Source organism: Thalia democratica, chromosome 6 (assembly GCF_965202585.1).
Source record: "Thalia democratica chromosome 6, ktThaDemo2.hap1.1, whole genome shotgun sequence".
NCBI classification, from domain to species: domain Eukaryota; kingdom Metazoa; phylum Chordata; class Thaliacea; order Salpida; family Salpidae; genus Thalia; species Thalia democratica.
The window spans coordinates 2,345,975-2,463,046 of NC_139170.1; the positions used below are offsets into that span (position 1 = coordinate 2,345,975).

Consider the following 117,072-nt stretch of genomic DNA (forward strand, 5'->3'; position numbering starts at 1 on the left):
GGGATAAACTACTTTTTTTAGAACTTAATTTAACTTGTACAGGGTTGACAAGTATTTTTGGCTAATTTTTTCCAGGTTTTAAAATTTCTTCCAGATAATTAAAATTACACATTTTAGGGTCTATTTTTAGTTTGAAATTAAGTATAAAGTAAAAACTATGTTAAATAGTATAACAACATTGAAAAATATTTTAAAACTTCTTTAAAAGTGTTTTTAAAATAAAAAAAATTTTGATGGTGACAAAAAAAAATTTATCAGTACAATAGATATTTTGTGTCAAATCTAATTTTGTTACTTAACATGTAAAATTTGTTTGATTTTTGTTGTTCAAAATTCCAGGTTTTTATTTCTAATTTCTGGAATTCCAGGTTTTTTTAGCCTAAATTGTCAAATTCCAGGTTTCTCCAGGATTCCAGTTTTTTTTCGCAACCCTGCTTGTAGTTTAAGAAATAAGTTGCTTTGTGCAGCTTACAAATTTTTTAATATATTTTTGACATATAAAAGGTTGAAGTTGGAAAGTAAAATAGATTCCTTGTAGAAGGGGAAAACTTAGACAGTGATAAATAAAAATCACTCAAAACCTATTTTTTTTTCATAACTCAATTTTTCGGCAAATATTCCTTGCAACATTAAAATGTATAAATATAAACATATTTTAAATTATAAAATAAGTGATTGAAAAAAAAAAGATTTAGTTTAACAAATAAAAAAATTTAATTTAGCAAATTATAGCTAAATAAAAACTCTAAGAAATAAGACAAAGTTGCTAAAAAGAACACACCTCCTCACCTATGGCCTTAAAAATAAAAAGGTATTTAGAAAATATATAGATTAGGTTACAAATATCAAGTTTATTACCAAAATTCTTTAATTTTTGTAGTCACTTAAGTTTTGTGATTTGCAGAACTGTCAACTATACATAGTACTAGATTTATTGTGTAAGTAATGATGTGATAATTAATATAATTAGCCCTAAAGTTTAAATAAGTTAGTTTTATTGCTAAAGGTGGACAGTTGTAGATTAGATAATAAACTTACTAACTACATATAAAATTAAATTTGCTAATTTTATGAATAAATTTTGAAAAATATTTATTATTTTGAGCTAAGTAGAAATCTTTGTTATATAAACTAAGTTTAAACATTGTAAAACAAATAAATGTATTTTGATAGAAAAAAAATAGTTAAAAACAAAACTTATGGAAAGATTTTAATTTGAAATCTAGTCAGACAATAATATAATAAAAACTGTAGTGTTTTTTAAAGTAACATATTTAGTAACAATTATATAAAGATTATTACTCCTTGAAGCAAAAATGACATCTGGGTCAGCAAGTGCTTGAAAAAATATATTTTAAATATTCATAGCCATAAACTGAACAAACTTATTTATAATCAAGCTTTACTTAATAAACTATTACAATAACAATATAATTTAGTTGTAAGTTACTTGATAAGATATAAACTTGATCAGGATTGGGCAATATTTTACAAAATTTGTAAAATTTAATTAAATAAAACAAATGTGACCAAAACTATCAAATTAAAAGTCTTTTGTAGGACAGATTAATTTAAAAACTTAAAACTTAAAATATTGAAAAATTTTTATGCTGAACAAAAGGAAACTTGTGTCCAGGTAGGATACAAAACCAGGTTTAACTTTTCAGTGCAACCCTTTTAAACCAATTTGTCCCAAAAAATTATATAAACTTGATCATTGTGCCCAAAAAAAAAGATGTTTTTAAAATTTTAAAGCTTGTTCAAAACAGTACCCCTGCCTGAGATTTCTGAATAAAAGCAATTAAACTAACCTCAGTTTTGCAAAAACTATAAATATACGTGAGTCAGTCTGAGTCTTTTAAATAAGCTGAAAATTTTTTCAACTAGCCTGATATTTTATAAAATATCAAACTAGCCTGAGTGTGAGTGTGTTAATATACAAATGAAACTAAAATAATATTCTCACTCTCTATAGTACAGAGTTGCCACTCTTTGAGTTAAAAAATCTTCCCTGAGTGACTAGAATCTTCCCTGAGTGACCTTAAATTTCCCTGGGTTTCCCTGAGTTTTTTTCAAATCCTAAAAATTTTTATTATATATTAAAAATTACACTGTTAATTGTAAGAATATTGAAGAACTAGCCGCAAGGCTAATAAATTTCTAAATAAGCACTAAAAATAATTTAAATTAACTTTTATAAACAAAATATTGAAACTAAATTAACTAAATCTCATTCTAGACCTATAAAAAACTTTCCCTGAGATTTTTTAAAAATTTTTAAATTTCCCTGAAATTTTAAGAAAAAACCAAAACTGCCCTGAGTTTCCCTGAGTTAAAAAAAAGGATCAAAATTCCCTAAGTTTCCTTGAGATTTTCTATGACTTGAAAATGCTCTGAGTGTGTGGCAACCCTGATAATAAATAAACTCCTGAATGTTTCACATTTTTTTAAAAACTGTAATTGATTTGTTGTTGCACCAACTTGTTTTTGAAAATCTAACCATTTTAATAACAATCTAAAGAACTTGCAACTAAAATTTGAAAAGTGTTATGCCAAAAAACATGAATGATAATTAAGATGATTTTTGATTTAAAAATTTTTAATATTCAGTTTACAAACATCAATCTAGACAAGACACAGGTAAGATTAGAAGATGCTAAGTTATAAGTTAAGTTAGAATGATGGTAAAACACTTAAAGTCTTTTTTGAGGCAGCTAACAACAAAGGTATAAATAAGAAAAACTAAAATTCTTCATAAACTGTACTTAGTAAACACGCAGCTTTAATTATTTAACACATCAATAGTTTATTTTATATCTGCAAGGGTATACCTTACAAAAGAAATTAAAATGATTTTTTTTTAATTCTACAATGTTTTGTAGAACAAAACTATGTGTTGTTCACAATCTATTTAAGATGCAGGCTGATAGTATAAGGGTTATAATATTAGCTTTAAAAACTTTCTGAGTTGATTACTGTAAAATTGAGACCCCTTAGTTTACACATATATAAAAGAAAAATAATAACTGTTTTTTTAACTTTTGTTGAAAATACACTAGAGACTAAGTCACTATGAAAATACTTAAATGACACTATAAATGTAAAGCTTATAAAACTTTGTTTACAATAACAATATTTATTAAAACTAAATTGATTTACTGCTGCTCAAAAACTAAATAAAGCAGATTTTTTCTAGAGTTGACAAGAGCCATAATTTGACTTAATCTTATTTTTTAAACAGTGTAGCAACATTTTGTTTAAAAACAATTTGAATTAAAATATTACTGTTGAAATAATGTAGTGCCTATAGCATACTTCAGATTTTGAAATTTATTTTGGGACCAGTGTTTTTTTTAAATACTCCTAAAATTTTTAAATTTAAAAATTGTTTTTATTCCATTTTTTATTAGTTTCAGGTTATTTTGAATTAATTTAATTTTCACAGTAAAAAAGAATGGTGTCCAGCTGAATAAAAGGTCTTTATCCACACCAGGTCCAGTCCATTGTCCATACAGTTAGTTTGTATTCAAATTTTTCTTATTTTATTTTTATTTCTATGAGTAAACACATACTAATGGTTTCTAAGTCTGGGAATCACCAAAACTCAGGACTAAAACTTTCTAAATATTTTTTGCATTCGTTAAACAGGGTGAGGAAATCAGTAAAACCAAGGTCTTGTTTTAGTTTTAGTCAACATTTTATACATGCTGAAAAAGTACTTAGCTTAAAAAAGTTAAACAAATATATTTATGGATAAAATAAATGTATTAGCCCGTGAAAAAAGTATTTTCAAATCAAACAATTAAAAAAAAAACTTTTTTGGTTAAGAACTTGGAATTTAATAAATCACAGTATAATCAACAATAAATATATTTTTTGATTGATTAAATTTCTTCTAATTTTACTTTTTTGAAATGTTCTAAACAAAAACGAATTACTTAATTCGGTAAAACAATACAAAAAACAAAAATTTTACAAACAACTTTTCTTTAAAAACTATTAATACCTTTATTATAAATAAAAAAGCACAATAACAAATGTTTACTGCAATTCTAATGCTTTTATTAAACTTTGATAAGTATTAAAACATTTAAAATCAAAGTATTTTCCATAGAAACTTTAAGTAACTTTTTAGATATAGTTTGTTTTGTATTACCAAACCCTAATATAGTCTTCTTTTTTTAATCGAAAGTCATAAAAACGCACAATGGACCAAAAGTAAAAAGTTACTTGATTAGTCTTTTAAACTTAATATACTTATTGAAGACCATAGTTTTAATAACGGCATCGTAAGCCATTTTTATTTCATTTTAGTTGAAACAAAACTATTTAATCACGACAGTGTACCTTAAAACATACATACTTTTAGTATATTAATGTTCATTTTTATAGCAACCTTTGTTAATGATAAACTAATACATTTATACATGTGAGAGTCTTTTCTTTATTTTATAGTATTGTTACTTGCTATAAAATTTGCGTTCAAGTATTACTAATGATTTATTAGTAGTATTAACACTGCAGTGAGTTTTTAAAACTTTATTTTATAAGAGCCAATTTATTTTATTCAAGCATACTACAGCTGATATACAACACTTACAAACTTAGTGTTCTTCTTTTCTTTTGTATGTGTGTACTTATGAGAATGCTATTAATATTTAAGTTATGCCAGGTGGTTAGTAATTTTAATAGTTAACATTTTTGTACAAATTTTTTTAATATAAATAAATTAAAGTTTACCAAAGTGATTAATAATAAACAAAAGTTGCTTTTTTCTAAGCAAGTATTTTAATTACTTAAGTTAAACATAAACATTGAAGTTTTACCACTTTTTGATACTTTTCATAGTTTTTATTATATGACTGCTAATGTTTTAAGATTTATATGTTAACTTGTTTAATTCACACAATATCGTATTACTAAACAAGTTGATATAAAAAATAAAATCCTTTTTTTTTTGAGTTGTGTTGAACAGTCATTTTCATATATATCACTTATGTTTTCTATTTGAATAAAACTTTTAATCTAAGCACTGACGAGGTCTTTGACCAAAATTAAGTTTACTAAACAAAGTCTTGAAAGAATAAAATATATAATCTCTCCTCTAATAGTTGAGATCTCTTTATTAGTTTTTTTAAAATCAAAAACATAGAACATTAATTTTGTGGTTGTAATAACATATGAAAACAATTAAGGTTAGTTTTTCTCGTTTTTTTTTAATTTGAACCTTTTTTATAAAAAAATTTAAACTGGCTAATTCAAACTATATTAAAAGGCAATCAACAAACAAATTTTTATGTTAATTTTTACTAAACTTTAACCTAAGTTAGTACAAAACCGATAGCACTCTATTATATTAAACTAGTTATATTCAGCCATAAAAGTATCTTTTTAGTTGTTATTTTATTTGTAGGATTTTATAAATTCATGCCTAAAACTACTTTATATAAAATACTTTAGATAAAATAAATTGACCTCTAATACGCAATTGTCAAACTATTTATGTAAAGAGTATGAAATTGTATGATGGTTTTTATAAGCCTTTTAATCTGGAATTCATTGATTCAGTTCTTCTATTTAAGTTTTTTTAGTGAGTTGTTTTGATAATTGCTTTTTTTTTCTATGGTAAAATAATTTCAAGTAAACATTTTTATACTAATAATTTCTTTAATATTGTTTAGTAAAATATTCATTTGGCTATTATTTTTATTATTTAGATAAGCCTTAACCATTGAAAAATTTATTTATTCCAGCTCAAAGATTTTTCTACCTACTACTTAATAAAATATAAAATCAAAAAGTTATTTTTAAAACTAAAAGTTAACTCCCACATGCACCGCACAGCAAGTTGTCTTGAAAAGTTTTCTGTGACGTCACACGCATTAAAAAGTGAAATTAGCTTCAAGCATATATACAAATATAACATTCCAATTGTTGAGCTTACGTTTTTATTTATCTGAATAACGTTCTGCAAATTTTTAAAACGGGCGCAACACTCGTGATAAATACTCATACTCTTTAAATTCACTATTGCCTTAAGCCATGTTAGTTATTGGTAAAAATAAATATCATTAAAAAAAGCTTTTTATATTTCTTGCTTAAAAACTAGTTTTTGGCTAAACTTACAAAAATTTTTAATGTAAAGAATAAAAACAAATAAGGAGAAAGTTGTTTTTGGAATCCTAAATAACTATAAAAAATTGTTAGCCATGCTATTTATTTTCAAAAATAGGAAATTAAAATAAAACTATTTAAACACTGTTACTGACTCAGTCGTTTAAGCAAGCTATGAACTGATTAAGGTTTCAATGGATCTGAAGTAAGCACATTTGGTGCAATAAGTTTTTTAGTTTTAGAATTACTATACTTAAATATCTTCATTTTATAACGACTCTGATTTAAAAAAGTTTTGATCTTTTTAAGACTTATTAAACAGAGTATGTTTTTTAAGTAACTGTATTAAAAATCGAACAGTTTTACATTAAAAAAAATATTTTTACTACCATTAAATTTCTACTTTATTATAATATCAAAATAAAAATTGATTTAATACAAGTTTGTTTTTTGAAACTTTGTTGAGTTTTTACATCATATTAACCTACCGGATCAACAATCTGTCTTTTTTCTTCTAAAATCCAAGTCAGGCCCGATCTTACTTTTTCTATCTAGAAGAACACTTTTTTTGCGGATGTTATTTGAAATAGACTATTTAATGCGAGATCCAAATGTTTAAAGTCAGAACTTTTTTTAATCTCTCTTTTCAAAGAAACTATTAAAGCAAATTTATAAAAAAGTGTTCTCTGATGCCGGCCAACTGTAGCCTGCAAACATGCGAATTTTGCCAACAAACGAAAAATTTTAATTTAAACTAGATATCTATTTTAATAAAAATTATTTGAAATTTTATCATTAAACAACACTAGGTAGACCTTACATTTTTTGTTTTATGATTTTCATAAAAATATTTAGATATGTTTAAAATAATCTTTTTAACTTACTGAATTGAAGCTATTTTCAGTAATTTAATTATGATTTTACTTTTATAATATTTCGTTTATAATTAGAATTATGTAAGTTTTCAGATTTTTAAGTATATTTTAATTTTTTATAAATTCAAATTACTTTTAAAGATATTGGTTTTTTAATCTAAAAGTTTTAATAGTCATATATTTGGCATTCACATACTTAATAATTTTGAATATATTTTACACTTACTTTTTTTTTAGTTTAGTATAATACACATAACATTTATTACTTCGTTCTACTTTTAATACTTTAAATTCAAAAGGCTTTTATAAACATTGCTTTTGTATAAAATAGCTTACTAAAAATGCACTTAAAAATAAAATATTTACGATTAGCTTTGAGTTATAACTAGATCAAAAATATAACTTTAAAACAAACTTTGATCCGCAAGCCTAACAGCTGACAATATTTTTTATATTTCTTTTATTAATGAAAAAAGATCTGCTGGATTATAAGTATAGTAAGTTTTCGAAACAACTTTCAGTAATTAGTTAATAAATAACAACGCAACAATAAACTTAGAGATTTTTCGAATTTGCCAATGAAAAAAGTAACAAAAGTAATAAAAGGATTGAAACTGACAATCTTCATACAAAGACATTGGTTATCAGTGTTTTTGTGACCATAAATTGAGTGTGTATATGGTAGATTTTGTTAAGCTAAACAGCCATTCATTAGTTATCTGACAAGTTTTCATGAGACTAGAATCAACTTTCAGAGTTTTAGAACGAAATTGAATTGTTCGTTAATGGACAATAAACGTGCGGTTTAGTTTTATATTACTATTGTAGAGTGAGGTTAAAAAAGGGTAATCTAAGGTATAAGTGTTTAACATTTGTCTAAAAAAATAATTTATTTGTCTTCATAGACATGGTTACAAGTTTTTAAGAACTTGCATATAAAATCCAAAACTTTTGATGTTTTAAATTTAATATAAAACAGTAAAAAAGTTTGATCGCTAGTTAACAATGATTTGGAAAGTGCACTTAAAGGTTTCAGCTAAAAAAGCTGAATTGATAAATTTTTAAAAAACATTTTATTTTTGCTTGTTTACTTCTTTATTTATACCTTTATCCCACCTTACCAAAACATATTGAAAGTTGATTGAAAAATAAAGTTGAAATAAGTAAAACTAAAAATAACATAAAAAGAAACTTTATTTTTTTGCTGGCTCAGCTTTTTTTTCAGCTTTTTTCAACTCAGACTGAGATGATTTAAATGCAGATTGCCCAATAGTGCTAGAGATGCCCAATAGTGCTAAACTTATGATTTTATTTTATAACCGTAAACTTTGCTAGTGAATTTTTGTTATAAAACGTTACAAAGATGTAGCTTAATACCGTTTTGTGTTTACTTATCAAAAGCTTAGCACTACCAATTCATTTTATACATTTTATAACAAACCTGTAATAAAAAGACAAACAACTTTCACTAGAAGCAATGAGTTTTGATGTATTTAGTTTGTTTTATTTGAGTTATAAACTTACTACTATTTTAATTAATTAATTTAATTTAATTCAAACATTTATTTAAAATTAATAATTATTCTAAATACATTATTTACTTTAATTTAATTAATATCATTCAAAGTATTATAATAAAGTACAGGTTCTAATTTTTATATTTTTTTATCCTTAAAACCTTCTAGTGGAAATTTATTAGAAACTTCGGAATTAGCTTTTATTTTAAAAAAATCCTAAAACGCATGAGTGTAAATTTATTTTTCAAAAATTTAAATTTTCATATTTTCCGTTCAAATATTTCAAAAAACTAATGTTTTGTCGACAAGACGTTAAAAGATATTTAAAAGGTGAGCGACTTGATAACCGAAAGGTTTGTTTGTGCACCAGGTTCTAGGACAGGACAAACATTTTTAAGCGCTTTTATTTTGTCTTTTATAAAAATTTGTTTCAATTAAATACACTTGAGCTTTTTATTTCTTATAGTATACATTTCTTAAAGTTTTCAAGTTTACATTACGATTCATACGGTTAACACATTACGTTTAAGTTTTTAACTTAAGCTTTTAATTTTGGTAAAAATTGTATACTACTACTTATGAGTTTGAGGCAAGTTATTTTGAAGTCCGATTTTAAAGCAAAGGTGTTACCCCAAATATTTGCTGAATCTTCAATTATTATTATTTTTTCAAAATATTTATACCCTTTTTCCTAACCCACCTTACCCAAAGTAATTTAATTTTTTTATTTATAACCTTAACCCTAACCCACCTTACTCAAACATACTAAAAACTAATTAAAATATATAGTTTTTACATTTTTTTATGCTGACTCTTCAAACATTGGGGGATTTCCGTCACATCAACAAAAGGACTGGTTATTTTGTGCTATAAAATGTATTTTAATGTTGTTAATGTTGAATATGCTAATGTAGTAAATCATATGCTGAGAGTTGTAAGTAGATTCATTGTTTATGTAAAATCAATTCAAACATGCATAAAATTTTTATTAAAGCAATTTATAGTTTTGCTGCTTAAAAATTATATTAAAGAACATTCAAAATCACATCAAAGTTTTAACTGGAAATCGGATAATTTTGGTTCAAAGGTGTATGGAGAAACTTTTTAGTTATTGAGTTGTATACCATTTGGATGGGAACTTGTCACTTTAGTACAAAGGGTCACATTTGCACTGCAAATCTTTTGCACTAGCGTCACTTTTACATGAAGGGTCGTTTTTGCACAAAGAGTCATTTTTTCACAAGAGTAGGGTTGCCATATTAACTGTAAAAACCTGGAATTTGACAATTTATGCAAAAAAAAACCTGAAATCCAAGAAATTTTGAAAAGAACCTGGAAAAACCTGGAATTTCAAACAAAAATCACTAAAAAAACCTGGAATTTTAACAATTTTCCCATGTTTAGTAGAAATATTTCGATTTTACTCAAAAAATCTATCATATAAATAAAAAAGTTTTGTCATCATCAAAAATTTTTTCTATTAAAAAACATATTTAAAGTAGCTTTACAGTATCTTTTCAATGTTTTTATTCTATTTAACACAGTTTCATACCTTTAACTTGACTCTAAATTATAAATAGACCCGAAAATGTCTACTTTTAAATTTTGAAAAAACAAGTGGCAAGCCTGCAAGATTAAAAAAAAAAAAACAAAAATAAATTGCAAAAAAAGAAAAAAAAAATTATATAAAATAAAATTGATTAATAGAAAAAATAGTTAACTGAGGTTAAGGGTTAGTGGTAACAATAATAGAAAAATATATATACCTAATAAAAATTATTATGCAAATAAAAACAGAAAAAATAAATTTATTAAATAAAAAAATAAAATAAAAAAATTACTGACCAAGAGTAAGGGTTTGGGGTAATAGTGATAGCAAAAAAAAAGATTAAACTTAATAAAAAAATTGAACTTTTTTAACATGTGCAAAAGTGTTCCCTTGTAATAGTGACGCTTATGCAAAAAAGAGTTGCTGTGCAAAATTTTCCAATTGTTCAAAAGTGACTCTTTGTGCAAAAGTATTTGCTCTTGCAAAAGTGACAACCATCTAATTTGGGTACCTTTTAAAATCTTTTCCAAGACTAATTACAATATAGTTAATTGAAAATACAGTAATCACTTTTTATGAGTAAAGCTGGGTAACTTAGGACTTGTAAACACCTTTGGAAAAAAATGAGTTTCAGGTAACATATATTTTTAGATATGCCTTTGATTTAGTTTTTTTTTATGGTAGAAATAGATCAGTCTTACTCTTCCCTCTCCTTTATAAACTTTGAAATAACTTTTTTCAGTACAAAGTAGTATTTTATAAAAAAGCAACTTTGCTGCTAAAGAGTTTTTTTATTAATTTGCAGTACAATTTTTGTAACTTACACTAGTCCATTGATTTTATTGATAATAAATTTTAGAGGTAGAAAATTATCAGTTTCCTTTTAAATCAATAAATGACTTATAAAGGTCAACCAAGTAAGTTACATCATGAGTGATTCTACAAACCCCTTTAGAAATTCACATTAATTGTGTGGCCTGGTGCTGTAGGGGTCCTAATTACATCTTTGAAAACTCTGAGTTGAATATTACAATATTCAAACCCAGGAGTCAAAAATATGCAGAAAAAAAATCTTAAATGTATATTATATGTTTTTAGTGAAAAAAGACTCTTGGTGACTGTTTCACAACACATCAAAATCTTAACAACAATCAACGACAAAAAGTAGGAAAATTACAATGCTCAAATTTCAAGCTAGAAATTCAGTAACAAAAAATACAAATCTAATTATTTAATTATTTGATACTGCCCTGATAAAAAGAATTTTTTGGGTAAATACAGCCAAAAATAAAAAGTTAACCCCTAATCTAAACGCTTTTTTGTTTCAAAAAAAACCATCAAAGTTCTTTGAAATGTTTCAATGAGTTTATGTTTCAAAGTTAAAATGTGTCCACAGCATAAGTGGTAACTAAACAAAATAATGTAGTTATAGCGAGGTAGTAAATATACTTACTATATTGGTTGTTTTCTTATAATGCATTTGATAATTAACAGTTTTGGGACTTACGCACTTCATTTTTTTAATTTTATGTTTATTTTAAAATAGTTTTCAATGAATAGTTTGGTTTATGTACTGGTTTTAACAAAAAAGTTTAAACATAAGTCACTCATTTAAAAAAGGTTTATTAATTGATTTCGTTTAGCTCTTCATCAGAATAAACTTGCTCAAAACTGATACTAAATAGCATGTTTTAGTATTATGGTTGTTGTTTATTGTCGTATTTTTATTATGTACTTTTTATTTATTTTTGTTTTAGGTAAAATTTCTACTATATTAAATGTTTTTGTTTTAACAGTTTAGTTTTACAAACAACTTCAAGTAAGCTAAGTATAATTCAACTGTAATTTAAACATTTTAAACATACTTTTATGCTTTATAACATAACAATCTATCATATAAGTAAGATTTTTTTGTCATCATAAAAAAATTAAATAAAAAAAACACATTTAAAGTAACTTAACAGTATCTTTTTAATGTTTTATACTATTTAACACCGTTTTTTATATAGAAATTAACTTGTAACATAGACCCAAAAATGTGTACTTTTAGAAACCTAGAAAAAAATTTTTAAAAAACAAGTGGCAACCCAGTAAACTTAACTTTAAGCTAAAAAAAGACCCAAAAATTTGTACTTTTAAAAACTTGAAGGAAATTTTGAAAACCTAGAGAAAACTTGCTAAAAACATTTAGCAACCCTACATAGAATTAAATAGGGTTCTTATGGAAGGCACAAACTAAAAATGGAAAATGTTTATTATAAATTTTCTTAAAATGTTTCTTTCATTATTGTTGCCGAAAAACCTAGAATCCTGTGAAATCCTAAAAAAGATTTTCAATTTTGTTTTAGCTTTTTGAGAACTCTAAAATGGGTAGCTAAACCAGAAGGTGTAACCAAGCAAGTGCTAGATTTGGGAGAGGTGACTGTACAAAAAGTTTTAAACTTTATATATAAACTTTGGCTAGTTGGATTTTACATAAACTCATATGTTTCAAAAACTACTTTGAGCTATAAAAATACCTTTAGACTGTAAACTTGTAATATGCAAATAAGACCACATGTAGCTTAAATCTTCATAGCTACTGTATATTATGTTAGCTCTAAAAAGTATCACTGCAGTAGTTAATATGAAAATGCTACAACAATACAAATAAAGTTGATCCTCAGAATTTTAAACTAGCTTTGAATTTTTCTCAAGATATCTCTCTTAAATCACTCTTTTGCCAACTTCAATGCATTTAAATTTAATTGATGCTTTATTAAGTGTTATATTAGTAGTACTTCTAAGATTGTTTTACAATTGCTATCATAATTATATTGTAAGGAGGTAAATTCATAAAAATAAGTAATGGCTTATATATTTAAAGCTATAAAGTATAAATCTTACTATATATTTTCATAATTTTTGCAGTGTTTCCTTAACTAAGAATAGTTTAGAATTAAAAAACTCAAGCTAATTTTTTTAACTGAATTAATATTTTTAAAATAGTTTATGTTATTTTGGCTAGATATCAGCTATTTTTGTAAATAAAATTATTTTCTGTAGTATAATACATTATACAAGAATAAAGTTTTTCAGTTTTTGGATACTACTACTAAAAATTAATTTAAAAAAAATCATGTTTGTTGTTTCGTTTTATGGTTTGACTTTTTTGCTTTCAAAAGTGGCAAGTTTGTTTTGGAATAATAGGTTTTAAAATTATAATTAAAGCATATCTTTTTTAAGTATTTAAAATTTTGTTAAAATTCTATATACTTTATTTAGAATAGGATTTCTAAAATGGGCAATATCGCCACTTAAGGGGTAATTTTGACTACAAGGAGATGTAGTTAGTAAGGTGGTGAAAAATTAAAAGAGTAAATTATAAATTGGGGATTAAATTTTTTTTAATTTCTCCCGAGAGGACATTTATGAAACTTAGTTTAAAAAACCTTGATTTAAAAGCTCTAAGCTTTCCTTTGATATCCTTAAAAGAGTTATAAAGCATTTTTGTGTTAGATTGAAAAGTTATAACTAAAGTTCCAAAAAATTATTTTTTCTGAAGAATAGTACAAAAATTCTTGTAGTTCTTTAATGTTGTGGTTTGTAAAAGTTAGCTTTAATTTTTGTATAAAACAAGTTTCTAACATAACTGTTGTTTTGTAGATTCCATCCAGAACTTTGTTTTACTCAGCAACTTTGGTCCTTATAAATTAAAAAACTGATTCAATTTTTCCAAGCAAAGTACTATTGCCTTAACTTGTTTGTTGTTTGTTTTTTTTTTCAATGTATTACTATGATTTTCAGTCAGATATTACTGTTTAAATTAGATGTTTTATGTAAAATCTTTTACATGATATTGATTAATAATTTTTTAGGTTAGTTTAAAATTGTTTTTTAAACTTACAGCCCAGTCAAATTTTACCACAATTCAGGATTTAAAACACACTCAGAATAACTCATGCTAGTTTGAAATTTTTGAAAAACTCAAGCCAAATTAGGCAAAATGTCTTGACTTTAAATCTTGTGTTTTTTATCAAATTATTTTTATTATTATGGTATTTGTAGGTAATTAAGTTTGATTAACAATAGTTTTTTTTTGTCTTAACTCAGATTTTTTCAGGCTACTTAAATACTACTCTGGCTTTTTGCCTCAAAAGTATTATGATGTTTAAATTACCAATCAAGTTTTACCTTTATTTTGTTGAAAAAAAGTATCAGCAAAAATTAAAACAATAGAAATGGAGATAAAATGTTACTTAAAAAAAATTTTTGTCAAAAAAAATTGATATTGAAAGTGCAATATTTATTTTGATGTTATTAAAAATATAAGGAATGTAAATAACATTTATACTTCACAGAAAATTATAAACAAAGATTAGATATTGTAACTGAACAGCTTGGTTGATTGATTTTTCTTAAGTTGCAACCAAACATGGAGAAGGCAAATGTGGATGAAAATGTTGACAAGAAATCATCTTCAGACGGAAGCAAAATTTCTTCACCGTTGGAGAAATACTGTGACAACTTCAGGGCCTGGAAGTATCAGAACGACTTGTGTGCCTGGCACGTTGACCACTTCAACCGGTTTATCATGCAAAGCAATAGTCAGTCCACAAACCCGGTCCAGGCCGGCCAGCAAACTTTGTATGAAAACTCAGCCCTCTCCCAAGCAGCCATAAAGTTGCCGACTTTGAAGCGGAGGGTCTTTGCTGAGATCATAGACGCCTTCATCCTTGCCTTCATCAAGTTTCTTGTTGTCTGGTGCCTGACTTCCTCAACGGACCTGTTGTACCCGGACTTTGCAGTCAACCTGCTGTTTGACCTCGACGGTGAGGAAATTTTTGAATACAGTGGCAACCAATTGAGCCAAATGATGCTGTTTGCTTTCGTCTACAGGTTTTTCACCTGGTTCTACGAGTTTTACGGGGTCTACGCGTTCGGGTGCACTGTTGGGAAGAAGCTTTTGGGCGTGAGAGTCGTTCAGTGCACTTCAATAACGAGGAACAACAACAACTCCATCACCATAGTGCTTGCGAACAGGGGTGGAAAGGTTTCTTGGAAGTACTCGTTTGTAAGATCCGCATTAAAGAACATTTCAATCGCTCTGCTTATTCCTTCATCCTTCTCAGCTTTCTTCAATGCTTACAACAGGACTTCCTACGATGTTGCGTCAAACACCATTGCTATCAGAATTTGATTAAAAATCTTTGAACTTTAGAAACTTATCGAGAAATCCTAATGTTTAAGTTTTTTGTAGTTTAACTTTTTAAATCCTATGTAGTTCTATTTGCTTTGTCAGATGTGTAAAGTTGCGAATACTTTTTATACTTTTATAACGTACTTTTTTTAAATTTAATTTATACAGTTAAAAAGTTTTTGCATTTTGTGTTCAAAGTTATACTGTATTTTAAAATTTAATTGTAAGCTAATTTGTATTTCTGTTTAAAAAAAAAAGTTTATGTATTCACAACTACTTTTAAAAAATCATGCTTAAAAAACTAGAAATATAAATTACAATAAAGACATAAAGGGGTTTACTTTTTTTAAGTTGGTCCTTATTTATTAGAGTTTTATCTCAGCTACAAGACTCTCAAACAAAACTTTTAGTAACTTTCAGAAGTATGGGATAATGTTTGGCATACACTCAAAAATTTGGTTGGTTCCATTTTAAATGTGTTGTTAATTTTATTATGTCAATTTCAACTATCATTTATTTTCTGCCTTGCGGCTGGCTCCAATATAGTGTATCGTTTGAAAATTTTGTTGTCTGAGTTTAAGTTTACATTGATAACATGAACATTTATTTTAAAATAAAGATAATGTTACACATTTATTGTAGCTTGTTGTATCTTAACTACTATTTGATAGATATGGTTATGTATTATTATTAATTTTTCTGTTTTTCAATAAAACGTATTATTGCTGTACAAAGACAAAAATAATGTGCTTGAATAAAATTTTGCATCTTTATGTTTTTTGGTTATTAAATTGATTGAGTTTTTAAATGTTATAACACTTTCAAAGGACTGAATTTAAAAATTTGTAGTCTTAGAGCTCTAGAAAGTATACATTTTTATTGTCTAAGGGATTATTTAACTGTGTTTACAAAATTTTAACTTTGTAAGGTTTAAATAAACATTTTTTGTTCACTCAGTCTAGATTTTTGCCTCCAAGAGTGGCAACCTTGCAGGAATCGAAGTCAGTTCAATAGATTTCTTGCGTAAGGCTTAAACTACAAAGACAAAAATATTTCATTCAAAATCTATTTTTAAGCTTTACCTAAACTTCTAAAAAAATCTTTTAACTTGTATTCAAATAATTATACCAACTAAAGCATTTTTTTAATAAATTAGGTTTTTATATAATTTAAATTCCAGCTATTTGAATATTTTCAACTATTTTTTTTTATCCTGAAAAATTTTTTGAATGATTGTAAATCTTTCCAAGAGTAGCCCAAGATTATATCAATTAATTTTTACTCAGCTAAAATGAGAAATTCTTAAAAAAGCAAAAAATATCAATCTTTAAATAACCGCTTCTTTAAATTTTTTTGCTGTCTTAATATGTTTTTAAACCAAAAGAAGGTTTATTAAAAGAAATTAAAACAAAAAAATCAGTCAATTTTTTTAATAACATTTGTCGTGTAACAGCTTGTAAATGTTTAATAGATGCTAAATATAAAGTTTTGATACTGAAAAAGATTTCTTTGTATACAACTAATCGATAAAACTTTAAAAAGAAATTTCTATAGGGTGCTTCGAAGAACACTGGCGGTAGAACTGTTTAAAAGGTTAAAAAATATAATTTTTCTTAGTTAGCTTAGTACTAAGTCAAATGTTTTAAAGAAATATAAACGTATATATATCCTGCTTATTCAGAAAATACCTTAATTTAATAAGACTAAGTTAACGATAAAAAAGTGATAATCTAATGAAACTAGTATTTAAATAAGACAAACATGACTTTAAAAAAAATACTTCTTAGATAATGAAAAAACCAATAAAGTTATAGTATAGTTTTAAAAGTTTTCTTTGACGGATGATTTTCAATTTCTAAAAATATTAAAATTCCAGCTTTTTTGAAGTTTTATTACTCATTAAACATAATAAACAAGAAATTAACGCTCATGAAACTCGAGTTTGTCAAAAGACCTCATGGTTATCGAGTTGCACACTACTTACTTTAACTACTTTGAACACAAAACAAATTCGTATCTGCTACTTGATGATCTAAATTGTGAATAATAAGGTCTCCACCCATCAAAGAAGACGGGCTTTTTGAAACTTCCCGGAGTCGGAGTAATTCTGAAGCTGTGACTTACTGTAAAAAAAAACACCAATTTTATTTCTATTATTTGTATTAAGTTTTTATGGCATTCTTATACATTGCTGAGTCTTAAATTGGTATCATTTTAATTATTTAAGTTTTAACTTTTACAAATTTATTTCATGTTTTGAATTAATCATCTCCTTGTCTTTTGTGAAAACAAATAAAGTTTTTTATGTTTAAAATAAATCTTATTTAATTTTAATTTTAGATATTTCTTCAAATCCTGGACAAGACTTTAAAAGGTATCCGTGGTTTGCGACTCGATAACCGAAAGGTTCTTTGTGCACCAGGTCCTAGGACCAAATATTTTCAGCGTCTTTTTTTTTTGTCGTTCAATAAATTATAATATCTATAATTCATAAAACACATTTTATTCAAAAGTTTTCAGCTTAGTACAACAAATTGTAATTATCTTGTATATCAGTGTGAATGTTTTCCAATTCGTTACAAGTCCATGTCCAACCGCGATCATTCGAACATTCAAGATCCGATAAACCGAACATTGAGATGATGAACAAGAAAAATTGAGGAAGTTAAAGTACATATTATCATTTAGCTAATAATCGAAAGTACCATGTAATTATAAAAAATTAAACTTACATTGTTTTTGATACATACAAAAATAGTTTAGTTGAAGAATATTAATTTCAAGTAAGTTGTAAACCGTTAACAAACAATTTAGTTAAAAAATAAATGTTTTATAACTTTTACATATACTTTTAAAGTTTTAAAATTTACAAAGTTTGTTATTATTGGTAATCTAATTCTAACTTTGAACTATTCTAAAACAATCTGTTTACTTACTCCAAATAAAAAAATATTATTACTCACAACTAAATAAAACTTATTTGTGTAAAGTTTGTAAACGCAGCAATTTTTATACTGAAATTTTTTTTATTTGGAAAATCAACAGCTGTTTGAGAGTTATATAATTGTTTTAGTTGCATAACTTGTTTCGTCACTTATTTGTTTCAACTTACTTAGTTATCTTGTGAAGTAATTAATTTATTTACATGTAAAGTTTTGTAGAATTAAAAGCTCGTAAATACTTAAAGTTATTAATTAATTACTAAACTTAATTATAAATACCTTTAAAAAACTAAATAAAAATAAGTTATGCTTAGATCTAATTTACTTTAGCTTAATTTTTATTTTTATAATGGTAGTATTTTGAGTATGAACAAAATGTATCAACAAGTTAGAATAGTTTAATTAATATTTAAAGTTTCAGTATATTCTTTAAGTTAGAAAAAAAATTGTGTACAGCGTTTATTGTAATTAAAGAATACGTATGCATTATTACGATAAAAGTTTTATAAAGCTTATGCGAACATTACTTAAAATATTTGGACATGTGTAAACTTCATGTGCATAAACACTTCGTAAAATTTTAACTACTGAAAATAACTGTTTTGTTAAGTTAATAAATGAGAATTAGCAAAGTATCAAAATTTCCCGGATAAATAGAACTTTTATAGAAAACCTACATAAGAGTTAATAAAAGTTAATTATCAACTGAATCCAGACTTTAAAGACGATTCCGGATCCGCCGGAATCTAAATTTCAAAACTAGATCCGGATCCGAGTGGTATTTAGCTTTTTTTCAGTCGGATCTAGTTAATTGAAAATAAAAACAGTACTTTTTTATTGAAAAAAATGTTTAAAATCATTATCACTACAACCACACCAAAATTGTGAACAAAACTTTTTCAGAAAGGACATAAAGAAACCATCAAATTTAAAGTATTTTCATTTTACAAGTTGAATATCATACATTTATATTTATTTATAAGTACTTTCTCACTGCTTCAGAACATAAAAAACATTTGAAAACGCAAAGGTAAGTATTCTAATTGCTTTTTATTTCAATTTGTATCAATAAAATCAAGTTAATAGATTAATTCATAGTAGTTATTTTTATGAAAGCCCTATATATTTTTTTTTATTCCAAATGAATTAGTTTTCGTACATACAGGCCGGATTCGTTCGACATACTTTTATAAAAGTCGCTTTATTTTTCTTAAAGTTAGTAACTTTATAAAGTTACTAAAGTCTACAAACAAAGCTCTAATTATAACTTTAAACTTAAAGTTTATTTAATCATATAATATTGTCCTGGACATGACATTAAACAGTATCCTGGTGTATGATTCGATAACTGAAATTTTTTTTCGTACACCATGTCCTTAAACCAAATTTTTGAGCGCTTTTTTTTTTATTTTCTAAGCTAGTATATACAATAATATATGACCTACTAATAGGAGTAACTATTGTAACAATAAAAGTTTTGATGTTTTAATATTTTAATTATGTCAAATTTTAAACTTTATCGGTTAATATTTATTATGAACATGTAAAACTACTATAAAATCTAGCATCATATCTAATCAAAATATTAAAACGTTGTTTTGAAAAATCACTTCCCTGAATTCTAATTTAAAAACTTAATTACTCAAGAAATAATCTATTTAGTATAATAAGTATCATAGAACATAAATTTTTACAAGGGTCATGCTATAAAATTATTTGGTTAGCAGAACATCAAAGTTTTTATTGTTTATCTCTTCACTGGTTGGTCTCCGGTCTTCCTATGTTTCCATTACTTCGCCAGCATATGAATTGGCATTTAACATAATTAAGCTAGAATAGTTTTAGTCACATTTTTCAAATTGGTTGATTAGTATGTTTAGTTTACCCAAAAAAATAAGTAAAATTATATTATTAATATAACTATTCAAAAAATAAATTTCAGCGTTTTATAACAAAAGATCCGAGCGAAAAAAGTTCACTGGAATATACAATAATAACAAATTATACAGTATCCTTCTTTTATTAATTTATTACACTAACACATGTTTATGTGTGTTAACGGATTAGCACACTTTAACGGAGCTCTGTAAAAATACAGTATATATTTTTTTACAGAGTTCCGTTGAAGTATGTTAATTCGTTATAACATAGAAACATGTCTAAGATTCTTAGTATATTAATCTTATAAGAAAACTATTTGATTTTGAACTAATTGAACTTGTGCTGCTTATTTTTTTAAAACATAATTTTAAAGATTTTTGAAATTTAAATTTAGAAAATTCATTCTAATATAATAATACTAAAAAGTATTCTTTTTTTATTACACTAGCATATGTTTTTCTGTGTGTTAAACGAGTCAACACACTTCAACTGAGCTATGAAAACTAAGAAAGCCAAATAACTTTATAATTTTATCCTTAATATATATATCTTATTAGATCACTATCTAATTTTAAGCTAGTTGTACTTGTGCTGCTTATTTCTTAAAAACAAACACCTTAATTTAAATTTAGAAAATAATTCAAAGTTTAAATTTTAGAAAATACATGAGCTCGATTAGGAAATGTGATCTTATTTTTAATATAATTGAGTTCTTTAATAACTTTACTTAACAAACTTATCAACTTTTTACTTTTAAAACTTTAATTTTCTAAAAGTTTTGTAACAAAAGCTAATACGAGCATTTATAATTAATAACATAACAAAAGATTTGTGTTTTAAATTAATGAATTTAAAATTACTGTGAATAACTTTTGTAGTTTCCGTTGATATTGTTGACAAAAAAGTTTACAAGGAAAAGAATATAAATTTACCTCAGTGTTTTGTTATAAAAAATGATCGTTTATTAGGAAACGAGTTTTGCTGAAACGTGTTTCTGTAATTTGAAATGCTTTACTTTTTCTTAATATTGTAATGTAAATTGTTTTAAACTTAATTGACTAGAATGACAACATAGATAGCTTCCAAATTAGTTGCATAATTTTAATTGACTAAAAAATTTAAATGATATTAACAGTAACAATGTTTAGTAAAGTGATAACTAGTTCAGTAAATGTTGTTGCTTAAAGATACAGTCTTGGTTCTGATTTAATGCCATTCACTTAAGGAAATTGGTATTCAGATTAATTTTGTAGACTTGTTTGTAAGATATGTTACCTTACATGTGTTTAATTCATTTAAACATTTTAATTTTCCCTTCTTTTCTACTTGATAGTCTTGAACATAGGTTATGCTTAGTTTTAAGTTACAATGTTACATTAAAATCAGTTACTAAGTAATATTACTGTGGTTTGATAATATTTGTCTTATATATACTGGTTAAAATAATAACACACTCATTAATTATTAGTTATTTGTAAAGATACTCGTTATCTTTGAAATAAGTTGTACTAAAACTTAAAACTAGATATAAACCACAGGTTTAGAAGTTTAAAATGTTTGTGGATAAACTTGTTGAGCCAAGCCATTTTTATCCTTGTAAAAAAGTTATTCAAAAAGTAGCTGTGAAGGTTCAAGATGCAATGGGCAACAAGTGCAAGTTTCAAATGCATCCAAACCAACTAATGTTGAAGTTAATTTTTAAATTATTTCATTAAAAACTTAAATATCATTAAGCTGACCAACTAAAGTAGCTTTATAGGTAATTTTTTACTGAGTTTAAAATTAGTTCTCTTTTTCAGAATAAAGGCAAAGTACTCTGAGAAATTTTATGTTGGAAAAGACAAAGTAGGATTAATTTACAAAGGAAAGGCTGTTATTGACACTGACACACCAATTTCAATTGGTTTTAAGGATGGAGATATAGTTTGTGTCTATAAAAAGTAAAAATAGTTATTACAGTTTTTATTTTAATAATTTAAAGTACTTAGATCATATAAAGAAATAAATGTTGTTAGAGATAATGTTTACAACTGTTCAACGACTATTTATTACTGCAAAAATATTGTATATTTACAGGGTTTCTGAAAATATTGAAAGTAGAGAAAAAACTTCAAATTTGGATGAAAGTAGCTTGCAATCTACTTTGTGTAAAAAAGCTGTATCTAATGTAGCAGAATATACAGTCACTTCTGGTAAAAAAAGTGAATCAAAACCTGAGGTTATTGACTTAGGGCTAAAATCAAAATCAGAAACCAGTTTAAATGAACATGATTCAGGTAATGATAGTTGTGTCGACCATTCAACAAACTGTAGTAAAGATACATCAATTGAAGATGATTCAAATAGTGTAAATGAAAGCAACACTTTGAAAAACAGTAAAAAACTGTTCTACAAAATTAATAAAAACAACGACTTAAAAAGGTAATACTTTAAATAAATAAGTAAAATTGTAAAATTATGAACTCTACAGTTTAAAAAATATATAAAATTAATAATTTAGTTTGATTCTAGAACTATGTTTTTGTAATAGGATAAGTAGCAGTAAACCCATATTAAAGCTTATAATTTGTAAGTAAGTTCATTTTACTAAATAGTATTTTATTTTCAGAATTATGACTGAATTTTGTAATGCTCGAGGAATTGAAAGAGATCTTGTATGTTTTATATATAATGGTCGAGAGGTGTTCGAAACAGACACAGCTAAGTCTATTGGACTAAAAGAAGGAGACAACATTGATTGTTTTAACAGGTAATCTAGTTTTGATATGATGTATTTCGTTAGCAGTAATTAAATTGGACAGTTAAGTTAAAATAGAAATCAGGTTCAACACTGCTTTATTTTTTATTTTTTTGGTAAAACACTAGTAAAAGTAACATAACGCTTTAGGGATTTTGTTGAGAGCCAAAAAATTGATCAACACTCTAATCAAGCCTTCGACCAAGTTGAACAGAGTGATAAAATGATAGAAGATCAAACAATTCCACAGCAAGAAATGAATGTAACTGATAAGGAGAACATTTCAGTTGAAAACAACTTTTCTGGTTCGAAAAATGAAGTTTGTTCAAATAAAGGCTGTTTAAAAAAACCTGAAAGTGTTGAGGTATTATCTGACAACGAGAGTGAAAATTCTGGCAACTTACAAAACATAAAATATGACAATGTAAACAATCAAGAATCTTTATTTACTTCAAAGGAACTGGCAGAAAAAAAGACAATTAGAACTCAAATGACTACAAACGTAAACAACAGTATGGAAAGGTTTGTTTGTAAAATATTAAAGGAAATTCTCAAAAACTAGTTACTCAGTTGATTTGATTCAGATAAGTTAATTAAGTTATTACTTGCATTACATGTTAAACATAGTTCTAAGTATATTACTTTCTTTAGTTTGTTGGTTCAATACTGCCAAACAAAAAATATAGAAAAGGATCAAGTCAGTTTTATGTACGGCAGTCGTTACATTAAAGACACTGATACACCTAAATCTTTAGGATTAAAAAATGGAGATATTATTGATATCAAATACAGGTAAAATACAATAATGAATTCATAATAATGTATTAAACTTTTGATATATGATAAGTATATGGTGTGTAGAAACGTTTATTTTACCATACTAACTCCCAGTTCTTAATACATTTGTAAATCCATTATTTAGCGCATATTAATTTCTTTATACCGAAGTAAACTATATTGAATAATAACAGAGATACTTTCACTGATCAAAAACGCCTCAAGAGTTCAGATGTGAAAGACGAGTCTTTTTGCCTCGACCGTTTAGTTAAAGAAAACAAAACATCTGAAAATGTTGGTGAAAACAAAAATTCTAGCTTTGTAAACAGTTTGAATGAATCTGTATTAGTGGATGAAGGCTTTGCAGATGGTTCAACAGGTTGTAGTAAAAATAAAAGTCTGGTAGATGATGGTGATAATACCATCAGTAGCAATGCTTTGACAAATAGTAGAACACTCAACTTCAATTTAAATAAAAACGACAAACTACAAAAGTTAGTAGTACACAATTTATTTTGAAAACAGTTGTAAAGTAAATTCGATGGCTAACCTAAACTTACGTACTTACTAAAATTTAATCTAAATTATCGTTAATGTAATTAAACAAAGAGAATTCTGTTTTAGAATGATGGCCGATTTTTGCAAAACCAGAGGTCTTGAAAAAGAGATGGTCTGTTTCATGTATAATGGTCGGGAAGTATTTGAAACAGATACACCGGAGTCTATTGGTCTCAAAGAAGGAGACAATATTGATTGTTTTGACAGGTAGTTAAATCTTTTTGTAAAAAATGTAGGAAAAACTTGTAGGTTAATATTAAGAAAACTACCAAATTAATTTTTATTAAATAAAAGGAATTTTGTTACTTACTCAAGTTTTTTTATATGGTAACTATTTTCCTTCACAAGTTACTATTTGCAGGGTTTTTACGGACAACTTGGGCAATCAACTTGTTGCTGACGAAAGCGACCAAACCAAGCAAAGTAATGACAACAACTTAGTTCAAACAAGGCCAGAACAATCAAGCAGTCAGGTCACTAATTTAAAAAATAAAAAAGCAGATGAATACAGCAAGGAAAATCTTTCAAATGATTCTCCTACAATCCATGGTTCTGAAAAGGTTGAGGTTGCAAGTGTCAGTTTAGATGATTTCAATTCAAATGACGAACACGTTGATAAGAACTGTTATGAAAATGCTTCTAAATTAGTGAACAAAACACAGTCAAACGTTGCAGATTTAAATTCTAAAGGTCCAAAATTATTGAACAAATTTGCTAGTGAAAACGAAAACCTGAAGTATAAAATAAATACCAGCAACACTCTGGAAAGGTTATTTACAGAAATTTTCGATAAGTTAACAAAAAATAAACTATTTAAAATCAAACACAAGATAAACTTATAATTTAATTCTTGCAGATTGTTCACGAATTACTGCATGATTAAAAATGTGAAAAGAGATTCTGTGAGTTTCAAATTTCATGGTCGTGAAGTTTTAGATACAGACACGCCAAAATCTATTGGATTGAAGGAGGGCGATAAAATTGACGTGTTGAACAAGTAAATTAATGTTTTATTCAAAATTAATTTTAGTTTTCTAATTCTAACAACCTTAAGTAGCAATATCAGAATTTTTGGTTTAAAAATGTTTTTTTAATTAATGATTGTTGTAAGAAAAAAAATAGTTGAAAATAATAACACAAATGTAAAGTTTGAATTAATTAAGAACTTTACCTAGTTTATTAAACATTATGTATGTATTTAGAATTTAATGTTGAAGATATCTAAACTTGAATATAAGGTAAACAAAAGGTTTATTTTTAGGCCTACGAAGCATCTAACCGAAAAAACAGACTACCCGAAATCAAAAAGTAACCCTGTTGAATCGTTAACTCCAAAAGGTTTGAAATGTTCAGATCAGAAGTCTAGTGACAAAGATAATAGTTATGATGCTTATTTGACTTCTAACCCTGTAATCAGTCCTTCGGAGGTCTCTTTGAAAATCATTAACCAGGAAGGAAGAAAAAGAAAGTTCAGAGTCAATATGAGACAGAAAATGGAAAAGTCAGTTTGTTTAACTAACCTTAACCTAGATTACAAAATTTATGAGAAACTCTAAGAAAATTTTACTTTAATATCATTTAAACAGCTAAAACTAGCCCACTGCCTTAGTTTCTTGGCAAAATGTCATAAACACGAATTGCAGGCACATATCTTCTAGTAAAAGTTTTCATGTGTCCAGTAAAAACCTTATCAATAATAATTATTTAAAACAAAAATATTTTTAGGTTGATGACCATGTACTGCAATAAAGAAGCAAAGAACGGAAATAAACTTTTTTGTTTCCGGTTTGGCTACGATTTGGTGAAGCCCGCGGATAGTCCCATGTCACTTGGGATACAGGATGGAGATGTAATCTTTGCTCTAACTTTTTAGTTCTTCTACTTTTTTTTGTTTAAAATAAATTTTTAAGTTTTTTTTTGAACTCTCCGTTTGTAACAGTACTACCTATTTTTAATATTTTTTCTTGTGGCTTTCAGTTTTATTCAGATAAGTTTTTATACTAAAAATAAACTAGCCAAAAAGTATTGTATTCGTTTATGTAGATATTTATATAATTAATACACTGTTTAAATCTTTTAAGTTGGTTACGTATTCGAAAACTTCTAACAACTTTACTTTTTTAGATTTAAACAACTCCACAAAAAAAATATATTGATTCTATAAACTAGAAGCTAGTAAAATTAAATAAAAATTAAAGAAAAGCCAAGTTGAAACCAATGAATGTAGTTGTTAATATCATTTATCATTTCATTTCAAATTACACTAAAGCTAAAATTCGCACTTAAACGATTATGCAGTTAATTAATAGTATCTTTAGTATTTAGATTCTAATAATTTGAAACCAAAAGCTAAAAGAACATTAAATAAACTCACATCCTGGAAACCTATCAATCTGGAAAACAATCACTAAAACAAAATTAAGAAATTATAATAAATTGAAACATAATATAATTTAGAAAACAAATTTAGGTCTAATAAATTAATAAAACACAAAATTATTTAATAAATAGTGTATTTTTGTTTAACTTAGTACAACAACTATTTTTGGTTTTTTTTACTTATATTGTACCCTGAAATTTTTCTATTTTCAAGTTAATAAATATGACAACTAAAATTTTCCATTTAACTTTTAAAAAACTATTCATTAGTTATTGAATAGCTATAAATAAAGTAGATTTGTTATAATTAGTCAGAATTTATCTTTAGTACTTCAGGTTTGGACAAGTTCACCAAGTGAAGTTTTAATATTAACTACTGATAAAAATAGAGAGCATTTAAAGATACAAACAATGAAAGGTTTTAAAATGCTATTAAAATTACACTAAAATAATTAAGCAAGATATTGAGAGAAAAGTAAAGTTTATTTAATAATTATATTCAAAAAAGTATATAGTTTATTACTGAATTGAATTAAAACCTTGCTGAAGATTGCGTATTTAACGCTAAAACAATTGTTAAACAGACTTTTTCTGTATACTGAAAAATCTTAGAAAATTATTATTATATAGTTTTTTAATATTTAAAAAAAGTTTAAGTAATTTATTTACCTCTCGCGCATATACGCACTTGTTTGGTTACGCATTTTTGTAAAGTTACGCATTTTGAATTTTCAAAAAAATTAAAAAAAAGTTTGAAAAATTCTTAAACATTTACTATTTATCGTATGTATAGAAATATGTTCAATATTTTATATATTGTTCTAAATGCTAATATAGGGGGAGATAAATTTTCAACAAAGCTGAGATTTTTGAATTATTTAAAATTTGTGCCATTAATAAGGAACCTATAAAACTCTATGACCTTACTTTTTATTATTTAGATGTCTTAGCCCCCCTTTATACTTTTAACCAACCAAGGTAAAATTTTCAATTCCACACAGTATTTATGGCAAAAAGTTCCATTTCAACTCGATAAATCTTTTATTTGTAGCTAATTTGTTATTTGCCTTTACACCTTTCAAAACCGCAAAAAGTAAACAACCGGAGGAAAGCAGCCGGAGAATGCAGGAGGATCAAAGAAAGGAAATATACGATTCGATACGTTCAATTGAAAGTATGATTTGTGACAAAAAGCAAAAGTTGTCTTTATCTGAATAATGAACACGTGTACATTTTTTCGCACAAATTCTTTCGTAATTGAAACATAAATAGTTTCTAGAATGTGCGACTTTTTCTTTCAACTTTTTTCTTTTCTATTGAAATTAATTACAGTAAACAACAAACTAAAACTTTATTAATAACAAATTTTAAAACTTGATTAAATACAAAATCTTGTTAACTTTTAACAACATATTTTTTCTGCTGCAATTCATTTTTAATTAAAAAAAAATATTTGTGATAGATCAATTTAAATTTTATAAAAAAAAAAGGGTTTTCCTTCTGTACATCTATAGTTAGAATAAAATCGTTAAAAGCATTTTTTTTCTGAATGCAAGTCTATTGAAAGTCAACTTACATAACTTAGTATTATTGTATTTAAAAAGTTTTTCTTAAAAAAAAAAATTATACTTTAATCAAGCTGTAAAAACTAAGTAAATACTTTTAAAACAAATTTTTCGATGTAATTTACTTAAAATTTTGGTTTTACAGCTAAAAACTATTTTATTCCTACCGATATATATTTCAAGTTAATTGTCTAGCTAAGAAATAATTTTAAGCTTTAACATAAATACTTTTTTTTTTCTATTCTAAATAAGTCAAACGTTTATGCTTTTCTTACTTACTTAACAGATTTATGTTAAACTTCGTAGCAAAGCAACCACAAAAAATACTCAAATGCACTAAATATATTGCTATTGTTAACAGATCAAAAACTCGATGTTAACTGTAAAAAAGATTATTTTTATTAAAATAATCAGTAATAAGTGACAAACCTTGCAGCAAAAATATTAAAAGAAAACATGAATGATACTATTAACACTCAGTAAATTTAATTATTTTAATAATTTGCGATTACATAGAAGTTAAACTATTTTTAACACTAAAAGACTCTTTTAAAGTTGAAACAATAATCAAAAATTACAAGTTAGTATATACAATAATACAAGACCTACTAATAGGAGTAACTAATGGAACAATAAAAGTTTTGATGTTTTAATATTTTAACTATGTTAATTTTTAAACTTTATCGGTTAATATTTATTATGAACACGTAAAACTACTATAAAATTTAGCATTGTATCTAATTAAAATATCAAAACGTTGTTATGAAAAATCTAAATCTAAAACTTAACTACTCAAGAAATAATCTATTTAGTATAATTAAAATCATAGACCATAAATGTTTACAAGGCTCATGCTATAAAGTTATTTGGTAAACAGAACATTAAAGTTTTTATTGTTTATCTCTTCACTGGTTGGTCTGTATTCTTCCTATATTTCCATAATTTCGCCAGCATATGAATTGGTATTTTACAAAATTAAGCTAGTTTAGTTTTAATCACATATTTTTTTTTTAATTGGTTGATTAGTATGTTTAGTTTACCTAAAAAAATAAGTAAAATTTGATTATTAATATAACTATTCAAAACATAAATTTAAACGTTTTTTAACAAAAGATCCTAGCAAAACAAGTTCACTGTAATATATAATAATAAGAAATTATACAGTATCCTTCTTTTATTACACTAACACATGTATATGTGTGTTAACGGATTAGCACACTTCAACGGAACTCTGTAAAAGATACAGTATTTTTTTTTACAGAGTTCCGTTGAAGTATGTTAATCCGTTAACATACAGAAACATGTGTTAGATTCTTAATATATCTATCTTATTAGAAAACTATTTGACTTTGAACTAATTGAATTTGTGCTGCTTTTTTTTAAACCTTAACTTAAAGGATATTTAAAATTTAAATTTAGAAAATTCATTCTAATATAATAATACTAAAAAGTATTCTTTTTTTATTACACTAGCATATGTTTTTCTGTGTGTTAAACGAGTCAACACACTTCAACTGAGCTATGAAAATAAAGGAAGTTAAATAACCTTATAATTTGATCCTTAATATATTAATCTTATTAGAAAACTATTTAATTTTGAACTAGTTGAACTTGTGCTGCTTATTTCTTAAAAACAAACACCTTAATTTAAATTTAGAAAATGTTCAAAGTTTAAATTTTAGAAAATACATGAGCTCGATTAGGAAATGTGATATATTTTTAATATAATTGAGTTCTTTAATGACTTTACCTAACAAACTTATAAACTTTTTACTTTTAAAATTTTTATTTTCTAAAAGCTTAGTAACAAAAACTAATACTATATACATAATTAATGAATTTAAAACTATTGTGAATAACTTTTCTAATTTCCGTTGATATTGTTGACAAAAAAGTTTACAAGGAAAAGAATATAAATTTGCCTCAGTGTTTTGTTATAAAAAATGATCGTTTATTAGAAAACGAGTTTTGCTTAAAACGTGTTTCTGTAATTTGAAATGCTTTACTTTTTCTTAATATTGTAATGTAACTGTTTTAAATTTAATTGACTAGAATGACAAAATAGATAGCTTCCAAATTAGTTGCACAACTTTGATTGATTTAAACATTTAAATGATATTAACAGTAACAATGTTAAGTAAAGTGATAACAAATTCAGTGAATATTGCTGCTTATAGATGCAGTCTTGATTCTGATTTAATGCCATTCATTAAAGGAAATTGATATTCAGCTTTATTTTGTAGAATTGTTTGTAAGATATGTTATCTTCATGTGTTTAATTCATTTAAACACTTTAATTTTTCTTTTTTTTCTACTTAAAAATAGGTTATGCTTAGTTTTATATTACAATGTAACATTAAAAGTAGTTACTAGTTAATATTACTGTAGTTTGATAGTATTTGTCTTATATATATATTAAAATAGAAACACATTTATTAGTTATTTGTAAAGATACTCGTTAACTTTGAAATAAGTTGTAGCAAAACTAAGAACTAGTTATAAACCACAGGTTTAAAAGTTTAAAATGTTTGTGAATAAACTTGTTGAGCCAAGCCATTTTTATCCTTGTAAAAAAGTTATTCAAAAGGTAGCTCTGAAGGTTCAAGATGCAATGGGCAACAAGTGCAAGTTTCAAATGCATCCAAACCAACTAATGTTGAAGTTAATTTTTAAATTATTTCATTTAGAACTTAAATATTATTAAGCTGACCAACTAAAGTAACTTTTTAGGTAATTTTTACTGAGTTTAACATCAATTCTCTTTTTTAGAATAAAGACAAAGTACTCTGAGAAATTTAATGCTGGAAAAAACAAAGTAGGATTAATTTACAAAGGAAAGGCTGTTATTGACACTGACACACCAATTTCAATTGGCTTTAAGGATGGAGATATAGTTTGTGTCTATAAAAAGTAAAAATAGTTTAAAGTATTTTATTTTAATAATTTAAAGTACTTAGATCATATAATGAAACAAATGTTGTTAGAGATATTGTTTGCAACTGTTCAACGACTATTTATTACTGTAAAAATATTATATATTTACAGGGCTTGTGAAAATATTGAAAGTAGAGAAAAAACTTCAAATTTGAATGAAAGCAGCTTGCAATCTACTTTGTGTGAAAAAGCTGTAGCTAATGTAGCAGAATATACAGGCCCTTCTGGTAAAAAAATTGAATCAAAACCTGATGTTATTGACTTAGGGCTAAAATCAAAATCAGATACCAGTTTAAATGAACATGATTCAGCTAATGATAGTTGTGTCGACCATTCAACAAACTGTAGTAAAAATACATCAATTGAAGATGATTCAAATAGTGTAAATGAAAGCAACACTTTGAAAAACAGTAAAACACTGTTCTACAAAATTAATAAAAACAACGACTTAAAAAGGTAATACTTAAAATAATTATGTTAAATTGGAAAATGTTATGAAAGTTTAAAAAATATATAAAGCTAATAATTTAGTTTGATTCCAGTACTATGTTTTTTAATAGGATAAGTAGCTGTAAACCCATATTAAAACTTATCATTTGTTTAATAATCTTAGTCTAAATGTAAGTTCAATTTACTAAATAGTTTTTTATTTTCAGAATTATGACTGAATTTTGTAATGCTCGAGGAATTGAAAGAGATCTTGTACGTTTTGTATTTAATGGTCGAGAAGTGTTCGAAACAGACACAGCTAAGTCTATTGGACTAAAAGAAGGGGACAATATTGATTGTTTTAACAGGTAATCTAGTTTTAATATGATGTATTTCGTTAGCAGTAGTTAATTTGGACAGTTAAGTTACAATAAAAATCAGGTTCTACACTGTTTTATTTTTACTTCTTATGGTAAAAGACTAGTAAATATAACATAACGCTTTAGGGATTTTGTTGAGAGCCAAATTGATCAACACTCTAACCAAGCTTCCGGCCAAGTTGAACAGAGTGATAAAATGATACAAGATCAAACAATTTCACAGCAAGAAATGAATGTAACTGACAAAGAGAACGTTTCAGTTGAAAACACCTTTTCTGGTTCGAAAAATGAAGTTTGTTCAAATAAAGGCAGTTTAAATAAACCTGAAAGCGCTGAGGTACCAACTGACAACGAGAGTGAAAATTCTGTTGATTTAAAAAACATTAATTCTGATAATGTAAACAATCAAGAATCTTTAATAACTTCTAAGAAGCTGGCAGAAAAAAAGACTATTAGAACTCAAATGACTACAAACGTAAACAACAGTATGGAAAGGTTTGTTTATAAAGGTATCAAAATAAATTCTTAAAAACTAGTTACTCAGTTAATTTGATTCTGATAAGTTAATTAAGTTTTTACTTACCTTGCATTACATGTTAAACATAGTTCTAAGTATATTACTTTTTTTAGTTTGTTGGTTCAATACTGCCAAACAAAAAATATAGAAAAAGATCAAGTATGTTTTATGTACGGAGGTCGTTACATTAAAGACACTGATACACCTAAATCTTTAGGATTAAAAAATGGAGATGTTATTGATATCAAATACAGGTAAACTGCAATAATGAATTCATAATAATGTATTTAACTTTTGATATATGATAAGTATATGGTGTGTAGAAACGTTTATTTTACCATACTAACTACCAGTTCTTATGCATTTGTATATCCATTATTTAGCGCATATTAACTTTTTTATACTGAAGTAAACTATTGAATAATAACAGAGATACTTTTAATAATCGAAAACGCCTCAAGAGTCCAGATGTGAAAGACGAGTCTCTTTGCTTCGACCGTTTAGTTAAAGAAAACAAAACATCTGAAAATGTTAGTGAAGATAAAAACTCTAGCTTTGTAAACAGTTTGAATGAATCTGTTTTAGTTGATGAAAGCTTGGCAGATGGTTCAACAGGTTGTAGTGAAAATAAAACTCATGTAGATGATGTTGATAATACCATCAGTAACAATGCTTTAACAAATAGTAGAACACTCCAATTCAGTATTAATAAAATTGACAAACTACAAAAGTTCGTTGTACACAATTTATTAAGAAAACTATTGTAAAGTAAAATCGATGGCTAACCTAAACTTACTTACTAAAATTTAATTTAACTTTTCGTTAATGTAATTAAACAAAGAGAATTCTGTTTTAGAATGATGGCCGATTTTTGCAAAACCAGAGGTCTTGAAAAAGAGATGGTCTGTTTCATGTATAATGGTCGGGAAGTATTTGAAACAGATACACCGGAGTCTATTGGTCTCAAAGAAGGAGACAATATTGATTGTATTGACAGGTAGTTAAATATTTTTGATAAAAAAGTAGGAAAAACTTGTAGGTTAATATTAAAAAACTTACCAAGTTAAATTTTATTAAATAAAAGGAATTGTTGTCCATTTTGTTACCTACTTAAGTTTTTTTTATGCTAACTATTTTCCTTCACAAGTTACTATTTGTAGGGTTTTTACGGACAACTTGAGCAATCAACTTGATGCTGACGAAAGCGACCAAACCAAGCAAAGTAATGACAACAACTTAGTTCAAACAAGGGCAGAACAATTAAGCAGTCAGGACACTAATTTAAAAAATAAAATAGCAGATGATTGCAGCGAGGAAAATCTTTTAAATAATTCTCCTATAATCCATGGTTTTAAAAAGGTTGAGGTTGCAAGTGTCAGTTTAGATGATCTTAATTCGAATGACGAACACGTTGATAAGAACTGTTATGAGAATTCTTCTAATTTAGTGAACAAAACACAGTCAAACGTTGCAGATTTAAATTCTACAGGTCCAAAGTTATTGAACAAATTTGCTAGTGAAAATGAAAACCTGAAGTACAAAATAAATACCAGCAACACTTTGGAAAGGTTATTTACAGAATTTTTCGATATGTTAACAAAAATAAATTATTTTAAATTCAAACTCAAGATAGGCTTATGATTTAATAATTGCAGGTTGTTCACGAATTACTGCATGATTAAAAATGTGAAAAGAGATTCTGTGAGTTTTAAATTTCATGGTCGTGAAGTTTTAGATACAGACACCCCAAAGACTATTGGATTGAAGGAAGGCGATAAAATTGATGTATTGGACAAGTAAATTAATGTTTTATTTAAAATTAATTTTAGTTTTCTCATTCTAACAACCTTAAGTAGCAATATCAGCATTTTTAGTTTAAATGTTTCATATAGTTGATGTTATTCTGAATATGTGTTGTTAAAATGAAAATATTTAAAAATAATAACATAAATGTAAAGTTTGTATGAATTGAGAACTTTACCTAATTTATTAAACATTATGTATTTAGAATTTAGTACTGTTGATATTTGTACTTAAATATAGGGTAAACAAAATGTTTGTTTTTAGGCCTAAGAAGCAGCTAACCGCAAAAACCAACTATTCGAAATCAAAAAGTATCCCTGTTAAATCGTTATCTCCAAAAGGTTCGAAATGTTCAGATCAGGAAAATCTTCTAGAACGTTCAAAGTCTAGTGACAAAGAAGATAGTTATGATGCTTATTTGACTTCTAACCCTGTAATCAAACCTTCGGAGGTCTCTTTGAAAATCATTAACCAGGAAGGAAGAAAAAGAAAGTTCAGAGTCAATGTGAGACAGAAAATGGAAAAGTCAGTTTGTTTAAATAAGATTAATCTAGGTTATAAAATTTATGGGAAACTCTAAGAAAATTTTACTTTAACATCCTTTAAACAGCTAAAACTAGCCCACTGCCTTCTTTTCTTGGCAAAATGTCATAAACACAAATTGCAGGCACATATCTTCTAGTAAAAGTTTTCATGTGTCCAGTAAAAACCTTAGCAATAATAATTATTTAAAACAAAATTATTTTTAGGTTGATGACCATGTACTGCAATAAAGAAGCAAAGAACGGAAATAAACTTTTTTGTTTCCGGTTTGGCTACGATTTGGTGAAGCCCGCGGATAGTCCCATGTCACTTGGAATACAGGATGGAGATGTAATCTTTGCTCTAACTTTTTAGTTCTTCTACTTTTTTTGTTTAAAATGAATTCTAAGTTTTTTTTTGAACTCTCCGTTTGTAACAGTACTACCTACTTTTAATATTTTTTCTTGTGGCTTTCAGTTTTATTCAGATAAGTTTATGTTCTAAAAATAAACTAGCCAAAAAGCATTGTATTCGTTTATGTAGATATTTATTTAAATTATACACTGTTTAAACATTTAAGTTGGTTACGTATTCAAAAATTTACCTTTACCAAAAATTCAAAAATGATTTATACCTTAACAAAAAATATATATTGATTCTACTAAACTATAAGCTGGTTAAAAAAAGTTAAAAATTGAAGAAAACCAAGTTGAAGCCAATGATTGTAATTGTTAATATCATTTATCATTTCAGTTCGAATTCCACTAAAACTAGAATGCGCACTTAAACAACTATGGCGTTAATTGAAAGCAGTTAAGTATTTTGCTTCCAATTTTTTTAAACTAAAAGCCAATTGAACCTTATAATTTATTAACTTTTTTACTGTTTCCAACGTCAACGTTAAATAAACTTACATCTTGGAAATATTTTAAGAACAATTAATAAAACAAAATAAGAAAGATATAATAAGTTTAACTCATAATATAATTTCTAAAACAAATTTAGGTCTAAAACATTAATACAACCCTGAAAACTATTAAATAAATAGTGTATTTTAATTTCACTTTGTACAACAACTATGTTTGATTTTTTTTACTTATATTGTATCCTGAAATTTTTCTACTTACAAAGTTAGAAATAGGACAACTAAAACTTCCATTTAAACTTAAAAAAACTATTCATTAGTTATTGAATAGCTATGAATAGAGTAGACTTGTTATAATTAGTCAGAATTTATCTTCAGTACTTCAGACTTGGACAAGTTCACAAAGTAAAATTTTTAATATTAACTATTGATAAAAATAAACAGCATATAAAGATACTAACAATAAAAACAATGAAAGCTTTAAAAAAGCTATTCAAGTTACACTAAAATAATTAAGCAAAATATTGAAAGAAAAGCAACTATATTCAAAAAAGTATATAGTTTATAACTGAACTGAATTAAAACCTTGCTGAAGATTGCGTATTTAACGCTAAAACAATTGTCAAACAGTCTTTTTTGTATACTGAAAAACCTTAAAAAAATATTACATTGTTTTTTAATATTTAAAAAATGTTTAAGCAATTTCAGTCACCTCTCGCGCATATACGCTTTTGTTCGGTTACGCATTTTTGTAAAGTTACGCATTTTTGAATTTTGAAATAAAAAAAAAAAAAAATTTGAAAAATCTAAAACATTTAATATTTATTGTATGTATTGAAATATGTTCAATGTTTTATATAATATTCTTAATGCTAATATAGGAGGAGATAAATTTTTAACAAAACTGAGATTTTTGAATTTTTATTTTGTGCCATTAATATAGAACCTATAAAACTCTATGACCTTACTTTTTAGATGTCTTAGCCCCCCTTTATACTTTTAACCAATCAAGGTAAAACTTTCAATTCCTCACAATATTTATGGCAAAAAGTTCCATTTCAACTCTATAAATATTTTATTTGTAGCTAATTTGTTATCTGCCCACCCAAGGTTAGACTTGTCTAAAAAAGATCTTTCTCTAATACCACTCAAGACAAGTTTAATCTTAATTGGGCAAGGAACAGTAAAAAACTACCATGTGTACAAATAAACATTTTTTTTTGTACCACTTTTTTGTACAGCTTGAAAGAAAACTATTTCTGTAAACAAAATAGTGGTATATTCAACAAAATATATTTAATCAAACACATGAAAAGAAAAGAGCTGAAATAGTAGATATGTTACCCACCTTTCATTTAGTTACGCACTTTTGCTGTGAATACAATGTGCGTAGATTCGCGAGAGGTGACTTTACTGTCAAGTATATGTTTACTAAAAATACTACGATATGGAAAGATCAAAATAATCAAAAATGGTCTTTCTGTTTTAAATATTAAGTCATTTATATATAATGTAATAAAACTACAAAAAAAAATCCAAACAAATGTTATTGTGTACTGATTATATTCATTTATTTATTTGTTTTTTGTAAGCCCTATAATAACAGTTTAATGTTCATCTATTTGCTTAAAACCTTAAACTTTTATACTTGTTTTTTTAATAGTCATACTTAAAAAGTTCATTTTAATTTTTGACATTACAAAGTTTTTACACGGGCACTGACGTTTCTAATATAAAAGAACTTAATTATATAGTTTAAAACTAAATCAAAATATATAATGCATTTGATTATAAACAAAAGAAAAAGTATAAAAATGTTTTTAAAGAAATGACAGATAAAAGAGCTCAAACAATTTGGTCCAAGGACCTGGTGTAAACTTTTTTTTTTGGTTATTGAGTCCTACACCATGCCTACAGTTTTGCTTGTTTAGGACTTATATAAAAAAATCTTAAAATTTTTACATGTATTCTTCAATATCTTACCTTACTATATTTTATGGCAATTGGATCGATTTTATATGAGCGTTAACGTTATTAATACAACGAAAATTTACTGTAGACCTAACTTAATTTACGGTAGAAAGGTGTTTTTTTGACTTGCTGCCTCGTAATAATGTTAAACAACCTACTTCTCTGCTTTACTCAATGATATTAGTAAAATATATTTGTAATTAGCATAGAGTTTCTTCTACTTATAAGGAATAGTCTCGTAATTATAGATTAATGTTTGTTCCTTATTATATAATTTATCTTAATTTTCGTTTTAATAAATTTTTTCACTGGTGAAAGTTAAGTTTACAAAAGTCTACTTTTAGTATTTTAATTTTTTACTTTTATTTCTAGCAATGCTAAAAACTATAGAAATATATTACTTAGCTGAGTTCCATTTTTTATAGTTAGAAAAGAGTTTGACATCTTTTCTGAAAATATAAAGGCCAATATAATATAAATCCCACCCGCCTAAATTACCGCAACTACTAGCGTACTGGTACACTTTTTTAAAATCATCTTTTGATGTAATATAACTTTCTTTTTCTTTAACAATTAATTTCGATATTTAATTTAATTAAAAATAGAAACAAATTTTATTTTTTTTTGACCTTAAACTTAAATTTTATTACTGCTTCAATTAAAACTTATCAAAGTTGTTTTAAAACTATTTCGTGTAAAACTTGATGATCAAAAGGTTCCACACAAATCAGTTGACCGTAGTTGTATGTGTTCACATTTTTCTGTTTCTCTTAACAAATTTAAGTATATAATAACTTTAGTTCGATTTATAAAAGTGAAAACTAAAGCAAAACTGTTTATACAATTTAAGCAAACTAAATAAGTAAGCATAATTTAACGGTTATTTTTAGACAGAAACTACTTTAAAATATTTTTTTTAGGTTGCTTATTTATTCTTATGTAAATTATTTGTTGATTCTTTTACTTTCAAAACGTTCAGTTTTAATTAATTAATCAATAAATATATAACAATTTTATGACAGCCTTGAAGTCAAACTACTAGGGTAACAATTTTAGATTTTTTAATTATTTACAAAACATTATAGTCTTAAACTGTAGTCCGAAGCAGTAGTTCTTATATTTTTAAAATATATGCACATTAAATCACCTAAAAATTGAGTTCTGTGCACAACACTTTTGATAGCTATTACTTATGTCGTGCAAAATCTGCTACCAATATGATCAAGCTGGATAATTTTCACTAAACCTGAAAAGTTCTGTGCACAAAATCAAATACATGCAACTGATAAAACTCTAAACAACACTGGTCTATTGGCAGTTCTTTTATTTCAATAAAGACTGAAGACTTCTGAATTTTGAAAATTGCTTTCCTGTTAAACACATTTCTAAACAACACAACTATAAACTATTTCGTCTAATTGAGCTTATTTCTTATATACACTCATAATGAATTTGATGTAAAATAACAAAATAAAATAATTTTAAAAGCAGAGAGACAAAAATAAATGAATTATAGGTAACTAAAAACAAACAATACAAACTGTACACTTATATTAATTAAATTATATAATTTGTTTTTTTTTTCAATTGTTGCCGAAGTATACTTAAAACTTAAGTAACAATAACACTTATTACATACAGAATTCAATTTTCTTACAGAATTGAGAAGTAAATGTAACAGAGTGTTAAACTTTGCTTTGTTTAAAATCGACTTAATAAATTAAAATCCCAATGAAAATTTGTAACAAACATAACGAACTTTATTCTTAATAAATAGTAACTACTTTTTAACAGTGTTTCTATTAATTATAACATAATTTAAAGAATTTCTGTATATGATTCCAGATGTTATAAAAAACTTTTATTTATAGAATTTATTAAAGTGTTTTTCATTTAACAAAAGGGTTGATCACACCAATTCGATCATCAGACTACAAGCCCTCGGTAGACTGAGACCGGTTCCGTCCTAATTAGGGTTCACCAGTCAGCCTCAACAGTGGAACTTGCAGTCGTCAAACATATGTTTTTGTAAATCGTATTTAATACGAGTGTACCAGATGTCTTGCCTAGTGGACAATATATTGAACAATCCAGTGCAAAAGACAATGCTAACGTCACTGATCATTACCAGCAAATGGTTGCTTCATGCTTGCATGTATAAACCGTTTGTAGATTGACGACTGCAAGTTTTTCGGTTTAGGCTGACTTTTGGATCCTCATTAGGACGGAACCGGTCTCAGTCTACCGAAGCTTGTGGTCTGATGATCGAATTGGTGTGATCAACCCTTTTGTTAAACTTGAGCTTGTCTCACGGCATACATAAGTCCAGTCTTCTGCTCTGCAGACTTTCGTCGATGTTTTTGTTGATTTCTCACTTAAAGTTAAAGACGTTTTCTATAAAGTGTAATATATTGGCGTTATGGTAAACTTTGAAAAAATTGCTTTGTAAAAGAAATTTAATAGTTTTGAATTTAGTAACTTTATAATTAGTTTTGAAAGTTATTTAACTCTTGATGATTTTGTTTATATTAAAGTTTTAAAATTCGTTAGAATGCTAAAGAGTTCAAAAAATGTTTTATCTTAATGTTTGAAAAAATGTTATTTATAGTTTAAATAGAGGTATTTAATAACAGTTTTTTTTTAATAATCGTGTTTATTTATATCAGGGGCGTTGCGTGGGGTAGAACATTAAAGCAGTTGCTCAAACTTAACAAAATATTTTAAAATCAATACATTTTAACTAAACTTATGTTTAAAAACGTTTAGTTTTAATTGTAGTAAATCAGAATTATTAAATTGGTTATTTAAAATATCAAATTAGTTCAACGGTTATTTCGTATAAATAAGCTAAATGTAAGAGCCGCAAATAACTTTTTACAAAATATAACAGTTGCTTCATATAATTAAGAAACATAACCAGTTTTGCATAAATTATTAAATAATATTTTGTTCCATTATTTGTTTACATTGCTTATAAACCTTAGAAAATAGATTTTCAGATGTACTCCACAATCTTTATGGAAACGGCAAAAAGTCCTAGATTTTTTCTTTCATAAAAATTCAAAGACACTCAACGGTTTTTTGAAGAACGAGTTTTTCTATTACGAAAAAAATCATACAAAAATTGCTTTCAATATAAAAAAGTTAATTAGCATTTATGATGTTAATTTTATTTTCAGTATATTTTATTAATGTTTAAAAGTTTTCAAAACTGTTCTTAAGAGGGTGGCTACTGAAAAGAAAACTTTTCAGGTATTTTAAATCATAAGCTTTTTTTTTTCTTTTCTGTAGAAAGTTTAATTTAGGGATATCTTTATAGTAAAGAATTAAAGATTTTATAAATGTGCTTTATAAAAATAAAATAATTTACAAGTTCCTTATTGTATATAAAAGTTTTTTATTATGTAACCTAAAATTCATAATTTTAAGTATAAAAATTCTAGGTATTTTTTCAAAGGTTATTAAACGACAGATTATTTTTTCCTAAGTTTTTTAAATTCTCAGTTAAACGTCACCCTATTTTAATCTAATTTTAAGACCTTAAACTACATGATTATTTGTAATTTGCAGAGTGCATTTTAACTATTTAGTTAATACTTGACAAGGTCAAAATTTTTTCCAACAAACACCTGGTAGTAATTAGAAGAATATTTAACTCGAACTACCATTGAAGACCTTAAACTAGTAAATAAGACATTTGCACCCTGAATTCTTTAGAGTACATTAAACGAATAGTTTTTATTAACTTTTAATACAACACTGTAAGATTTATAAGAAAATAAGTATTACCTAGTAATATACTAGTACAATAAATAAAACCTAGAATAATAACTAAAAAGTTCTAAAACTCATTTGTTAATACCATGCTAATTTACTAATAAAATTGTTTAAAATTCTCTAATCAAAACGTCTTAAAGCATAAAAAACCATTTAAGATAAAATCAGTGCGCTAGACAATTAAATTACCACAAAGTGACTTTTTCCCACCCATTATTTGGCGGCAATTTCGTTTTGCGCGCCATTTTCATCCTGACCGGACAATTTGGCCTTTTTCGAATCTGGCGAACCCTCACCAGCGGCTTCTACTTGCTTACCATTCTTATCGTTTTCAGCTTGTTTGTTGTCGTTTTTCTTGTTGTAGGTGTTCTTGTTGAGCTGAAGGTACTCAGGTATGGGTTTGTTTATCAGGTTCAGGTGGTGGATCCTTTCATGCCTTGATAAGTACAACCTGCAAGCGTTCTGGCCCCTCCAAGCGGATACAAGAAACGAGATTTCAATATCGTCTCTGTTAATAAATATATTAAATTATAAATAAATCTAAGCGGATACTAGGAACAAGATCTAAATGTCGTCTTTAAAAACATAACAAATAAGTTAAAACTTTGTAGTAATGAGTAAAATAAACTATAATATTGCATTACAAAGTGAATTTTCAAATTTAATATTTGTGCAAAACATTTTATTTCATAAACTAAAAAGCTTTTTAGAACTTTTTAGTATTTATTATAGTTTTATGAACAACTGTTTCGGGCATTTAAACAAAAACTAACTCTTTTGATGGCACGAATTTGAGAATCAAGCTTCCAACATCTGTTGATTAAATAAAAGTTATAAACAAAAACAATTGTTAAGAACAGAATATAAGAACATTTTTTTAATAATTGAAAATAATTATTTTTTTGAACTCAAGTTAAAATAAACTAGAGGAAAAACACAAAATTTTCAAATCAAGCAAATATCTTTATTTACTTTTTGATATTCAAATTATAAACTGTATAACTTTTTTCATAGCTACAATCTGACATTTGTGATGTAAAGAATAAAAAAAATATAAATCGATTGTGTAGTACCAACTTTATTAAACACAATTTTTTTTTTTAATTTTTTTAAAGTACAAATAAAACCACCCTTAATGTTTAAAATTAAAACTGTCCATTCTTAGAGCAGAACTGTAATATATTTTATTGAATTGAAGAAAAATAATCATAAATTTTTTCTGTAGAACTAAACTAAAATTTCATAACAAATCCTTGTGTTGTAAATTAACTAGTTTTTCGATTTAAGTTCAGATATATATCTTATTAACATAACAAACCCTGTTGTTTCAATCTTGTGATGAAGTCTTCAGATAGTGAATCAAACTTGGGTTGTTCGCAGCTCAACAGATTGCTCATATCTCTCATGTCCACATCGACTACTCGACTGTCTTCCTTCAAGTGATTCATCAGCCAATCGTTTCCCTGTTTGATTTAATCAATTCATTTTAATTAATTCATTGGGACAAAGATACATCTTAATTTTACATAGTTATATTTTTTTTCTGTTTAATGTCAATCGCTGATACTAATTTACATCAGTACCTTGACACTGATTCCATTTTTACTTAGTTTGACATGACACTTTTTAAAGTTTATTACAGAGAATAAAATTACTTTAGTAACCAACATAGGTTTGTTTAGAGAAAATTTGAGTAAATATTTCAGTTACAACTATTTATTGAGTGTTAAAAAATTAAGTTCAGACAAAATGAACTAAGTTGAAATTGTAAAAAATAAAAACAATATATCATCAAACTTACGTCTTGCACAATCCTAAAATCACATTTAACATTTTCATGGGTGTTATCACATCTGCTAAACATTCTTACTCCAGTGTTTATTATCTGTTTAAATGAATTTAAAACTTATTAAATATACAGTTATCGCATCTACTAAACATTCTGACACCGGTGTTTATTATCTGTTTAAATGAATTTAAAACTTATTAAATATACAGTTATCGCATCTACTAAACATTCTGACACCGGTGTTTATTATCTGTTTAAATGAATTTAAAACTTATTAAATATACAGTTATCGCATCTACTAAACATTCTGACACCGGTGTTTATTATCTGTTTAAATGAATTTAAAACTTATTAAATATACAGTTATCGCATCTACTAAACATTCTGACACCGGTGTTTATTATCTGTTTAAATGTATTTAAAATTAATCAAATTAGCAGTTATTCCATCTACTTAACACTTTTACTAAAGTGATTATTAGATTTATTTAAATTTAAAACAAAGAGTTATCACTTATATAAAAACATTTTTAATCCAGTGTTTATTACCAATTAAAATATATTTAGTTTGTAACATATATTCAGGCCAGAATTAAAAAACAAATTAGTATTCATTATCTAATAAATCAAGTTATTGAAAACTCTTTTCATAGACAGAAAATAAATACTAACCCACTAACAAATTTAATTTAGGTATAAGGCTACAAAGCAAAACTCAGTTCACTTTTGTACCAAAACTTTTTTTTTTATATAAAACTATTTAACCTTAATGTAGTCAATATTGCTTTGAAGGACGTTCTTGCACAGAGCAGAAACGAAATAAAGCTTCTTCTTTTTTGATTGGTGGCTCCTACACAACAATTGTTTGTCTGGGAAATCGTCTCTTATCTTGTAGAATGACCTGTTTAAGAAAATAGATTGCTTTGTGTTATCATAAAAATATAACAGTTTCATTCTGCTAAGCTTTAAATCTATGAGTTTGAATAAAAATACAATTACTTCTAAACAGCTTAACTAAAAAATTTATGAACATTTTATTGCTAATCTAGTAATACCATTAGTATAAAACTAAAAATGACCAAGTTTTATTTAATAAAATATAAAACTCGTATATGTTTCATCGTTAAATAAAAATACTTTACTTCAAAACTTTAAGTTTTATTATTGTACTTAAAAAAACGTAGAGTTGAAGACTACGAAACAAATTTATAATACGAATAAAAATTTAAAAATGAATACTACTTGATAGAATGAATGGTGGTTTTAGTCCTTCAGAAAAATTACAAAGATAACAATAAATAATATAAAATATACAAACTTGATAGAATCGACAATATCTTTTTGATCTTCGGTGAAAAATACGAAAATAAATAATCAATAATAAAAAACAACAATAAATAATATAAAATATACAAACTTGATAGAATCGACAATATCTTTTTGATCTTCAGTGAAAAATACAAAAATAAATAATCAATAATACAAAACAACAATAAATAATATAAAATATACAAACTTGATAGAATCGACAATATCTTTTCGATCTTCGGTGAAAAATACAAAAATAAATAATCAATAATAAAAAACAAAAATAAATAGTATAAAATATACAAACTTGATAGAATCGACAATATCTTTTTGATCTTCAGTGAAGAACACAAAAATAAATAATCAATAATACAAAACAACAATAAATAATATAAAATATACAAACTTGATAGAATCGACAATATCTTTTTAAATAATATAAAATAAACAAACTTGATAGAATCGACGATTTCTTTTTGATCTTCAGTGAAAAATACAAAAATAAATAATCAATAATACAAAACAACAATAAATAATATAAAATATACAAACTTGATAGAATCGACAATATCTTTTTGATCTTCAGTGAAGAACACAAAAATAAATAATCAATAATACAAAACAACAATAAATAATATAAAATATACAAACTTGATAGAATCGACAATATCTTTTTGATCTTCGGTGAAAAATACAAAAATAAATAATCAATAATAAAAAACAACAATAAATAATATAAAATATACAAACTTGATAGAATCGACAATATCTTTTTGATCTTCAGTGAAAAATACAAAAATAAATAATCAATAATACAAAACAACAATAAATAATATAAAATATACAAACTTGATAGAATCGACAATATCTTTTCGATCTTCGGTGAAAAATACAAAAATAAATAATCAATAATAAAAAACAACAATAAATAATATAAAATATACAAACTTGATAGAATCGACAATATCTTTTTGATCTTCAGTAAAGAACACAAAAATAAATAATCAATAATACAAAACAACAATAAATAATATAAAATATACAAACTTGATAGAATCGACAATATCTTTTTAAATAATATAAAATATACAAACTTGATAGAACCGACGATTTCTTTTTGATCTTCAGTGAAAAATACAAAAATAAATAATCAATAATACAAAACAACAATAAATAATATAAAATATACAAACTTGATAGAATCGACAATATCTTTTTGATCTTCAGTGAAGAACACAAAAATAAATAATCAATAATACAAAACAACAATAAACAATATAAAATATACAAACTTGATAGAATCGACAATATCTTTTTAATAATATAAAATATACAAACTTGATAGAATTGACAATATCTTTTTGATCTTCAGTGAAAAATACAAAAATAAATAATAAATAATACAAAACAACAATAAATAATATAAAATATACAAACTTGATAGAATCGACAATATCTTTTTGATCTTCGGTGAAGAATACAAACGGATCTTCAGCGAATCCATCAATCCAGCGAGGTTTCTTCCTGAAGTTAGTAGGTTTTTCCTCACTTCTGAAAACATATACATCATTAAAAAAAAGTTAAAAAAAAAGCTTTAATAAGTTATACCATCAGGTTTAATAAAAGTTGAGAAACTATAAAATTGAATAATTTTTTATGAAATAATATGTAAACAAAAAAATTTTTAGTATATATATTCAGTAACTATCAAATACTTAAAACAGGGGTCGGCAGCCTTTAGTGACTCGCGGGCCAATTTTTAAAGAATAAATTGCTTGCGGACCGCACTATTTAGAAAAAGTCTTTGAGGGCCGAACTTATTTTCAATCAATTGTAATAATCCTTATAAAAATACAGTTTTAAATCAAAAAAATGATTAAATAAGCAATAATAAAGCATCAGTAACAAGTACTTATCGAACTAAGAGCCGAATTCTAAGTTTTTATTACAAAACCTTATATTTTTATTGTTTTAAAAAAGTATCTTTTTAGCTAAAAAGTACCTTGCGGGCCGCAGATTTTTGCTTTGAAGGCCCCATTTGGCCCGCGGGCCACAGTTTGCCTACCTCTGACTTAAAACTATCAAAAAACTTTGTAATAAATTCGATAACTCACTTTTCTTCAGTTTTACTTTCTGCTTTCTCTTCAGGGGCTTTTTCTTTTTGCCATGGCAACGGAGCGGTCTTTCTGATGACAGCAACAAAAAATCCACCTGTATCTTGGTGGTGTGGCAAAAACCTCATACTGAAATAAAAATAAAATAATTAGTTCAAGTATGAATAAACTAATTTTTGGTCATAAATCTGATTGCTATCTGAACATTAAAATTTAAATTTTATAAAAATACTTGATAAATAAAGTTCTAAATAACTCGTGTCATTTTAAGTTTAAAAATACTAACATATTTAATAATAAAACTAACATAGATTCAAGTTGATAAAAAAAAAGAGACTAATTAACAACTTACCTAACATATAATATCATTAGTGTAAACATTGAATATAAATTTAATTTTAAATCTACTTTATTTCACTTTTATTAAAACGTAAAACAACAAACCATCTTTCAAGATTCATCTCTTTAGCGCCCTCCGGCGGGAACATCGATTTGCAAATTCCCTTCCTTTCTTCTTCCTTTATGACGTCATAACCCTCGTGCCACCTCAGCTGTTTGTCCATCACCTTCCACGACGACACGCCAGGGGAGAATTTCAAGCCTGCGCGAAAAATACTTTAATTAGAAGTAATTTTGTATTTAAACTACAAACTGTAGATTGATGGGTTTTCCAATTTTTTTGCAAACGGCCCCCTTTTAGAAATTAAAAAAGCCATGGCCCCCTTCAACAAGATTACTCAAAAACAACCACAAAAAAACACCTACGACCTTTTTTTTGCTCTTCATCTGCAACTCGAGAATATCTAATGTAAGTTTCTAAACTATCATTAAAAATACTTGAGACATTTTTTTGCTCTTCATCTGCAACTCAAATATCTAGTGTAGGTTTCAAACTATGACCTCTCTTACTCCTTTGCTGCTCGTGGCCCCCTGAGTATCTGTCATGGCCCCCAAGGGGGCCACTTGGCCCACTTTGGGAAACCTTGATGTATACTATGCTAAATAATTTTATTTAAAAAAATTATAACACTACAGTTAGTTTTCTTTATGTCAGGAGTTATGATTAATTCGTGAGTTATCGTGTAAAAATTATTAAAAACTTCAAATTATAATACTAAATAATAACATAAATATGAACAGTATTAATAAAAACAGCTCACATCAAAACTGTTCAGCCTTTAGCTTAATTTATTTTTAAACTTGCCTAAAATATTTGAAAATCATTACAAAACAGCTGATTATCAATAACTTTAATGTTATCAAGTTTAATTATATTTCGACAATATTTTATTAAATAAAACATCAATAATTAACTAATAACCAGGTACAGAAGCATCCATAAATTCAATGTATTCTGATATTCATAAAAGATATTAATATATAATTATTAATTACCAGGCACAAAATTATCAACTGTATCAAGTTCAAATGCATTCTGACAATTATTCACCAAAATAGTAGTAAATAATTAACCTGGAATATTAGTATCAATAAATCTATCTATTAATACAGTAAATATATAACTAGTTCAGTTGTATTCCGACTTTCATTCAATAAAACATTAATAAATAATTACCAGCAAAGAAGTGTAATTAGTTCAATTGTATTGTGATACTTATTAAATAAAATTTTAAATAAAATAATATCAATAAACAATTAACTACCAGGTACAGATGTGTCAACTAATTCAATAGTATCTTGACATTTATCGATAAAATAACAAATTATTAATTACCAGGAACAGATGTATCCACTAATTCAATAGTATCTTGACATTTATCAATAAAATAACAAATTATTAATTACCAGGAACAGATGTGTCAACTAATTCAATAGTATCTTGACACTTATCAATAAAATAACAAATTATTAATTACCAGGAACAGATGTATCAACTAATTCAATAGTATCTTGACATTTATCAATAAAATAACAAATTATCAATTACCAGGAACAGATGTGTCCACTAATTCAATAGTATCTTGACACTTATCAATAAAATAACAAATTATCAATTACCAGGAACAGATGTATCAACTAATTCAATAGTATCTTGACATTTATCAATAAAATAACAAATTATTAATTACTAGGAACAGATGTGTCAACTAATTCAATAGTATCTTGACACTTATCAATATAATTACAAATTATTAATTACTAAGAACGGATGTGTCAACTAATTCAATAGCATCTTGACATTTATCAATAAAATAACAAAATATTAATTACCAGGAACAGAAGTATCAACTAATTCAATAGTATCTTGACACTTATCAATAAAATAACAAATTATTAATTACCAGGAACAGATGTGTCAACTAATTCAATAGTATCTTGACATTTATCAATAAAATAACAAATTATTAATTACCAGGAACAGATGTGTCCACTAATTCAATAGTATCTTGACACTTATCAATAAAATAACAAATTATTAATTACCAGGAATAGATGTGTCAACTAATTCAATAGTATCTTGACATTTGTCAATAAAATAACAAATTATTAATTACCAGGAACAGATGTGTCAACTAATTCAATAGTATCTTGACACTTATCAATATAATTACAAATTATTAATTACTAAGAACAGATGTATCAACTAATTCAATAGTATCTTGACATTTATCAATAAAATAACAAATTATCAATTACCAGGAACAGGTGTGTCAACTAATTCAATAGTATCTTGACATTTGTCAATAAAATAACAAATTATTAATTACCAGGAACAGATGTGTCAACTAATTCAATAGTATCTTGACACTTATCAATAAAATAACAAATTATCAATTACCAGGAACAGATGTGTCAACTAATTCAATAGTATCTTGACATTTGTCAATAAAATAACAAATTATTAATTACCAGGAACAGATGTGTCAACTAATTCAATAGTATCTTGACACTTATCAATATAATTACAAATTATTAATTACTAGGAACAGATGTGCCAACTAATTCAATAGTATCTTGAAACTTATCAATAAAATAACAAATTATTAATTACCAGGAACAGATGTGTCAACTAGTTCAATAGCATCTCGACACTTATCAATAAAATAACAAATTATTAATTACCAGGAACAGATGTGTCAACTAATTCAATAGTATCTTGACACTTATCAATAAAATAACAAACTATTAATTACCAGGAACAGATGTATCAACTAGTTCAATAGTATCTCGACACTTATCAATAAAATAACAAATTATTAATTACTAGGAACGGATGTGTCAACTAGCTCAATAGTATCTTGACATTTATCAATAAAATAACAAATTATTAATTACCAGGAACAGATGTGTCAACTAATTCAATAGTATCTTGAAACTTATAAATAAAATAACAAATTATTAATTACCAGGAACAGATGTGTCAACTAATTCAATAGTATCTTGAAACTTATCAATAAAATAACAAATTATTAATTACCAGGAACAGATGTGTCAACTAATTCAATAGTATCTTGACACTTATCAATAAAATAACAAATTATTAATTACCAGGAACAGTTGTGTCAACTAATTCAATAGTATCTTGACATTTATCAATAAAATAACAAATTATTAATTACCAGGAACAGTTGTGTCAACTAATTCAATAGTATCTTGACATTTATCGATAAAATAACATATTATTAATTACCAGGAACAGATGTGTCAACTAATTCAATAGTATCTTGACATTTATCAATATAATTACAAATTATTAATTACTAGGAACGGATGTGTCAACTAATTCAATAGCATCTTGACACTTATCAATAAAATAACAAATTATTAATTACCAGGAACAGATGTATCCACTAATTCAATAGTATCTTGACATTTATCGATAAAATAACAAATTATTAATTACCAGGAACAGATGTGTCAACTAATTCAATAGTATCTTGACATTTATCGATAAAATAACAAATTATTAATTACCAGGAACAGATGTGTCCACTAATTCAATCGCATCTTGACATTTATCAATAAAATAACAAATTATTAATTACCAGGAACAGATGTGTCAACTAATTCAATAGTATCTTGAAACTTATCAATAAAATAATAAATTATTAATTACCAGGAACAGATGTGTCAACTAATTCAATTGTATCTTGACACTTATCAATAAAATAACAAATTATTAATTACCAGGAACAGATGTGTCAACTAATTCAATAGCATCTTGACACTTATCAATAAAATAACAAATTATTAATTACCAGGAACAGATGTATCCACTAATTCGATAGTATCTTGACATTTATCAATAAAATAATAAATTATTAATTACCAGGAACAGATGTGTCAACTAATTCAATAGTATCTTGAAACTTATCAATAAAATAACAAATTATTAATTACCAGGAACAGATGTGTCAACTAATTCAATAGTATCTTGAAACTTATCAATAAAATAACAAATTATTAATTACCCGGAACAGATGTATCCACTAATTCAATAGCATCTTGACACTTATCAATAAAATAACAAATTATTAATTACCAGGAACAGATGTGTCAACTATTTCAATAGCATCTTGACACTTATAAATAAAATAACAAATTATTAATTACCAGGAACAGATGTGTCAACTAATTCAATAGTATCTTGACATTTATCAATAAAATAACAAATTATTAATTACCAGGAACAGATGTGTCAACTAATTCAATAGTTTCTTGACACTTATCAATAAAATAACAAATTATTAATTACCAGGAACAGATGTGTCAACTATTTCAATAGTATCTTGACATTTATCAATAAAATAACAAATTATTAATTACCAGGAACAGATGTGTCAACTAATTCATTAGTATCTTGACATTTATCAATAAAATAACTAATTATTAATTACCAGGAACAGATGTGTCAACTAATTCAATAGCATCTTGACACTTATCAATAAAATAACAAATTATTAATTACCAGGAACAGATGTGTCCACTAATTCAATAGTATCTTGACATTTATCAATAAAATAACAAATTATTAATTACTAGGAACAGATGTATCAACTAATTCATTAGTATCTTGACACTTATCAATAAAATAACTAATTATTAATTACCAGGAACAGATGTGTCAACTAATTCAATAGCATCTTGACACTTATCAATATAATAACAAATTATTAATTACCAGGTACAGATGTGTCAACTAATTCAATAGTATCTTGACACTTATCAATAAAATAACAAATTATTAATTACCAGGAACAGATGTGTCAACTAATTCAATAGTATCTTGACATTTATCAATAAAATAACAAATTATTAATTACCAGGAACAGATGTGTCAACTAATTCAATAGTATCTTGACACTTATCGAGGGCTGCTGCAACGACTGCTTCGTCTTCAATTGGGTTTATACTGCAGGTTGAGTAAACCAGCGTCCCTCCGACTTCTAACAATTCCAACCCTCTGATCAGAATGCGGAGTTGTGTTCTGTTTAAACGTTTTTGTAATGGTTGTGAAAAACTATTTGCGAGAATAAGATGATTGAAAGTTGTTCGTACAAATATGTATAAACTGCACATAAAAATTCATGGACACCCATTTTTTTTTACTTTGAGAAGCGCTTGCGCAGTTTATTTAATGTGTTCATGTATATCATCAGTTTTTTAAAATGCGGAAATGCCCCAACTAGTATTAAAACATTTTTTAAACTTTAAAACTGTACATTTTTTATCTTAATTTTTTTATAACTACAAGTCTGTACTAATTTCTATCTACAGGAAAAGACGCCATGAGAGGTCAACTGTTCTCCGTTTTATCAAAAACAAATTAATGATAAACAAATGGGTTACCCGTGCAAGAACATGGCGTTTTGGGTTTTCCAAGTCTTCCAAATGTCGGTATTTTTTCTCAATGTTCCATCACCACTGCACGGAACATCACACAAAATTCTGTCGTATCTCAGTTTGGTCTCTATACCTGAATCCTGTTAATTATTTTTTACATAATTATTATACATATACAAAATACTGGTATATTTCAACTAATAAAACTAGTTTTATCTGAGTTTTGTTTCCACTTTATAAGTATGTGTTTACAACAAAGGTATGTATTTAATAAAAATTATGACTAACTTACTAAAAATTTAAAATGCAAATACTTTACTATGTCTTGTTATTGTCTAAAAAATAATTTAAAAAAGCTTAAATTAGAGATGTATAATTTTACTTTCATCATGAAAAAACATAACAATTTTAGTACTAAAGATTACAATCAAAAAAAAAAAATATGTAAAGACACAATGTTTGTTTTGTTTTTGTACATTGTTACAGAACTTTTGTTTTTTTTATCACAAAAACAAATGCAATTATGGATGATAAAAATTCACAACTGTGTGAAACAATTTTTTCTTATTTCAAATTATAATGTTTTAAACAAACGTTTTAGACGTTGAAATTTTTAATCCATATAATTAGTAAATACAACAAGAAAAAATTACTACTTTAAATTAGCTCAATGTAAAAAAAATTACTAATTTGTTAAAACTAATATTTTGACGTTAATTTCAGAAAATCAATAGCGTTTAGTAACAACCAACAAAAATAAGGTCACTGAAATACAAATTATGAAAAGTTAACATAAAAGTTCAAAACAAACGTTTTTGACGTGAATCTCGGGGAAGTTGGCCGCGTCGTGATTGACTATCAAGCTGCAGGGAGAGTTCAACCTTTGTATCTGGTGACAGAGCATGTAACACCTTTTGTTGTCCTTGTCGTTGGCGATCACTATACCTTCAGGCATCTCGTCACCTGATGACTTGTGCAACATCTCGACCAGCTGGGCCGTCTTCGAACCCGGCGCAGCGCACATGTCTAACACCTGAGTGAAATTTTTTTTGATTAGTAATAAAATATGTCTAACACCCGAATAATTGATTATTTTAATAATATATATTTGTTATTCACATGTCTAACAACTGAAAACAAAAATGTTTGCTTAAATATTAGAAAAAACTTTTTTTTGTACTAAATAATATTTATAATTAACAAAACTAATAATGTATGTATTTAACAATAAGTTAATAACATTAAAACTGAAATTGTTTATAATAAATAATAATAATAATGAAACTAATATTGTTTGCAACAATAACTAATTAAAAGAATAACATTGTTTGTTCTTACATGATAAAGAGTTAAATTAATAATACTTTTATTTACATACTTTTTAAACACTATAACACATCTCACATACCTGTGGATGATAGTTTTTAATTTATGATAATTTGAAACGATTTGGAAAGCTTTACAACTTTCAAAACTATTCTTAATGCATAAAAAACTCTTATGGAACATTCTATAGTGAAATTACAACACATAACTTATATAAAACTTTGTTCAAATATTTTATAAGAAAAAACTTATTGTATATCTGTACTTTTTTTTGTTAATTACTTTTTTTTTAATAAAAAACTTACTTTATGGTGTGGTTTGATATCCATCAACAGTGGTGGAATCATACTGACAGCTTCCTGCCTCGTTATGTAACCCTGTTTATATTTGACGCATAAAAATAGTGCAGCTTCACATAATTATGTTAGTTGTATAAAATTCTATTGACAGTAAGCTTGTGTATCTAATCTCGGCCAAAATTATCAAGGTTAACATAGTTGTTTAAGTAGTTGTAACTACATAATAACTTTTAGTATTTAAGTGTTTTATTCTTAAATTAAATTCGTACATGATAAAATCAATGTTCAAAGAATATAATTTGAATGCACAAAAAATATAATTTTCACCTATAATTCTTATTTACTAGAATGTTGTGATAAATAAATATAATAAAATTTATGTCAAAGAAAATGTTAAAACTTCAGTTTTATGCAGGGTTCGTGCGCGAAGTTTTTTTCATTTAGCCTGACTGAGACCAATTTAGCCTGACATTTTTTCAAAGTAAGGAAAATCCCCTTTAAAAGTCATTTTAGGTATTGTGGGGTTTTGATTAGTACTATTGTTGTCTCCGACTTCATCCAGCTTTATCTCAAAAATAGTTTGAGCTTTAAAAATCTGCAAAAAGCAACTCTTAGCTTAATTACAACTCAATAAAATAAGACTAAATTGTGAAAAAGGTGATTAACCCCCCTGTGCCAATTACATAACAAATTAAGTGATAAGTTTTAAAATAAGTGTTATATCTAATCTATTACTTTTAGTGATTAGTTTTAAAATACTAAACACATTTGTTCAACTTAATTTAGCACTAAGTAAAAACATTATAACCAGAAGATTTATAATAAATCTTTGCATTGTCGTATTTTATTAAAATTTAAAATGAGACGCTTACACGAGTATAAAGTAAGTAAAAAATGTTTATTATAGTATTTTGACTAATACTTAAAATTGATACAAAATTATAAATCTTAAACTCTAAATAAATACAGTGATTTTTGATGTCTGTCAGATTTAAAAAGCTTACACTTAAATTAAAAAAAAAAATTAATATTTTGTTCTTGCAATAAAAATTGAATTGTACCTAAATTTTGTACTCCCACAAAACTTAGTACTTATATCTTAAAGCTAAGTTTTAGTGTTGTGAATATCTCTAATAACTTTAAATAAACATTAAATAAACATAAAATGCTAAAAGTTTTAATTTGAAAAGTATATGGTATAAAGCCTTTTAATTAGAAATGAAAACAGTTCAACCAACTAAGCTCTGAAAACATAGCTGATGTAAACAAATTCAAACAAACAGCTAAGTTGTTGAACTAAACTGTAATGTTTAAACTGTATTTTTTTATGAATTTTTATAATTATGACGTATATAATATACTCAAAACAAAATATAAAGATTCTTAAATTTTCTTTAAAGATTTAACAAAAGGTTTCAAAAATTTATTTTAACAAATACTGACTGATTTTGTCTTTAATAACTTAATCTTTATTTAGAAATATTCTCACATCTCCATTTGATCTTAAAAGATTTCTCAATTTTTTAATCAAAAGTTTTTAAGCTTTTGAACTGAGAAAAACTGAGGTTCTCAAATTTTTAAATAAAAAGCTGATTTAGCCTGATTTAGCCTGACGCGCACGAACCCTGTTTATGTCAATTTTGTTCAATCAAATGAATGCAAATTTAAAAAACTAAAAGAATTTAAGGATTTTGTAGTAAAAACGTTTAATAATTAATGCAGAACTTAATGGAAACTTTAGAGATTTGTGATAGTTTATGTATTTAATTTGTAAATAATAAATGAAATTTACAGCTTCAGCTTCTGAAATGCAGAATTTGTGGAAACTTGAAAGTGGGGGATGGGATCTGAGCTGCATTCTACTGAAGTAAGTTTGCCATCCCATCTCATCAGGGTACCTGTGAAAATACAATAACTTTCTTTGTACCTGTGAAAACACAACTTATCACTTTCTTTGTAGTTTTATGTTAAAATTCAAAACTAAAATTTATGGTGAAATATTAACAGAGCTTTTGTCTTCCCAAAGTTTAAGACCTAGCAACTTATATTTATGTGTAATTCAAACAAGATCGTTTAAACTAAAAGAACAATTGAATAAAGAGCAAGCAACACAGTAATTTAACAAAGTTTGTATTATTTTTTGTAAAAACGTCAAAAGATATTTCATATTTTTTTGAGGCAAAAGAGATACTATAATTAAAGATAAAAATATTAGAACGGTGAATAGAAGGCACACAACTCAACAACCAACCAATTGAGAAGAGTCGGGGTTTTAATTTCTTCCCCTGCAATCTTTATACCCTTCATGCCTTCAAAGTGAACCTTCTTCATGTTCTTTAGCAACTGCCTTGCGTCGTTTTTGTACCCGGTTATTCTGAATGTGGCGGGTAGCGGGGTTCTGAAGGTGTCCATCATCGTCTGCATCTCAGACACATCAAAACATTGTTGGCCCTTACAATTGAATTTACATGTTTTAAATCTCAAAATATGATGAAGTACAAGTCAAATATTTACATAGGTTATCTTAAATGATCTTTAAATTGTCTTTTTTATTTATTTCTCAAAACTTATTACTGACAAGTTATCTGAGAAACATCAAAACATTGTTGGCCCTATCAATTGAAGTTACGTGTTTTAAATTTAAATAATTTCAAAATATAATGAAGCACAAGTCAAATATCTACATAGGTTATCTTAAATGATCTTTAAATTGTCTTTTTTATTTATTTCTCAAAACTTATTACTGACAAGTTATCTGAGAAACATCAAAACATTGTAACCCTTTGGATATCAAATTGCTAACTCTTTAATTACTTATAACTTATACTGTTATTATTCTTTTTTTTACAAAAAAAAACATTTATTTAAACTTTGGTGATTTTTTTTAGATTTAATTTATTGATTCAAATTAAAACAAATTTAGTATAAATTCTAAAGTAAATACAGTGCTGAAATAAAATCATACAAACTATCATTTTCAGAAGTGGATCACTTTTAAACTTATCAATTTTCAAAAAGATTAAAAAAATTATTGTAATTTTGCACTTACTTTATAGTAGTTTTCATAATTTTCATTTTCTTTCACAATGTCAATGTAGTCAGCCTGAAAGAAATAAACAACTTAATAAAATCAAGATAGATCCAATATCTATTAATATAACTTGTTAGACTAATTATACAGCGGTATTTTTGCATTGAAAATGTTTTAAATAAAGGATAAAAGCTTTGCAATTAGTGTGTTTTGGTTAACGTTTCATTAGACAACTATTTTAAGGCTATTTTATAGCTTTTTTGTATTTGTTAGACTAAGTTATATATCAACAAAATTATATAATCATGCTTAAATTTTATTTTGATGGTGTTTTAAAGTTTAAATTTTGTAAAAGAGTTTTATAAGTTTTATTTGTTTTTTTTTTTGTGAAAAATACAATAACTACTGAAATCCAACAGTAGATAATATAAATTTATATAATCTGTTTTAACTATTCAAAGTATAAATTTAAGCGTTTGTTAACAAAAGATCCTGGCAAAACAAGTTCACTGGAATATATTAGTTATTATAATAATCATTTTTACTAATTCAATCCTTGTAAAATTATATTATAACTATTTTTCATATTTTTTTATAAAAAGATAAAACCAATTATATTTTGTGGGTATTTAAATAACTTGCATTATATAAAAAGTTTTGTAAGTTTTAAAAAGACATACATAAAAGATTTTTTAAATACACAAGCTACAAGAGCTTTAAAGTACTTTTTACAATTTGTATAACTTTTCAGTAATTTTAAGATATAAAGGTTTTAAGCTATGAGGTACTACAGGTTGTTATTGTAGAGCTAAATTTTGAAAAGTGAGTAGTTATACATTTACTTTATACATTATGAATTTTTAATGGGTTTTAGTATTAATTTTAACAAAGCTTACACAAAAACATAACTAAAAAGCTCAATTTTTATTAAATTTAAAATTGTTAAAGCAAAATTTGCTTCAAGCATAACCAAAAACTTTTAGCATTTTTTTGATAAAAATAAAATAGTGTTAGATAAGTAAGCCCTTTGAAAATCTTAAAGTAGTAGTATTAAAAGGTAGCAGATATACAAATTTTATAAAAACCTATAGAAGCTCACAACTTTGAACCTTTATTACTCAAAAAATGCTAAACAACTTAAAGTTAATAAAGACCCTGAGAACAAGTTAACATTAAAAAATTGACCAACTAACAATTTATGGTCTGATTTTTTTAATTGGACTTTATGTATTTATAAGTTCAAGTATCAAAATTTTTAAACAATATTTTTAATTAATACAATAATAGTTATTAATAATCAGCATTATTAATTTACTAACTCTTTTTGCTGATCTTTCTCCATTATTTTTCTTACCTCCTTTTTTACCTTTTTTGAAATTTCTTTTACCCATATTTTATTGCTTATTTAAATTTTTTTACTAAATTAATTTTTATAGCATTACTAATCATTAGTTTACAAACTTAACAATTTTTCATGGCAAAGCTTGAGAAATATATATCTTAAACTTTTTATTGGTTCTGTGACCTTTTAGATAAATTTAAATTTTCACAAGTTTTTAGTAACCAATATTTTACAAACAAACATAATTGTCTGTGGGTAGATTGTATTTAATTCTTTTCTATCATTCTTCACTTATTTTTTGTTTTCTAATTTTCTATAGATACATGATTTTGAAAAATGTTTTTAATATGACCATATTATATATTTTATAAATATTAAAAAAAAACTTGAAAATAATTGTAATACCCAATGTTTAAATAATAAAACTTGTTATTAAGTCTATAAAACATTATTAATATAAAACTATAAATTTGTTTTAACATAAAATAAAACAGTTATCTTTGACATTAATATAGAACTTTAATTTCATTTTTAGCTAAATAAGATTACACCTTAACCAATATTTCACTGACTTCCAAAAAAACCAAAAGTATTAAAACAACAATTTAGTCAATTTACTAAAAATAATTAAATATGACTATAGTCTGGCAATGCCAGTTTTTAAAACTAGTTGTCCCAGTTTTTATAACGTATTATGAACATTTGCAAGCTCATTTTCAATTAGATGTTTTTCAATTCTTTTTGAATTACAAAACTATTGTAACTAAGGATCTCATCAATGTTATTAAATGATAGAAAACACAGTTTTATAACTAAATTTGTGAACCAATAAATTATAATTTTTTCCTAGGATACAAATTAAGAACTTTGATTGTTACTCAAAATAAAAACTAAAAGTATATGATATCTAGACTTATTACTTATTATTTAATTAACAACAGAAACTTACTCAAAACATTTTTCTAAACTAGTTCTAGAATTTTATTATTGGCTTTCATTAATAAGTTGGCCTAGGAATATCGTAACTTTTAAGACAACAAGTAGATTTTATAGTCCTAAAACTAGCCTAAGTATTAGCAGAAAAAAAAACTATTATATAAAAAGTTTTGTAAGTTTTAAAAAGACATACATAAAAGATTTTTTAAATACACAAGCTACAAGAGCTTTAAAGTACTTTTTACAATTTGTATAACTTTTGCAAACTTCAAACAAGCTTAAGTTGGCTTGAATTTTATAAAATTTTCAAAACATTTATGTTAACAAAAACAAAGGTTTGTTGTGTTTAAAACGAAAACATACAACATTTACTTATTCTATTTTGTAGCTACAAAAGTTTTTGTAGCTATTTCTTAAAATGCAAATAAGCATTTTAAAGTATAATTTATGCTTTAGCTCAACTCTCTTATAAATATTCCGTAAAATAAACTGAATGAATAAACTAACTCAGTTTAGATAGATTAAACTATTAGTGTTTTTACTATCTGTTAAACTCCTTGTTTCTCAAAATTATTCAGTAGTTTTAACATTCACATGGTTGCTATTTTTGAGGCAAAAATAAAACAGCATGAGGGACCATAAGGGACTTATGAGAAATTTTGGAAATTTTAACAACCATAATACCAGCAAAAATGTAAAAAATGTAATCATCTTTCAATACTTAATACCAAAATAGTAACAAAAGGACATAGAAACACAATTTTAGAAAACAAAATAAAAATTCTAAGTCAAAGAACTAGCTTTAGTTTCGTTGAAAAAATCCAACATGCCTGAGTTAGCCTAAGTTTTTCAATAAAATTCAAACTAGCCTAAGTTGTCCCGAGTCAGCCTGAGTTTCTTCCTAATTTCAAACTAGCTGGAGTTTTTCTGAAATATGTAGGAACCCTGCATTTGAATCTTAAAACAAGTATTTTATATTGAATTTAAAAGTTATAAAATATTAAAGATTTTAATTTTTAGAAACATAAGATTAAATAAGTGTAGTTTGAAGTTTTTTAATTAATTTAAATTTTTTTTTTAAGTTTCAAACAGAACTTAAATGAATTCTATGAAGTGTTTTATTAACTCCTGAACTAGCCTTATTTGTAGCAAGAATTGTTAAAGTAATTTTTAGAAACTTTTAGAAAAATTCTATTTCAACAGCCTTTTTATTGATTATCAAATAACTAGGATAATTTTCATAGGATAAATTGTTTCATAGGATATAATGGTTTAAAGCTTCTATAGGTTTTTTTAGAGAAGTACACATAAAAATAAAACAACACACTGCTTCTTTTACTGAAATTATTTTGATTTTTAGAAGGTTGTATACATCAAACAAGCTTTTAATTCTTAATATTATAACAATTCAATAACAATTAGTTCTAATTTTCAAGTTAACTTCACATTAAAACTTCAAAAAATTAAAAACATATTAAGACTAGAGCTTTATTAGTTTATCTAATTAATAAAAATTGCAAGTACTAGATTGTCACCAAACTCAACTAACCAAATAATTTTCATATGATTGAGTGGTGTTAGATCTCAACAATGGGCAAAATTTATAAAAATTTGGCCATGTTCTTTGAATATTGATGAAAGTTTTTTTTATTATGTTGTTTGTAAATGTTTTATAAAACATTTGTAAAACACTACAAACATTTTTTATGACTGAGTAGTTTAGTTTAAAAACTTTTGTTATATATTTAGGTACTCTTAATAATATTAAAACTACTGAAAACTTTTTTTAAATCACATCCTAATTTTAGATAAATATATTAGTGATTATGATGTCACAACAAAAATATATTTTTAGTCTTATACTTGGCTAGATAAATAAAAAATCTTATTATGTTGTCATAATTAAATGTTAGAAATGACTTGAAATAAGAAATATTATAAAAAGGTCTTCAAAAGCTAAATAAAAACTCCTTTATATGTAAGGGTGACCATTTTGCCTGTAATTTAATCATTTAAAAAACTTAAACATTTAAGGCAAAAATTACATGGAAATAATTAAATTTAATAGTTTTTGAATTAGAAAGTTAAAAATTAGAATGTTTTTTGTATATATATCGACTACTAGGTTTTGGTTTCTTAAAGTTTAACTCAGGGAGCTGCCATTAGGACCCCTATGCCATCAGGAAACACAAACTTTTAATAATAAAAAACTTGAATTTTTTTATTATTAACAATCATTTTTAAATAAGATAAATAAAATTATTATATTCATTAAAATATTTGTATTTAATCAGAGTTTTATTTATCATAAAACACATTTAAAGTAATTCTTTATTATCAACTATTATTATATTACATTACAGAATCTTTCAACTAATTCTTTATACTTTATGCATTTTTAACCTTCGTTTAGAAAACCTGAATTTTTAAAAACATGGACTAAATAAAGAAACCAGGAAGAAATATCCAACAAAAGTTGGCAACCATGATATTTGCAGACCACTGAATTCAATTATTATTTTTTAAATAAATTAAATTTTAAGCTGCATAAACCACATTGTAACCGTGTTCTGGTTGAGTGAGCAATTCTTTAAAAACTTAGCATTCAAACACAAAAATACTACGAACCAGGGACGTAGCTAGCTCAAAAAAGTTACGAATCTGCAAAAAACTAAAACATCTGAAATGACGCGTGTTAACTTCCTAGCGGGAACAGAGCAATTTAAATTACCTCTAATGTTATTGAATTTAAAACGAAAGTATGCAGTTATGTCAATTCTTCAAAAATGGATCGAATGTTGAAGTATGAGTAATAACTGTATACAAAGCAATTTATGTTACTCCACAGTCCACATCTACTGTAATCATTTATGTGTTGCAACTTGTGTAAACCCATAAAACTGTAATTGAAAATAAATATATAAAAATCACAATATGTCTCAAAAACAGTCATATTGTTAACCGTGCAATTTTCGAAGTTTTTGTGGAAATTTCTGAAATTGAACATTTAACGTAGTCAATAGAAACCTCTTTAAACTATGCAAATTTTTGCAACATATGATTTCTAAAGAAAAGCTACTGATTTTATTAAAATCAATTTTGCAATGCATAGCTTTTTGACAAATAGAATCTAAAATGAGCTAAATGTGTACAATTTAGATGTATCTGATTCGTTTAATTTTTACGACACTAAAAGTGCTAAAGAGTACATATATTATCTCTCAGAACTCCTAAGTCAGGAATGCAAAATTAAGTATTAATGAATACTAAAATAAAAACTATGAAAGCAGGGAGTTTTCAAATTGAAGAATTGAAACAAAAGAAGGTTTTTTGCACAAAATTATACGTTTCTGCAAATACAAGCCTGTCACAGACTTAAAAAGCCATAAATTTTTTTAATTGAATTTAATATGTATAAAATTATTAAAAACAAAAAAATAAATGATCAAAATGTGGTTTGAAAGGACGTTGTGTTTGGTTAAACACTTGTTTACAATTCTTCTTGTAAACGAATTTCAATGAATAATGGTATGTACATGGCTTTTTAAAAGTTCAGTTTATTGCTTTTTAAAACCATAATATAATTTCTGCGTTTCATAAATATAAGTTAATAGGGAACTACCTTGTTTGGTCTCTGAAAACTTTTAAAAGCAATCTTGTCGGCATGAACCAACTAATAATAGTGGTGAAATTAGATTCAAAGCTTTTTTGTTGCGTTGGCTCATAATTACGCCAGTGCGAAACCTGATGATAAACACAAATGAAACGTGAAATAATTTTTCATAGTTAATATTTTCTGTCTTTATACCATATAATTTACTAGTTAATATTTTTTAAATTGTCATTAACTGTATATATGCTAAGTACACATTCTAGAAACAATATTTACATTTTTATTCAATTATAAACATTTAGCTGAGAAATATAAATCTTAATCTTACTGATAAAGTGCTTTATCAAAAATGGACAACTACAAAATTTCAAGTTTAGGAGCATCATAAATCTGACAAAAAATTAGAATAAGTTTGATAAATTATCTTTTTAGTAAGTTGTTACGTTTTACTAATAAAGAGTTTTAAGTAATATAACTTAACTTAAACGTCAAAGTTTGTATATACATTTTAATGTTAAAGTAATGTACTGCGTAGATCTTCTTTGTATAATCAATCATAATTAAACATAACTTTTGTTGTATATTAAAAACGGAATACTGGAAGCAAGGTTTTTAACTTGGGCAAAATCATAAAAGGTAGAATTTTGCTATCAGGGGGCAAAAACTATTAAGGGTGATATTTTATAAACATTGGTGATTGGTTTAAGTAGCTACCAATCTGGCAATTATGAAAATGAGTTTGACAAACCCTGATTTAAAGATTAAATAGTAAAATAAGCCTCCGTAATTTCTTTTTAATTAAATTTGTATAATTTGAAGTTTTCGTACTTTAAATAAATTAATGATAACTTTTTAAATGTTGACTTTACAGACAGCTTAACCGCATACAAGATTGTTTATAAGTTTTTGTTTAATAAGATTTATTAATTACTTACAGGAGTTTTTTTATATTTTATAGGCAAGAAATTTAATTCATAGAAATAAAAAAGTTATAACTGTTAATGAATAAAAATTAATATGCTTTGGCTTTTTACTTTTAATACTCGTCAAACCTTTGTGCATGTACGAATTTAATAGTTTCAAGTTCTGATTTAATAAACAAACAATGTTTAAATCTTTGAAATCAGTAAAATCTAATGAAAATTAGTCACTAGATTATTGAATTACTGCTTTAGATTAAATTTCATATTTAATATATACAAATGTTTTTGTGGTTTAATTAGCATCAGACTTAAATTATTAACATAAATATTTTATTAATATCAAAACAACACAAAAGCAAAAAAATCAAAACCAAAATCAATGAAAAACTAAACGATAAGCTTGCATGCATGATAATACAACTGATAAACACAAACAAAAACAATTAATGTATAATAAAATAACTATTCATAAAAACTTCACTCCAATGAAGTAATTTATGCCATGAAAAAATTTTGATTTTTATATAAAACTATAAACATAAGTAGAGGATAAACTGTTAAATTTTTACATTATTTTGTTTTCTTTAGAAGATTGAAGAAGAATAACATGTTCTATTCCAAGAAAAAGATGTACAAAAGAAAAACCAAACTTAAGACTAATAAAAACAAACTAAACATTAGTTGTACAAATCTTGAAGCACTAAACTAAAACAAGTAAGGTATAATGAAGAAAATACCAATATAAGCTTACAACGAAGTCGCTTTTCCCATGAACAAAGTTTGATACTTGTACACTATCATGAACACAAACGGATGATCAACTGTAAACGGAATTGGCTGAGGTTCATATGACGCTTCATAATAACGAACTTTTTTAACTCCTGTTGCTGCAGCAGCTTCAGTTCCTTCTTCACTTGCCTCTACAAAAGCTTTGTGAACTACTTCAGACACAAAAAGTCCACTTGATTGCATGGACATTGCACTAAAATCTGATTTTTCTTCATCAAAAGCATCTTCTATTCCCAACGAACGCAGAGTTTTGTTCAAATTTGCTTCATATTCGACTTTGAACTTTGGAATTTTCAACAGTATTTCTTTTCTTAAATTTTTACGATCTTTAATGTATTCAATAGTTTTGAGGTCCAGATTATCAATAACACTTTTGAATCCAAATCTTTCATCAGGTTAAATTATCAGCATACTAAATTCTGATTGTTTGTAGGGAATTTCGACACACTTAAACCCTTTTTCATCAACAGAAATATACGGAAAGTGGTTTGTCTGTGTCATCATTTTTACAGTAGAAGTTTTCTTTTCATTACAATAGAATGGAGCATCTATTGTTAAGCTTGACTTAAACTTTTTATACCAATCACCTTTGAAGCAGATACAACTGACTAGAACACATGCAGTTTCAGGAGCCAGTTCACTAAACAAATTTTTAATTTTTCCATTAGTACAATTTGCAACCCAATCATTGATTTTATTTTTTGATTTGTCTGCATTGTTCTTGTAGTCTAAAGACTAGATTTGGCTTTTAAAAGCAATTTTCATATCACTTTTGTACTTGGAAAACAACTCAAAAGATTTTGATGGAAAGATAGAGTTAGCAAGTTTGATTTGTAAACCTTCAGAGATGGAATTAAGTACATCATTTAGTGTTTTAAGTTTAGAAAGAAGTTGTTCGTCTTTTACAAATCCAAGTGCCTCTTCAATCTGGTGCTTGGTTGTTCCATTTGAACCTAGAAGTAGCATAAAAAGAGCAAGCGAAATGCTCAGTGGTGAAAAGAAAATGTTTTCGTTTTCATCAGTGTTTTCACAGAGCTTTTTGAAAAGATTGACATCAAACGAATTGAAATTGTTTTTAGTTTCAACTTTATTTTTGAAATGCTCGTTACAGAAATTGGAATCCGGTAAGTCGAAGCTCATACTGAATTTAGGTAAAAGTAATAATACTGAAAATATTTTGAGTTTATGACAATTTTTATTTGAACTTTTATTATTAATGTACATTTTATAAATTTTTATTATAAATTGAAATGAATTGCATTAGATACATAAGAGTGTTTTTTGTAGACATATTTAGCTTACTATAATTTAAATTAGTTTTTTATGAATTATTTTATTTTACTAACTTTTTATATCACTGTTTGTTTTTTAAATTAACTTAAGATAATTAATTTGTACTACTCACTGCATCAAATTAGTTATATTTTAAGCCAAAGTTCAATGTTCACAATTTTGGATATTCATACTCTTTACTGCGGATAGAACTTATAAAAAAATTTGATAGGTCTCTAAGTATTAAAACTAATTGTGCGTATGTACTTACTTTATAATTTAGTTAGTTTTTTTTGTCAAGTTCAGTATAATAAAATCACACTTTTACTTTTTAAATGTACGTTTTTGTACAGGCTTGTATTTGTACTAGTGACCCTTAACTTTTTAAGCGTGGTAACACATATATTTTTTAGCAGCTATTAATAAAACACTTTACAACATTAAAAAAACATTTGTTGTTTTTTAATATAAACCAGTAGCGACGCAAGGTATTTTCGCTAGGGGGCGCGGAAAATTTACAAGCATTTAGAAAAATCACTAACTTTATATTTAGAAAGACTAGTTTAGTTAAATAAATTTACTACAATAAAAAAAAATAGTTTCTACAAGTTTATTTAAAAAGCATTAATTTTAAAATTTTTATAAAATTTAACTAAGTTTTTTTTTTATATTGAGCATCTGCTCTAATCCGCACTAATATAAACATGATTTAAAAAATAAAATAATATGCTATTAATAATAACATTTAATCTAAATATTTATATTATTTATTTTTGAACTTATTAAACAATAAAACAAAACATGTTTAGAATTTATTAGTATCGTAACGAAAGTTTTTGGTTAAAATAAATCATCAAGAAATAATGAATTTGTTAGATTAATAATAAAATCAATATATTCAAAACTTTTGAGTTTCTTTTAAAAGAACAAAAAAACATGTTTTTTAAGACTTGCCATAAGTCTTTAACTTTTTACAAAAAAAAATTTTATGAAAAATTTAACTTTAACAATATATGTGTATTCATATATAAAAGTTCTTTAAGTTCTGTTACAATGAAAAGAGAAGCAGTTAAAAACGTAAAACTATTTATTAAGTCCTACAAAATTAAAAGTTTTTTAAAAACGATGCTTTTAATATTTAAACTTTTCTTATCATTTAACCAATTCGACAACTATTCAGCATTATTAAGTTCAGATATTCATTTGAAAAGTTTAAAAGCGTGAATATCTGAGCTGAATTATAATCAACATTGTAATTACCCTAACTCTTTTTTTTTGTTTTTTTTTTTTGAAATTTCAATCTCCATAGTTGCTTTAACCCAAATTTTGGTTTGAACTTTTTCTCAAAAAGAAAGTTCTATAACACATTTTTTTTATTTTTACCAGATAAAGACTCTAAACAGATGACTGTGATGGCATTAATTAACTCAGTAAATCATTTTGATTAAAAAAAAACAATGACATATGTTCATAAAAACAAGGTTTTTCTAAATTTCAAGTTCTAAAAAATAAAAATTAGTTGATCATAAAAATACCTTCTAAATACTAAAAATTAATTTGCAATAAACAATTTTGTAGTGAAGTCATGAAATGTAGTTTAGAAATAGAGCATCATCTCAACTTGTTTACATATGAATTAGGTTTTATGAATAAATAATTTTAATTATCCAGTGAGTTTCTTGGTAGTAGGCTTAGAGCAAATTTTTTGTTTTACAAAGTAAAAATACAAGCTGGATGTGTTTTTATTAGCAAATGACTTGCAAAGTTATTATAAACTGATAATATACATTTACTGTAAAATATTAGGAACCATTAATTCTTCCCTAAAGTACGTTATTTTGTGTTACTTTTTCCACAAAAAAAAAACAATTTGTATATTAAGTTCTATTAATTTATTTTAAATTTTTTCCTACTGACCCTGGTTCTCCGAACAGATCCTGAGCTTCTCGAAGAACTCCGCGCACTTGTTCAAGTCCCCGTCGACGTTTTCCTGGGAGCACTCCAGAAACTTCCTCAGCGGCCCCTCGCAAGGAATCTGGGTATTCCCCTGATCGGAAAACCCTCCCCTTGGCGCGAACAGCATGTTGCTCACCGAGTGACCCAGGACCGTCCCCGCCGCGACCCCCGCCGCCGTGGCACCCGCCTGCTTCAGCAAACCCGGTTGCTGCGGTCTTTTCGGCGGAATCAGGGGCCTCTGGGGCGGCCTGTTGCCTAGTAACGGTCTTCTCGCCCCGCCACCTCCACCAGGGCCTCTTCTAGCGCCTCTGCCTTCAGACATTTCTTTTAAAGTAAATGGTATTTTGATAAAATATGTCAATTGTTTTAATTGGCTAGTTAAATCTAAAACATTTAATTCTTTGAGCTCAAAGTTTTACGTCATAACTTTTACTAAAAGCTAAAAATTTTGTAAAAATATTTTAGCTTAAAAGAATAGTTTTTCGGGTTTCCGACTTTAAAGTTTCTTAAATGTGGTGATACTAATGTAGATTCTTATTTAATTTTTTTTACACTAGATCATTTTTATTGTGTTACTGAAACATATTTGAAATGGAAATAAAAGACATTATTAATTATATCAACAGCTTTTTGTGATAATTGTGTGTTACTGCTATTCCAAGATCGAAATTTATTTTTTTCTAATTTATTTTAGTCACACAATCATCCTATTGTTAAATCTATCTTCACAGCCAAAAGCTTGTTCTTACTCGCCAGTTAATTCGTTCTTCGAATGATTGTTTACTATGTTTGCCTGCCTCCTATGAAAGACATTTCAGTTGTGTTTTGAAGAAGTTTCCTGCTTCTGTTCGTCTTTGTTATATTTCTTGGCACTTTGCATTCTACAACGACTAGTTCCATTGTTTTTCGCTAAGAAGTTGTCTTTTGCAGACTTTTGCTTTTGCCATGCTCTTTTTCTTGGACTTTTCAGTAGCGGCTTGGCAATTTGTTTGTTATTTATAGATTACAGATAAATGTACTACTAAAATAACACTCTTATTAGAAAAGTTATTACAGATTTATGCGATCGAGTAGTAAAAGCTTAAAAATATTAATTTATCAAATATCATATTAAGATTATAATGTTATTTAAGTTTTATTTTTAACATAGACTTTATTTAAAAAATTTTAAATAGTTTGCTAGAACTAGCATTTTAAACTATGAAAAGTCCAGTTAGATTATAATCAATTCAAGTAGTTGGATTGCTTTCTGTTTGTTTTAAATTATTCCTACCAACTATCAAACAGATTGTTTAGAACAAAACTGTTTTTGAAATAAAATTGTTATTGTTTATTGAACGACAAAAAAAGCGCACAAAATATTTGGTCCTAGGACCTGGTACATCAAAAAAAACCGTTCGTTTATCGAGTCGTACACCACTTGGATCACTATACAAAATCAAATATAGGTTAATCAACAAATTTTAAACCACTCGTGTTGATTTGAAAGGCGCAAAACATATGTTGGTAAAAAGGTATTAAGACAAATTATACTTAAAGTTTTACTTTTTTTCCTAACTGTACATAAAAATGTAAATTCTAGTTAGAAATTTTTAGAAAATAATTAATTTTGTGGTTATATACATGAAAGTATACGTTTATTAATCATCATTGCAACTAAAAAACAATACAAATATTTTTTACACACTTTTAAATACAGTGATCTACAAAACAGTTAAGTTTTAAAAATAACTAATTAGTATTTCATTTGTGCTGAACTATTTGTTTAGGTAACTGCATAAGATACTTTTCTAAAAATTTTTGTAGCTAGTTTTTAGTTTAAAAAAGAATAATTAGTCCTATTCCTACAAACAGTTGTAGCTTACTACTATTACTACATAATTTAAAATAAATGAGCAGAATACAATAAAATTTTCAACAATTAAATTTAAATTATTGTTACATATGAAAATCGTATTGGATTTTTTGGTTCAGTGGACTTATCAGTAACTCTTTAGTAGCTTTTGCTTGGATAAAAAATCAGGTTAAAAAGCTTTTAAACTCAAAGTTGGTATTTGTTAGCGTTAGTTTTTTTTTTTTTGAGCATTAAAACTAATGTATTTTTTATCATAAAAAACTAATAAAAAAAAACTTTTTGCTAAATGACTAACTTAAAAGAAACTAAGAACCAAACAAAAGTTCAAATGAGTTTAAATGAGGAAATTTAATTTAAAATTTTTAGGGAAATACTTTAATCTTGCAAAAATATAAGCAAACAATTAATAAATGCAAAACATTTAAAAAAAACGTATTTAGCTATAAAGGTGCAATTGAAAACTTTGCATGTTTAAACTATTTACTAAGTCTTTAAACAAGTAAAGATAAATAAACTAAGTAGTTAGTTATTTTGTTTATTAAAGTAATAATAGCGTATCTATGAAATGTAAAAGCTAGATAGTTTTAATTTACGTTTGGAAATTTTGTAAGTTTGAGATTATCAGCTAAAAGAAAACTCTGTTTTATTAAAAACAAACTTGGAGACGTTTGAAGTAACAAAATTGTTTAGAAAATGAATTGTTTTAATTTTGTGATAGTTTAAAGAAAACCACAAGTTTAGTTTCTAAAACTATATTAAGCAACTTTTTTTAAAAAACTACACAAAACATAAAATGATCAAGTTATAAATGTTATTTTTAAAGATTTAATGAAACAAAAGAACTAAATAATCAACTTCAACATGAAAGTTAAAGTATTAGTGTTAAAGTCTTTAAAATTGAATACACAATAAGGACGAGATGTTAATTTTTTTTTTGAACAAACTTCAGAAGTATGTTCTTCTGACTGAAAGATGCTTTACATTAAAAATTTTCATAAATTTCAAAACAAGTTAACCTTGCTTGCGTTTCCCTCCTTAAGACTTTACAATGCACGATGTGAGTCAATTTTATATGTAACAAGATTCAAAAGATTTAAGCTGTAATTATGTTTTATTAAAACCATAGCCAAAATGGCCAAACCATGGCCAAATGCGACTTTCAAAGCCAAAATCTGCGGCCTGCGAGGTGCTTTTTAGCTCAAAATGTTTTTTTTTTTAATACAGTTACAAGAAAAGTTTTGTAGTAAAAGCTTTCAGTTGGGCTCTTAATTTAATAAATACTCATTACTAGTGCTGCACTATTGATTACTTTTTCAAACTTGTGCTTTAAAATAGTGTTTGTAAGTTAAAAACTACAAATATTATGAAAAAAAGTGCGGCCCGCGGATGAATTTTTTTAAACAGTGCGGCCCCCGAGAAAGTTTTGTAGGAAAATTGACTTATAAAAGGTTGCCAAATAAGCTAAACTAGAACTAAGCTTGAAATAAATTTTTATAATTTAATGGACGGTTTAGCATAAAATATTCCTATGACGTACAAATTTTGTACAAAAAGTTATGATTTTTTTTTTTTAATAAAATTTACACCTAAAATGCAGAATGGTATAAAATGGACATCAAAACATTGAACCTCAATTTAATTATAAACAATTAAAAGTTAACAAAATAAAAATGTCTGACAAACACGCCCAGGAGCTCATAACCGCCATCGAGGCCTTGCCGCTGATCAGAAAGACCAAGCCGATCCAGAGGAACGAGATATTCGCCAAGAAGCTCAAGTTCTGCTGCGTCCTGTGCAACTTCAAGGTGACGGGAGCGGAGATCAAGCTGAAGCAGACCAAGAGGAAGACTCTGAACGAGCTGATAGAGTACATGGACACCGCCAAGGGGTTGTTGAACGACCAGATCTACGAGCTGAGCACTCAGATGTTCGCGGTGAACATCTACGCCAACATGCCGTTCAAGATCCAGTTCTTCGACTACGTAGAAGAGGAACAGGAGACGAAGGCGTGGAGCCACAAGGTCCTGGTCTACACCTACTTCCTGAAATTCCTCGGAAACAGCGAGTTCATGCCCACCAAGGCCAAGAAGTACTTCACGCACTCTTTCCTGCAGAAGATGGTGGACATGTTCAACATAAACGACGCTAACGAGCGGGAGTACCTCAAAACCTGCCTCCACAGGGTCTACGCGAAATTTTTGGGCATGCGAGCCCACATCAGGAAGATAATCACCAACAAGCTGTTGGAAGCCACTTTCGAGAACGTAAAGGTCCCGGGGCTGGCTGAGATCTTGGAAGTGATGGGGAGCATAATAAACGGGTACATCCGGCCCTACAAGGAGGAGCACATCCAGTTCCTGCAACACGTGCTGGTTCCTCTTCACATGTGCTCGACCCTGAACACGTTCCACGCTCAGCTGGTCTACTGCGTGGTCCAGTTTGTGGAGAACGACGAGGAACTGATGGGACTTTTCGTCAGGGGCTTCATGAAACTGTGGCCCAAGGTATGAACTTTCTCAAACAATGAAACATTTGTTGGAGAAATTAAGCACAAAATGAAAAATGATAAAAAAAACTTCTTCATATATCTTAAGCTATCTGCAAAAGATTTTATGGTTTTACTTAAAAAAAGATTTAAATTTTTTGTGGCTCAAGGTTTGAATTTTGTTGAAGTGTTTAAGTTTAAGCAATTTTTTTTAAATGATATAAATAATTGTTCAACCAGTTTGAAATGTTTGTTGAAGGTTTTGATTTGAAGTTGTTAAGAGATTTAACCTTATAACTTTTTGCATCGAGCTTTAAAAAATTAAAAAAGCGATTTATTTAGCTATTGCTATAAAACTCTTATTCTTTAATAAATGAATAAAACTTAAACTTACTTAATAAAAAATTAAACTTTTAAACTGTTTTAGTCTTTAGATACAAAATTTATATCCAGTGATAAATGAAGTTGAAAACACTTTTTTGATTAAAAGAATAGTTACAACTTTACAACTTTTTATGCCAGCTTAAGTTTGTTGTGTGTAAATATTTTTTCCTTATTTCAATAATCAGCGTACCCTAAATAAAGAAATTGAAACAGAGAGTCAGTTTTTCTTGATTTGTTAAAGTTTTTCCGTTTGATTTCAAAAATAATAAACATACAGAGATAATATTAAATCAAACATTGAATAAATATATTTAAATGAAAAATATATATATTGTATAAATTTAGGTATGTATGACCAAAGAAAGTTTGTTTCTGGGTGAACTGGAAGAAATTATTGACGTAATGCAGCCCAGAGAGTTTGGAAAATTGCAGCACATAATGTTTCATCAGCTGGCAAGATCTATTAAAAGCAACCATTATCAAGTATCTTGAAGTTTTTAAAAATACTGGTTTTATTTAAATGTAGCTATCTTATGATCAGACGTATACTTTATGTTTTAATTTGTTAAAAAAATTGTGTCAAGATAAAAGGCATGAATGTTAAAACTAGCCAACCTCTAGTAAACTTTCTGCGTTTTAAGTATTTTGTGTTGACGATTGTAGCAATACTTCTGTAAAAAAACAGTTTGCACAGTTTTTACCAGGGATCGGCAAACTGCTGCCCGCGGACCAAATATGGTCCGCTAAACAAAGATTTCTTGCCTGAAACGTATTTTTTAGTCAAAAAATGTATATTCCTGAAGATATCATTTTTTATAATTACAATTCTACAAATATTGATTTTATTGTGAGTTAATTGTATCGCTTGTTTTATGTTTAATTTATTTTGCGTTTTATGTTTTTATTTTATTTTTAAGTAAAGTTTTTCAAAAATACTGTGGCTCGCGAAAACTTTTTCCTTTCAATGTTGCCCACAGAGAACTTTTTTCAGTAAATCTAATTCCTCATACCTTGCCGACCCACGATCTATCCATATGGTAGTTTAAATGTTAATATGTTGTTATGATTACTTTAAAGAAAAACAATTACAATGTTTCACCGCAAAGCCGATTTTCAAGTTGTAGATCTGTGACAAAATAATAATGGTAAAAATGACAAGTAACCTAGAATTTGTTCGAATTAAGTTTTTTGTTGAGAAAATTAAAACTAAAAAAAATAAGATAACAACCATTTAGAAAAATGTTCATCTTAAAAAACTTTTAATATAAAAACCACTAAATACTAATCTATTAACACAAACAATTGAACCACGGACCATGGTATATAGTGAGGTATTGAAATCTAATGGATATAAAAAAACTTTTGAAATCCATTAAATACTTTTAGTTATAAATGTTGGTATAAGGGCTAATGTAAACAAAAATGGAAAAGTATTTATAATTTTTTCATCAACTACTTACCTCTCGATAACCTTTAAAGCAGGTTGTGTGGAATATAATAAATATGTATAAAGCTTAATAATTTAAATAAAACTTTTCCTTAGTTAGTGATTGTACAGCGGAAATATGTTTTTTATACTTTTAATACAAATAAATATTTAAAAATTAAGTTTTTTTTTTTTGATGTTATTTCTAAACACGTGTTGCTTAAATAATGACTCTGAAAAGTTTTTCTTTACCGCAGCATTAGCATCAGTTTGAAAGTTTTACAAAACTTATCTGTAAAAGAATTTGAAAAATAAATAAAGTGTAAACGAATTTAGTTTGTAAAATTTTTTTAAGAAGTATTTTTAAACTTTACAACTTTTAAATGTTATATTTTTGACTTTTTTATTGATTTAAACTTTTCTTGATTGTAGTTTTTTAATATTAATGCAAAGGAAAAACAATCAGAACACTAAAAAAAAGTAATTAATGTTTATAAAATAAGGTACATAAAGGTATTAGTTTTGGTTTACAACAATTTTACATGCAACTTAAGTCATTTCACACAAAGTACTGATATAGCTTTTTAGTATTGCACATTTATATAACAACTTATCAACAAATCATAGTTACTTTTTCTCAATTAAAAACTTTTTTTAGAAAAATAAAGAGTATAAACAATAATACATTAATTTTACTTAAGTATGCAAGATAGCATTGTATTTTTTGGTAAACGATTACATAGTTTATTATTAAAAGTTAGCTAGTTTAAAAAAAAACGACATATTTAAATTTATTAAAAATTTAGGTTTGCGAGAGAGCCTTATATTTTTGGGAGAACGAGTACATAGTTAAATAGTATAACAAAGTTTATAATTAATTTATTTCTAGGTATGCGAGAGGGCTTTATATTTTTGGGAGAACGAGTACATAGTGTCCCTGATGGAGTCCTCCCACGAAGAGATCTTCCCCATTGTCCTCCCGGCATTGCTGCACGTCTCCAACTTCCACTGGAACAAGATGACAGCCGCTCTTGCCAACGAGGTCCTCCAGAAGTTCATGAGACCCGGAAACGAACAGTTTGAAAAAATTGTCCTCAAGGTTTTTTTAATTAAACTAAAATTTTCTTTTCAAATTAAAGTTAGTTTGTTCTTCTTTTTAGTTTTATATTTCTCCATGTTATGTTTTTATAAATAACTGTTGACCAAAACTATTTGTCTTGTTAAATATCTGGTAATTGTTCTACCAAACTATAAACAGATGTTTTAGTTTGTAGGCAAGGTTGTTATACAATATATAACATATATATAGTATAATTTTCAATTAAATCATAAAGCTCTTCAATAAACAGCATTTCGCTTAGTCAATATAGCAAAACAAACTTGTTTATTTAAAATTTTTGTGCAGTTTTATCAGTGAAGAAATTAGTATTAGCAAGCTTTTCTTTAGATAATTTTTTAATTATTTAAAAACACACTTTAGTTCTAGAAAAAAACAAACATGTGTTTTGCAAAATGTCATTACAAAATAATGGTTACATTTTTCATTTAGCATTAGTGAAAAATAGTATTTAAAACTTTTCATATAATTGCAATACTTTCCTTTCTAAATGTTTCGCTTTTTCCATCTAATTTTCCTTAAACTTCCAGGTGAAACGTCAGAAGTGGATGGAGAACAAGAAGAGACAGGCACTGAACAGGAAATGGGACCTGATGGAGAAGCAGGCGCTGAGCAACCCACTGTGCAGGCGGAGCGCCACCACTAGTAGGATCACCCTGGTAACCAACCAGTCATGCAGCGACGCTTTGAACAGAAGCAATATGGTGGTCAACAGTGCGTATCGGTACGCGGTGTAGAATAAAAGCTTGTAGAAAGTTTCTTTGCATTGAGTTTCATGTAGTAAGAAAGTTTAATGTAGTTAGAAACTTTTGTTCGTAAAAATCACGTAAACAATACTTACTCATAAAGATTGAATAACAGTCATAACAACTTTATTTTAATAAGTTTTTACACAATAGTGTAGGATAAAACCTTGTAGAGAGTTTAAATCCGACAATTTAAAAAAGTATTTTAGTAAAGAGTATGGTTTTTAAAAGTTTGACTTGTGCAAAAATGTTTATGTTCATTTTGACAATGCAGTCACCTCTCGCGAATCTACGCACTCGTTTGGTTACGCATTTTAGAATTCTAAAATACTTACAAAATAATTATATTAAAAAGCCTATTCTAATTTAAATAACTGTTGTTCAACTATTAACATTTATTTGTAACTTTTTTGTAAGAAATCTGCACTTGTGCATTATAACTAAACTAATCAGAGCAGGAATATAGTTGTAACAGTTTTTTTTTAATCTTATTTGTAAAGAAATTTGTATACAAACTTTATATTTAAAGGTTGTATGATAGGCATTGCAATTTTTGAGAGTCTTATTGTACAGCGGTATTGAATAAAGCTTTTAGAGTTCATAGTATGAACTTCATACTGTTGTGTTATGATTTAAATAAAATAATTTAGTTTAAAGTTTTCATATCAATGATTTTTTGTGCAAAAATCCTCATATGTGTTTTAAAGCTGTTTGTTTTCCGAAAAAAAAATCCTTTGTAATTATAACTTAGTTTTAAGTATTTTTATTGTAAAAAGTATTCATCTTTGACTAAATAATATCTTCTTAAATAATATAGAGATTGAATAATAATTATTGCAGTGTGTGCAATACATATTAGATCAACAACATTGTTAGTTTTCAGGGTTAGATTTATTTCGCTTATTCGTTCAAGTTATTTTTATTATTACTTTTTTCGGTGTACCATTTTAATTAAAAAAAAAACAAAGCAATTTAGATAAAATATATATTTTTTATTCATTTATGTTTGCAGTTGAAAAAGTATAAATTGCATAATATGCAGTATTTACCAAACTGTTTTTTATTGAGTATGGTACTTTTAAGCGTTAAAACAACTTAGTTTGTTTTTAAAGTCATATACTTAAAACAACTCAGAAAACATTAAATTAGTTATGAAATTAAAACGAACAGTGTTGTTATAATTAATTAGTGCATCAATATGGTTTAGATAAGTACTTTATATATTTTGCTGTTAATATTGTTGAAATACAGTATATAGTTGCAATTAAAACATAAGTAGTATCTATTTCTAGTATCTTTTTTGAGTTGATAAATATATTTAGAAGAACTGGTAACCGAAATAAATATATAATAACTTTACTTTGAAGTAACCTTTTGTAAAACTTAGTTAAAGATAAACATATTGTTAAAGTTACAAAATTAAATTATTTTTCTCAAAACGTTCTTAGCATTATTAAGTTCAGTTTTGTCAAATTTCTTTTTAATATATTAACTGGCTCAACAAAGACCTTAAAGTTTTTTCTTTTAGAGGATATTGTGGCCGCTCATAAAATAATGAAGTATCAAAATTTATGAAGTTTGTTTTTTATGTTACTTACCAAGTGTAGTGGTGCTAATATGAAATACATTAAACAATTACAAATAGCAAATTTAATCAATATACATTAAAATACTGCTGATTCTTAGTATTATATTCATACTGATTTTATATCCTATAATAAACACCTTGTAATAGTTGAAAATTCAAGTTGTGATTTTTCGGAACTTAAGTGTTTTATTGACATGGTAGTTACATAAAGTAACACCTGGAAAAACTTAAAATTACGTTGGATCATAAGTGGCTTCTGAAAAATGACTTAAGTGTCATAATGGGCTGCTATTTGTCGGATTACAATTGGAACAAGTTTTATTTTCTCACAATTTTGTTATTATATTTTGAAAAATGTAATTTCGTGGTTGTTTAATGTAGCTACCGTTCGAAATTTTACAACATTAAAATATTGCTTTCAATTTAAATGCAGAAAATTTTACGAGACTTTACTTTTACTTCACAAATACAACAATTTTTTTATATATTTTTATTAAAAGCGATCTACAGAAACTAATAAAACAAACTACAGTATAAAGCTGGCGGCTGGAAGATAATAAAAAACTGCGAAAAATTAAAGGTTTTTAAAACCCAAGTACGGCGCCGTATTTGAACATTGAAAATTTTTACAGTTTACAAAAAAATTCACCCCAAAAAAACTCCCCTCACCGAAAAAAACACCAAAACACACTAAATTTATTTATTTTTTTTAAGAATCACCACAAAAGAATATTTTTTAACACCCATATCAATTTTATTTTATGCTGAATTTTTTAACCGCCACCAATATTTTTACGCGATGTTTGCGATTTCCTTGGGGACTCCCCTGTTGGGCACGTATGGGATCTTCCTGGTCACCATGGTGATGCACTCGACGATGGGGCAGACGGACAGGCAGAGGGTGCAACCGGTGCATGAGTCGTTGACGGTGGGGAGATGGGTCTTGGGGTCGAACTCGATTGCCTGGTAACCGCTGTCGTTGCACGCCATGTAGCACTTTCCTGTGAAAAACTTAAATTAAAAATAATTTGAAAATTTTACTTTAAATTTATAGGTTAAGCAAATGTCTACTTTAATTCAAATTATTATTAAAATTATTTTTATCAAGATAATGCATAAAGTTCACATATAACATTTTACTGAAGTAAATACAGTGTTGGTAATTTAAATTAAATTGTAGTTTTTAATAAAAACTGTTTTCATCAAACTTAATCATTAAATGAATAACTTGTACAACTTGAATGAATAAAAACAACATTAAAATAAAGGATTTTTTAAAAGTTATGAAAAAATTTATCGAATTTATTTAGTAGTCAAATGAAATTGGCAGAAATTTTTCAATAAAAAAATTCGTTGAAAAGTATTTGAATAATTCACAAGACAAAAAAGATATTACATAGAGTAAAATTAGATAAACATTTCCATGAAAAAATTACAAAAACTATATTTTAATTTAATCTGGGAGAATCGAACCGATTTTAAGGTTGAATGGACTTCTTGGAATTTCAGAAAAACAAAATTTTTCCGTAAAAAATTCATTAAGTCATAACAAAAAAATCTTGACCGCGAAATTCCTGTTGGAAAATTCCAGAAAAAAAGTTTTTTTTTAATTTCCAACGTTTTGTTGTCTCAGCGCTGATTTTTGAGGCGACTTGTCGAAAAACAACAAGTTGTTTGGACAAGCGGTCAAAAATAAAAAAGGGAGAAAGTTTGTTTGTGATGAAACTTAAACAAAAGAGGAATTCAGCTTCACTAATCACAATTCACACTAAACATAGTAAATTGTTTTATTTTGTTGAAATTTCTATTTTATTTGTTGAAATTCATTTTTTATTTGTTGGACTTTATTCAATTATTTCTTTACACTTATGTAAATATAAGACAAGCTTGGTTTGAAGACAATCAAGTTCAAATTTGCGTACATCAACGCCTATGACATCACAATCGGAATTCCAACCTTTCCCAACGGAACTTTTGAGTTTTCTCCCATTTTACAAAGACTTTTAACAATAAAATGAAGTTATTTGTTTTTTATATTGACACACGTGCAATTTCACAAAAATTTTTGGTTTTTAATTTAAACAAGATAACAGTTCACTGAGGCCAATTATTATAAATTACTTCATATTTACGAAAACTTTTTTGTTGTTTTTTTTACGGAACTTGATTTTTTATGGGAAAATTTGACCATTTTAAATCCGCTTTTTTGTTATGTTTACAATGGTACTGACCACAGTTGATACACAAAAGTTTATTTTATTATTTTTTATTCTCAACATTTTTTATTGTTATTTTTTTACATAGTTACAATTTCTAAATCTTTTTTCTTTATTACCATAAAGAAAACTCACCACTATTAATGCACATTACTCAATTTGTTTATTTTATTATATATTGATATTATTTAAATTAAAAATTTATGTTTTTATTTTAATGAATTTTTTTTGTTGCTACTTTTATAGAATTACATCTTTTTATGATAAAATTTTAGCATTTTAAATTCGTTTTTTTGTTATATTCATAAAGATACTGACCACAGTTGATATCTATAAGTTAACTTTTGTTGCTAATTTTATAACTTTATACATCATTATTGGAAAACAAAAGCAGTTGAGTTTTTTATTTATTTTAAATTCATAAACTCACACCAATTAACAAACATTACTAAACTTTTATTGTATTAATATAAACAAACCAATAATAAAAACAAATTATACAGTACTTCTTTTACTAAACCGACATGTTTCTGTGCCTTAACGGTGCTATCCTAGTAAACTTGTTTAGGATCTTTTATTAACACTTAAATTTATATTTTGAATAGTTATAAATAAACTAATCACAATTGATACACATATTTTTATCCACATAAGTGACTACATGCTCCTTATTATTTAATTTTTACTAATAAAATAAATTAACTAACCACAATTAATGCACATGTTTTTATCCACATAAGCGACTACATGCTCTTTATTATTCAATTCGTTGTAAGGTCCGATTGTTGGCAAGCTATTTCCTATTACGTCACCAACCTGTTTCAACATATATTAAAATATGCTTTAAATAACTTAAAAATTGTATGTGCTTGTAAAAGCAACAAACAGCTTAATTTTTTAAGTAAGTTTTATGTTTAAAATATATACCAACCAGACATTTAATTATTTTACAATTTTGCTTTTTATTATGTAAATGTTAAGTTTTCATGGAAATTCATTTTAAATTAGAACGGTCTAACAATTAAATTTTTTGGAACGTTCATTCATAATAATGAAACTAAAATACTAAAAGTGATTTTTATTTTTAATCAACTAATTTGTTGCTGTCACGTTTTTGGGTGGAAAATAGGAAATTCAAAGTTAAAAATTTCAAATCAAGTTCGAATAGGAAGTTTCAACACATTGAATTTCAAGTTCATTTTTCATGAAAATTTAAATGCAAAAAAAAAATTAAATGCAAAAATTGAAAATGACTCACAAAAATTAAATGCTAAATAAAAGCGGATACAAGTTTTTTTTTTTATTAATATTCAAATCAATTATACTTTGAATCACCTAAAATTTTAAGTTAACTGTAAGTAAACATTTTATTTCTCTGTTTATTATTATTTCTGTACATTTATTTTGCAAGTAACTTTTATTCGTGTAATTACTTAGAAGTCATTTTATTGTATTAAAAAAAACAATAAAATATTAAAACATCAAAGAGTTTTCGTTGAAACGGCGGAATTGCACGAACAACGACTTAGTAAGCGAAAACTTTGATCGGAAAAGTTGCAGTGTAGGGAAATTTACGCAAGATGAAAGGGAAATAATGTTTGAGTCACGAAAGTTTCCCGAACTACAAGTCATCGCAGGGATGTCAAATTATTTTATAAAAGTTTTTTTTGCATTCTGCCAATCTATGAACTCGTTTTCCCAGTTTTTGAAACTATATTCCATTTCAGACAGAGTTTAATGAAAGAATGACAATTAAAAATAGTTCATTTCGTTAGGCTAACAAGTTAAAACTAAATGTTAAAACAGAATCTATTCCTTCTGCAAATGTAAACTGTTATTTGTGGTATTATTACTGTTTTAAACGTTGGAAAATAAGTTCAGCCATCATTAGGGAAAGGAATTTTAAAATGCTCCTAATTTGTTCCTGAAATATTTCAACTCGATTACCAAGTCGTCACAACTCAATTTGGAAAATTCCCACACAAATGTGAGTCATCAGCAAAACAGTTTAAACTTTCTGCCACCCCCTCAACAAAATACCTCATCTCTCATAATACTTCAAACGCATCAAGATCAATTAGCGAGTCGTTTGAAAGTAATTTGTTTAAACAAAACATTTGAAAGTAATTTACTTACACAAGGCAGGATATCCCCATCTGAGGTGATAAAATCTTTTTTTCTGTGATCATAATCTAACGACTTCCGTTTATAAATTGCTTTGAATATTCAAAATAATATATTGTTAGTGAACCGCTCAATATTTTTATAACATAAACTGAAACTATATATATAATATATAAATATAAATGTTAAAACTAATATTTTAATTTAAGATTTTTATTCCGTTTATAAATTACAAATGTTTCAATATTCAATTTTTTATTTTGACCAAACTGCTCGACATACTTTTGAGGTTAATTTAACATTTTTATTAAAACATAAATGTTACTTAATATGTTTTTTAACACAATTTCAACGATACGAGTTTTTTGGACTATCTCATAACAAATTAAAAAAATACTTAGTTTATTGAAACGAACTAAAATTTATTAAAAATAATACTTCAACAGCTAAAGTACTTGAAAATTTGTTGAGAATATAAATACAGATTATTTTAACGGAAACACATTTTGCGGTTTTGTCGCTGATATCTGTGATAATTTTTTATTAATCGGATTTAATTTATTGTTAACTGATAATAACTAAAAGCATGAACATTTATGACGACTTTGGTTAGCGCAAATATAAAAGTTATATATAAATTATTCTATTCAAAATAAACTAATCGTTGAAATATTTCCTTCAGTAAAATATAATTTTATTTAAAATAAAATAACAGTTTGAATGCTTCTTTTTGTAAAAGACACTTTTATTTAAAATAAACTAACAGTTTGAATGCTTCTTTTTGTAAAAGACACTTTTATTTAAAATAAACTCACAGTTGGAATACTTCTTGTAGGCACATACAAGTTCCTTTCTTTGAACGAATCCAGTTCTTTCTTTTCTTTTTTTATTTTAACAATCGACTCATTTTTAATTTTCATATATTCTCCGAAGTTTGGTAATTCCTAAACAATTTATTTACGTAAAATCATGCATCAGTTATATATATTTTAAATTGTAATTTGTTTCAAATCAAACAATTCAAAGTTCTCGACTTATTTAGCTATAAGGAGATTTTTACCTACTATCTATTTTTACAGTTTATTATTAACAAAACAATGTTTCACTCCTAGACTGGCATACAGTTTTATTTTTTGTTCTTAAACCATAAGTTCAATACTTTGTTTTTAATTTTTTTTTAACTAATATTTTTACATAACTTCCATTTATTTAGTTCAAAAACTTTTTTCAAAATTGTTTATAACAGCTGATGATCTCCTATATGCCAATATAGAAGTGAAAATAAATAATAGATATATGCTATATGTTTGTTTTTCCATAATAATTGCATATCTTTTTTTATAGCAATATTTTTTTTCATAGTGTATAGTTATTTCTTTATAGTTTTGATCAAACTTGTATCAAATTTTAAACCCTTTTATCAAAAGCAACCTAGATCTATGCGTTTGCACATTGAATTAAAAATATATTCAATTTAAAATCCTACATAAGTCCTATAATGAAATTCTACCTAGTTAAGGTTTATGTTTGTAAAAATAAAATCTATTTTAACTTATATTGTATATTTTTATTAGACCTTTAAAAATTACAAAAAAATAAAAATTATATTACAAGAATATTAGTAGGTATTTTTAAGTTTTTGCGCATAGAATACTCAGTTAACTGTATTTAATATATATATATATGTATATACATATATTGACAAATAATATTTAATATATATATATATATATATATATGACAAACCTGCTGTCCGTTCTGTTTGGTCAAATCGTTTAGGGGTTTCCCCAGTTGGTGAGGCATGATTGGAGGAGATTGCCCGTCCCACTGATCCAATTGGCCGATTGATTTCAAGTACAATAAACATTTCAACCCTGTTGTGTAATTGCGATAAATTAATAAAAAATTGAAATATGTTATGTACTGTATACTATTCAATAAACAGTTGATAGAAGAAAAGGTCAAACAAATAGTACTGATTACATTCGTAATACATAATTCACGGTGACCAACTGTTTTTGAAAAGTTTCTTCCAGGTTTTCAAATGCACACGTTTTTGGGTCAACTTTTAGTTTAAAGTTAAGCTTTAAGTAAAAAATAATCTTAATAGTATAACAACATTGAAAAGATACTGTGAATTTAGTTTAATATGTTTTTAAATAAAAAAATTGAAGATGACAAATTTTAATCTATATGATAGATTTTTCGTGTCAAATCAAAATTTCTTTACTAAACATCTTTTTTTTTTTTTTAATTCCAGGTTTTTTAGTGATTTTTGTTCAATTCCAGTTTTTTTTTTCTTCAAAATTTTTCAAATTCCAAGTTTTTCAAGCCTAAATTGTCAAATTTAATTATTTTCTAGGATTCAAAGTTTTTTGGCCACGCTATTAATTTAAAAACAGTACAATTTTCTAACCTGTTCAATATATGATAGAATAAATAATTAATATTATTTCTAACCTGTTATATATATGATAGAATAAATAATTAATAATATTTCAAACGTGTTATATATATGATAGAATAAATAAATAATACTATTTCTAACCTGTTATATACATGATAGAATAAATAATTAATAATAATTCAAACGTGTTATATATATGATAGAATAAATAATAAGTTTTATTTCTAACCTGTTATATAATCGTCGACAACAGTGAAGTCCTGATTCTGTACTGCGCTGCAAACCTGTTAAAGTTTTTGGAAATAAACATTTTAAATAAAATAAGAATAAAAAAAGGGATATTGTAATTAAATATTTTTGAGATTATTTCTTACACTAAACTTGTCTTGAAGTTTAATGCATACTAAACTTTATGCAAGTATTAATATGAGACTTCAACTTAAACCTTCCATTTCAGTACAGTGCGCTATAACATGCAAATTTTCGCACAAAAAAAAAAATTATTGTCCAAATGCTAATATTTATAACACATATACGTTCACATCAAATATTTATTAAAACTCTTAGTAATTTATTATTCATACAAGAGACAGCTATAAGAACTCGACTTGATTTAATTTTTACAGCCAGTAACTACATTAAGGGATGTTTTTGCTAAATTTAGCAACTGTTTTTTATTGGAAAAAGAAAATTGTGCATTGCAACGGTGATGTTCAACTTAATTGCTCAGCGATTTATTAAACGTAGAGTTGAACAAAATACAACATAGTTACCAACAGAGTTATGCGAAAAGCTGCAACTTAAAATGTAATATCAAAAAGATATATAAATAAATAATACATTGATATATAATATTAAAAAGAAAAACAATAATGATACCTGGACAACAGATGATCCTGCATAAAGATACTGAAGCGCCACATCTGCCGAATCTATTCCTCCCGTGGCGAGGATCGGATATCCAGGAAACTTCCTGGCGATGTGAGACACCGCCCTCAACGCGATGGGCCTGATTGCGTTACCTGATATTAAAAATTTTATTTAATACTTTCTATACTTTAGTGGGACACAGCCCTCAACGCGATGGGTCTGATCGCGTTACCTGTGTAAATATATTTTTCTTTGGCTGATTTTGTTAAAACTGGATGATCTTTTAGTAAAGTGCAAAACTCTAAAGCAGGGTTTCCCAAACTAAGCCAAGTGGCCCCACTGGGGGCTATGAGGTCATAAGTTAAAAGTTACACTAGATATTTTGGAGTTGAATGAAGAGCAAAAAAAAAACGGTCTTGACGTTTTTATGGTAGTTTTGAAACTTATACTAGATATTATGAATAAATTTAGGGGGTTACAAGCTGTAAGGGGGGGGGGGCATAAATCTTAAAATGGGGTAGCCACAAGGCCATCAATTGAAACTTGGACTAGATATTATTGAGTTGATGATGAAGAGCAAAAAAATATCTTAGGCGTTTTTGGAGAAATCTTGTTGGGGGCCATGGCTGTTTAAATTTATATAAAGGGGGCCTTTTGAAAAAAAGCTTGGGAAAACCTGCTCTAAAGTAATCAAAAATTTTAATATTTGGTTTACTTTATAGCAGTTTTCAATTAAAACTTAAGATGCTCGTGGGCTGATGTTAATTAAATATATTTTCAACTTGCTGTTTTTGCAAAACACAAGTTACAACGTTTTAAAATTGTACGCATACTTCAAAAAACACCCTGTAAAAGTTTTAATTTTATATTAAAATATTTTATCACCTGACATTCCCCCGTAAGTGGTCCTCTGCTGCGCCCCAACGGCCGGCCACGGGGTCGCGTTGCCACGGAGACCCATCAGACCGGAAACGGTGTTGGTTGCCGTGACACCGTCTGCGCCTCCTGTGAAAAAAAAATTATTTCATAAGTTATTTTTCTTTATTTTTAACTAGATTCTTAACTATATGTATAGCTCATAAAAAAATACTTAACTAAAAATCAAAAAAAAAAATCTGCATAAAAAACACCTATTTATTTGAATCGTAAAAAAATCACGTTTAATGTAAAAAAAAAATTAAATAAAATAATTAAACAAACCGTCTTTGGCGGCTTGAGCGATCTGGGCGATGTCGGTGACGTTGGGGGTGAGTTTCGCGAAGAAGGGGATTTTTGTGACCTCCTTCACCCACTTGCAAATGTTGAAGACCAGTTCCGGGTTCTGCCCGCACGCCAGACCCATCCCCCTTTCCCCCATGCCGTGGGGGCACGACAGGTTCAGTTCTAACGCGTCCGCGCCCGCATCCTATGTAGAAAATTATTAAAATAAATAATATTTTGTATTGGGTTGCCAACAAATCGCCCAAAAAGAAAAGTAATAATTAATAGAAAGTAAGTAAATAATAAAGAAATAAATAATTGTATATAGTGGCTAACATAATAGTTGCTTCCTACGTATAATTAGGTTGGAAAATTTAATAAATTAAATATATTTTGTACATAGTTGCCGACAAATGCGCTCCTTTTACATAACTTTAGATCAGCGGTTCTGAACCTTTTTTCACTTTTTTACCCCTTTTGGAAGGTTGTTCCCAAACTTGCCCCCGTTATACAAAAATTGTGTTTATTTTGAGGAAAAAAATTTAAACTTAATGCTCCCGCACCCTATGTAGAATGTAGAAAATTAATAAAAAAAAACGATAGAAAATTCATTGGTTATAAAAACAGTGGGCTAAATTAAACATCAAAAATGTTTTTGCTTCCTTTGCAAAAGTGGATTAAAATTAATAGAGTAATGTAAAAGCAATTTTGTATTTAGTTTTCAACGAGTGCACTTTTTTACAAAACTTTATAGATGTACAAAAAAAACTTCCTAGGCCAAAAAAAAAAATTCTATTATAATAAAAGTTACAATGAAAAAAAGTGGGTTGAATGAAATAAGAAATATAATTTTTAAAAATTATTGTATTTGCTCGCCAACAAATGCACCACTTTTACAACACTTGAGATATACAATAAAATAAATGTATAAATTTTTCAGGCCATTAATCATTTTAAGTTCCTAGGTAGTAATAAATTTCTAGAAAAAATATTTCAACAATAACATTTTGTGTTTGAAATCAAGTTTAATTGTTTTTTGTATTGTAAGGTGAACATATGTGATGAGAAAAGTATTTAGTTAACATATTGATGGTTTAGTAAAAACTGAATGCCTGATTTATGATTGAGCAAACTCATTGTGTTTAATTCAGTTTGTACAATACAGATCTAGCTAAAAATAGTTTGTCGTTAACTTAGATTCATGTAATTTTTAATTGTTTATTCTTTTATTACAACTAAAAAGTTTTGAAATGCCTAAAATGTCTTTATAATGGAATAAATATTTTTCAAGAATTCTCTATGAAAATTTATGTTAACATATTGAAATGTAGTTTAAACTTTTTGAAAAACTTATACTTTGTATTTTCTGTAAGTTTAACTTTCGTTTACATATGTTTTTATTTATCAGGATACTAAAATTTTTGCCTACACCAACTTGCAGTATTTAAAAAAATATTTGGTCAAAAACAACTTCAAAAAGTTAACCAATTTTTTTACAAGTACAAATTTCCTTCAACGTTAGATAACAACTCATTTTTTTCCTTATCTTCCCAACGATAATAAATAATTCAAAAGCTTTTAAAACATGATATTCAGGTCGCATTGCAAATTGAATTATTCATCGCAAAAAATATTGAATGTTTGATGTTGGAATATTTTCAATAAATTCTCAGCTTCGTGTCGAGAGATTTGGTATTTTTCTCACATATATTTTTAAATACATTTGTAAAATAAAACTACGACCAGCTGGAAAGTTTACAAAGATTAAATGAACGACAAGACTTGTCATTACTTACAGGTAAAACATAAGTTTCCCGCAGAAGTCTTCTGAATATCAAAGTAATTTTTTTTGTAAAGATTTTTTTTTAAATTTTATTAACAATGTTTTTTTATATTTTGACAAAAACAAATAAAAGCACTGTTCAAAGTATTTATTTTGAAAATCAATTAACACGATACTTTTAATTTCTCAGCCAATCGACCAGCTGTTATTTGGATGGCCGTGCGAAAATCGGAAATCGCCAACAATGCACCCATTATGACGTCACTGTAGAGAGGTAGGATCTGTGTTATATGACGTCACAAGACCACTCGAACATTATGACGTCACAAACGTTTGAAGTAGCGGTGAGAAGTTTGATGATTTGAGGTTGCTTGGAGTTCAAACTTCTCATCAAAAGAGGAAGCGAGTGCTTGAATAAAAATTTTGTTTTCTTATTACAATCAATAAACTTGTTTTCAGAAAGCCCCTAAATTCTTTCATCAAATAAAAGTTTGTAATTAAGTACACGTTCAAGCATCTACAGAAGTTTTGAAATCGGAAAAAAATATCGGAAAATTAAAAACTTCCCAAAAAAGGTTTTTTTAAATCATGCCCTTTTTTATCCGGTCTTTCCAAAAATTTTGATGAAAGCTTTACCAGGATATTATTGTCTCTCAATTTGTTTATATAAAGTAACAAGCTTTTATAAAACATTTTTGGTAATAAGAATTATATTTATTCAAAAAACATTTGGATGAATAATTTTTTTTTCAAATATTTTAGCGTTATTAGCTTTCACGACACTCTAAAATGTTAAACTCATTATTTTCTATGTACGTATTCATTATTTGCTCGCTTTTTCAGGCATTAGGGCGTAAAAAGAACAAGTTTTATTTTGAACGGAATAATATTTATTTTTGAGTGCAAGCAAACCGATGTAGTGATTTGTGAGAAGTTTTACTAAAAAACCCAATTTGAGCAATAGTTTTCGTCAAAGAAAGAAGTATACACTTGTAAAAATTTATTTTGAAAAAATATTATTATTTGATGAACAATTTTACTGGCTTTTCAAAACTTTGAAGAAAACCGAAGTTAACATTCATTTAATTCCTTCAAATTTCTCATAATTATTAGTTTTAAATAATCTAATGTACGAAAGTTTTTTTCAAAGTAAAGTCAAAAGGTCTAAAGTTTCAAGGCACAACAGCGCTTTGTCAATATTTACAATACTTTTAAATGGTTAAGTTGTTTTGACGCTTTTAAAGATATAGAGGATAATTTAAATTTATGCTAAAGAATGTGTGCAAATAAGCGTAAGAAAAAAAAATTGAACGGTGAAATAAATAAAGTGTTAATTTTAATAGAAGTTACAAGAAAGTTTTTTCATTAAGTATTTTAACAACGAACAAGTTTTTTTTTTGAAAAAGTAATTGTTTTCCTTCCTTAAATTGATGTTCAGTAAGAGTTTTATTTGCCTAGTTTACACACTGCATAGTTTGTGTTTAAATTAAAATACAAATTACAAGTTAGCGTACTTTTTAAATAAAAGAAGAGTGAAATTTTTTTTCTTATATTTTGAAACAAAAATACACAATACCCGTTTTGATCTACAAAGTTTATAAAGCTTTAAGAAAAGCTTCAGTGTTTTGCATCATAAGTCTTTATAAAGCTTTTGCATATGCTTTTCGGATTTTTCAGATAACAAACCATTACATTTTATATAAAAAATAACAACTTTGTTTTTCGTATGAGCCTTCCAAAGGTTCCAAGATTATTTTTATTATTTACTTAATACTTAAGGGTTATTGGTTTACGGTTTTAACGTTTAATTATTCAAAGTCATTATTTGTTGTATTCATCAAGCATTAGGGCGTACAAAAGAACAGAAAAATTTTGTTTTTGTCGTTTTTTTTATGTGAAAATACTTAAATTTTTGAGTGCAATCAAACTTAAGTATATGCTGAAAGGGTGTGAATTACAGACTGTTAAAAAAAAAGAACTAAAAAAAAACCCAATTATTTTAATTAACTGTAAATATTAATTTTTATAGAGTTTTATAGAGACATTTCTACAAAATAAATTTATTTACATATAACCTTAAACATAAGTTATTAAAGTTCATATAAATAAAAAATAACAAACTTGAGACATTATGACGAGTTTTTTCCAATCTTCTTCAATAAACCCGCTCATAATACTGGCGATGATGATCTAAAAATAAAGTACTCATAAGTTTCAATAATGAAAGAGCAATAATACATGAATAAATAACAAACAAAACTCACTTTTTAATATACAAACGTGGACTTTATGCGTGAAAATGCTTGCCTTTTGTCTACAGCATTCATCCCAATATCAATTCATATTCAATAAGGTGAAACTGTAAACAACAAGGCAAGCACTTCGAGCAAATATTTTGTTTATAAATTTTCATTTATATATATATATAAACTTTGCATTTGTATTGCATATTCAAAACCGATTCACTAAAACTGCTACCAAAATTTAACTTTTACTTTTCTCAAAATCATACATAAATTTCATTTCACATGTGTTCAAAACTCGACTAATCGCCAAGATCGAAGCTGCTTCTATTTCATCAAATTTCATCAAATTGCTTTTTCTTCAAACTACTTTTTTTCTTGTTATCCACTCAACATCTTGTCTTTCGTGCTTGCCAGGTGACTCTTGCAAACGAGAGAGAATTTCGGCGACATCAATCGGGTTTTGCCGAACTCGACGAGATATCTTATCTGATCAGCTTGTTTGATGTTTTTTCGAGAAAAAGACAGGTAGCAACTTCAACCAAATCTCTGAAAACTGTTGTTGCCTGATATATCTGCTACTTGCTTTTATCAAACTTGACTTGTGCTTTTCATCTACCAGCTGTCTTTTTAATACTTTCTCTTGATTTTTTTTACATGCATTTCTACCCGGTGCTTTTAAGAAGTTAGCCGAAAAATGCAATTATTGGAAAAGCTTGAAACTTTATTAAATTTTTGCTAAGGCTTCAATTAAACCCTATCTACCATCTGACTTAAATGAGAAGAGCAAGTCGAAAGTGCTCACCTACTAAAAAGGTGTTTCTAAAAAAGTTAGTTATTATTTGTAAAACAGCTAATTTCTCCTCACTTAATTTCTTATCTACCAGTTGCTTTTAAAATAGTTTTTTTTTTTACACGCATTTCTGCTCAGTTCTTTTAAGAAGTTAGCGAAAAAAGCTTGTTTATTGACAAAGACATGAAGTTTATTAAATTTCAGCTCTGGTTTCAATTAAACCCTATCTACCAGATGACTTCAATGAGAATAGTCGAAAGTGCTTACCTGCCAGAAAGGTGTTTTTGTAAATAGTAAGTTGAAAACTATTACTTATAAGTAGGGTATTTCTTTTCCTTAGGAATTAATTAAAATCTACCTATCTACCATCTGTTTTATGAAAAATTACTGAAATGTTATTTGTAACTCGATTTATCTTTTCCTAGGAATTACTATTTTTACTGATTTTGCCTCGTGTGTTATACACATCTATCAGCTGAAACATTTATTAAAAAACAACTCAGTATAGTCGGATGAGCTGTTCTCACTTATCTGAAAGTGTTACTTATATATATATATTTATTTATTTTTTATTTTATGAGAAGTAAGTTGAACGTGCTTAGCCTGGAACACAAGCCTTTGGCCATCAGCATACAAGGAATTTTCACTTCAAACTGCTCGTGTGCGTACTTATCATGCAGTACTTTACACACTGCGTACTTTCGCTGAAGCCACATGTAGCTGAAGGACAAAGGCCTGCCTTCCACAAGCAGCTAATTGTTACTTTTCTCAATTAATAATTTATTAGTAATGTATAATTGGTTATAAAAAATAAATGTAATAAATAATATGAACTACCACTGGTCTGAAATTGTGTTGGCTGACAATCAATTTCTATTAGTTTTACTTGTAACTTGTATATAATAATATATAATAAAATTTCATTGTGCTTTTACTTTTACTGATCTGAACAAACAATGAACCACAAACTTTTTTAATACTCTTTTACACCTTGAAAATAATAAATTGTCGTAATAATTATAACAAGTGCTTGCTACTTTAACATATAATTTATGCTACATTGACTTATACTGACTTAAACCATGTTGCAATTACTAATCTTAGCACATTAACAAAGCTGAGTCTTCTTAAAATTTGTAGTTGTCTGGTGCTCATAATACACACTCTACAGCCTACACAGTTTCTAAACAACTCGAGATGTGTTAATACCACAATGTAGTGGTGACAACACTAAAACAAATTCTGGTGTTACTTATATATCTGCATCATGTACTAGCAAGCTCACAAAACAAAAAGTTCGTGCATCCTACATATTTATTACCGCAGTCTTGGAACTTCCTTTTATGTGAAAAGTTTCAAATAACAAAATTTTATAAAAATTTCAAAGCAGGATACACAAGTCAATCACTGCTGCAATTTTAAAGCACGTTTGTTAACTCGAATTTACTAAAAAATACTCAAAACGTCTCACGACTAGCTGAATTTGAAAAACAATAAATAACAAATTGAACTACAATAGCTGACCTTTTACTTACACAATAAATAATGTATAACAAAGAAAAATTTGAATAAATTTTGTAATACAAACACATTTTTCTCTACTTTACAAAATATCTGGCAAAAGTTGGTTTATTCTGACAAATTAACTTTATCTTACAAATTAAGATACTACTTGCACATTTTCTAAGCTAAGAAGAAAAAACATAAAATATCAGGACCGTGCAAAAACAAAATAATAAATAGTATAGATAAAATTATATATTAAATCATAATAAACAAACGAATCTTATTAGAATTAGAAAATATAAAATAAACACAAAAATAATATAATAAACAAACCTTATCAGGGAAGTCCCTTTTTAGTTCCCTGATGGACTCGCACCAGTACTGACACAACTTCTCGCTGATCAGCTCGATATTCAGGAAGGAACCCTGCCCGGGTCCGAAACTGTGCCCGCTAGTGGTGCCCCTGATTATCCTTGGCGACACGTTGGTGACGTAGTCCTGTTGTCGTTAGCAACGATCGGTTGTTAGGGGGTGTTTACTTGTATGAGAATATCTAACTTAAGTTACATTAAAAATTTGAAGTGCAAAAACAAAACTTGTTATTTTAGTTGTTAATTAATATTAGTAATTTGATCAACAAAAATTATTTAACTTAACATAAATAAAGATTTTTTTATAATTTGTACAAGTTTATACATATATATATATATATACTTTTATTTAAGTATACTATCTAGGGCCATTGAAATATTTTCAGATAAAATGCAGTGTTTGCACAAATTACATTTATATATACTCATTCTTGTAAAATTTATATAAAAATTCCTTATTCACCCGGTGTAGAACACCCTCCTTATAATTACCCCAAAAAACTAAAAATAAAATAAAAACAACACAATAAAACAAACCTTATTAAGCGCGTAAGTCTTGGTGACGGCGAACCCCCACCCGGCCTCGAAAGCCCTCCTGATCATGGCGGAGGAGGTGGTCGGAGGGGCGGAGGCGAGCCCGAAGGGGTTAGGGAACTTCACCCCGCAAACATCCACGCTGATGTCCACCTGGTCGATCGGGGTGAAGAACTTGGGCAGTTTCGGGATCGGGGAAACACTGAACCCTCCCAAACTCTGAATAATTGAATATATTGATAGAATATTTTTGCTTAGTTTAGTTTTGTAAACTTATTGAATAAATACATGCATCAGTTTTTGAACAACAGAAAGCATCAGTTAATAAAAAAGTTTTTGTAGTTTATACTAATAGAAAAATTTATAAACTACTTAAAAAAAAATATTACAATAATAGAAATAATGTCCTGCAAATATTTATGCTTAATCCATAAAGCTGTCTTTCCATCATTGCCATTAAATTAGTATAATATAAATAATAATAACCTGTAAGTACTTATGCATGAACCAGGATGCTGTCTTTCCATCGTTGACAGCTTCCACAGTCGTGTTGGCGTTACCCGTGATGTCCCCTCCGAAGAATAACCATGGCAACGAGGAGCCCCCTGTTTCCGCGTCGACCACAGGTTCGCCCCATTTGTTGCGATTGATGTCACCGAAAGCGGAGTTGACTGTGATAATAGTTTAAACAAATATAAGTTAATATATATATATTTATTTATTTATTTATATATTAGAACTGACTGGGAAGATGTATTGGGTATAAACAACAACTTTAGAAGTACTTTCTTTTAAACTAAAGGCGTTTTTCTGCATCATTTATACTATTTTTTGTTTTTTTTTTTAAGTTAGTTCACCCTATTTGTTACGAATGTAAAGTCCACTGAAGAGGAAGTTACTGTTTTATAATAAAGTATTTTTTTAAAGTGTCAGTGCCGACACGCAAGTAAAAGTAGAACAAAAACCTCAATATTTTTTCTAAAGAACAGTGCTTTGTTTTTTAAAACTTTAACACAAAATGTCACCAGCTATAAAACTTGAGCAAAAAATGTAACTCTTCAAGAAAAAAACTTTTCGCGAATAAACGTGAAAAACACATAAAACTAAATTACCTTACACTACCACATTACAACCGGATTTCCTTGAAGGGTTTCAATAAAATCTGAAATTCTCAAATAAACAAAACATGAAGGCGCGCTTCTAAGTTCATCGTTTCGCACAAAACTCGCAAAGTTGTTGATTGCAAAAAAAAACGCGTCTCTCAAGTCTCACCGCGAATTTCTTCTCGTTTCTCTCCTTATCACGAACATTGTGACGTCACAGCTCAACTGCTGTTTTTTGGCGCGCGCGAGTTTTCGGCGCGATTTTTCAAAACTTTGAAATTTTTGAGCTTTCATGTTATTTGAGCAAACATTTTCGAGTTTTGTTGTTGACTTTATTTTATTGTTGACTTTTTTATTTTTCCATGTTGACTTTTGCGATGTTTATAGGTCAAAGTCAAACGACAATCAAACTTGTATAACAGCGGAACTAAAAAAATAAGGAAAAACAAAAAACTGCTTTTATTTTGAAATAATGCTTTGTAAAAAAACGTGACTGAAGCTGAATCAGAATTTTTTTTAGTTTTTTAATTTTTTTTTATGAAAGGAAATTGTCGAATGGGAAGCTTTCAATCATTGTTTTGTGAAAAACTACAAAATTGCAGAAACAATTTGAATTTTTTAGTGGCAATGAATAAATTTACAATATTTGACTTTTATACACTTAAATGGTTAATTTTTGTGTAGAAAGTTATAATCTTATTAAATTTTAATGAAAAATGAAGAAAAAAAAAACTGTTTTTTTAATGGTAGTGAATAAATAAAGAAAAAATAAAATAATTATTTTAGTACTACACAGTTATAAAAAAGAAAAATAATGCAACTTTTTACTGCCAATTCAATATTAAACTTTTGCAAATTTAAAAACTGTGACACGATATAAGTTGAATACAAAACATTATTATATGTTTAAAACAAGGGCAATATTCAATTTTCAACAAGATAAAATTGGATGTGTAATATTTTTGAGACATTTTTTTTTCATTAACACTTTTTTGAATCTCACACTGATGGCATTATAAGTATTTACAAGATTAAACTGTTATCATTAAAACACATCGAAATTGTTTAATTACACAATGGATAATATTGTTTTTGTGATATTTATTTTATTTTTTTACAAACTCACAATAAAGATTTGTAATCAACTTTATCTTATCAAATCACGAGAGAAGTTATGCGTCGTATACTGTTTGCAAATAAATAAAATTTTCGTTTGTTTTTATCGAGAACTGTCCATACAACAATAGGAAACAAAAATTTGACAATTAAATAACTCAAAAACTCAGTGTGTGAGGTCTTACGAACTAATGGAGCGTGAAAAATCAGTTACAAAAATTTCCTTGTTTTCCTGATTTTGAAGGGATGCTTCAAAAAAAAAAGTGGACAAAATAAATGTGTGCTGAGCAAATATGACAACAATGGATTGTTTTTCTGTAAGCTTCCAAAACTTTTTTGAAAACTATTATGGGTTTGAACTTACTAAGATGTTTAAGTAAATATGAGATAAAAGAAACGCCTGTATTGAACAATGTTAAAGACCCTTAAAATTAAACTCATTTATACTTAAGTTTGTTCTGAAGAAAACAATGCTATGTAGATTTAACTTTTTATAAACAAACTAGAACTTGACTTTTTTTATAGTTGCCTAGTTATAGAATAATAAAAAGTCATAAAATTAGTTAATTTAGTAAAACATAACAATAAAAAATGATTTGTAAACATTTTGAAGATGAAAATTTGTAAGTTGAATTTTAAGCCACAAAGTTCACAATCTCATAATTTCTCATACTCATCAATTTAATAATTTAAATAATTTTCAATATTGGTATAACAAAATTTTATAAACAAAAGTAAATCATATTAAAACCACAAAGTTCAGATTCCTTCAGTGTATATTCAAGGTGCATAACAAATATTTTTTTATTTCTTATTCCGCTGCAATCTGAATACATTCGATTTTTCGTGGTTTCACAACGCACGTGATGTTTTTAAATTTTTCAAAATATTTAAATTATGACGTGCACAATGGAACTTATTTTCAAATTTAAATACACAACCCAATACACAATTTCAAATCTTTTTTTAAACAGGTCTCATTGTCCTTTAAAAATTTCAAACCTGTATTTTGGTTCCATAATCTGATATAATTTGATGTTTTTGTGATTTCTCAATTACTTAAATAGCTGTAATTTGCAAAACATCGCGGTTTTTCTGTCATGTGTTTTCCAACTGCTTCGTACGAATTTGACCTTTCAGCAGAAATCGTTTTTTCCTTCAAAACAACATTTCAAATTTTGAGGAAAAAAATTTGAAAATTTTGTCATATTTCCAACAGAGTTGAAATTTTTCAGAATTTAATTTGATTTGGTATAAATGTTATTGCTTTTTAAATATGTACTGTCTGCCTCTGACGTTGTATTTATATTAAAGCGTAAAAAAAAAGTTTAAATTCAGTTTTAGAATTTTAAATATTTTGAAATTCGCCAACCCATTTAGTGGTAAAATTATTATGTAACAAACTTGTAATTAATTTTACTGGTTTTAATTATTTTTATTTTGAACACAAACAAGCATTAAAAAAAAATTACAATAAGGAAGCTAAAACAATGAGCTTAAATTATTACTGATTAAAAAAAAACAGCTATACTATTTTACCACTTAAAAAAATTATTGAGGCTTAAATTAAACTTACTGTAGAACTTTGAAAAACCAGCAAACAACAAAAAAAAAGACTTTTCTGGTAAAAAATATAGTAAAACCAAACTATATATTTAGCAAACTTAAATTATTATTCATAAACAATCATGTTTTAAGAATGAACTATTATATTTTAGGTAGTGTTTGAGCATTAGAAAATTAAAACTTTACTTTCAACTTTTCAAATTAAACTTATTATTGCATATTGTATTGATTTTACTTAATATACATTATAAGTAATATACTACTTAGCATACATTTATTGATTCGTAATAAAACTTCGAACAAAATTAAAAAATAGTCTTGATAGCAGATATATCATAAACCACAACTTTTTCATTTACTTCCATTAGTTTATATAAACTTTAAAAATATCACACATAATTCTGTATAAAAGATTATACTTGTTTGTTAATTTAATTTTAAAAGTATTGTTTAAATATGATTAAACTTACTACAATTATATATTATGAAAATATTTAAAACTAGAGAATAATATTGATAGCAATTGTTCATAAAATTATTACTTATATTAAAGTAAAATAGTTAAAAAGTTAGTTTTAACTTATTTGTATAACTTACTGATTATCTTACAATTCAGAACAGACTTTTTGTAAAAACTTATTTAAAATAAACTTAAACGGGTTGTAATTTTAATTAACTCTTTAAATAAATATAATTCTTCAGACTTAATCTTTTCATCTTCAACTAAACAATATTCTTAAATTTTACAATAAATGTTTATTTAATATTAGTATTAAAATTTAAAATAAAAACTAAAAATTATTAAAAAAAAATATTGTTACAGCTTAATAAAGAATTAAATACGGTTAAACATACGTTTAAAGTTTAATAATCCGAATATCTTCAATATCTATCTACATATATACTTAATTAAACATTGATTTTTAATAAAAGCTTTAGAAATTCACCCATGATAAGGAACTTTACACAAAAAACATTTCCAATCAAAACAAACTTTGTTTACTTTAATAAAAGACAGGACAATCCATTAAAATTGTTAAGATTTCATTAAAAAAACATTCAAAGACACAGACGATTACTGATGCAAAGGTTTGGAACTTTTAAAAAAATTAATCTATCAACTCCACAATAAAAAATTAAAAACATTTATTGTAATGCGATTTGGAATTTGATGGCGATCAAAAGAATAAATACAAAATTTTAAATATCACACCAAAGAACAAACAAACCTTTATGGAGAAAATGGGTTTTTGTTTGTCGGGGGTTGCGAAATTTTTTGAAAAATTGGGCGGCGAAATTCGGAATGAACAAAAGTCGTGTGAAAAGACAAAAGAGGGGGCGATCGGAGCAGAAGGAAGTGACAAAAGAGAGAGGGGCGACAAAAGAAATGGAGAAGTGTCACCTTTTCGAGGGGAGTGACAATTCAAAGGAGCGACAAAAACATGGAAGCGCAAACAAACGATGCGGTCAAACGTATAAACTTGAACTTAAACGAGATTATTGTTGTGAGCAAAATTTTTGTGAGTGAGAGATTATCGTGTTTTATTGTGTGGCAACTTTACATGAGTTGGCGAATTTTTTTAATCTTCGAAAAAAATTGTGATAAAAAACGGAGGAATGCTTTGTTTTCTTGGTACGAGTTTAAACTTTAATAAATAAAAAAAATCTTTATTCAAATTAATAATAAACGTGTTTGCATTTTGTAAATATTTACAAAATTTAGTCACGATTTATTCGCAAATATGTCAAAATACCAAGTGTGACACTACAACTCTGTCGTAAATATTTACCCAAATATTGTCACCGCACCTTTGACAGGCTGTTGACAATTTTTCAAGCATTTTTGTCGACAGTTTTCGATCCGTCAACTCTGCAAGAGTCACACACGAGAAGCGCGTCACAAGTGCCTCTGTGACGTAATAAAGGACGTCCGTTGTCGAAACGTGGTTTTGTGTGATTCAATTTTCTCTATGACGTAACAACAGTTGAATAACAACTTTGAAGTTGTCAAGTGCTCGACTGTTTCTCAGCGAACTCAACTTGAAGTTAGTTAATTAAAATAACTCGGCGCATTTTCAATTTGTTAACTTAATGTTATCTGAAAACTTTACGACTGCAAAAATAATAGATTTTTTATTAAAAACTTTTTTTTGTTATTCCAGTTGTAAAATGTTTTTAAAAAATACAAAAAAAAATAATGGAAAACAACAAATAACATTTAATAGTCGAGCGTGAAATGTACAGTTTGGAAAAGAATTGTTTTCTATTTTTGTTTCAGCTATTTTTATATTTCTTCAGTAAATCACATGAGAAGAATAAATATAAGTCATGACATTTATACTGGATGTACTTTGAAATAAAGTATAATTAGTTCAGTTAAAATACAAAATTAATTAACAATTGAAGCTTATTTTTATTCTAATTAATTATTTAGTTTTATAAAACAGCTTAATTTGTAGCTCCTGACTTTAACTAAGATGCAATTAATAAATCTTAATTGCTAGAATTATTAAGAAAAACAAAAATTAAATTTTCGGCAACTGTGAGTAAGATCTACTTGTTATTTTTTTTTTTTTTATAAAGTATAAAATTATTTACAATTTAGATAAGCCTTTATTCTAAAAAGGTCTTAATAACTGTATTGATTATAATGAATTAATTGAAAGTGAAAAATAATTAAATAATTCTATTTTTGTGATATCTGACTACATCATTGGAAAAAACCTATTAAAACTTATTAAACTGGACTGAATTTATTTTTAAAGTAATCAAACATTTTACTCACATGTTTTTAATGTGAAGTAAAAATAGTTTGAATTGCTTGATTTAAAACATGTTTTTTTGGACGCACAAAAATTTACATTCATTTTTACATAACATTTTACCATTTTTCATGTTAAACTTTCATTAAAGCCCTATTAAAAGTTCATTTAGTATGAAAAGAAATAAATTCATTAGCATATGACTATAAACTAAAAAACAATAATAAATAAATACAAAAGCTGGATATTTATAAAATAAAAGTTCATTGTCGTATTTATACAGGTTTTTTATACAGATAAACTCTAAACATAAATTTTAAAAATAGTTTTTTATCTGTTACTGACTAATTGATCCGTTTCTGTTAGTCCTCATTAATGTTCTCACAAGATAGATCTTTTTAATCATTTATGCTAATTTATTTCCAGTTTTTTTATACCAAGATGAAATTTTTTTGCAGTTTTAAATATGCTAATTGTGGTGTTTATTCTTATATTCATTAACTATGTACATTTTCAACTATGAAAGCTTTTAATGGATACTAACACTTATTGTTTACCCTTGGCATGATTGTTTATTCTATATAAACCATTTACATTGATCAACTTTTTTATCAGTGAGATCCGATCTGAAGGCGCAAATAACAAAATAACACTTCAGTTTACTGTATTATTTAAATACTACGTTTAAACAACTTGATTATTTATTTTTATCTTCATTTAAACCTTTATCATCGTTCAAATTCGACCAGAACGCTGAAACCACGAACCGACACTTCAGCCAATAATAATGTAATTTATATATTTTATGTCTTCTATTTTATCAATCATGTCACCTTTATCGCCACTCAAGTTGGATTAAAATTATAATGCATTTTATTGATTATTTTTACCATCTTTTATCCAAACCTTTATCATCATTGAGATTTGAAGATTTGAGAAATGAAGTTAATTAATTAATATATTTATCTTATTTAACATTGATCATAATTACCTTTATCATCGTTCAGATAAACTTATACTTTTTTATTAAATTATTCTTCTTATGTAATTACCATATTTTACTTAGTATTTTTATTTTATTTATTAATTATTTTTACCATTATTTATTTCTTTAGATTAATAATTTTATCCAAACCTTTATCATCGTTCAAATTGGACCCGAACGCGCTGACGACGAACTTCAATCAATTAAATTCGATTAATTAACTTAGTCTACTAATTTAAATATATATTTATTTTATTCAAATAAGGTATGAATTTAATTTAGATTAATAATTATACTTTTTACCTTTATCATCATTGAGATTGGACCCGAATGCTGAAACCACAAACTGACACTTCAGCCTCACCTCTTGGTCCCGGTCCGTCACCCACTCACCACTGTCCACGTTCTGCTCGTTCCTGAAGAAGTTCACGCCCACGATGCGGCCCTGCTCGTCCGTGGAAACGTCGTGGACGGCCAGAAACGGCATGAACTCGCACTTCTCCTCGCGCGCCAGCTCCATCTAGCGGTGGTAAAATTTTGATGTTGATATAGAATTTGTTTTATTTCGACTTTTTTAATGTTTTATGATTTTAAAAGTAACATTATTTCAAGTAATACTTATAAACAATTTAAAGTGAAATATTTAATATTTATAATTAAATAACGTATAAAAAAATAATTATATAATATAATAGTCATATTTTCATACTAATCTATGTTTAATATTCTCAAACAAAAGAATGTTTTGAACTTTTTTTTTAGACTTTTTTTTTATCAATGGTTTTCTGGTTAATCGTTTATTCAGTTATTTTAAAAATTAATTAGGCATGATTTTTTTCTAAACATTTCAATAACAACCTGTTGGTTAACAAGTTAGTACAAAAATTACATTTTAACTTAGTAAAACTTTTATAAGTTAACTAATTAGTATGATTAATTTAACTTATAACAGGTAAATCTCAAAATTAATCAAAATTACTTTATTTAAGTACTTTTTAAAAACTAATCAAGATTTTTATGGCCCTGTTTATTAATTAATTTTCATAGTATATGTTTTCATTTTGTACATATTAGTAATACTATTCACATTTAAAATTGGGACAGTTAACTTTTAAAAAGAGCTAAGTGAAACAATTTAAAACAATAGTAATACCTTAAACTTGTTATTTGACTAAGAAAGTAATTATATTTATGTTTATAATCAGCGTTAGAAAAAATACATTAGTACTTTAAAAGTATAAAATTGTTTATATAGTTTATTTGGTAATTGATATAATATTTAATGCATAAAAATTTGTTTTGCTGGCAACGTTTTATGTTTAAAACTAAAAAAAATAACCAGACTATTACATAACACTATTTAAAATCAGAAAATTAATAATAGCACCGGATACTAAACTTTTGTTTACTGGAAACTTACAAATCAAACATTACACAATGTTTACTCAGCCGAAAAAAAATGGACTTCTAGGAAATCGTAAAAGAGTTGATCAAACAAATAAAGTGTTTGAAATTCAAATAAAGCGTTTGAAATTCCTTTTATTAATGAAGTTTTGGTGTCAACAACTTATTTTGTTTGCACATTGATAAACACAAGCTATAACAAGGTAGGTGGAAATAAAAAAGATTTATTGTTTCTACAAGGTTTATAGAATTGACAAGATTTATGGTTTTTAAGTAACATGTCAAAGATGAAAGAAGATATGTTTCACCTGAGTATATTTAATTAAGTACGCTTAAGTTTGTATGGTAATTAATCGCCAATCAAAATTAAATAACAGCAAATAAGTAAACTCATTACTCAGCCTTCTTCAAACAAAGCATGATTACTATAGTTTGAGAAAAACTCAGAGAAAGCTAAGTATTTCAAACTCAATAACTAAGTGTGTAAATTTTTATACGCAGGATGGCCAACTGTTTTTTAGAAATTTCTTCCAAGTCTTTGAAAGTACACACTTTTGGGTCTGTTTTTAGTTCATGGGTGATAGCATGTCCTTACAAGTTAGATAGAAATTAAAAAAAATTATTATTTTACAAGGCAGTATTGACAAAATTATTGGTTTTTGATTAATGTGTCAAAGATGAAAAGAAATGCATAATTGTACATAATTTTGTGTGGCAATTAATTCACTAAGACTGCCAATCTTACTTAATGCAATAACCTTTTTGAAGATAAACTGAAACTTTATTTTAACTAAATATGGATATTATTTATTATCACTGTTTAAATAAAAACTCTACTAGTAAGCGTATTGCGTGGTTTTAATATTCTAGTAAATTTAAGCTAATAATACCTATACTGACATTAAATAGACACTACTGTAGATTACTGTTAAATAATTAAATTAAATATTTTACAAGTAATTATTTTTATAGGGTAAGCACCTATATATTTATAATAATGTATTGTACTTAAAATAAATATTTTATAGCTTTCAATACAACTAATATCATATTATATTCAATATACACCACAATTACACCCTGCAATTCCAAAATATAACACTTTTTATACATTATTAATACTGCTTTATCTAACTACTAATTAATACTTGTTATAAAACACATTCCTATAAGTACGCTGATACATATAGTGATGAATTCATTTTCCAATTCAGATATGATAAATATTAATTAACTTAAAATAACTTATTTCTAACCTCCTCTGGAACAGCCCTGATATTGGTGAATAACTTATATTAAAATAAATATTTTATTTATTATAAATTTTATTCTAACCTCATCATGAACAGCCCTGGTATTAGTGAATACTTTATTTAATTACAACAAATAATTTATTTGTTTATTTTTTATAAATTCAAATTCTAACCTCCTCTGGAACGGCCCTGATATTGGTGAATCCTTTCCTGAAAACGACAAAAACTCGCTTGGCGCCGCACCTCAGCGCGCTCGTGGCGCAATCGAAAGCAGTGTCACCAGCGCCCAGCACGATGACAATTGAATTTGTCATGTCGGGCAGTTGAACTGACTTGCAACCACACATTCCTGTTGAAATGACATTAAATGTTATTTTTTCTATTCTAATATGACAATTCTTTATTTCCGGAAGTTGAACTGACTTGCAACCACACATTTCTGTTGAAATGTCATTAAATTTTATTTATCTAATTATCAAATTGTTTTTATAGTCGGGAAGTTTATAAGAACACATTCTTGTTGAAATGACATTAACATTTATTTATTTTTCTATTTTAATATGTCAATCTGTCATGTCTAGAAGTTTTTATGACTTGCAAGAACACATTCCTATTAAAATGACATTAATTTGTATTTATTTAAACAACTATATATGACAATTTGTCATGTCAGGAAGTTGTACTGACTAGAGTTTACACACTCCTGTTGAATAAACATTAAGATTTTTAACTTTTTTAATATGACAATTTGTCATGTCTGGAGTTAAAAGGACTTACTAGAACATTTTCCTGTTAATCTGTCATAAATTTTATTTGTACTCTATATCAATTAAATTTGTCATGATAATATGCAATTTCATTTCCTTTATTTTTATAACAGCTATTTTTTGTATGTTTTCTGAAATTTCCACTATCAAAACTTTACCATCAGGTAAAAAAAAAAATTTTTGCATTGATTTTAGAAACATATACTTCTTGATATGTTAATTTGATTTTCTTATTTTTCAGTTAACTATTATTTAGTGAGTACTTCATCAATCTGCATATTATTTAAAGTGGACTTATTTATGCTATATAAAACATTTTTCAGTGTCCATTAATCAGTAAATTATACGAAAATAAATAACATTTACTATAATAAAAATTATCGATCGTTCTCTATACTAATTTTAAGGTTTTGTACAAAAAACTTCTTAGCTAAATAAAATTTCAACAAACCAGTTATGAAAAAAAAAACAAATTATAACTTATAAAATTTTAGTTCTTTTGCTTTTTTTTTATTTATACTTTTATTTTTTCTATTTATACTTCACAAATACCACAAACACAACAAACCAGGCTTGGAAGCTTTAGACACGAGTGGCAGGAAACTTTTCGAAGTGTAAAATCCCTGCTTTTCGTTCAACCCCCTGAATGCGGGGATTATCTTGGGTTGGGGCAGACCGATCCCGCAGAAAACTGCTTGGTAACCGTCGTTGCGCATCGTTGCTAGGGTGAAACCGTCATCACCAAAAGCTTTCCCTTTCACTACCTGAGTATCAAAATATTTGTGAAACTTATTATACCTAAACTATATGTATTGATAAAAAATATATTCTTAAATTATTTCACCAATGAATTTTTGATTTGGTTAAACTTTTATATCAAACTGCTGCTTACCATGAGTAAGAACATATTATTATTTTATTAACTCAAGAATATAATCCTTTTAATCCTTTCCAACAAGTACTACTGACATAAATTTCAATTTATTTATCAGTATATTAATAATCAATAAACCAACTTTAACACCAAGGTCCATCATTTGTTGAACTTCAAAATCAACTGCTTCGTAAGGAAGTCGGAATTGAGGAATTTCAGCAGTACTGTGATAAAATTACAAATTTTTATTAGTACTTTTTCCTATCAAACTTTACTTTAACTTATTACATTTTTCAATACTTCTTAATTTACTTATTATTTTGTCATAACGAAGTCTTAACTGCGGAGTTTCAGCGGTTCTTATCTTAATGAATAATTTTACTTAATTTCTTATAGGCAGGATACATCATCGGTAAAAAAATTATTTCACATTTTTTACACATAGTAAGTATAAAATTTTTGTAATGTTTATAAATGAATCAAAGAAAACTTTTTTAAAGGTTCTATCTAGTTAAAAACCACTGTTGTGTTTTCTAAAACTCCGGATTTTTTGACCTATAATAAAAGTACCCTTCACAAGGAGCAATAGGGGATAAATGGTATTTTGAAACTTTTTTTAAATCCAAAAGGGTTAGACAAAAAACTAACAAGAAATCCCTTTGTAAATGTTGGCTATTTTCAATATGATCAAAACAAAAACAGTTCAACAACTTCAATGGATAAAGCTATCAATGAAACTTATAGTTCTTATTCAGCTTTGAAAACCCACCTTAGTCAAGCATCTCAACAACAACTTTAATAAACCTACAAAGTACAAATTTAGTGTAAAAAACTATTATCAACAATCTTTAATTTACAATAATTTATTTTCATACATTTTAACAGACCTGAGTCTACCGGTCAATAAATTTCAAATTTAAACCTACTCGTAAATGTTGGTTGTTATCAGTTTTCCAAGGCAAACATTTTAATACTGTTAAAACTATTAAATTTATAATTATTTAATTTAAAATTTTACATTTAAGAAAAAAACATGTTTCAACCCACCTGAGCCTACCAACCTATTTCACATTAATTTAAATAAATGAATCTATACTGGAAGAAATATTTTTCTTTACGACTTATAGTAAATTTGTTTTTTTTTTATTTTTTGCTTCAACCCACCTGAGACCACCGACCCATTGTTGTTTCTCGAAGCAAGTGACGTCCTGGTAACCGAGTCTGGCCAGGAAAGTGGCGCAACTGATTGAAGCCGGTCCGCAACCCAACAATCCTTTTTTATTTAATTGTTAAAATTCTTACTACTTCTGAGTTTAATTTTTTCTCTGAATTAACAACCATTATAAATTATGTACATTACACCATTTAAAAACTTAACTTATTTCAACCTAACACTAGTGCTTATCCATGTTTTATTTTTATTTTAGCTTTATTTAATCGCACTTTATATGTTTTTCAGTTTTTTTTGTGTCTGATGATCTGTTTTACAGCAAATGGAAGTTTATAAATAGAAAAATAAAACTAGTGCAAACCAATCTTCGCCTTGTAAGTTGATGGTAATTGGTCGAGTGGGATCGCATCCGGGTCTCTTATTTGCGGTATCTTCATGTCTTTGAACACCTTAAATTTTTTTATACATAAACTAAATACTGATTGGTTATAACTTAAATAACTTAAGTTGTATGTATTTTTTTTTTAATTTTAAGTTTTTTTTTGGACAATTCACATGTCTTTAAGCATATGTGACCTTTCTATGACCGTAGTTTTATTTAAGAGTAACTTCAAAATTTGTAAAGCTTAATAACAAAATATTTTACCCACATTTAAAAAGTCAAGTACTTTGTTTTGCAAAAAAACATCTTGAAGTAAAATCGGTACTTAATTAATGCTAAGTTTTTGTCTTGTTTAAGTTATACCTTATGCTAATGGTCTTCACAGTGTGCACGAAATTTATTCTGGGGAGCACAAAATTTATTTAGGGGTGCACAAAATTTGTTTTAGGTTGCACAAAATTTATTTTGAGGTGCACAAAACTCCTGTAAAGGTGCACGTAATCAATTTTTAAGCTCACACTGGATACTTTGGAGTTTATGATGAGGAAAAAAAACAGGTTTTAAGCATATTTAAGAGTAGTAATGAAACTTATACAAGACATTACGGTAAAGTTTTTAAAATATTACCTCATTTCTGGGAGTTTTGAGCTTAGGTGCACAGAACTCTATAATACTAGCTTTGTGCCCACAGATTTCAAATACCATGTAGAACATTGCATATGCAATAGTGACCTTAATTAGATCATTACATGCATAAAACTTTGCAGATTCATTTTTCAAACAAACTAGGAGCATCATATATGATAATTCATATTTTCTTGTAAGGTTTAATACAACGATTTAATAAATTCAACTAGCAAAAAATTACAGTAAAGTAGTCAGCAAAATGATAGAAAAAGTTGTTACTCTGTAGATAAATATAGTTGGTGAGTGAAAACTTTGAAAATGGTTATACAAAAATACTTTTTTGTATTTATTATTTATTTTTTCCAAACAAACCTCAGTAGCAAACTGTTGCAGACCTCCGATGTTAATAATAGTATTATATTATATTTTTTTTATTCAAACATACCTCAGTTGCAAACTGTTGCAGACCACCGATGTTAATTGGTCCTTCCTCACTGGCGTACAAGTTGCAGCCGCCCACGCACAAATCACTGGTCGGACAAACCATACCGCAGGTGAGGCCCAATGGGTTGTCGCTGAAGATCGCCTTCGCCGCTCCGTAGTAATTCTGATAAATGAAGTCAATTAATTTTACATCTATACAGCTGTTTTATATTTTACTACAATGTTTAGATGTGTAAACTGTAAACATGTTTGTTAAAATCTGAAAATAGTACCTCAAAAATAATAATAAGATAATCACATAAAGATCGCCCTTGCTGCTCTATATTTATTCTGATGTGTTATATGGTAAAAAAAAACTGTAAATTTATATTTTATGTTGTTATGTTCAGATGTGTACGTTGTACTATGATTAATAAATATGTGTGTTTAAAACAGTATTTAAATAAAAGACTAACGAGTTGTTTTCATTTTTTCTACAACTCCTAAAAAAATTGGTATATGAACTGTTGATAATACTTAAAAATATAATAAACTATGAAAAAATAAATGATATAAAACCAACAAATTAAAATATAAGTAAAATAAAATGTACACTCTGAGGAGATAAAAATATAAATTAAATAAAAATATGTTCTATTAAAAATACAAAAAAGTATGTATATAAAACAATATAAAAAATAATAAGTTACCTTGTTAGAAATACTGGTGATAAAAGACTTGATGTCAAGTTGGGTTGGACAACTCTTTTGGCAAGGCGCGTCCACACATTTCAAACATCTGTAATAATCATTATAAAAATTATCACTTAGAAATCATAAATATTAAAAGTTTATTTACACAATTTAGTGTGTCGACATAGTTTAAGCGTCCACAGTAATATCTTTTTTATAACATAGTTTGAAATGTTTTACTATATATTTTAGGTGCGTCAGCAAATTTCAAACATGTACAATGGTTTTTATAATTTATATATTTTTAATAAAAAAGTCTTAAAGTTTTGTCTTTGATATTGTAAGTGTAAAAAAATGTTTTTATGACGATAAAATACGTGCAAAAAAGCCCAGAAAACTTTTAAATTAATAAAAAGTTTTAAGTCAGCATGTTTATTTGTATAATGTGAAATATCATCATTTGTTCAACTAAAAAGTATGGAAACATAAAATAAAAATCAAAAAGGTTAAGGAGTGTTATAAAAAAACAAATCAGATATAATTTAGCTTTATACTTTATTTTAAGTACATGAAGCTGTGATAGCAAAATAAGTTAATATATTTATATATTTTTTTTTAATATATTACTCATTAAAAAAATTCCCTAAATAAAACTTTATCAACTTATATATTAAACGTTAAAGTAAAAATGTATTGTTTTATTTGACAGAAAGTTATGCATAGAACTATGCAACCATTTCGAATAGCTCCATGTATTTTTGCAAAAAAATAAAAAATACTTTTATAGCTCTAAGCATAAATTACCATACAGTTTTATAAAATTTTGTAAACTGAATAAAATACTTAAACAGTTTAGTTTAGCTTTTAAAATAGTATAGAAAACTGTTGTTAATATTCACCTGTTAGCTTCTTTCAAAGCACCCCTTTCACTCAGAGTAGTGTGCTTAATGTCATCAAAATTATTTTCCAACGATTTGCAGGTCTGAATTAATAACAATCATAAAAAATAACTCATTCTAATAGTTCAAATATACAGTTTTAGTCTTTATTAAAAAATTGTATTTTATGGTTGTATGAGCTTAATATCATTAAAATTGTTTTCCAACAACTTGCAAGTCTAAATTAATGGATGTCATAATAAAAAACTCAATATCATATTTAAAGTGTTTTCTTTATAAAAAATTGGTAATATATATGTTTAATGTCATCAAAATTGTTATCCGAAGATTTTAAACATTAATTTTATAACGTGAACCAAACTATATGTTTTAGAACTAAAAACTAAACTTTTTATCATTGTAACTGTACTCCAGAGATATTCAAGTCTAAACTGATAATATTGAACTAAAACTATATGAACTGTTTTATTCACTTGTTTTGAGTAGCTTATTACAAAATTTTAATTTTTACTATGTAAACCAGGGGTTCCCAACTAGGGGTTCCCAACTTGGGGGTGCGAGGCAGCATTCCAGGGGTGCAAGATGGCTTTGAATTTTTGTATGATAAAAAAGGAGATTTTCACTCTTTGATAAAGTTTATAAAGTTAAAAAGTACATTTTGTTATAAAAAGAAGTTGGCGCTAATTTTCTGAATAAATTAATTTTATTAATATGTCATAGAGCAAGAGCGCTTTTCTAGAAGTAAAATCATTTTACTAATTTCATTTAATAGCTGTTAGTTTAGAATTAACATTTCAGTAAAGCTTTCTTAGAGTTTTACAACTGTAAATTTTAATCACCTGTTCTTTAAATATTTTATTTTCTTAACTGGCAGTTAATTGTTTAAAACAGTTTATGAGCTAGCATCTATTTTAATTGAATACTTAGATAAAAATTAGTATCCTCAGCAGGTTTTTTATTAGCTGTTAAGAAGAGGTTCTGTTAAGTCTATTACAATTATAATGTAATCTTTTATTAAGCTTAGTTGTGAAGAAGTGGTGCTTAAAGATTTAACATCAGTTAATTGTAAAGTTCACAGCAATTACTTTTTTATATTTATTTTTTTTAATTAATATCAATTATATTTTTGTTAATATGTACACTATCATAAAAAATAAAATACAAACTATTAATTAATGAAATCAATGATTTTATAATCAAATTATTAATAAACAATTATAGCATATAGTATTAGGGGTGCGAGATCAAATTAAGAGACTTTAGGGGTGCGGGGCATCAAAAAAATTGGGAACTACTAATGTAAACCAACTTACATGTTTTAATAATTAAAAATTAAACATTATTATTGTATTTTTTATATTAAATTTTTTTTCAATTAAGCTAATAAAACTTTGCTCAATTTAAAAAAGTAAAGAGCTTCAGATAAACGATTTACTAATAATTTAAGTTTATTGTAAAACTACAGTTTCACATTTGTAACACTTCCAATGATCATCAAATATAATAAACTATTGTTTATTATATTTGATGAATTATAGTTTATTGTAACTGATTATTTATAGTTTATTGTAACCGATGATCACTGGTAGTGTTACCAATGTGAAACTGTAGTTTTGCAATGAACTTAAATTACTAGTAAATCCTTTATACTAAACTCTCAAAAATTCTGATACAAACCTTTACTACAATAAAAATGAACACAATTCTACTTTTTCAATAAATCAATTGTTACTAGTATAGTAGATAACTTAGCTTTAATTGTAAAATAATTTTAGAAACACATGTACATTTTGGGATATATACCATACTTACAAAACAACATGCTTAAAAAATATAAAAAATGATAAGCACAAATAACAAAAGTTTAATACTAATAAAATATCACAACTTAAAGTAAAAAATAAAACTTATTTATCTATTGTTTAATATTGAAAAACATTTAAAGTCTATCAATTTGAAAAAAAAATTAAAACAAATTTGTAGAAGTTAAGGAGGTAAAAAAACAAATTCTGAAACTTCAAAAACTTTACAAAACTACACAAAGAAAACATTGATTATTGCTTAAATGCTATAAAAATTTTCAGAAGTTTTTTATTTTAGTTGCTGAACTAAATGTAAGTATAAAAAACTACTGACTTTTTTTATCACCAAAACTACAAAATTAACAAGTTATAATTAATTTCAACATTTGACTCTTGGTTTTCCTAAACATTAATTATAACACAGCGATTTATATGATGCACTCATGAATTTTACACAAAAAGTTTTATTATACAAAAGCTTTTTGTCTGTCCAACCAGTACATAATTATTTTTCAATACAACTGGGTTACAACTTTTTGAAGCAAAAAGTCACCATTAATTTCATCTAACTAGCTGAGATTGAAAGAAAATAGGATGAAAGTAGTAAGAGCAAAATATTATAAACTTTACTGTTTAAATTCATAAGTAAAAATTATAATAACAACATAAAGACTTAATACCCAGATAAAAATACTTACTTTATTAAAACCGTTTAAAAGTCTTAAATCTAGCCTGAGATTTTAGAAAAAGTTTTATAAAAAAAACTAAAATTTAAGCTAGCCTGAGCTGGTATGAGTTTTTATAAACTTTTAAACAAGCCAAGTTAGCCTGATTGTGGCAACCCTACTAGAATGATGGATCAAAAGTAAGCTAATCTTTTCAATCTTTTATACTTATTTCTATGTTTTTTTTACCCCTGGTTGGGCTAATAGTTACTAAAATCATGTGTTAAGCAAACTCAAAAACTTCGAAATACAAAAAATAATAATTTCAAGGTAAAAATCTCATGTAACTTTTAGCACACCTTTAAACATGTTCATACATTTCAGTAAACATGTAAACCTATAACTGTGTAAATAACTAATTTTAAAGGTTTTTAAAATTTGCACAATGTAATGGATTAAATTGCTTTTGTAAATAAATATAACAGATTTATTTCTTTTAAGACTAATTGGTGTAAGGATGACAAAGTTGACTATCTTTTTTTTTAATTTGCAACATCTATTTTTAAAGTCAATCATAAATCTTTAAAAAAAATTTTTTCTAATGAGCATTTTTTATGATCTTTTTAAAAACTATAAAAAAGGCATACAAGAACAGAAAATTATAATGAGAAAGTTTTCTATCCAAATTAAACAACTTTTTTTTAAATACACATTTTTTTTATCTTTGATAGGAGAACTCAAGCAAACTTTAAACAAAATCTTAATTGAAACAAAATATAAGGTAATTACCTGGGATGATGTTGCACCAATATCAAGCTGAAACTATATTATATTCTATATCTTTTTTAACCATACTTTTAGGTTAAAATTTATATTTTATAAATACATAAATGAAATTAAACTTATTTATCATAAACTAATACAAGTTAAACATTTAATAGCTTTTATTTTACAGTATAAAGCGATTATATCAATACAATAATCTATATCAATTACAATATTGTAAAACAAAATTGATTAAGTATTTTAGTTTGTAGAAATTAAATTAAATTTTTTACTATGTATTTATATAGTTTATTTAAACAAACTACCTTTTTAAATTAAAAATATTAGGATTAAAACATTGATTTTTAGTCTAAAATTATTGTTAAAAAAGACAAAATACAATATAATTTCGGATTGAAATTGGCGCAACATCATCCTAGGTAATTACCAATTATAATATTCATTTATAAAAAACTCAAAAAATAAGCAAAATGATAACTAAAAAGAGCTTTAACATAATTTAAAACTACATGCATTAATATTTTCAGAAAACTTTTAGTAAAATAAATAATATAGGCTTTAATTTACAGGCAGAAACAGTCAGCCTGAATGACCAGACACTAAACTAGGTGAAAAATTAAACCAATGTAGCAAGAGCCAAAAAAATACTGTTTATCAAACTAGAACAGTAAAGAAAAAATATAACAACAATATAACTATATATTTTTTAAGAAAAAAGGTTGGCTTTAAATTATAATAAATAGCATTTTAAATCAAAACTAGTTTGAATTTTCCTAAAATCTTGAATTAGTTCAAAGTGAAAAACCAAGACATTTCAGAACTGAGTATTCATACATAAAATATAATTTAAAAAAAACTAACAGAGCAATCCTTGTTCGCGTTTCTTTTCCATTTCAACTTGTCCTTCTTAGACTGAACTGTAGATCTCAATTGGGCATAGGATTTGATCTTTGGATTCAGTTCTAGCAGACTCTGTCAGAAATTGTGAATGGAAAGTTTAAGAAAGGTCTTAATGTTACCAAGCTAAGTATTTTAATTATAGGATGCTGAAATAGACCATTAAAGTTCCAAACACAACCAATTAAGTTTATTTACTGTTTTTTGTTGTACTTTTTTTTCTTTTCGGCATTAATTTTTTTTTTTAGAATTAATTTAAAGTTCAATCAGTTTCATTTATTTATTGATTATTTTATACATAAACATTAATCAGTTCAAAATGTTATACATATTTGTTTAAAGTATGGTAAAGCAAGAAAGAAATTTTTTGATACAGATGTAAATTGAATACTTACCCTAAACTATGCACAGAAAAATAGCTTTCATTGGAAAGTGAAAAAGTTTTATTAATTATTTGTTAATTTGCCATTAACTAAATTTAAAAAGTTTTTCGAAAAGTCTTAAGTTTAGTTTGTTAAACTTAATTAAACTTTCAATAAGGCGGGTAAAAAGTATAGCGCCACAGAGCGGTTTAAATTTTTTTCTTACAATGAGAATTTTTCAAGCTTTTCTCAATTATTTTTTACGAATGGTGTAGATAAGATTTTTACTTTTATGATTTAAAGGTGATACAACAGTTAGAATATTAGTTTTACTAAAAAAAAATTAAGGAGTTTTTGTTTTGTTTTCTATATTGAAGCAATAATTTATATCTTAAAATACATTTTATAAAAGTTAATTAATGAAAATAAATGTCTCGGACAAGACATTGTGTCTGTGGTGTATAAAACAATACCCGAAAAGTTCTTATACTTAACTTCCAACAGGTTTTATGACTAAACTTTTTGAGCGCTTTTTTCTAATAAAAAAGTAATTTTATCCTTGTTTTAAATAAACTATATCCTAATCATCTGGCTTTAACATTAGTTTTTAATTCTTGTTAAACCAAACAATGATTAGCAATTAATGTATTTTTAAATAGTACTAATGAATATTTAAAGTAAGTTTTAAAAGTATCTTAGTTTTAAATAAAGCAAAAGTTCAGTAGTTAATTCTTTTTTCTAAACTTTGTAGTCTATTTTCAAAACAAAAGAGTAAAACACGAATTTAATTTAAAAGGTTCTGGATTAATAACAATTTGATAAAACAAATAAAAATGCTCGTATATAAAAACCTAATTTGTTTTCAGAAAACGCAAGCAACGATAGTTTTAAACTTGCTTGTTACAGTGAGTATCTTTCAAATATTTTAATTTAAAAAACTGACGAAACTTGTTTTGTTTCATGGAAGTTTAAAATAAATTTTATAATAATAAGGTAAACTGGTGTTACTAAACACTTATTTTACAATTTGTGATACATAAATTTACTTAGACCACTTTTGCTTAATTATATAATTTTACAAGCCAAAAAGTGTTCTTTAATAGAGAAATCAAAAAGAATTACTTTCGACTACTAAAAAAGTATCTTTAAATATTTATAATAATGTAGTCATACATTTTAAAATTTGGAAGTTAGGTTAATACTTACACTGCCAAACTATGCTTTAAAAAGAACTAATGATAGCTTATAACCTTTTATTAAAACCAAACTTATCTACAGATTTATCCTTTTTAACTAAAATACACATATTTTAAACTACTTAATAATACATAAATAACTTTTGTTAAACTAACTTCAATATCTACTGCATCTTTACTTAGTAGATTTTCCGGCATTTTTATTGTAAGTTTAGTAACTTTAGTCTAAAAATTTATTCATTTGTTAAACTAATTCAATCTTGAAAATTTAACAAAAAAGTAAACAAACAAAAACTTTTTCAATGAAAAAGTTTTTACTTGATGAACAGCTTTTGAACGTTGAAAAATTAAATATTTTTGCTAGTTGTTTAGTGAAATTAAATCTGAAAAAGTCAAGATACACGAATTACTTATGTATACTTCGACAAGATTTATATATAGCTCTCAAAACGGTCCAGGACTTAGTCAATTGTTTTTAGTTGTGGTTTTTTTTTTCCTGCATCTATAGTTACAAAACATCAAACGATGATTTAAAAAATCTACAAATCTATGTAGACTTTTTAGACATCATTTAGTTTTTTTGTAATTACGTATACTTAGAAATACAAAAAGATCAGTTTTTTATTTTTATTTTATTACCAATGGTGAAAACGAACATTGTCTTTTTTTCAAGCTAATTTAAACTTCCTTACTTGTTTTAAAGGTCATCTTTTAAAATAAAACTAGATTTTTGAAGTAGTACGGAAACAATAAGTAGTGAAACCTTAAACTAAATTTATGTTTAGAATAGTAAACGAATTGTACGATTTATTGATAATAAGTGTATTTAAATAAGCGTAAAAACAAAATAGCTTAAGACAATGTTGTTTTTGAACAGTAACAGATTAATTTACATTAAGTATGCTTTTTTTATAAATCAAATACGTTTTTAAAAAACGAATTATATGTTTATAACCAAACTTTAACAGTAGTTTGTCTGTTAAGTACGCACTTTTAACAGCGAACTCGACTGACAGTCCGTACTTAGCACAATCTCGTCTTTAATAAATAGATTAAGAAATTCTTGACTATGTCGTATTTTAAAAGAATGTTAATTTTGATATAAAAACTGTTGAAAGTCATTATTTAAGTCTTGCGTTTTTGGTCGTATTTTCATAAAAAAACTAGTTTAAAAGCATTTTATCTTTTTAAAACTAAACTAAAACTTATTACAAGAAAAACACTCTTTGCTTTGAGAACAAACGACAAGCTACAAGTAAAATGTTTTATGTGCATCTAAAACTAAACAGTTTAACTAAACCCTGTTTTCTTAAAGTAATACAATTTTAACACATTTTATATATATATTTTTTGGTATACAGTGTGTAAAATTAGTCTAAGGTAAGTAATATAAATAGAAAATACACTTTATGTATTTATTATTTTTAAACTAGTTCAGAGGAAATTTTGATTGTCTTCTTTGAGTATAATTAGTTCTGATTATAAAATGGTTTTTATTATCTTTAATTTCTAGGTAAAAGGTATTTAAATACCGAAAAACTAGTTGCATTTTGAACAAAGATTTTTTTTTGGCATAAACCTGCAAACTTAAAAGGTATGCTACTACATAAAAGTCTAAATAATAAACAATGCTAAAATGTTTGTTTATGTTTTACAAATTTTTCTGATTAAACTAGAAATAAAAAATAAAAAAGGATTTTAGATGTTTGCTAGTCGTAAAAATAAGTATTTCCCAAGTTTTGGTATTTTTCAATTTTAAAAAACTAAGTATTTTTTGCTATGTTGAGTTACAATTAGCTTTTTTTTTGAAAAAAGTTTACTTAAAGATTGAGTTTTTAAAAATTGATAAACGTTTAAAGATTTTTGCTATAGCATTAATTTTGATTGCTCTTTTCTTTACTTTTTATAACTATTTATTG

At 26.4% G+C, this 117,072-nt stretch overlaps 5 protein-coding genes across 5 annotated transcripts; 2 read left to right on the plus strand and 3 right to left on the minus strand.

The window, feature by feature from the left end:
* The first annotated feature begins 14,400 nt into the window (after nucleotides 1-14,400).
* On the plus strand, nucleotides 14,401-15,971 carry LOC145838250 (protein FAM8A1-like). The gene has a single exon (XM_082945814.1). The coding sequence runs from the start codon at nucleotides 14,470-14,472 to the stop codon at nucleotides 15,232-15,234; it is 765 nt and encodes a 254-aa protein (XP_082801940.1). The 5' UTR covers nucleotides 14,401-14,469; the 3' UTR covers nucleotides 15,235-15,971.
* Nucleotides 15,972-41,256: 25,285 nt separating this feature from the next.
* On the minus strand, nucleotides 41,257-58,361 carry LOC145837891 (RNA cytosine-C(5)-methyltransferase NSUN2-like). The gene is made up of 16 exons (XM_082945377.1): nucleotides 58,262-58,361; nucleotides 56,961-57,014; nucleotides 56,163-56,362; nucleotides 55,704-55,809; nucleotides 53,918-53,989; nucleotides 53,098-53,319; nucleotides 52,293-52,426; nucleotides 51,767-51,930; nucleotides 46,926-47,082; nucleotides 46,482-46,610; nucleotides 45,805-45,918; nucleotides 43,825-43,960; nucleotides 43,073-43,156; nucleotides 42,590-42,734; nucleotides 42,045-42,084; nucleotides 41,257-41,779 (listed from the first exon to the last, which is right to left on the minus strand). Exons 1-16 carry the CDS (start codon nucleotides 58,331-58,333, stop codon nucleotides 41,485-41,487), a joined length of 2,124 nt encoding a protein of 707 aa, XP_082801503.1. The 5' UTR covers nucleotides 58,334-58,361; the 3' UTR covers nucleotides 41,257-41,484.
* A 6,142-nt stretch (nucleotides 58,362-64,503) lies between these two features.
* On the minus strand, nucleotides 64,504-65,685 carry LOC145838066 (leukocyte elastase inhibitor A-like). The gene is made up of 3 exons (XM_082945598.1): nucleotides 65,385-65,685; nucleotides 64,994-65,093; nucleotides 64,504-64,930 (listed from the first exon to the last, which is right to left on the minus strand). The coding sequence occupies exons 1-3, from the start codon at nucleotides 65,683-65,685 to the stop codon at nucleotides 64,504-64,506; spliced, it is 828 nt and encodes a 275-aa protein (XP_082801724.1).
* Nucleotides 65,686-71,298: 5,613 nt separating this feature from the next.
* LOC145838069 (serine/threonine-protein phosphatase 2A 56 kDa regulatory subunit epsilon isoform-like) lies at nucleotides 71,299-75,777 on the plus strand. The gene is made up of 4 exons (XM_082945603.1): nucleotides 71,299-72,132; nucleotides 72,843-72,980; nucleotides 74,813-75,013; nucleotides 75,571-75,777. The coding sequence occupies exons 1-4, from the start codon at nucleotides 71,299-71,301 to the stop codon at nucleotides 75,775-75,777; spliced, it is 1,380 nt and encodes a 459-aa protein (XP_082801729.1).
* A 2,387-nt stretch (nucleotides 75,778-78,164) lies between these two features.
* Nucleotides 78,165-115,374, minus strand: LOC145838129 (dihydropyrimidine dehydrogenase [NADP(+)]-like). Its single transcript, XM_082945676.1, has 23 exons — nucleotides 115,310-115,374; nucleotides 113,560-113,670; nucleotides 109,446-109,528; nucleotides 108,565-108,652; nucleotides 107,877-108,038; nucleotides 106,784-106,871; nucleotides 106,416-106,524; nucleotides 105,394-105,475; nucleotides 104,946-105,141; nucleotides 103,784-103,959; nucleotides 101,257-101,473; nucleotides 93,908-94,092; nucleotides 93,425-93,640; nucleotides 92,850-93,014; nucleotides 90,096-90,164; nucleotides 86,192-86,396; nucleotides 85,877-85,996; nucleotides 85,001-85,143; nucleotides 84,351-84,405; nucleotides 83,461-83,588; nucleotides 82,530-82,658; nucleotides 80,298-80,406; nucleotides 78,165-78,375 (listed from the first exon to the last, which is right to left on the minus strand). Exons 1-23 carry the CDS (start codon nucleotides 115,349-115,351, stop codon nucleotides 78,167-78,169), a joined length of 3,087 nt encoding a protein of 1,028 aa, XP_082801802.1. The 5' UTR covers nucleotides 115,352-115,374; the 3' UTR covers nucleotides 78,165-78,166.
* Between the last annotated feature and the right edge of the window lie 1,698 nt (nucleotides 115,375-117,072).

What these genes read in the sequence shown, in the direction of transcription:
- LOC145838250 (XM_082945814.1), top strand. Translation starts at nt 14,470, where the DNA reads ATGGAGAAGGCAAATGTGGATGAAAATGTTGACAAGAAATCATCTTCA.
- LOC145837891 (XM_082945377.1), bottom strand. Translation starts at nt 58,333, where the DNA reads ATGGGTAAAAGAAATTTCAAAAAAGGTAAAAAAGGAGGTAAGAAAAAT. An exon ending in ATTATGAAAACTACTATAAA is followed by an intron (nt 56,363 to 56,960) that starts GTAAGTGCAAAA and finishes TTCAATTGTAAG; the next exon opens with GGCCAACAATGTTTTGATGT. An exon ending in ATTTTAGGATTGTGCAAGAC is followed by an intron (nt 42,735 to 43,072) that starts GTAAGTTTGATG and finishes TAAATCAAACAG; the next exon opens with GGAAACGATTGGCTGATGAA.
- LOC145838066 (XM_082945598.1), bottom strand. Translation starts at nt 65,685, where the DNA reads ATGAGCTTCGACTTACCGGATTCCAATTTCTGTAACGAGCATTTCAAA. An exon ending in ACTTAATTCCATCTCTGAAG is followed by an intron (nt 65,094 to 65,384) that starts GTTTACAAATCA and finishes GCTTAACAATAG; the next exon opens with ATGCTCCATTCTATTGTAAT. An exon ending in GTTGATGAAAAAGGGTTTAA is followed by an intron (nt 64,931 to 64,993) that starts GTGTGTCGAAAT and finishes ACCTGATGAAAG; the next exon opens with ATTTGGATTCAAAAGTGTTA.
- LOC145838069 (XM_082945603.1), top strand. Translation starts at nt 71,299, where the DNA reads ATGTCTGACAAACACGCCCAGGAGCTCATAACCGCCATCGAGGCCTTG. An exon ending in TCATGAAACTGTGGCCCAAG is followed by an intron (nt 72,133 to 72,842) that starts GTATGAACTTTC and finishes GTATAAATTTAG; the next exon opens with GTATGTATGACCAAAGAAAG. An exon ending in TTAAAAGCAACCATTATCAA is followed by an intron (nt 72,981 to 74,812) that starts GTATCTTGAAGT and finishes ATTTATTTCTAG; the next exon opens with GTATGCGAGAGGGCTTTATA.
- LOC145838129 (XM_082945676.1), bottom strand. Translation starts at nt 115,351, where the DNA reads ATGCCGGAAAATCTACTAAGTAAAGATGCAGTAGATATTGAA. An exon ending in CAATCTCAATGATGATAAAG is followed by an intron (nt 94,093 to 101,256) that starts GTAAAAAGTATA and finishes CTATTATCACAG; the next exon opens with TCAACTCCGCTTTCGGTGAC. An exon ending in CCAAACAGAACGGACAGCAG is followed by an intron (nt 82,659 to 83,460) that starts GTTTGTCATATA and finishes TAAATTGTTTAG; the next exon opens with GAATTACCAAACTTCGGAGA.